The 141,084-nt window shown below is 35.3% G+C and overlaps 14 protein-coding genes, 1 long non-coding RNA gene and 1 pseudogene across 26 annotated transcripts; 11 read left to right on the top strand and 5 right to left on the bottom strand.

The window, feature by feature from the left end:
* The first annotated feature begins 1,706 nt into the window (after window positions 1-1,706).
* On the top strand, window positions 1,707-5,867 carry LOC113705458 (serine carboxypeptidase-like 17). Its single transcript, XM_027227309.2, has 14 exons — window positions 1,707-1,926; window positions 2,002-2,147; window positions 3,080-3,156; window positions 3,244-3,366; window positions 3,550-3,655; window positions 3,740-3,777; window positions 3,906-4,007; window positions 4,191-4,277; window positions 4,369-4,521; window positions 4,600-4,671; window positions 4,772-4,890; window positions 5,235-5,348; window positions 5,449-5,509; window positions 5,593-5,867. The coding sequence occupies exons 1-14, from the start codon at window positions 1,784-1,786 to the stop codon at window positions 5,674-5,676; spliced, it is 1,425 nt and encodes a 474-aa protein (XP_027083110.1). The 5' UTR covers window positions 1,707-1,783; the 3' UTR covers window positions 5,677-5,867.
* A 3,318-nt stretch (window positions 5,868-9,185) lies between these two features.
* LOC140013309 (uncharacterized) lies at window positions 9,186-12,466 on the top strand. The gene is made up of 4 exons (XR_011820400.1): window positions 9,186-9,618; window positions 9,705-9,729; window positions 9,885-9,916; window positions 10,191-12,466. It is a non-coding gene; the product is annotated as an uncharacterized lncRNA (long non-coding RNA).
* Window positions 12,467-19,351: 6,885 nt separating this feature from the next.
* On the top strand, window positions 19,352-24,521 carry LOC140013633 (uncharacterized). 3 transcript variants are annotated; one of them, XM_072063082.1, is made up of 8 exons: window positions 19,352-19,500; window positions 19,600-20,069; window positions 21,958-21,996; window positions 22,184-22,254; window positions 22,918-22,982; window positions 23,357-23,450; window positions 23,541-23,629; window positions 23,868-24,521. In XM_072063082.1, exons 2-8 carry the CDS (start codon window positions 19,618-19,620, stop codon window positions 24,288-24,290), a joined length of 1,233 nt encoding a protein of 410 aa, XP_071919183.1. In that variant the 5' UTR covers window positions 19,352-19,500; window positions 19,600-19,617; the 3' UTR covers window positions 24,291-24,521. The 3 variants fall into 3 exon arrangements, with proteins under 3 accessions (XP_071919183.1, XP_071919184.1, XP_071919182.1); XM_072063083.1 differs by having other exon boundaries at window positions 19,356-19,500; window positions 19,633-20,069; XM_072063081.1 differs by having other exon boundaries at window positions 19,356-20,069.
* Window positions 24,522-27,281: 2,760 nt separating this feature from the next.
* Window positions 27,282-28,122, bottom strand: LOC140013825 (uncharacterized). The gene has a single exon (XM_072063995.1). The coding sequence runs from the start codon at window positions 27,946-27,948 to the stop codon at window positions 27,418-27,420; it is 531 nt and encodes a 176-aa protein (XP_071920096.1). The 5' UTR covers window positions 27,949-28,122; the 3' UTR covers window positions 27,282-27,417.
* Window positions 28,123-34,631: 6,509 nt separating this feature from the next.
* On the bottom strand, window positions 34,632-35,634 carry LOC140013181 (lachrymatory-factor synthase-like). Its single transcript, XM_072062279.1, has one exon. It carries the CDS (start codon window positions 35,444-35,446, stop codon window positions 34,865-34,867), a length of 582 nt encoding a protein of 193 aa, XP_071918380.1. The 5' UTR covers window positions 35,447-35,634; the 3' UTR covers window positions 34,632-34,864.
* Window positions 35,635-38,024: 2,390 nt separating this feature from the next.
* LOC140013680 (casein kinase 1-like protein HD16) lies at window positions 38,025-43,741 on the top strand. Its single transcript, XM_072063371.1, has 16 exons — window positions 38,025-38,878; window positions 39,759-39,890; window positions 39,977-40,050; window positions 40,143-40,212; window positions 40,313-40,368; window positions 40,472-40,543; window positions 41,178-41,272; window positions 41,359-41,425; window positions 41,537-41,666; window positions 41,740-41,958; window positions 42,069-42,211; window positions 42,292-42,466; window positions 42,585-42,675; window positions 42,765-42,922; window positions 43,007-43,195; window positions 43,283-43,741. The coding sequence occupies exons 1-16, from the start codon at window positions 38,402-38,404 to the stop codon at window positions 43,340-43,342; spliced, it is 2,208 nt and encodes a 735-aa protein (XP_071919472.1). The 5' UTR covers window positions 38,025-38,401; the 3' UTR covers window positions 43,343-43,741.
* Window positions 43,742-46,138: 2,397 nt separating this feature from the next.
* On the bottom strand, window positions 46,139-51,809 carry LOC113706914 (protein SAWADEE HOMEODOMAIN HOMOLOG 1). Its single transcript, XM_072063372.1, has 9 exons — window positions 51,563-51,809; window positions 50,346-50,431; window positions 50,198-50,243; window positions 49,963-50,098; window positions 48,778-48,841; window positions 47,718-47,769; window positions 47,188-47,331; window positions 46,668-46,787; window positions 46,139-46,539 (listed from the first exon to the last, which is right to left on the bottom strand). The coding sequence occupies exons 1-9, from the start codon at window positions 51,614-51,616 to the stop codon at window positions 46,474-46,476; spliced, it is 768 nt and encodes a 255-aa protein (XP_071919473.1). The 5' UTR covers window positions 51,617-51,809; the 3' UTR covers window positions 46,139-46,473.
* Window positions 51,810-54,663: 2,854 nt separating this feature from the next.
* Window positions 54,664-63,844, top strand: LOC113705467 (NADP-dependent malic enzyme). 4 transcript variants are annotated; one of them, XM_027227319.2, is made up of 20 exons: window positions 54,664-54,783; window positions 56,382-56,603; window positions 58,084-58,204; window positions 58,309-58,383; window positions 59,026-59,177; window positions 59,313-59,418; window positions 59,574-59,639; window positions 60,056-60,151; window positions 60,274-60,345; window positions 60,497-60,580; window positions 60,658-60,756; window positions 61,678-61,725; window positions 61,799-61,852; window positions 61,976-62,074; window positions 62,172-62,261; window positions 62,363-62,440; window positions 62,546-62,620; window positions 62,705-62,795; window positions 63,185-63,313; window positions 63,403-63,844. In XM_027227319.2, exons 1-20 carry the CDS (start codon window positions 54,746-54,748, stop codon window positions 63,489-63,491), a joined length of 1,884 nt encoding a protein of 627 aa, XP_027083120.1. In that variant the 5' UTR covers window positions 54,664-54,745; the 3' UTR covers window positions 63,492-63,844. The 4 variants fall into 4 exon arrangements, with proteins under 4 accessions (XP_027083120.1, XP_027083121.1, XP_027083122.1 ...); XM_027227320.2 differs by lacking the exon at window positions 54,664-54,783 and adding an exon at window positions 55,880-56,072 and having other exon boundaries at window positions 56,398-56,603; XM_027227321.2 differs by lacking the exon at window positions 54,664-54,783 and adding an exon at window positions 55,884-56,072.
* Window positions 63,845-65,884: 2,040 nt separating this feature from the next.
* LOC113705315 (uncharacterized) lies at window positions 65,885-70,892 on the bottom strand. Its single transcript, XM_027227120.2, has 10 exons — window positions 70,676-70,892; window positions 69,382-69,464; window positions 69,226-69,303; window positions 68,983-69,095; window positions 68,816-68,887; window positions 68,522-68,623; window positions 67,888-68,428; window positions 66,889-67,094; window positions 66,606-66,769; window positions 65,885-66,252 (listed from the first exon to the last, which is right to left on the bottom strand). Exons 1-10 carry the CDS (start codon window positions 70,804-70,806, stop codon window positions 66,117-66,119), a joined length of 1,626 nt encoding a protein of 541 aa, XP_027082921.1. The 5' UTR covers window positions 70,807-70,892; the 3' UTR covers window positions 65,885-66,116.
* A 6,604-nt stretch (window positions 70,893-77,496) lies between these two features.
* Window positions 77,497-86,365, top strand: LOC113707237 (tryptophan--tRNA ligase, chloroplastic/mitochondrial). 5 transcript variants are annotated; one of them, XR_011820478.1, is made up of 17 exons: window positions 77,497-77,715; window positions 77,837-77,971; window positions 78,731-78,818; window positions 79,476-79,517; window positions 80,262-80,351; window positions 80,446-80,568; window positions 81,130-81,201; window positions 81,561-81,673; window positions 81,783-81,804; window positions 81,907-81,972; window positions 82,687-82,743; window positions 82,956-83,002; window positions 83,158-83,239; window positions 83,806-83,895; window positions 84,450-84,735; window positions 85,792-85,910; window positions 86,026-86,365. XR_011820478.1 is itself a non-coding variant. In XM_027229464.2 (15 exons), the coding sequence occupies exons 1-15, from the start codon at window positions 77,639-77,641 to the stop codon at window positions 84,579-84,581; spliced, it is 1,236 nt and encodes a 411-aa protein (XP_027085265.1). In that variant the 5' UTR covers window positions 77,497-77,638; the 3' UTR covers window positions 84,582-84,988. The 5 variants fall into 5 exon arrangements, 3 of the variants coding, with proteins under 3 accessions (XP_027085265.1, XP_027085266.1, XP_071919326.1); XR_003452175.2 differs by lacking the exons at window positions 85,792-85,910; window positions 86,026-86,365 and having other exon boundaries at window positions 83,771-83,895; window positions 84,450-84,550; XM_027229464.2 differs by lacking the exons at window positions 85,792-85,910; window positions 86,026-86,365 and having other exon boundaries at window positions 84,450-84,988.
* LOC113707537 (U2 spliceosomal RNA) lies at window positions 83,315-83,499 on the top strand (annotated as a pseudogene).
* A 4,283-nt stretch (window positions 86,366-90,648) lies between the features above and the next one.
* Window positions 90,649-94,060, top strand: LOC113706140 (histidine-containing phosphotransfer protein 4-like). The gene is made up of 5 exons (XM_027228031.2): window positions 90,649-90,827; window positions 90,925-90,993; window positions 92,692-92,763; window positions 92,892-92,964; window positions 93,695-94,060. The coding sequence occupies exons 1-5, from the start codon at window positions 90,649-90,651 to the stop codon at window positions 93,710-93,712; spliced, it is 411 nt and encodes a 136-aa protein (XP_027083832.1). The 3' UTR covers window positions 93,713-94,060.
* Window positions 94,061-107,293: 13,233 nt separating this feature from the next.
* LOC113707223 (cell division control protein 2 homolog A) lies at window positions 107,294-112,028 on the bottom strand. Of its 2 annotated transcripts, XM_027229442.2 has the most exons (9): window positions 111,902-112,028; window positions 111,113-111,144; window positions 110,839-111,023; window positions 110,084-110,204; window positions 109,401-109,574; window positions 108,797-108,960; window positions 108,452-108,539; window positions 108,211-108,264; window positions 107,294-107,613 (listed from the first exon to the last, which is right to left on the bottom strand). In XM_027229442.2, the coding sequence occupies exons 2-9, from the start codon at window positions 111,119-111,121 to the stop codon at window positions 107,524-107,526; spliced, it is 885 nt and encodes a 294-aa protein (XP_027085243.1). In that variant the 5' UTR covers window positions 111,122-111,144; window positions 111,902-112,028; the 3' UTR covers window positions 107,294-107,523. The 2 variants fall into 2 exon arrangements, with proteins under 2 accessions (XP_027085243.1, XP_027085245.1); XM_027229444.2 differs by lacking the exon at window positions 108,211-108,264.
* Window positions 112,029-118,306: 6,278 nt separating this feature from the next.
* On the top strand, window positions 118,307-122,336 carry LOC113706904 (mitochondrial import inner membrane translocase subunit TIM17-2-like). Of its 2 annotated transcripts, none has more exons than XM_027228956.2 (3): window positions 118,307-118,442; window positions 120,141-120,981; window positions 122,085-122,336. In XM_027228956.2, exon 2 carries the CDS (start codon window positions 120,275-120,277, stop codon window positions 120,974-120,976), a length of 702 nt encoding a protein of 233 aa, XP_027084757.1. In that variant the 5' UTR covers window positions 118,307-118,442; window positions 120,141-120,274; the 3' UTR covers window positions 120,977-120,981; window positions 122,085-122,336. The 2 variants fall into 2 exon arrangements, with proteins under 2 accessions (XP_027084757.1, XP_027084758.1); XM_027228957.2 differs by having other exon boundaries at window positions 120,141-120,977.
* Window positions 122,337-124,405: 2,069 nt separating this feature from the next.
* LOC113707022 (amino acid permease 8) lies at window positions 124,406-128,179 on the top strand. The gene is made up of 7 exons (XM_027229179.2): window positions 124,406-124,692; window positions 125,491-125,718; window positions 125,851-125,944; window positions 126,308-126,525; window positions 126,826-126,965; window positions 127,279-127,506; window positions 127,603-128,179. Exons 1-7 carry the CDS (start codon window positions 124,581-124,583, stop codon window positions 128,032-128,034), a joined length of 1,452 nt encoding a protein of 483 aa, XP_027084980.1. The 5' UTR covers window positions 124,406-124,580; the 3' UTR covers window positions 128,035-128,179.
* Window positions 128,180-129,979: 1,800 nt separating this feature from the next.
* Window positions 129,980-133,774, top strand: LOC113707021 (receptor protein-tyrosine kinase CEPR1-like). The gene is made up of 2 exons (XM_027229177.2): window positions 129,980-133,057; window positions 133,334-133,774. Exons 1-2 carry the CDS (start codon window positions 131,299-131,301, stop codon window positions 133,687-133,689), a joined length of 2,115 nt encoding a protein of 704 aa, XP_027084978.1. The 5' UTR covers window positions 129,980-131,298; the 3' UTR covers window positions 133,690-133,774.
* Window positions 133,775-141,084: the final 7,310 nt, after the last annotated feature.

Below are 141,084 nucleotides of genomic sequence, written 5' to 3' on the forward strand. Positions count from 1 at the left end.
TATTTTAATAATGCATAACTCATATCCCATAAATAAATAAAGTAATTTTTAAAAATAATTTTGTTATTTTTAAAAAATAAAGTACTAACTTTCATTAAATTTTTTACCTTTTGAATTTTTTATTTTCTAAAAATGATATTATTAATTTTTAAGTTTGAATAATATATCTTTTTCTATCTCTCAAAAATAATATATTATTATTTTTTCAAAAATAATTATGTAGAAAATTACACAGCTATTTGATACCTCAAGTGCAAATATATCATAATAATCCATAATTAATTAATAAAATACAAATGTAATTAGTTGAACTCCATAACATAATATTACATAATTTAAATCAAATAAAATACAAATAATAACAAAATGAATACAAGTTTTAAGTCATTTAAAAATGATTATGGATTCCACAACATCATGGTCCAATGGGAGACCGTGTCATGGAGCAGTGTAATGGCGTTGTGGATGCCCTTACACAGTTGATGGATCCACTCATACGGTTACCCCAATTTCTCTTCTGATTTTCTTTTATGCCTAGTTTGGGAGTTTAAAGAAGATAAGAGAAGTAGATAAAGTTTAGGTTAGAAAAACATTGGAGAGAAGAGAAAGGATAGGAACACTCTTCCATCTTCTTGGAGAGTGGTGGAAGAGAATATGGAGAGAAAAAAATTGATAATATGAGTATTAAATATTGGAGTTTGTCTTGATGTACAAATATGCCAATTCACAACCAGTAAATAACTCAATATCGCTTTCCTATAATTTTTACCCCTTTCGGAGAGACAGTTTAATTTCTTGAGCCATTCATCCTTCCATTTCTTTACTTTTCTCTCTATTTACACCTCTTCCTCTCTCTCTATCTCTCTCTGCCCTTCGTTAGCAAGTTAATAAATTCTAATATCTCCTGATAATATTCAATGTCAAAATTTTGAAATCAAATGCTAAAATAATCGGTGAATAAATTCTTAATTTTCAAGGCTGAGTGGTTGGCAGCTTCAAGCGTTTGGAAAATAAACAAATTCTAAACTAGTTAAGAGGAGAAAATAGTACGCATCAAGGAGTACATCCAATTAACCGGATTACACTGCAGTGCCTTCAAATTTCTTAAAGCAACACACAAATATTAAATTGTGCTACTTAGCATTTGCCAAATTATTAGAATAACGCCACTAATAATAGAGGCAAACATAAGAGTCTATTTAACGCCACAAATCATTGTTTGAGTGATGGTAATTACTCAGAGAAACAATTATACTGGAACATTCAAAACCAATCACTAAATTGAGCACCCTCGTGTTGTTGAAACTTTACGGTTTAATTTTTATTAATTCTTTAGATTTGTAGCATTGTTCTTTAGATCTTATTGTATCTATGTATGTGTGAAGTAATTTTTGTCATTAGTGTAAATTTAATTTAATGAAAATATGGTGTTTTATCCAAAAAGAAAAAAAAAGAAGAAGAATAAATGAATATCTCAAATCTTTGAACTCAATTAATTAAGCGTTTGGTAGTCCTAACTCCTAAAGCTAGTCGTCCACTTTCTATCTTGAACTGCAATATTTCATTTCTCTCCTTAATAATTGTGCTCAAGTACTAAACTTATTTTCCAACCAACCAAATCAAATTAGAAGAGCTAACTTGACCAACCGGCCGAACATATATACGAAACAAGGAAATGGAATTGCGTAAACAACCAGGCTATTTGCTTCACTATTTGCCCCAGGCCTGGACTAGCTTCTAGAGTTCTTTCACTCCTCCTCTGTCCTCACAGAATTTGGTTCACATGCATGTGCATGAGTTTGCATTAACAGGCTTGATACTTAATTTACTTCTTCTTTTCCTTCTCTTTAACGTTGCAGATGCACAAAACATTGTGAAGTCCCTGCCAGGTTACCCAGGAGCATTACCTTTCAAACTTGAAACTGGGTAATCCATCGTTTAATCTCCTTCTTCTTCTCCTCCTTCATCGTTTAAACTTGATTGCATTAAACTTGTGGTCAGATATGTTGGGGTGGGAGAAAATGATAGCGTGCAGCTGTTCTACTACTTCATCGAGTCGGAGAGAGATGTCAGCATGGACCCTCTCGTGCTTTGGCTCACCGGTGGCCCCGGTTGTTCTGCTTTTTCCGGTCTTGTTTACGAAATCGGTATGCTCTCTGCTTTTTCCGGTCTGGTTTACAAAATTGGTATGGGTATGCTCTCTTGAGTCTCGTTCCAACTTTTTTCCTCTTTTAGCAGGCGGGGAGCTAGACTTAAGAAACGGACAAGACTTGTGGAAAACGGACAAAATCGAGAAACTGTTACGTTTATTAGACATTAGTGGGTGGGATGATTTAGTTTAGATGATGATAAAAGATTGGGATAATTCTGTTAATTTCACTGAACTCTCTTGAAGTTTTTAATATTACAGTTAACTCTGTTGATGATAAACAATGATTATAATAATATTCATAATTTTTCAAAAGACAAGCCATTGATTAAAAAGGGAAAAGGTAACAGAAAAAAAAATAATTCTTCTTGACCAGACCATATATTGTGGTCAAACTATTTCAGTTATAACCATTAAATTGTAACATTCTATCATTCAAATACACTAATCAAGGTAGACGTCTCCTTCCTTCTAGCATCAAATATGTTATTGCTATTGATGATGATGGAAGCAATCATCTTTGCCAACAACCCAATTATTCATATTATTGAGCATAAAAAAGCTACTGGATTACGGAAAAATATAATTTGATAGACTGTACTAAAATTATTATCCCAAACTTGCACTTTTGTTGATGTTTTGCCTTTTAAAAAATTTTTATGATTATTCATACTAAGGAAATTTAGATGAGGGCAATTTTGGGCATTCATATACTTTTTTCCGTCTTACGTCGTCAAGATGAAACCCAAACTTATGTACTAAGAGAGGTATGTGTAATTTTCAAAACGTGAGGAGAGCTGTCTAAAATTACTAGAAACCTCAAGGGAGCTTTCTGAAATTATCCTAAAAGATTTGAACAATAATAGTTTATTGACTACTAAGGTACTTTATTTACCATCCACTAAGCTGCAGCTACTTCTTTAAATGTAGGTCCTTTGTCTTTTGATGATGAACGTTACAATGGAAGCTTGCCTTCATTGCATGCAAATCCTTATGCCTGGACAAAGGTGCACAATTTATATCAGATCCATTAAACTGCTCTCAACATCTGTATTGAAATTTTATTTGTAATTTGCTGCTCATGTGTTCAGCAGATTGCCAGCATTATCCTTTTGGACTTGCCTGTTGGTACCGGATTCTCGTATGCAACTACTTCTCAAGGTTACTTCTCCTCCGACACTAAATCAACGAAGGATGCTTACCTTTTCCTGCAAAAGGTGACTTGAAAAAATCTCCCAACCATCAGTTGATTTTTTAATAATTTTAGTGTAGCTAGCATATCATATCACTTTGGAGAAGAAATATCGCGGGAGGGACCGATATTAATTGATTCTCTTTTTAATCTTTAATTGAATTGACACCCGAAAGATGAATAAAACTATGATGCTAATCCAATGCAGTGGCTGTTGAATCACCCCAGATTCATGAAGAATCGCCTCTACATTGCTGGTGACTCCTACGCAGGGAAAATTGTTCCAATGGTTGTTTTAGAAATATCAAATGGTGGTAATGCGATTATTGTAATAAGTTTTTCATGATGGAAGTAGCTTCCACCATGCTCAAAATGAAACTGATCATTACTCTGTTTAGGTAATGAGGCTGGATTGAAGCCACGGATGTCAGTCGAGGTGAATCCCTCAAAATACACCTTTTTTTTAAAATTTTTCGGTTTCAATCATTAGTTTGCTACACTTTATGCTGGCTATACTGATATTTGATAATTTTAATTTCTGTGTTTTTCCAAATCCTGAAAAAGGGATACATGGTTGGCAACCCACTAACGGATTCTAGGAAGGATGAGAACTGGAAAGTCCCTTACGCTCATCGTCTGGGACTTATATCAGATGAGTATTACGAGGTTTTACTTTCTTCCTCAACTTTCACAAACTTCCTTTAACCGTTGTGTGCTTTAATTTGCCTGTTCCACAGTCCCCAAATGATAGTAAATGTGATGTTTCATTTCATTTCATCACATAGAGATCCCTCTTTTTTTTTGGGTGAAAAATTGACTAGATCATTGAGGCTAGCTATTTAATTTCAGCGGGCTAAAAGTAGCTGTAATGGGGAATACATCAATCCAAGCCCAAATAATACAGAATGCTTGTTTGCTCTTCACCTCATTCAAGAGGTAAGGTGCAAAATACACGAGTTCTGACTATTATTTATTTGGCTTCAATTCCGTTAGCATCACGAGATTACAGCAACTCCTTCCTATGCAGTGTATCAGTGGTATATACCCAGCTAACATCTTGGAACCAAAATGTCAACATCTAGCATCAAGAGAAGGACTCCAATGGGATCAAGGCTATTTGGAAGAAGATTCAATTGATATTCTCCTCCCCTCATTCGATCAAGAAAAACCAAAGTGTCGGGTAACTTCTTTCTCCTTCCATTTTTATATGCACATTACGCAATTTCTAAGATTTTCTAAAACGTGATCTCATATGTAGGATGATACTTATGTCCTAAGCAGAGTTTGGATGAACGACCCAACGGTCCAAGAAGCTCTTCAAATTCGGGAAGTAAGTAAATCAAATGGGGGGATATCATTATCCTTGATGTGTTTTGGTTGTACCTTCTGATATTGTAAAATGACCAACTTTTCTCCCGTGCAATTACAAGGGTACAAAAGAACAATGGAGAAGGTGCAACAGAAGCATATCTTATGATATGGATGTTGCAAGTGTGTTCGACTATCACCAGGTTCTTATTAGGAAAGGATATCAGGCATTAATATACAGGTTAAGTATATGTCCTCTTGCCTCTCCTGACTTGTTACATTTTTTAATCGTTTCTTGTTCTCTTTAGTTACAAATTGAAGATCCGATCAACACAGTGCTTTTCTACAACAAGGACAAAATGGACAAAGATATAGATTCTTAAACAAAATTTTCTATAGTTCAACTATCATAGGAAAATATGCATTTCGTAAATTAGATTATCAGTTGGAGTAAAATTATAAGACCTGATGGACCAAATAATTGAGAGTTTATCTGAATAAGGCCTAATGATTTGTTCTGAAATTGCAGTTATAAGTCCGGTTTTGATCCCCATTGTGTACCCTATTTCTTTTGTTCCCCTGCAGTGGTGATCATGATATGATGGTCCCTTACCTTGGAACACTTCAATGGATACGTGATCTCAATCTAACTGTTGAGGATGATTGGCGACCTTGGTTTGTCAATGGTCAAATTGCAGGGTCAGGTTTCATTTCCACCTATATTCAACAGTTTCTTTGCAATATATACCAAAAATTGTGTGACCTAAGCTAACAGCAATGCAATAATTTGTCCTTACAGCTACACACTGAATTACCAATTCAATGAAGATGTATGCTGTTTCACATTTGCAACAGTAATGGTAAGAAAATGTTAACCTAATTCCTTCTTCGGATAACGCACGAAAGCATGGACAAAGTAATACTTTTCTTCTTGTTTTCTCAGGGTGCAGGTCACACTGCTCCAGAATACAAACCAAAAGAATGTTTTGCCATGATTGACCGGTGGTTCACTAATTATCCCTTATAGATCGAGATAAAAAAAAAAAAGAGTGTTCCTAGAGTTTGTAGGACTTACAATCACATCTATGTATTTTGTCCCATTCACCTTAAGACTTGATGTTGTATCAAGCGTTTAAGTTGAGATATCAATATTTGTGATTTCGTGATAAGCTTTACCCATTCCCTTTTGAAGTACACAAAATGTGTAAAATCCAAATGTGAATCGGCGGCCTTCTTTGCAGGCTGATTAATAGCATCGTACCTCTTTTTTCAAAAAAAAAAAAAAAAAAAAAAATCAGTTGAAACCGTCAAAAAATCGACCAAACGCATGAACTGGTTGGATAATTTGACCTCGGTTTCCAAACTTTTCTTTCTTGTTTTTCTCAAACACAATACAAGTGACCTAACTTGTAAATCTTTCATTTATTATCAGGAATAAAAAAATATCGTTAAATCACTCACATCCTTAAACAATCTATAAATCAAGGGACTTTTAATTCCTATCATCTTATCAATTTAACATGGGAGATTCCAACTTGCATTAGAAAGCCATGTAGGCTTTTAATCCCTATCATCTTATCAATTTAACATGGGGATTCCAACTTGCATTAGAAAGCCATATTCCCTACGGAAAGCTCTCGAATTGGGTATATTTTGGTTTAATTTAGTTTTACAATTAGTTTAATAACTAATTGTCTCTGCCAAAGTATCTATTATTCGTTTTTGTAGCTTTCTTTTCCTTGTTTGTTTCCTTAAAATGGGCCCTCAAATTGAATTGAAGTAGTATTCAATTACCTTGCATGCAGACAGTAGTAATCATGTAATAAGATCGATTGTACTGACAGGTTGATTTATGCTTCCTTTGTCGTTTGTTACCATTCAGGCTTTCAAGTATAACATTTAGGTTTCATATTCAATTTACTTGATTGTTTTGCTACAGATTGGTTTTTCATTTGTTATAGGGTTAAAAACAAAAAGCCCCCTGTGATAAGCCTAATACACAGAAAAGCCTCCCATGATTTCTAAATATACAACACAACCCCTCATGCTTTGAACTAAATTGTAAAGGTGACGGAATCCGTTAAACTTAACGGAAATGACTTATTGGAACCTAAAAAAAATTTTTTATACCTAATTTTTATCAAATATACCTATTCTACCCCTTAACTCTCAATTCTCTCTACTTAGAAAATAAAACAAATGATTTTTTTGAGTTATCTTTTGTTTAATTATGTAAGGGTATTTTGGTCATTTTGACCATTTCCGTTAAGTTTAACGGATTCCGTCACCTTCACAATTTAGTTCAAAGTATGAGGGGTCGTGTTGTATATTTTAAAATCATGGGAGACTTTTCTGTGTATTAGGCTTATCCCAGGGAGCTTTTTTGTTTTTAACCCTTTGTTATATGAAACTTGAGGATACATGATAAGACTACCAACATCCAAGACCTGCCTCATAAGGTTATATTTCTTGACATATAGTAACTAAAAGTCCAAAGTACAACGAATCATGTACCAGCACGAGCTGCTCATTCCCAGATCTTCTCTTAGTCTCTATCTTTGCATAAGGATGATTATTTCTTCTTTATCAAACTTCTTGATTTCAGGACTGAAATCCAACAAAAACACATGATGGAATCATACACTTAATGGGGCAGAAATTGTTCTAATTTTAAGCAATATATGTGTTCATCTAAGTATCTGCAATTTCACCATAAGAACGCTTCTAGACGCAGGGGAAAAGTTGATTTGTATCTTGTTCATCCAGTGGAGTCCTTGTTAATAATACTACGCTACTACCTGTTGCTTTTTTTTTTGAAGGTATGGAAGGTGCAACTTCACCCTCTTTACCTTTGAATTCACGGTCAATGGTACAAGGGTCTACTACTGTACAAAATCTTCGACGAAAAAAATGATCGTGCATGGAAACATGTAATAGAGGGTCAAAATCTTGAAGGCAAAAAGGTTCTAATATGCGGGTTTTGCAGCATCTCTTTGGTTGCTTGTGGTATTAATGGAATGAAGCAACATCTTGTTGGATTAAAAGGTAATGTTAGTTCATGCAAAAAAGCATCACCTGATGTTCGTTTCTTATTAAAAGGGTCATTGGAAGAGACAGTGCAAATGGTAAAAGAGAAATAATTGGTCTAGCATGCAAATTAAACCAAATAATAATGATGATGTTGATGACGATGAAGAGCAGTAGATGAACCAGATTTTACTGGCTATTTGTATGAATTGCATTTGGTTGCTGATTTCACATGCAAACATGTTTTTATGAATAAAATGTCCTTTCTGATGTCTTTTGTTTCTTCAAGCTAAGTGACTCTTTAACATATATAGCTAAATGTGTGAATGCCATTTCCTCAAATTGAACCCAATTGCTGACGTGGCGCTCTCCCATTGGTCAATTGGTGGTAGTCCTCCAATTGATTCCAATTTGATGAGCTGTCGTCCTCTGATTCATTGATTGGTGGTAGTCCTCCCAATTGCATATGAAATCGATGCAAATTAACGAAAATTTTTGGATTCCTTTTTTTTTTTTTTTTGTTGTCCATCAGATCACATCTAATTACCAATTCTTTGCAATTAATTGTTAATCGGTCATAGCTAATTTTTGTGTTGAATTACGCTTAATTTGTCCATTCAACAAATTACGCTTAATTTGTTTGTTTGTGCTAAAATTTTTCTTCCTTCTTTTTTGTCCAAAAATCGCATTACAAAAAAAAAAGGAGACCAAAAAAAAAATGGACTCTTTTTTTTTTTTGTCCATCGAATCGCATCTAATTACCAATTCTTTGCAATTAATTGTTAATAACAAATTTAGTGTCATGTTTTTGTCATTCGACAAATCATGCTTAATTATTAACTTTTTCCTGGTTGTCCAACAAATCATCTCTAATTACGCGATTCTCGCAATTAATTGTTAATTAAATGTCATGCTTTTTGTCATTCAACAAAACATGTTTGATTAACAAAATTTTTCAATTATTAGAAAAAAATGCCTTCTTTTTTGTGGTTGCCCAAAAAACCAATTATCGAAATTTTTTCTTGTTGTCCAACAGATCCCATCTAATAGTGTGGAGCTTTTGGTCGCCCAACAGATCATGTCTAATTAACAATTGTTTGGAATTATTGAAAATTTTGCCTTCTTTTTTTTTGTGGTTGCAAAAAAAAAATTGCATTTACTTATAAATTTTTTTCAGATGCCATAAAAAATGTCCTCTTTTATTTGGATTGTGCAACAAATTATGTTTCATTATCAAAATTTTCCAATTTAATGTTAATTAATTAATTTAACCGCTTCTGATGTTATTGAAACGGTGCTATATCCTCTAATAATGGTTACCTGTTGTTAAATAAAAATATTTACCTATTGTTAATATTAAAAAAAAAAAACCTCTCTATTAATATTTTCCAGAGAAAAAACTTTTCTCGTATATTTGCCTTGAAAGTTGCAATCACCCGTTACTTGCATCGATTTTAGAATCTTTTTTCTGCCTCAGGCATCACTTCCGATTACTTTCATTTGGTGGGGAGTTGTGTTTGATGGGAAAACTTGGATGTCTATTTGACAATATTACCCGCCCTTTATCTTTCATTTTGCTCTCTCTGTCTCTCTCGTTGCCGTTCCTCCTTTTTTATTTCTTAATCATGGGCATGTTTGTAAAAATGGCGTGGCCGTCACTGTGGAGTGCTGCAAACCATCACCTTTCAGCCTTGCTCTGTTCGGCGTCAATCCGGTGCTTTCCCTTTGTACAGTGGTTTTTCACATTGCCTGATTTGCTCTGCCAGGACTTCGGCGGCTTGCTCAATCCGGTGCTTTCCCTTTGTACAGTGGTTCTTCGCATTGCCTGATTTGCTCTGCCAAGACTTCGGCGGCTTGCCATCATGATCCGTGGTAGATGTGCAGCTCCTGCCTTGTTTCTCCTTATCCCTTACTGTTGCTTTTCCGCTAGACGGAAAAAAAGGTTGCTCATCAGCTTGCTTCTCCCTTTGCTCTTGCTTCTTTTAGCCTTTTGCGTTGCTAAATTTCTGAATCTGTTTCTGCTTGCAGACCTGCTATTGCTGCTGTGTTGCTGGTTAGTGCCTTGCCCCAAACTCATTTTACTTATTCTTTCTGCATTTTGTTGAGTTTTTTTTTAAAAGAAATTAGCTTAGTACCTTGTTACTTTCCTTCTTTATCCGTTTCTTTTTCCCCTGGCGCACCAGTTTTATTTCTCTGAATTTGTTTCAGCTTGCTGAACTACTATTGCCGTTGTCCAGCTGGTGAGTGTCTTGCTCCGAGCTCGCTTTTTATTTGTTCTATCTGTATTTCTTGCGGTTTTCTCCAACAAAAATTAGCTTATTACCTTGTTATTTTTCCTCCTTTATCAATTTCTTTCTTTTTTCCACGCACCAGATTAATCCCTTCAATTTTTTCATTGCTCTTCAACTTATTAACACGGGTTTATTTTCCCCTTGACAACCCCTTTTATTGCTCTTCGATTTTATTGTGCCTCCGCCTGGTCTTATTTGATTCTGGCCTGTCTATTCTCTACAGACAAACAGGTTAGTGCTTCTGGTTCTCCTCTGTTCCCCCTTTCTTTTATATTTTGCAACTTAGCTTCCGTCTCCATTACTTGTATTTCCTGCTATGTCGTTGGTTACATCTTGTTTGCGTCTTGCTTCTTGAAGTCTTGAACTGCCGGACCTCAGTAACTTCTTCCCAGGACTTTTCAATGATTGTTTTGGCCTAACAAGGAGTTATTCAGCTCCTGTTCTTGTGCTATTACACCTGAAGGCTAAAAAAAATACAGCCATCCTTGCGTTGCATACTGAACTACCTTTTGCTGATTATTTTATGCACCTATTTCGCTTTTTTCTCATTATTTGTTTGCTGGTTCCTTTCTTATCTTCCTGCTCATTGCTTGCTTATTAATTTTATCTTCTTAACTGGTCAATCTTAACAAATAAAACATACAATTAATTGCCTTTTGCATATTGTGTAACTCTTGATATATTAGTTGTCTTTCCAATTAGCTAATATCACCAGTAAATTACAATTAAATTGGACAGTACTGGGCATAATGGATTCCCCTCCTAGTATATCTAAATGCGCCATATTTCATGTTATTTTGATGTAAATTGCCACTTTTAGACATTGAAATGGTGATAATTTAGAATTTGCTTCTTGAAGTGTTTGAATCATATTGTTGTTTTTGGAGAATTAACATATTTTAAACATGAATTCACATTTGTATGGTATAATTTCAAGGGCAAAATGGAAATAAAATGTGTTTCCCTTCACACACACACACACACAAAAAAAAAAAAGCACATCATCTCCCATTTCCCTCAAATTTCATCCCCCAAACCCTATTTCTAATTTTCAACCACCAAACCCCAATTTCTAACACATATAGCTTTATAATATGAATTAATATTTCCTATACTAACAGTGTATACATTGGATGAATGACAACTATGCAATATTTGAATTTGAACTCCAACTTTTGCATATGTATCATGGATCCAACGGTAATAATGTATACACTGTTAGTATATATATAAGATTTACTCTTATAATATTACATAATATAAGCAACAAATCACGAAATTGCGCTATTTAGACAAAATTTTATTATGTGTGCTGATTCACTAGTGCTTCTCGATCGTTTTTACCTTTTTCCAATCTGATCCCTAGCTTCTTTCTTCATCGCCTTTTTATGAAGGTGTATTTGTTCAAGTTTTGCTATTAGGAACTGGGGTTTGGTTACTTAACATCAAAAATAGACTTTTAGTGTCTAAAAATGGGGAGAAGGGGTGGTTTTTTTTTTTTTTTGTTTGTGAAGGGAAATGAATTTAATTTCCATTTTGCCTTGAAAATCATGTGAACATAAGGTAGGCATGCATTTTTTGACTGAAAAATTGAACAAAAATGAGCTCTAGGACCAAACGGGCAAAATTTTTTATATTTGAGAGACTATTTTAGCTGATTTTAAATGTGAAGGACTGAACAAGTTTTCCTCGAAAATATTAAAGACCAAATTGATAATTCTCCCTACAAACTTGTGTTTACATTTCTATTCTTGAGAAAAGCAATGTACATGCACTCATTAAAAATACCTGTCACGATGTACTCATTTACGAATGACTTAATAAAAATCAAAGTTCATTAAAAAAATACATTTTTGAAAACGAAGCCAAATTTTTTACTAGATCGAATACTAATACAACTCTATGTCCTAGTGTCTTAGTGTAATAAATTAAGCGTTTTCTGTGTGGATCCTCAGACTTCTCAATTGAAAATCAAGGTTTTTAAATAAAGAAGAAAGACCTAAAAGCAAAATTTTCCAAGAATTTGTACGTCCACCAAAAAGCAAGGGCCATTGAATAACACCAGAATTGGTTAAGCTACCATCCAAGTAACAATAGAATAGAGATCATCCACGTTTCCTTAGACCTTAACACCACATCTATGAGTTATGGCATATCCAACGAAAAGAATTGAAGCTAACCGTTTTCTTGACGGCAAGATGTTGGGGTGATAAATTCAAAGATGAATGATTCCCAACTTTATTCCTATTGGTGACTTTCAAACATGACAAGGTAATGAATGGACAATTGCAAAGAAATTGGAGAAGTGGGACGGGTTTCGGTGACCAAACCAAGGAGGACTTTGACACCAGATTTTGGATGCTGCCAAGCTGATTGTGAAGCCACTTGAAAAAGGCAAATTGTGAAGCCTATAGATGTTTATTTTTCCTCCATTTACTTTCACGTTGTATGAAGACCCAAAAGGTTGCTATCTTCATTGATTAGAACAATTTACATTAATTAGAAGCATAACAACATTTTCACCATACACCAAACTTCTCCAAACCAACTTTCTAACGTGCCCTTCGAGTCTATAGCTTCCTCCTCCGGTCAATTTACGCCTAAATACAAACCGAAACAAAGTCAAGAGTGGTGGGCATCAATAGCAAACCAAGACTTCACACAATATTGAAGATAAATTTTAATTCACTTATAATGTGTTTCTTTTATGCCTGTGTAAAATATATATAATTATTCATTGTTTTATTCGAGGTAAATTACATACTTCCTTTGGTTTTCCAAAAAAAAAAAGCAAAATTTACGACCTTCCATAGTATTAATATGACTAAAGAAATTCTTTAGGGAAATCGTGTGCAACGCTAAATTTATAACTTTGACGCGTTGATTGTTTATATGATGATGCGAAGTGTGAAATTAAGATGGAGGGATGCGAATTTATCCATTCTGTAGTCTGTACAAATAAATTTGATCTTGCAATAAAGTAGATATTGAATAATCAGACAGCCCTCCCACCCCCGCAACCCCTCTTTTGAAATATTTCAAATATTCATTGTATCTATTGAAGCAGTCCACAACTAAGAGACATGTAGACCATATTGAATTTGAAGGTGTCAATGAGAATAAATTTAAAAAGGAGGAAATGGATGAATCCTGGGAGCCTTCTACAGAAAAATTTTTACGTTTGTGATTACTTTTATACTTTATATATATCAAATCGTTACGGTACATTTTTTCTACAAAAGCTCCTAAAAATAGCAATCCAAAACAGGGCCTTAGTTTGCATCGGAGGATTGCTGGATCTCATCCTTATGCATACTAGATTATAAATTCTATCTACAGTTTGTATTTGCTTCTTTTTTCAGTGTGGAGGCACGTACTAATACTATAATACATAATAAAGTTGATGTTTAAGTCTCTAATTATGCTACAATATAATTGCATTTATGTGTTATTCTTTCTACTACAACCTCATTCAGTTAAAGTTAACTGATCATTTAACTATTTATCAAAAAAAAATTTATTTAGCTGTGCCCTGTATGATACGCTGTCTTGAACTATTCCGTCTTTAGTTTTTGATGCTTTTTAAGAAAGGAAGAAATTTCTTTACACTGATAGTATATATAAGTTAATCCCAAAAATTTAGTATACATGAACAAAATATATCACATATAGAGAGTGCAACACTTAATGTGGCCTCTATTTGGATTTCTCAATTTTTGAAAATTAATTTTTTCATATGTAATACTACAGTAATATACAAACAAAAACAATTCCAAAAACACCATATTCATACAATCTATCAAAAATAATTCCAAATATATATATATAAAAAAAAAATACACCACTACTCATCACTCTCCACCACCACGGCCACCACTCCCACACCCGCGACCCTCTCTCCTCCCTCCTCTCTCTCTCTCTCTCTCCGCCCATCTCTCCTCCTCCTCATCTTTTTTTCCTCTTTCTCTCTCTCCTTCTCCTTCCTCCTTTCTTCTTTCCCTTTCCCTGCCACCCAATTTTCTTCCCCTCCACTGATCGCAACTTTTCTAATTACAATCAAATCTGATTGCGACCAAAACGATCGTGGTTAGAGGGATGGCTAAAGTCGCAGCCACCATCGATGAGCGGGGGAAGGGTTTGGGGTTGGAGGGAAGGAGGGGAGGGGGGAGAAGGGAAAGAAAAGAGGGAGGAGGAGGAGGGGGAAGAGAAAGGAGAGAGGGGGAGGAAAAGGGAGGGGGTGGCGGTGGGTCGTGTAAATTTTTTTTAAAAATATCTCAAAAAAATTGTAAATTATAAAAATACTCAAAAATATATTTTAAAAGTATCTCCAAAAATATTCCAAAAAATATTTATAATAAAATTTTTTTATATATACAGCTATAGTAAAGTTTTTAAAAAAAATATCTCAAAAAATAGCTAAGCTAAATAGAGCCGTGATTGTAGACTATATATTATAGCAAATTCAATAACTTCTAGAACAAAAAGTAATACAATCCACCTGCCGCAATCTTGGATATATACATGGACGATTCCATACGCTTTGGTTGTCAGAGTTGCTTTTTAAAGCTACAAATTCAATACAAGTGTATTATTCACACTTACTTTTTTAAAGTTAATACTTGTATTTAGACATCAATAAAGCGGTAATCCTGTCAGTATCTTTTAGAATTGCTCTGATCATTTGCCTTTCATGTATTATATCACTCTATATATAAAAAATCAAAATTCCAATATAAACCCCCAAAATTTTGACAACCACAACTCCGAAACCGAGCTGTCTTGCTGGTTCAACCAGTGCGCAACAAGTAGCAAGTCACGTGCAAGGACTTGAAACGCAAGAATTAAAAATTGAGGATCACTTTAGTGGGTGGCATTGGACATTCATTGAGACCTAATTCATACTCCATCCGTCCCACTTTGATAGTCCTGTATTTCTTTTTCATTTGTCCTAAATTATAGCCCACTTTCCAATTGAAGAATGTAGTTGTATTTTAATTTTTCTAAAATACCCTTATTCAATGTAAGTAGTTATTACTATAAACCTACCCCATTTAATGAAAGTTGATTCTTTTTTTACCATCAATTCAAGTTCCCAAAAAGTTGTAGCATATTTAATGTGAGGGTATTTTAGGAAAATAGCAATCTAAATTTACTTTTCCAACAAAGTTAACTATTTTTTCTTAAACTGTGTGAAAAAAGAAACAGGACTATCAAAGTGAAACGGATGGAGTAGGTTAGATTTTTGGAAAGATGAGATCAATTATGAAAGTGTATTAATGTAATGAAAGATAATAATTGTTATATGAAAAGTGTATAAATAGTAGATTAGATGGAATTTAGGTATATTAATGAGTGCCATTGAACATTCATTAAAACGTAATTCATGTTTTAGATTTTTGAAAAAAATAAGATTAATTAAAAATATATATAATAATTATTAGGGACGATTTCAGAAACCTCCCCTGAGATTCGTGAAATATCACTAAGCTCCCCGCGTTTTCAAAATCTCTCTTACCACCCCTCAAGTGATTGTGGTGTCACATGTCACTATCAAAATGGATGAATTGTCAACAATAACCTCATTTCTTCTAGCAATTATTTAGCATATGAAAAGCAAAAAAAAAAAAAAAAAAAAAAGAGAAAGAAAGCATGTAATAGCCTAAAGCCCAGGAAACAATTGGTTCACTTACCAAAAAAAAAAAGTTTTTATTTCTAGTTCAATTTTTTCCTTTAACATTGGGCTTTATAATTTGACTTGAATTTGGGGCCAATACATAACAGTTTTGACTTTTCATGTGCACTTAGTATAAACTAGAAGTGGCAAAATGGATTCATATCCACCAATCCATCCATATAAACCAACCTTAAATGGATTTGGATGATCCATATAAATTCAATGGTTTTAAATGGATAACCATTTAAATCCAATTATATTGGTGGATTTAAATGGATTATCCATCTTATCCATATACATCCATTTAACTTAAAAAATAGAAAACACATTTATAAAAATGTGAAATAAAATCTTGTGGGATCATCTATTCTTTTCTTCGTAATTTTCTCATATGTCAAATTAATTTTGTAGGCCCACCTATTCTTTCCTTCATAACTTCCTCACATGCTAAGTTGCCAATAACATTAATTGCATTTTATTTGCTTCTAGTTCCTAGACTTCTTCCATCCTTTTCAAAATTATATTTTAGTCTCTACTCTTGTTTTTTTTTTAATTAAACCCTCATGTAGTAATGATTGCAAACATTTATATTCTTAAATAAAGAAAAAGCGAGAATGCATCATGCAGTGTCAAAATATTTTTTTTTTAATTCTTTTATTTATAAAAAGAATTTTTCTAACGAGTGTTCCCGCAACATTGGTTAAGATATGTAAATGACACCTTTTTTTTTTTTCCCAAATTCTCATACTTGCAATCCCTCTCCCCTTATCACCCAACCCAATTATCCAAAAAAAAAAAAAAAAAGACACCTAATTTACTAAGTAATATAAGGTAGCTTGTATATCAATGGTATAATAAGGAGTTTCATACATTTTTAGGTACTACGTTCACATGTGATGAAAATATTTTACTTGTCAAATAACATAAGATTTCTTATTAGAATTCACTTTTATTCAAGACATCACTCTTGAACAGGAGTGCAAAAAATTGGAAACGTAAACTTCTTTTCACTATAAAGCCATATTCAATTCATTCAAAAGTTATAAAAATGTAGCCAAGTTCTTAATTGTTCATTACTTTTCAAAATGATACTTAAAGTAATGACAAAAGGTTAAATTGACCACAATAGTTAAATTTTCTTGGAACTAAACTAATTTTATGAAGAACTGAAATAGAGTAGTAGTACAAGCATTTGTTATTACCAAAAGGTTTTAGGTGATTTAAGGATAGAACTTTGGGGATCTATATTTTTTGGGAAAAAACATTTGAATCTTAAATTTAGAATTTGGGAGAGTAAATGGATAAATGGATGGATCATGGTTTACACTATCCATTTAAATGACATCCATTTAGATCCATTTATTAAATGGTTTTAATTGGATTGGATCAATTTGATCCACTATCCATTTAACTAAAACCATTTATCAACCATTTATCCATTTTGCCACTTCTAGTATAAACCATTATTGATATTGTGCCAAGCATCTTGATAATTTTTTAATATAACCAATTTTTTTTTTAAAAAAAATTATCCATGGCCACCTTTGCTTTTAGTTTCATACTTACCTAAGTTCACTAGTTATTTCTTAATCTATTATCCTTAGTTGGGGTAAAGAAATCAGCACCATGTCTTTTGACATCCAACACTGGTAGCAAATTTAGAAACGAGAATAGGGTCCTTATTATTACCCTTTCGATATCTTTTTTAATATGTTTTGTTTTATTTTATTTTTCTTTCAATTTTCTTCCTTACATTGATATAATCAGAACATGTGGCTACGATAATGTTCTTTGGAATATCAAATTTTTTTTATGCATACGTCCAATAATAATACCCTTATAACAAGGGTGAGTTGAAAGGAAACTAACTTTGTATATATTGAAAAAAACTGGGGTGGTTTTGAATGGTTGTTCTTGGGAGTTTTTGTAAAAAAAAAAGGTTAAATATATATTTTTCTATTTACATTGCTGATTACAAAGTTTTAAAGTTCCAAAAAGGTGTACAAATAACATAGCACAAACAAATAAATAAGAGTAAAATGTCATACTTTTTGATAGCTAGTCATTTTTCTTGTACCAATTTCCCCTCAATTTTGCCCATTTTCTAAAGCTATTTCTGCCTTTTAATATTGCTGCCAGGAAGCCAACGAACCGTTGCCTTCCTAACGGTCATTCACCTCTCTCACTTGCAGTCCAATTTTCATGCATTTCACATTTTGACCCCCTCACTTTCTACGTACATTTTTTTTGGTCAGTTTAAGGGTATTAAGGGAACTAAAACTCTCTCTCTCCTCCAAAATGCATTTTCTATTAATACTTTTGGTTAGAGGAGCTGACATTTATTATTAGCAAAATGTCAATTCAAAGGGTGGTAAGAGAGATTTTGAAAACGTGGGAGGTGCTTAGTGATATTTTATGAAACCTCAAGGGAGGTTTCTGAAATTATCCCTAATTATTAATATGTATGTATAAATGATAGGTTGAATGAAATTTAAGTATATTAACAAATGCACATTGAACAGTCGTTAAGAAAACTCAAAAATTAAATCTCAAAACTAACGAGGCCTTCCCTCTGTGGAATGGACCCAGAATGCCCATCCCTAGCCTAGAACCACCCAGTGATGACCTTTTGACCGAAAGAAAAAAAAAGGCCTAAAACCACCGACTGGTTCGATTCTTGCCGTGTCCACATTATTGTCAACGGATTTAAATTCGAACACTGACCATTATTGATTTTCATACTTCAAGAATTATGTCGTTAAAGTTCAAACAAATATCAAATACTTGTCACCACAAACGAGAAGAATTTTTTTTTTTTTAAGCAGAGAAGAATTATTCAACATAGTGACTCTACCACTCAATTATAAACTAGTAATAGCACAGGTATTAGTAAATTTAGATTGATCATTATTTGCAATAAATTATATACTCGCATTATAAATATAATTTTTTTAATTACCTTTCTTTTAATCTTTTTAGCTATTTTTTATTTTTTATACATCATATCACAAAAATATAATAATAATAATAATCCATTGAAATACTTTTTTAATAATTTTCTACCCCAACATACTCCATAATATTCGATATTATGCAAAAAAAAAAATGACGAATATAGTTGTATTCTAATTTTTTTCTTAGAAAGAATATTAGATGAACCCTTTTAACTTATTTATCCCATTTTTTGATAATATAGCTAAGATTTGGTTGAATACTTATCTTTAACCAAGTTTATTTAAGTCCAAGTTCAAGCTAAACATAAGCTCAACTATCTTTGATTCATTTATATGTCATTTTCCAATTCTATGCAGTGTCAAAAAATTTTGTTCATTATAGTCCGCTCTAATTGCTATTTTTTGAAATTTTTATAAAAATATAATATAGCAATTTAATATATATATATATATATATATATATATATATATATATATATATAAGGTAAAGTGATGATTAAAAAATATATTTATCAAAAATGTAAAAAAATTTTTAAAGCAAAATTGCAATGCGAACATTCATATTCAATTCATTAGTAGGTGAAATTGTTTTTTTTTTTTTTTAAAAAGACGCACATTTATTGTTATGAAATTAGTTATAACTTGACCCGTAATTATTTCCATAGTTAATTGTCAATCCCCATGCTGATAGACCAGGTCAAATCAAGACGGTCTACTAAAGAAAGTAGTTAGTATTTATTAGTTGTATTATTATACATTAAATCGCCCGTCATAAAATACTGCCATCGAACACGCTTTCCTTTCTTCCATTTCTTCCCCTTTCATTTCTTCCTCTTATTCTTCATCACCGGTCCGCATACGTTAATAATATACTCTTACTTGCACCAGAAATCTATCCGCTTCCTGTACATACTTTTCCTCCATCTCTTCTTCTTCTTCTTCTTCTTCATTTTTTATTTTTTGCCCTCTCTTTGTAAATTGTTAATTTGTTTTTATATCTTCAGTCAAGAATAGTTACCGAAATGGAAGCGGTGCAGGTGGAGGAGCTGACCTCGGGTGCGAGCGGTCGCATAATTCCGGTTTGTAAAAACCTCCGCCGCGCGGTTTTCTCGTACGACGCGGTGCGGCGTGGTTTGATATTAATCCAGTCTATTTTCTTATGGATGATTGTGCTTCTCCTCCCCCACCGCCACTGCTCGCCTCCGTCGTCTCCGTCGTCGGTGGCGGATTCCGCATCGGAGGAGTGGTTGATGAAAAAGAGAAAATTCCGGAAAGACGAGGAGGATACTCTTAGACGTAGAGCTCTAGCTGAGGCGTTGCAGATGGTCGCTGCAGATGCAGGTGCTGGTATGGAGTCCGAGAGCGACTCTGGAAATGGAAATAGCCGGTGCCTCTGGAGCACTTCCTTGTTCTCTGGAGTTCGAAGGAATGCTTTGTTTTGTCGCTCGTGGCTTCCGGTTTCCGGTGAATTGAAGTACGCTCTCAAATTTCCAATTTTTCATTTTATTTTGTGATCATTATTATTATTTAAAAAAAAAAAAAAAAAAAACCTGTTAAGCAGTCTTAGGAGTTTTCCGTGTAGTTTTTGTTTTGAATCCGGATGGCCGTTTGAAGCTTCAAATTTTCCATGTCTACGTGTTTGATACGGAAAATAAGTTGTTGGATATATTTAGTGATGAGGATTGTGGATTGCTGGAAGATGCAAAATTTCTATGGTAGTTGGGATTTTGTTGAGTATTTTATTTTTCTGTTAAGAGTTGTCTAATAGTAGTATTTAAAGAAGGAACCAAAACTTGGACATGGTCTTTGGAATTTTTAAACTGAATTTTATAATATTCTTTTGCGGGAAGCATGTGGTTCTTAGTGATCTGGAACTGCATGGCATCTGCACATGCCGTGATTTTATTAATTTTTAAGACGCCATCATGATTTGTTCTAAAGTACTAAAACTTAGTTAGTAAGAGGTGCTCTGTTAAGGACTTAGCGAAATTTGAATAAGGCAATCAACTCTTTGTTGATATTGAAATCTTGTGAGAGATAGGTGGTCATAGTTTGCTTTTTCTCCTTCTGGATGTAAGTGGTTTGCTTCATTGTCTTCTGGGTGGAACTTTATTAATCAGTGGACAGTTCAGAGTTGAGAATGCAAAGCAGAAATCGGAGTAGCATGCAAGCTTGAAAACCGAATTACTAGTCTATAGTTAGTTATCCCAATATTTCAGTCTTGCTGATATTTGGGATATAGCAATTGTGGTTTATATCATCCTGTCTCCTGGTTTGTTCTGCAAATTCTGCATGTTATGAGTAGACTTATCTGTTTTTCATGGTAGTCCTCTAATCATTAAGGATAAGGTTATTGTATAGCAAACATGTGCATATACTATGAGCATTTTGAAACATAAAATTTGGGGCACCTACCTACCTCCTCTTTTTGTCCATATGTTTTTCAAAGGATTATTTATATGTAATTTTCACTTGTCAAGCATTATTTCTTCCTCCCTATTTTTGGGATCCACCTTAATTTGCTTAAATTTCACTCATAGTTGGTTAAACAAGATGAAAGATTTAGTTTAGAGTGAGCTATATTGATTTCTATCACTTGTTCTACCTTGGAAATGAGGGCATCTTGCATCTTGGACCACAATTTGATTACAGATCCACCTATTTATTATGCAGTCTCCTGGTTGCATCAATGCGGTCGGTGGTAGGTAATGTGGTTCCATATTTAGTTGCTATCCAAAGTTCATGCAGAAAGAACTTAAAATATACAAGTTTTGGGATGGTCAATTTCATGTATTTCTTTAGAACAATGAAGATGGACATCTTAACAATTGGCTAGAAATTAGCTCATTGGCTTTATGTTAACAATGTCCTAGACTGCTGCTGTATCATGTTTACTGTCTGCCAAATGATTTGTCAATTTTGTAGGGAAAGCATTGAGTGTTGTACATCAAATCAATTATAGCTCTTGCTTTTCCATTACCTAATTCATGACTGAATTGATAGCTTGTACTTGTTGGCATCTTATTTGCCAGTGTTCTTGTGTGCATTGCACTATCTAATATATTGCGTTTTGTCTGAATATTTTCCATGGATATATGGCAAATCTTTCTTTTTTTAGAGACACCTTTTTTCTTGTCGGTTCTTTGTCACTTTAAGCAAATCTTGCACTGCAACAATTCATTTTTTCTTAATAAAATTCTGGATAACCAGGATTTAAACTAGAAGAAAGGCCTAATGGGCTCTGGTGCAGCTAGTCTCTGAGTTCTTGCACATTGAGATCATGTACATATCTCAGTTTTCAGCTGCTAATTTTTTTGCTCCTTTTTGGACGTCTGTATTAATGGACTTGTTTATTATTTCAGAGGCATCTTGATCATCATCCACGGACTAAATGAGCACAGGCATGTATATAATTTGAAAATAACCTTTCCTTTGGGCAAGACAGCTAGGGGCTGGGGGTGTTCAGTGCCTCTCAAATCAGGCTGCAATTTATATCTTTTTTTACCTGACAGTTAAACTGGTTTCCACTTCTGATATTTAGTCAAAATAACAAGACTGAGGTATTTGTTCTGCTCTTTTCATGTGCAGTGGCCGCTATGCTGATTTTGCTAGACAACTTAACTCCTATAACTTTGGGGTCTATGCAATGGACTGGATAGGTAGCTGCTTGATATCATGTCATTTATTTTCGTACACTTGCAAATTTTGGTATTTAACAAGCCAGCTTATTAGCAGTATTCCTTCTAACAGCATTTCTCTTGTAACTCATTAATCATCTTTCTGCTCATTTGGTACCTGTTGTGCTGTATTTGTGCAAACAATGGATTATGATCTCTAAAACTTTAAGTATATACATACCTTGTAGGCTGAAGCTTAGTAACAATTTATAGGATTGCAAACCCATTAATGAATGATAATGACTTAATAGTGGGATAGTATCTAAATGCTAGATCAGTATCCTTGAAATTCATTTACAAGAGTTTAGGGGCCCATCTTTGGATGGCTGGGGTTATTATTACAACACATTGTTGTACTTATGTAGAGAGCTATTTTCATTGAAATAGCATCTTAGTTGAACAGTATTTTTGTCGGTGGCCGCCTGTTGATGACAGTTTCCTTTTCAACTTACTTTTTTAAGATTTTTCTATTTTCTGTTTCATACTTCTTGCTTTTTAGGCTTGGTCATATTCATGTAATTCTATTCGTTAACTTTTTAAGGACACTATCATGTTATGTCTCTTAAACGGTTGCAAATGTACGCTTATTGTCTGTCCTTGAGAAAACGCTGCCTTTGGTGACTGAGGTGCTCATTCCTGTGATAGGTCATGGAGGGAGTGATGGTTTGCATGGTTATGTACCCTCCCTGGATTATGTGGTTGCTGACACTGTAAGTTTTTTTCCATGGATTTCTTTCCCGTGATCCTTCCGCTTCCCTGTGTCGTGCATTAAAAGTTTTACCATCCAATCTCTGGAATTATTTCCCTTGTCAAGGCTATTGTCCTTGGGATTGTAGCCCATATTTGTCATATTACTTCTGGCTTCCTCACCACCTTTTCTCTATAGCTTCTGCTTCCTCACAACTTTGTGCTTCTGCTTCCTCATATCTGGTCAATATGCCATCGTTGAATTAGACAAATTGATTTGTTTCTCCTTTTTTTTTCTTTTTTTTTGGTTGATTTTAAGGGGGTAGGGGGTGTGCTTTGAAGGTGGATTGCTTTATTTTGGTCAATCAATAAGCTAGGTGCTACTTCTGCTGAACAGGGAGCTTTCTTGGAAAAGATCAACAGGGGTCACCCTGGTATACCATGCTTCCTATTTGGCCATTCAACTGGGGGGGCTGTGGTTCTGAAGGCAAGTCTGTTTAATAGACCTAAAAATGAGTTTGAATATTTGGCCTCTGATTGCCTTTTTAAATTTTGAGTTGTCTACTTTTCTGAGCAGGCAGCTTCATATCCCCAAATAGAGATGATGTTGGAAGGAATCATATTGACTTCACCAGCTTTGCGTGTGACGCCAGCACATCCAATTGTTAGCGTAAGTTCATTCTTTCTCTTTTCCCACTTCTTGGCTAGTATTCAAAATTTAGGCAGGGTTAAGAGAAAGAACAGTGGAAAGGGAAGGACTGCATCTGTACTTTTGTGTCGGGACATTTATTTTTGCTCCTATTGAGTTGTCATTTTGTTGGCTTGCCTTTGGTATTGGACTATTGTCTGAAAACGCATTTTTTCCCCCTGGTGACTGATTCAAAAGTATGGGTTTTATTCTTATTCAGGCTGTAGCTCCGTTGTTTTCACTGGTCGCTCCGAGGTACCAGTTCAAAGGTTCTCATAAAAGGGGTATTCCAGTTTCAAGGGACCCTGCTGCACTTGTGGCCAAATATTCTGACCCATTGGTCTACACTGGCCCAATGAGGGTCCGAACAGGCCATGAGATTTTGCGCATCTCTTCTTATTTGACACGTAATTTCAAGTCCGTTACAGTTCCCTTTTTCGTCCTACATGGAACTGCTGATAGAGTCACAGATCCGCTAGCTTCCCAAGATCTGTACAATGCGGCAGCTTCCGAGTTTAAGGACATAAAGCTCTATGATGGCTTTTTGCATGACCTCCTCTTTGAACCCGAGCGCGAAGAAATAGGCCAGGATATTATTGATTGGATGGAGAAAAAACTGAGCCTGGGAAGCTTGAAAATGTAAATTATTATTATTAAGAGGAAACATCGACTAGTTCCCTTACTGCTTATATAGATTTCAGTGTTGGAGTCAGCTCTATGATATATTTCACAAAATTTTTGGCAAGAAGCTAGTGCTGTGGCTATTGCTCAAAAGTTTTATGGTGAGAAGCTAGTGGTGTACTGAAACAATTCATGTCTGAACCCATGATTTCTGTTTTGCTATAATTGCAACATATTTGGTGAGATTTTCCAATTTATCGTGCTTTGGCTGCGGAACTGTTTATAACCACCACCTTGTGTTTTCCTATAGAGTTGAGCATTGTGTTGGTGGCATCTGGCTCTGGCCTGCATCAAACATTGCCAGCTAAGAGATATCTTTTGGCTTTTGATCTACTTGCCCTCTTTTGATGCTCATTAAAAATCGGTACTAATCTGACAAATGTTTACTGGCTTCACAATGCAAAAATTACTTGCAGACTCGGAGGTAAAGCAAACTCAAATAAGGAGAATTATGATATTCACGATAGCTTTAAAAGCAAAATGCCGCATGGATGTTGACATATTTGGTCAGAGACGTATGCAATGCCTCCACGAAATTGCGTCCAGCAAGAACTCTATCCCTGCAGGAAACAAACAATTTAGAGCAAGTCTTCATGATGCGACATGGACAAACTTGAGAGGTGCCCTATCAGCAGGAGCTATTGAACTTCCTGATGAATCAACAGTAGATAGATGTCTTATTGTTCTTTTGCTTGCGCTCAAGCATTTGCAAAATGAAGCTGATGGACTTTTTCTGTCCCGAGCTGGAAGACAAAAACCAAATTACTCAGATATTGGAATCGAGCTCGATTCGGTAAGAAGGAATCAAATCAAACTTCAACAATAATTTGTGTTTGATAAACTTTTAAATTTGGCTCGATTAGCATATAAGTAAAATTTACATGTAAAAAGTTCCAACTACTCGAGTTCGGCTCGACAAAAGTTCTTTCAAACTAAGATCGAGAAGTAAATAAGCCAAGTTTGAACAAATTTCAAACTTGTCAAAATAATGAACTAAATTTGAACACTAAAATCCACGATTTGTTTAGAATAGTTTATACCTCCTATTTCTGTCAAAATGAAAGATGTCACTCATTGAATTTGTCCTCAAGACTACCATTTGTCTGATTCTCGTGTGTTTACCATTTCGTTTTTGGCCGTAAACGTTTCTCATTTTTTGTAGACTTTGAGGTCATTTCTCATTGCAAAGCTATTGAATATTTGAATTAAGTACTGTGACATTTGTTGAGCAGTATTATTCATCAAGTTAGGTGGATCTTGGACTTTAATACCTTCGGAAGCAGCAGGGTGGAGCACCAGTCATCAGGGACTAATGACTAGTAAAACTACAAACTAAACAACAAACCAGAAGTTTTTTGTGACTTTTCAGAAACATTATTGTTATACTCTTTATCACTAAGCAGGTCAAATGTACCAACTAGAATGAGCTTATGCACTGCCTTTTATTATTATTATTATTGCTCCTATCTTCCAACATAGCATATATTTTGCCTTTTTTCCCAGAACAAACATTTTATGCCAATTTCTGTTTTTTTAATTCCTAAACTGTGGAAACGAGATATCGATTTCTTGAATTCTGACACATCACGTGCCGGGCTAAGAGTGTGCCAAACCTTTAGAGGGAATCCTAGAATAAAAATGAGAGTACGTGCAGAAAGTCAACAACAAAATATATGTTGGAAAAATCCATTGTAGAGTGAATGAGAAAATCGTTCTCATAACGGCACTCTTGATAGAATCCAAGGATAATTATCTATCATTCATGTACCTGAAGATTCATGTACCTAGGATTGATGTACTTAGGAATTAAGTATTTATGTACATAATTGTTAATACATGAATTTGGAGTTTTCTTTTCGAGAATACATGTATGTACATGAATGTGGTACTTTGATAAATGTGAAGATAATTAAATGGAATTTAACATTTGTTTCCAATTTCTACAATCACCCTTGGCTAGCATCTAATTCTCTTTTTATTTTGTTTTGAAAAAAGAGCTCTCTCTCCAATTTTTCTTTTATTCTTTTGCATCTTCATCTTTTATAGTGTTCCATATTGCTCTAGTTCGAGTTCGCTGTGATGAAGAAGTTTGGTGCTAACATATTCACCTTGAATCCGTTGTATCCTGAGAGACAGACGCCTACTTAACCTTGAGCACTCTACCTGTAGGGGGCGAATCTGTTTTAAGGAAATTGTGCTCACAAACCTCGGATTGTTATTTTCCATCTCCACCCATTTCTTTCTTTTTAGTTTATATTTATTCTTTCCTATATTGTACCAGCCTAATTTTAATAACAATATACACTACCCAAAAAAAAAAAAATCACTCTTTAGAGGTAGGTGATTTTTCTTTGTGGTGAAGTATGACAAGGAAATGGTCAATGTAAAGTGGGGCATGAGGACACCCCAGACTCGAGAAATTCTATGGCGTCCTTTCAAAAATAAAATTTTCATTTATGCCCTAATAGAAAAGAATTTGTGAAGCCTTTTAATATCCGCTTAAAACATTTATAATCTTTACTTAAATCCTTGTAAAGATTACATTTTGCCTGAGAAACTTTTCAGAAAACTATAAGGGCATTCTTCCCCTGAAATACTCATTTTTATCCATAACTCAACACGGGGTTCTATAGGTTTGGTGGTATATAAAAATTGCATGGTATTACACAATGCTCATATATACACTTTTCTTCTCCAGATTTTGAGGTTGATTATGTCTCTTTCTAATTCTACCAGCACTTAATTGGAAGAGTCTTAAATATTTAAGAGTCAGAAATTAGTGCATGACTTCCCCTTGTAATTTGGGGTGGTGGAAGTGGAAAACTTGGTTCAGTTTCTCCTTAATTACCTTGCATATATCATGTGTTATGGTTGGACTACCAAACTGCAAGAGATGTGCTTAATTTAGCCCTGGGCCTACAATTTCAACACCACATGATTCTCACAATACAACTAACAACAACATAATTAGCTCTCTTATTCTTGATTATCGACGAGTCCTAGGAAATTAACAAGGCAAAACATGTACTAGTAGACTGTCAAAAAATACAAATGAAAAATGGATGATATATATATATATCATCTGACGACTAATTTGAGTGCAAAGCTCTCTCCATATTCTCCGCCATGCCTTGCAAGGACAAGTTAAGGTGAGATGATAAAACATCACAAGTCATCCCCTCCACAGGATCAGCCAAGAAAGACCATTCGATCTGACACCCGAATTTGTCATCATCATCATCATCATCACCCTTTGCTGGCAACAATTTCATGGTTGCTACGTAAGATTTGAATCCCAGATTATTGTCCAGAACTTCATAGCTCAGACAACGTACCACTGGATCAATGGCTAACAACTTCTCATGGCACCACTTGGTCATGCCAGGATTCTTGTTTTCTTCATCATCAAAATCGTCCGAGGAAGGGGGTTTGGAGGCACAGTAGCGAACAAGTCCAGGCTGCCCATTGATCCCTTCAACTCGGTAGCAGGTATCAATGGCAGGGAGCCATTTGTCCAAGCTGCAAAAGTCCTCCAGTAAAGGCCATACCTGTTCTGCTCCAATCCCATTTAGCTTTGCCGTAGCTTTGCCTTCCCATTTCACTTGTTCTTGTGCTGCCATGTTAATTTCTGAGAGAGAAAGACGAGAAGGAATCGAGGAGGGAGGATTGGCAGGAAGGAATATCTACGACCAGAGAGCTTGGACAATGTATAACAACAAATACTAAACGACGTGTTGGATTAGGACCATGGTTTTTATATAGTAGCGCACTACAAACTGTGGGTGCGTGGGGCTGGAGTTGGAGAGGGAAGATAATTAATTTAGGTTGGCCAGACCTTACGTGACAAATTTTAATACAAGAGGACAGAGAAGAATAGGGGTGCAAACGAGCCGAGCTTTGGCTAATCGAGCCGAGCTCGAGTTAATTTTGTGAAGCTCAAACTCAAACTCGAGCTCGACGAGCTCAAAATATCGAGCTCGAGGTTAAAAAATAAAAAAATAATTATTATTATTTTATTTTTAAAAAATAAAAAATAATTATTTATTTTTAAAAATAAATAAAATAATAATTTTTTTAATAAATAATAAAATATTAGGGATATATATGTAATTTTACTATTAAAATAAAAAATATAAATATAAAAAATATATATATAATTGAGCTCGAAAGCCACTCGCGAGCCAACGAGCTTAATGTTTTTGAGTTCGAGCTCGAGTTCGAGATCGACTTAATTAGCTCGAACTCGACTCGAACTCGATATTGACGAGCTCGAGTCGAGCTCATATTCGAGCCGCTCACGATCGGCTAGCAAGCGAAACACCCCTAGAGAAGAAGAACGAAATGAAAATCAATAAAGAGAAAGACTAACTAAACACGCAATAATCTACTCCTTAATGAGTAATTAATGCTTATATATATATATATCTTAATGAGTAATGAATGCTTATATATATATATATCCTAAGTTGGAGGTGAGGTGTTTGACTTTTCTTTTTCTTTTTTTTTTTTAGTTTTATATTTCTCCAATCACCCTTAGGAATGCGTAAGGTGGATATGGTCAGAAATCTCCCAATCATCTAATTAATTATAAATAAGTTTTTTATACACTGTCAGAAACAGATTTAGATCATAGTTACATAAAAAAAATTAAATTTAAAATTCAAATCATGCACATGTGACATACATCTATAGCCGTTAGTCGTTAGTGTTAAAAAAATAAGTATATTGTTAGTTCATAGAAAGTTGTTAATGATCCTGTCAGCTGAGTTAGGTCTTGTGAAGGCATTTAGTGTAATTAAATTAGCACTGGTGCGGTTATTGTTTTAGCAGTGCAAAAGATTTAATCTATTAAGGACTAATTAAATGATTGTTGCTAATGATCCAATTGAATCTAAATCTATTGTTTTCCAAGTCTTGTCTAAACTACCACACTTGATAATTAACATCAAATTACCAAGTAGTAAGTCTTAAAGCATAATTAAACGGCTTGGAAAATGTTATGTTCTGCAGTTCTGGAAATCAGGGGCCGACAAAAGTTGCATAAAGTTGGAATACGGAATGTAAGCCAAAAGCAATTTGGTGTTCCATAGAGAGTGGTCCTGGGGTATGGTGGGATTGTGAGGACAACATTGGTATTGAATTCTCATGATAAGGACAATACTCACTCTTTTTTTCTCGAGCCTTTGCCTCTTTGGAATGTTAGTTCATGGTGATGATTATAGCTTATGTAAAAGCTTTGGCACCTCACCTACCCCAAGGATGGGGATTGTGACCAAAAATGTGCTGAAAATTAGGTTCTGTTTGTATTGCTATTTTCTGGTGTTTTTGTAGAAATTACTGGAACGATTTGATATATGTAGAGTAAAAAAACGATTAGAAAATGCATTCACGGAAAATTTTAAAATTTTTTTGGGGGGAAATGGCTTTCCAAGAGAATAAAAGCTAGGAAAATTGAAAACTACAAAGATGGCTCCTCCTATGGGAAAAGACTTTATTTGTTTGCTCCCTCTCTCGCAGAAAATTAAAGGAGATTTTGACTAGAGTAGTTCTACGGAGAATGTGAAGAAAATAGTTTTAGAGAAAAGGAGGGAAAAACCCGGTACTGTAATTTGAATTTTTTTTTTTAAATTTTAGTATGTTTGTATCATAAACACATCTATCACATTATAACAAAGGTTATTTGGGAAAATAGATTATCTGGGATAATTTTTTTTTTGAAACAAATACTATAGTATTTTTTTATATGATATATTTGAGATAAAAAATGATTAAAAATATGTTGATAATGCAATCAAATAAATTTTGACTCCAAAATTATTTTTTTTCTCTCATAAACCATATCAAAAAGTGCAACGGTGGCAAAACACACCTCTAGATAATTATGTCATCCATGTTCATAGTCAACATACCTCAGATACTTTTTAGTATAACAAGTCATGGGTTTAATTGTATTAAATTTGTCCGCAAACTAGAAAAAGCCCCATAAACATGTGCTATTAAACCGCTAATTACGGGTAAAACGAGGCTTGTTGAGATCTAAACACGAAGATGCTATGTATTGAAGCTCTGACACTAAGGGACAAACCTTCCTAATTTCCCGGTTGAAATCCTCGGCCCCCACATGAACCCCCCTTAACACCTATTTCTGCCAAGTGTTGCAACTTAACTCTTCCACCTCGTTATTATCAAAGAAAAAATAACTCTTCCACCTTGTTTGTCTGTCTTGGTAAATTAGACAGCTGGGCTCACCTCTCTTCATCAGCTTTTCTATCGTTTGTCTTCCTTCCTGTCGAGAAGAAATTTTATTGACAAGATTGGGATTTTGTATGCATTCTTGAAAATTATAGAGTTTTGTGAATCATGCATGGAATTTATAGAGTTTTGTGAATCAGGCCAAACCATGGGTCTTATTCAATGTTGGAATCGGGCCAAACTATGGGTCTTATTCAATGTTGAAAGAAATGAAGATAAGCATTTGCCTCTACTAGGGAATCGGGCTCAACTCTGAGACTAAAGTCTCACGCAATGTTTTTAAACTCGGACCGGTCAGTGAACCGGAGATGTGGCCGGTTCGCGGTTCGATCGGTCCGACCGGTCCAACCGGCCGATTCAAAGGTTCACTGTTTTTTTTTTTTTTTTTAGTGCTAAGTACTAAGCAGGTTTCATTCTACACTTGAACTTTACCAACATAACTTAATTTAAGTTATGATAATAATAAATTTTCTAAAAGTTATACATAAAACATGGAATGATAAATATAATTAAAATATCATAATTCACCATAAGTTTTCATAAATTCATTATAAACATAAATAGATACAATCCAAATGTTCACCAATTATCACAAATAAAAACACAAAAAATAAATTAATTAAATATTAAAATTCTTTTACAACCCTTAAAAAAATCCATAAAAGAGTTCAAGTTAAGACAAATTATTTGAATAGCAAACTTTTATCAGTGGCATGATAAGCAACCACACCACCTTCACAATTTCATCAACTTAAGCTGAAAAAGTTAAAATTTTATTATAAAAATATAAATCTAATTGCTCTGTTGACCTTGGTCGATCAATCCTTGGTTTTGATGATTAACAAACCAAAATGTAGATTTGGGCTAATGTTTTTATGTGAGTAATTTGTTAGAACAGATTCTTGTGGCATAAAAGAAGAAGCAAAAACAGGGCACTCATGTCGGACGCTATCGGACGTCCGAAAGGATGAAGAACATCAAGAAGGAAACTCTGTCGGACGCACATCGATCGCATCGGACGTCCGAGAAATTTCGCAAAGATTTGATGACTCTCTGCCTACGTTCGGACGCAGGGTTCGGACGTCCGACAGGCCAACGGCTAGTTTTGACAGCAATTAATATTTGACCGTTGGAGAGTCTTTTGGAACCATTTCTCACCTTCTATAAAAACTCCAAAGCACAAGAAGACTAGAGACTTTTGCCAACACAAAATACAAGCTTACAAGTGAGATTTTTGAATAGAAAGATTCTTTGTTGGTTGTATAAGGGGTTGGGAAAGTTGGGTTGTGAGGTTGCTCAAGTGAAGGTTATTCTCTAGGAGGAGTAAAACCTTGGTGAAGGTGAACCTATCACTTGAAGTGGTAAAACCTTGGTGAAGGTGAACCTATCACTTGAAGTGGTAAAACCTTGGTGAAGGTTGCCTCATTTGTATAAAATAGTTCTTAATTGGGTGAGTGATCTTTCAAGTGTAGGTTGTTGAGGGTTAACTAGAATTGTTGTAAAACTCCTTGGCTCAACCAAAGAGTATTTGGGGTGAGGAAGGAGTGAGCCTTCACTTGTACATCTTGGTTAGCATCGCCATCAATTGAAGAGGCTATTGGTTTGATATTTGGTTTGCATTTCTTATCTTTTCTCTTTAATTAAGTTTTCTTTATTGTGCTTAAATTTGATATATCTTTGTGCATCATTGTGAATTTGTTTGTACTCATTGGGTTGCACCGGGCTCTTACATGCTCAAACTAAAAAAAACTAAAAATTTTTGAAAAATAAATATACAGTTAAACACATAAAAAATTAATTGCTACTAAACATTACTAATTAACATGTTATATTAAATTCAACGATCCTATACCATTAATTATTTTAAATTCAATTATCAATAGTTTCGATTATGTGCTAACTACCATATTTTTGACCAGCCCAATGTTATTATTTGTAATTCCTACCCAATTCCTACACGGATGTGCACTACTTTTGCAAAAATTTCATCATTAATTAATCGAATAAAAATAAAACAAAAATGAGGGAAACATATGAAAATTGAGGGGAAAAAGAAGAAAATGCAAAAAATCAACTAAAGATAATAATATAGAAAAAAAAACCTTGAAAAGAAAAAAATTAAACTTACTAAGATGTTGGAAAACAAGAAAAGTTGAAATTTTCAACTTGTTTACAATTTGCTAAAGATAATAACCTGATAATAATGGTGAAGACTTGAGAAAATCTTGTTGTGGATATTTGGGTTAAAAATGGTTAAGAAGAAAAAATTGAAAAAAAAATAAGAGAAGAACTTGATGTTTTAATATATTGTTTAGTCAAGTAGAATTCTCAACAAAATTAACTACAGTCTAGCGGTAAGATTGTCATATCCAAACTTGGAGACCCAGGTTCGAATCTTAACTACACCATTCTTGATATTTTGTTGAAGAATTTAAAAAACCGCCGGTTCACGGTTCTTAACGGTTCGTCCGGTTCGTCCGAATTTCAACGGTTCTCCATGAACTTCCGGCTTTAGTATTAGACCGGACCGGTGACATGGCCGGTTCGCGGTCCAACCGGTCGAACCGGCCGGTCCGGTCCGGTTCTGAAAACATTGGTCTCACGTCCTCGTTTGGATTAGAATTTTTAAAAATTTTGATAAAAAAAAATGTACGATAACGATTTGATGTATATAAAATAAAAGGATACTTGAAATAAGTGTTCATGGGGAGCCCTTCCTGTCACCAATTGGCTGGATAGGGTTTCTCTATGGGTCCCCCTTAGATTGTTCTTCTGAGCCGATTTCTCGATGTCTTCTGCGTCGTTTGAGTGTATCGTGGGATCTTTACTCTAAGTTTAAGGTCCATGGGGAGCCCTTCCTGTCACCAATTGGGTGGATAGGGTTTCTCTGGGGATCCCCCTTAAATTGTCCTTCTGGACGGTTTCTCGATGCCTTCTGCGTCGTTTGAGTGTAGTGGTGTTTGTGTGTTTTCTACCATTTGGAAGAAAAAAAAATAAGTGTCCATGAAAAATATAATTTTTTTTTTTTTTTTTGAAAATCACAGCCCAGGTAAGGCCAACTCCGGACATGTGGCAGAATTTTGTTAATTAGGCTCCATAGGAGCTGGGGAACGGGGCTGAAGATATCAAACAGCTAATTTCCTCCCAACCGCGCATCTCAGGATTGGGCGGCAGCTCATAAGATGAAAGCCTTTGCTTACAGAACAAGAGATAAGTATCCGACGTTGCAAAGTTGTAGCTCACTTTTTAAACTCCAGCCTTGTTTGAATTTCAGTTTTTTAAAGAAAATTTGTAATTCTTCTTGGTGAATGTGTTTCTTAATCACATTTTTACTCTACATATATCAAATTAGTATTGTATATTTTCTTAATAAAAATTTCAAAAAATAGCAATTCAAACGAGAGTTCAGATTAACTACCCGTTTGGATTCCTATTTTTTATAGTTTTTGCAGAAAAATGTACTGTAACGATTTGATGTATGTAAAATAAAAAAAGTGATTGAAAAATATTCACGAAAAATGTAAAACTTTTTCTGCAAAAAAATCACGATCCAAACAAGGCAAGCTAAATCTCCACCCAGAAGCTTCCATGAATGTATTATTATCTGACTAATTTCTCTTGAGCTTGAACCAATTTTTATTCAAATATGTCTGTTTAAAGATAACGCACAAATCTATCCGATTCATCTAGATGGAAAATACATTGACGTACTAATGTTATTTTCACTTGTTTTGAGAATCTATTAATTTCAGATATGTCTATATCTATGTTATGTTTGATTTGATATATGTTTTTATCAGCAGTGGAATTTTACTGAATGAAATGATTTTTTCCATACTTAAAAACAAAAAATGGTTGGTATAAGAAAATGAAAGAAAATATGAGGAAAATGGTCCCAACCGAAGAAGATATTAGAATGTGTATAAAAACAAAATCTCTATGACTATAACCAGTAATTGACTAATTCTTGTCAATTTTGTTTCACTGTGCCATTTCCATATAACAGAAATCAAGTCTTAGTCCCATAAAGCTCAGCATTTATAACAAAAGATTAAGGAGAAATAACTTCTTCTAAATTCATATGGGTGCATAATAATGCATCTGTCCAGTCCAATGGTGATTTAGTTTCCTTCAGTTTTGAACATTTTCCTTAGAATAGACTAGAGTAGGATAAATAAAAATAGATGCAAAGTAGATAAGCGACGAGTGACTTAGAAAAAAAAAGAGTGGATTCCTACCACCACCCACTTAATGAAACTTGTACCCAACCATAATAATACGTAGCTAATTATAAGTTTCACCTTCCCCAGAATTGCTTAGGATATCCTCCATTTTCTGAGCCATCCGGTGCAGCCCCACTTCATATTTTTTAACCAAGTCTTCTAATCTCCAGCCTCCAACAGCATCAACTGAAAATGACCACTCAACAACACATCCTAGTCGACCACCATCTTCATCACCAGATACAACAATAGTGCTATCCCCTGCTGGAATCGGATTCTTGTTGATCTGAATGGTCGAAACGTAAGAATGGAACCCAGTATTGCTATCAATAATCTCATAGCTCAAGGACTTTTCAGCAGGGTCAATGGCTGTTAACTTCTCTTTGGACCAGCTGATGACTGTTGATCTCTCTTCTTCGTTTTCTTTGGTTTCTTGGGATGGGATTGATGACCCTTCGCAGTATCGAATCGATCCAATCTCTCCATTGCTTCCATGGATGCCGTAAGAAGTGGCGAGGCTGGGGAAATACTTGTGTATGCCAAAGAAATCTTCAAGAAATGGCCATATTTGGTCTGCACTTGCATTTGCTAGCTTTGTTGACACCTTGGCTTCCCACTTAGGCTTGGAAATTGGTTGCTCCATTGAGTGAGGATACTAAGTGGTAAAGAAATGTTGGCCTCAACCTCTTAAAAAGTGTACAATTCTTATACAACAAACAATATATAGAAGCCAGATGGACATCTACACCACCTTTATGAATTATTGGCATAACATGAAAATTATCAAATTGGGTGCCAAATTGAAAAAATTAAGTTCAAGTTCATTCCTACTAATGCTTATGCTAAGATAAGGAGTTGGCTTCTTTTATTTGTTACTGGCAGGCATAAATGCATGTTATATGTATAATAATTAAAATTAAAATAGATGATACGCATTTATACCTATTAGTGTATACACTTTCAATATATATAAAATTAATCAGTAGATTTGTACCATCTCTCCCACTTCGCACCTTGGAACGCACCATTCTTATAGAGATTGATGCGCTTTCGCATCTTCTTAACTTCAAATGGCTTAGGTGACAAAAGGGTTGCTCGCTTCCATAGGTTAGGTCGAGCGGTCAGCTCCCCCTCTTTAGGGTATGGTAGATTTACTTGGGCAACCAGGGTTCAAGCCCCTTTGCTACCTTACTCAGAATGGAGTGGAGCCTCCTCTCTCGGATCGGAGTGGGATTAGTCAGGCCAAAGGCCTGGATACCCACTTCGTCAGGAAAAAAAAAAAAAAAAAAAAAAGACAAAAGGGTTGCTCCATTTTCCTAAAGAATAAACCAAAGCCACATAGAGCTGCACTTTGTGGAGCAAATTTTATCAGAGATATCTGGTGTCCAGGCCCAACAATATGACACACTTACTGCCTTGGGCCTCCGGCCATTAAACTGGCGAATATTGTTAAACAAATTAGCCCGGCATTAGGCTTTTAAATATGTCGTGGCCTAGGATTAGTCCATCAAATCGGCTATAAATTCAAGCTCAATTGCCTCAAGACTCTTGATATACTTGATGAGGCTTACCAATGTTGCCAATACTAACAACCCAATACTATACAAGTTGTAACTAACCACCAGGGCACCAGGTTGAAGCAATTAGTGGTTTGACCATTTTTTCAAGAGTTTCGAGAGTAAAAGGTCAGCCCAAATTAGTGGTTTCCACAGTTGCATTACCCATCACCTGTGTCTGCTTGCTTTCGGTTGCCTCCTCTCCGTTTGAATTAGCTGCTTTTGGGAGTATTCTTAAAATATTTTATTATAGTGGTATATATAAAAAACTTTTATAGTAGAGATATGTTTTTTGTGATTTTTAAGATTTTTGAATATATTTTGGGATAATTTTTAAAATTAAAATATTTTTATGTTACTTTTTAAAAATTAAAACTAGCACCCACAACCACCACTGGCATTATACCCATTCACCATCACTACTCACTACTGCCGCCACCAATTTCTTCTCCTTCTTTCCTCTCCTTCCTTCTTTCCCTTCACTCTTTCTCCTCTCCTTCCTTTCCCCCCACCTCACAACCCTCCCCTCCCCTCCCCCTCGACCTGGTCTTGACAAGATCAAGGCCTCTGGCCTCCAGATTGTGACCAGAAAGTTGTGAGGTCACAACTGGAGGCCTGATCTGGGGGTGGGGGAAAGGGAAGGGGAAGAGGAAGAGGGAATGGAAAGGCGGGAGGAGAAGGGGAGTGGTGGTGATAGGTAAAAAATATTGTTGAATTTAATTTTTAAATTTTTATATATATTTGTGAGTTGTTTTTGACACATTGTATGAATCATATCCTTTGCATCATTGTGTGAAAAAAAAAAGTGTAGACTTTGCATCATCTTCCCACAAAGCTAAAAGTATATCCTTAAGAGCTATTGGTTTGCAAATAGTAATATGTGATAGTTAGGGTTAGTAGTGTTGCACCTACAATTTTTTTTCTCATTTTTGTTGCTTTTATTGCCTGAATAATCATTATCTACACAATTTTATCTGTTTACATAATAAATATATTTTTATTATTTTTTTATTTCACATACATCACGTATAAAAAGTGATATAGTATTTTTTTTCACAAAATTATTCCAAATAATCTTCTGTCCAAACACACTTTTATCGCATGCTCTTTATACCGGTTAGCTCCCAGTTAGTTATTTCTTCCTTCTATTTGTAAAAGAAAATGTGCTTCTAGTTATTAGTTTTTTTTTTTTATTATTAATCGTCACATTCTATTTCTACTCGTGAGGTGCTCTAACAAGTATCCTACTAACTATAGTGTATTAGTACATTTAGTACGTACTTGTGACTATTAGTGTGTAATGTTGGATTTAGGAGGGAAAAGGCAAAATGTAGGAAAATTTCTTTAAAACAGCAAAAAATTTTGAATCCCCTCTCAGTTTCTTGCCCTCTCGCACATAAAACCCCCTGGAGCTTTGTTACCCTACATCCCCCATTCCCAAAGAATCGTGTATCCACCACAACCTGTCACCGTCTTATTCGACCAGCCGCGAGTGCCGAAGCATCGATCAAATTTTAATCTCCAACCAACCAATGAAAATTACCCACGTCACCATGCCCCGATTAAAAACGAGGGCATCCACAAAATAAACCTCCTCCAAAATAATTAAAAAAAGGCCCCTAAATTGTACTACTATAAAAATTACTTAGAAAACAAAAAATAATTGCTTGGGCAAGGGTATTATACTTTATTAAAGAAAAATCAAGACGACTGAAAAGAACCATACGCTTCTCTCTCTCTCTCTCTCTCTCTCTCTCTGTCTCTTTCTATTTCTCGAGCCATTCTTCACTAATTTTTTGCTGTGATTTTTTTTGGCCCTAATTCGGATCTCTAATTTCCCAATTTTGAAGCCGTAATTTTTCAATTAATTCATCGATCAAGTGAGATTCGATCGTGGAATAACGAACCTTTTTTTTCCCTGCGGGGTTTCTGGTTCATTTCTGTTTTCTTGGATTCGATTTTAACCTAGCCGATCGGAAGAAGATTTGATGAAGGTCGGATTAGCGAATTCACATCAGAAGAAGAGTTGATGGACGATCGCTATGCCTCAACTGCGTAGCGGAGTGAGACGAGGCCGCCGTGGATTGCCGATTGCTGCTGCTGCTGCTAACGTTAGACAGGACGAGCCTTCCGAACAGCCGAGGAGAAACAGTAGTCGGAGAGCTGCAACGCCGGCGAAGAGAGCCGTGAGGACTACTCGGCAGAGGCGAACGACAGCAGGGAATAAAACCGGAGGGAGGATTAATAATAGAAATAAGAATAGGATTAAGAAGGAAGAGGCGGAGCAGCCGTTGCCAGTGTTTGGGGTGGATGATGATGCTGATGATGAGCAGAGAAATGATGTGAAGAAAACGGCGTCGGTTGGTGAACAAGAGGATAAAAGAGACGCAGTCAATTTGAACTTGAAGGAAGAGGTAGGGGAAAAGGAAATAATGGATGAATACGATAGCGGAGGTCGGAGTGGTGATAAGGGCTTGGGGGCTGAGGACGAAGGCAGCACTGCTCCCCTTCCCGAGAGGGTACATCTATTTTTACTACTGCCGTTGCATATCATACTTGAAACTGCAAAATCCTGTTTCCCTTTAGTCCAACTTGTCAACTTTTTGTGCAAGTTTTGGTAAAGTTGGTATTTTTGTTGTTAGATTGACTATGGTGGTTTTGATATGATTATTTAATGAGGCATTTCAGAAGAAAAAAATTTCAAACACTATGAGTTTTAATGTTTTATTTGAATATATTTTGGAACCAGTAAAAGAAGAAAACAAAAGGTGGGTGCAGGTGATGTTTCATTTCTTAAGGTGCTAATATGAGGTTTCGAGTTGATACATTGGACTTTTGTGTTTTTCTCTTCAAATTTATGTGACCGTCTAGAATGAACTTTTTGGGGACGCTAAAGTAGGTGGTTCTAAATGACTCAGCTCTGCGTTTAGTTGGTGTCAAAAGTTGCCTGCAAGCCAGAGTTTTAAGAAATTTGTTGAACAAGTGTTCAACTGTGCAGTTCGAGGGAGGGGCGTTTGGGGACTGTTTGATGTTTTTGCTGGTTAATTTTCATTTTTCTGTTGCTAAGTTTGTTGCGTTATTCAAAATTTAATGTTGATTGGGTAGATATTTTATGAGGAATTGAACTTTTCTAAACCTGCTTTAGTAGAAAGAGTTCTTTTGTGAATTAGTCACTCAACAGGTAAGTTCTTTTTCTTTTCCTCATGGAAAAAGATCAGTTGTACTGAAGTAGGTGAATTTACCTGATTGATGTAAACTAATCTTTTTTGCTTTTTGCTTTTGCTTGGAGGTGAATTAAGTTGGCAGTGGAATTTTGTGTGTATTACTGTCAGTTGTCAAAGGCTGTTAGGCCATCCTACAGAGATTGGAATAACTATTTCTGTTTGTTTGTGTCTATAGGTCCAGGTCAGTGGCTCACCCGCATATCGGATTGAGAGGAAGTTGGGAAAAGGAGGATTTGGGCAGGTCTATGTTGGTCGTCGAATTAATCCTCCAAATCCAAATGAGAGAACGGGATCAGGAGCTGTTGAGGTATGGCATTTGTCATTCTTTTTCTGCATGGTAGCTGCATCTATACTTCTTTTCATGATAACAAGATGGAGTATGTCCAATTCTAGGTTGCCTTGAAATTTGAGCATAGAAGCAGCAAAGGCTGTAACTATGGACCACCGTATGAGTGGCAAGTGTACACGTAAGTCATCTTTGCTGTTATCATTATGAAATTTTGTCTTTGTAATTTGCTGCTGCAATACCTCCATCTATTTCCTTGGTTTTACTTCTTAGTGCACTTGGTGGGAGTCATGGCATACCACGTGTGCATTACAAGGGTCGGCAAAGTGACTACTACATTATGGTATGCCACTAAGCTTATAATATATTTTCCATTTCAATACTTTTGTTTTACATATTTATAACTGGAAACTTATATTTGAAAAGCGTTATTTTCTTTGCAGGTCATGGATATGCTTGGTCCCAGTTTATGGGATGTCTGGAATAACAATTCTCACACGTTAGTTTCTCTTTTGGGCCTTGGAGATGATTGTGATCACTGTTTTTTTAATACTGAATCATTTGATTAACTTATAATGCCTGTTCTTGTTTTTCGATTACAGAATGTCTATTGAGATGGTTGCTTGTATCGCCATTGAAGCCATCTCCATACTAGAGAAGTTGCATTCCCGAGGGTAATTTTTCTGTCATTAACATGCAATCTTTATCCTTTTGGGTCCTATGAGAAAAAGATTGTTCTGCTGTCTTAGGTTTCCTTGCCTTTATATTCAATTAAAAGTATATTGTGCGAGATACCTAAGGTGACTTGCTATAAGTCCTTCCTTGACCCTTTCTTGGTTTTAGTATTTGGTGCAAGCAAAAAGTGTGCAGGGTCTGGGATTTATCGAATTTAGAGAGGAATTCTTAATCTGTAGCAGGAAAGAACTGTGAAAAGTTTAACATGGAAATACTGGATAAGAATGTTTACTGCTAGTATCTTACAAAAAATTTTGAGTATACGAATTTAATGGACATGGTAATAAAAAAAAATTTCTGGATTACAGTGTTCCTTTGTGCCGCTAAGTGTAGCATACAGATTCTAATTTAATTGCTGGTGTATGTGTAATAATGTGTGGCTTGATTGTATTGGTTGGCTAAAGTGGTTACATGATTCTGGTTATCCAAGGCTTTGCGTTAGCAATGTCTTTATTAAAGCTAATTAGGCAGATTTATATCCATGTGAAGTTCAGAGGCATTAATAACTTTGTTGATTCCCTTCCAACTCGAGGAATTTACTTGTTCTATTCTTGTAACGGCTGAACTTTGCAGATATGTGCATGGAGATGTAAAACCAGAGAATTTTTTGCTCGGTCCACCTGGAACGGCTGACGAGAAAAAATTGTTTCTTGTTGATCTTGGACTAGGTAAACATCCAAGTGTGTCAATGCTTTATCAATCACTAATAAGAAAAAGTCAAATTCTAATTTTTGTATGCCGTCTGGCCCTTCAGCTACCCGGTGGCGTGATAGTTCAACCGGCCTTCATGTTGACTATGATCAGCGACCAGATGTTTTCAGGTATTGTAATAATGCAATATTTTGCATCTTTTACATGTGATTCGTGGCCTGTGCTTTCTTTCTTTTACTTTCATGTCATTGCTCGCTAACACAGAAGGCTGAATGTTTCAGAGGAACCGTACGTTACGCAAGTGTTCATGCCCATCTTGGAAGAACTGGAAGCCGCAGGGACGATCTTGAATCTCTTGCTTATACTCTCATCTTTCTTCTTCGTGGTCGCCTTCCTTGGCAAGGATACCAGGTTGACTGCTTGTAAATCTAATATTTTGAACTCTACCCTATACACTTGTTATTCTTATACAATGTTTATATAGGGTGAGAATAAAGGCTTCCTTGTCTGCAAAAAGAAGATGGCAACCTCTCCAGATACACTCTGTTGCTTCTGTCCTGCACCTTTCCGGCAGTTTGTTGAGTATGTGGTGAACTTGAAGTTTGATGAAGAGCCTAATTATGCAAAGTATATATCCCTTTTTGACGGGATAGTTGGCCCAAATCCTGACATCAGGCCAATTAATACTGATGGTGCTCAGAAGGTTCTTTGCATTTTCTATTGCCATTCTCCTTACTGCTTCCTGGTAAAGAGCTTGAGATCTTCTGGAAAGTGATTCAGATTGTTCCTAACTTTGGTCTCTCTTTCATGAAGCTTATATTTCAAGTTGGACATAAGAGAGGCCGTTTAACAATTGAAGATGATGACGATGAGCAACCAAAGAAGAAAGTTCGAATGGGAATGCCGGCAACCCAGTGGATTAGCGTTTACAATGCTCGTCGCCCAATGAAGCAACGGTATTAAATTTCAGGTCTCTGTGTTCCAGGTTCACTGTTGAGTAATGAATTGGTATAATGGTGGTTGGTTGGTGTTGCAGGTATCACTATAATGTGGCAGATATGAGGCTTTCTCAGCATATTGAGAAAGGAAATGAGGATGGTCTTTTTATCAGCAGTGTGGCCTCTTGTTCAAACTTGTGGGCCCTGATAATGGACGCCGGCACTGGGTTCACTGCTCAAGTTTATGAGCTCTCACCTTATTTTCTTCACAAGGTGTCTTTTCTATTTTTCTTGACTTGCAGCCATCTTGTGCTTTCGCTGTTAATTGTGTTCTTCAGATATCTGTTATCATGGCGTTAACATGCTCATCTATTTTACTGTCTTGGTGTAGGAATGGATAATGGAACAATGGGAGAAGAATTACTATATTAGTGCAATAGCAGGGGCAAACAACGGGAGCTCATTGGTTGTTATGTCAAAGGGTTAGTGCTGCTTCTTAAGGTCAATGCCAATTTATGATAAATTTTGTGCTGCAGACTTGCCTTATTTGTTCATGCTTCTTTAAAAATAGGTACTCAGTATTTACAGCAGTCCTATAAAGTGAGCGAGTCTTTTCCATTTAAGTGGATAAATAAGAAATGGAGGGAGGGTTTCTATGTTACTGCCATGGCAACTGCTGGAACTAGATGGGCAATTGTTATGTCCCGTGGTGCTGGATTCGCTGATCAGGTTTGTGGGATGCAGCATCTTATGACTAATTTTGCGGCTGCTGATGAACTTGTAATTTGTGAATTATGTGTGTGTTGTTTTCAGGTTGTGGAATTGGACTTCCTGTACCCTAGTGAAGGTATTCATAGGAGATGGGATGCTGGGTATCGCATCACAGCTACTGCTGCTACGTGGGATCAAGCTGCATTTGTTCTTAGTGTTCCAAGAAGAAAGCCTGCAGATGAGACACAAGAGACTCTTCGAACTTCTGCTTTTCCCAGCACACATGTCAAGGTTGACCATACATTAGTTTGTCTTTTAAGTTCTTCCTCTGATTGATAATCTCCTTTTTGGTACTGAACTATAGTGATGTTATTGCAGGAGAAATGGGCTAAGAATCTCTATATTGCATCCGTATGTTATGGGCGAACTGTTTCCTGAAGCATATCACAATTTTGCTATGAATTTATTATGGGCATTAGGGAGTGCTCTGTTGTATGAACCAGGATAGTGCCTTCTCTTCTGTTAAAGAGAAATATTGCCTTGCTTCTCTTCAACCTGACTCATCATCTGAGGGAGTTAATGTATGCAAAAGTCCTGCGCTATCAGATCATTGTTTGGTGGTTTATGCGCACCAGATGTCAATCCTAATCATGCTTTAGGTATTTAGTCAAGTTTGAGAATAGGGTAGATTAGGCTTTGGTCTAGCTTTGTATAGTCATAAAACAATAATCATCTATTGCAAAGTGCACAGCCTCCTGTGTTGCTGATGGCTTTATTGGACTTGTGATTAGTATTTTACAATGAAGTCCTAATGTTATCAGTTGATGGCCTTCTCCACTTTTGGGTCCTTGTCTGAGTTCGAACTTTTTATCCTTGGGATTTGACAACTTTGAGATGTTGATTGTGATAATTACCGAAGATCGTTATTTATGGACATTTTTCTACGCCTGGTCTCTGTGATGCTCAAAAAAGTCCTGTTTAGTTGAAAAAGCTTGGGGGCAATATGACTGCTTTCTGGAGGAGAAATGAAAATCCATCTTGATGGAAAATGGCTTACATAGAACACTAGTAACAACAGAACACTGCTGTGAGGGGAGTATTTATTTTCTCATTGCGTCTGTTGCTCCTGGATTCGGTGCGGCTGATGTGACTGCCAAGCTCGGAGGAGACACTACACTACTGAGAGAAATGAGATATTGGAGGCTATGCCGTCAGGTGCACTTGTCTTATTTCTGCACCGAATAATCATCATCCACAAGGCTCGGGAAATCTTCGTATCGGTGCATCTTATATTCTCTATAATGTAATTTTTCCTACTCATTGTGTGGTACAAGCATGCATGTGATGTGGCCTTGCTATGGTAATACTGGCATCGAGACAGGCTACTTTGTGACATGGTCCTCCGAGCTAATCTTGAAAGAGGTAGAAGGGTCTAGAGTTTGTATATAAGAGACTTTAGGAAGTAGAATTGGGCAGAACCTTCTAGAGGTTAGGTTTCAAGGGTGTATAGTTAAGAGTGTAATTTGTTGAAATGCTCTTACACAATGATTAGTTGAAATGCTTTCCACTTGTGTTCTTGAGCAGAGAAGAGAGCAAATAAAAGGCAAGTAATGTAACAAAATACATTCACTAGCTGTTCAATGCGACAAAGTACAACAAAACACAAAAAAAGAAGGTGAACTTGGAACCAAAAATCAATACACATTATGAAGAGACCTCATGGCATGCTCTCGTATACTTGCGAACTCAGTAGTACGAATAGTAGTCGAGATTGATAAAAAGAAAAAAAAAAAAACAAAGAACAGACAAATATATAGAAATGCAGCACATGTGACATTTCGACCAAAAAAGGAAAAAATGTTTTGACTTGTCGAATTTCTTATTTTCATAATCCTCCCACTTCACACTTTTTTCTTTTTCATTCCCAAATTGTTCAAATCAGAATACACAAACAAACCACATGTAAGACAGCACCCATGAGCCCCCACGTGAATGGACTGGTGGTTGGCGCCTCTTCCTCGGGACCGTCAGGTCCTGGGGTCGAATCTCCGCAGCAACATCGGTTTCTCCGTGCATCTAACGTGCTAGGTCTGGTTGGGGCGCTGGACCGGGTCGAAGTGGGATTAGTCGGGCCGCCTTTACGGACTTGACCCGGACACCCATTTCGTCAGAAAAAAAAAAAAAAAAAAAAAAGACGGCACCCATGACCCGACAAGAAAAAACAAAAAAGAAAGTGCAACATCAGGAATGTTCTCAAATCTCCTGATTTAAGAGAAATGGATGAATATGGCAGCAAAGGTTCAATATTTAAAAAGACACAGAAGGGCAACAGAAGCAAAGAAGGAAAAATTTATTGAGAATCCTCCATGTATCTCAAGACTTTAAGAGACGTCAAAAGTCCCAAGTCTTGTAAGGTAAGTCGCAACCAATGTCAGTCTTCGGCTGAATCTACTATAGTACCATCAGGCTTGACATCGCCCCCAACGAAGAGCTGGCCGGAGGAGGAGGAAACAATGATAATCACCATCAGGCACCAGGTATGTCCTATGCACGGACATGGCTTTCCTGTCCCATTCCTCCTCCTCAGAGCCAGTAGAACAAGGATAAAGCTCCCACATCGACCTTTATTGTGTTCTTGATGCGGGCCCTTTTGGCCTGAAAGGATCCCGAAAATTCCAAGTCTCCATCTTGAAATCTTGATCGAGGGCGGTGCTTGCTGGAATACTTGACGTCCATGCAGCAGTTTAGAGGACTACGGAGGCACATCAAATCACAGATCAAAAGGATTCCACCGTTGGCAAATGATTTGTTGATTCTATCTCATGACCATCCGCCTTAAATCATACGTCTCTTCGACTATACATTCTTTCAATTGTTGCTGTTTAATGATCAACAGTAAAAAGAGAGAGAGAGAGAGAGAGGCTTCTCTTCTAAGTAAATTGAAGAAAAAAAAGGGTGCAACAGGTGTGGCAAAATATGGGGAAAACAAAACAAAAATTGCATCCAATGAGGCAAAAATGAACTTCAACTAAATTTCCATTCAACCTGACAAATTAAAAAGGTGAGAGTTTACTTGACAACACAATTACAGTATACACAGGAGCACATGAAAGCTGATGATTTAACAATGTAGGGATGAGCAGAGCAGCATCCAGTTGATCAATGTACAACTCAAACAGCTTGACACCAATTACAAAAATACAAGTTTAAAAGAAGTAAAAAAAAAAACCCGCATAGTAAATTTCAGACAATAGTTGCCTTCTTGAGATTAGTAGTCTTCATTCAAGCTTGTTGTTTCCGAGAAATAAGCAAGAAACCATAGCTTTACAAATGAGGGCTGCATAAGCACAACCTCATGGAATCAATAGCAAAACACACTATTTTCAGGTATTTTACATTACACTCCACTAATTACCATTAGAGCTTTCTCTGCAAAGAAAGACCTAGTCTATGTATAATAGGTATGGTCTCAGCTGTCTACTTGGTGTACTTGAACTCAAACCTCACAAAGATTAGCCACTTCTCAAAAAGCTCAAAAATGTATTTGTTTCAGCACCATAATTTCTTGGCTAAGGCTTTCCCGAAACCCCTAATATGCTCGGCCGGAAACATAATCTCCTCAAACGAACTTTTTCCTGCAAGGATAAAAAGTTACGGAAGACCTTGGCTAAGCAAAAGAATGTGTTTAACAAACAATACATCATCTAACTGAAAAGGAAGCCAAAAACCTGGATTTTACACACTGCCTGGAAATGGTACTCACCTCAATTTTATCATGAGTATACCGAATTGTGAAAAGGCATCTACAACCTCTAATGTCATGCAACCTTCTCTCAATTCCTACAACTTCAGCTTCATAGTATCGCGCTACATCTTTTCGCTCCTGATGTTATTCAGCAAAAATTAAAATATGTGAGCCCATCATTACACACTAATGAAATTTAAAAAATAAAAATAATTTGAGCCTTTGAACTATTAAAAATAAAAATCATTACACACTAATGTGAGCCTTTGAACTAGTGAGAATATTCTGTGTATTATTTGCTCAACATGATTTTTGACATTCAAAACACTTTTGCTATTGTCACAGAAGTAATGGACTTCAGATGACAGAAAGTGCAATTACAGTTTACAACCAATTATTTTCCACATATAAATCCTAGGTTGCCATCTGTAGGCCAGGCCTCGTGGATTAAATAATTCCACTCATTTGTAACAATGGCAGAGTTCATGAACTCCTCCAACTGGACTGTAACAGAGAAGGTGGTGACAAACTGAGGTACCTGGAAGCACAGTACAATGTCTCCAACTCTCACTTTGTGGCATTCAGAGTGTTCCAAAGAGACAGATCTTTCACGTACTGACTTTATCACATTCACCCATTCATCCTCCTCAGGCCCAAATCCAACATATCTTACTCGAACCTCCTGTAATAAACCAAGAAAGATCAAACCATGGGCACAAGGAAACCCATGCAGAATAATAGTAATTTTTGGGTGCACTCAGTGCCATTGGATCTTATAGACATAGCCAGGCAAGAAATATAGGATATAAATATGAAGCAATCAGCCTTTGGATGTGCTTTTGCACCTTTCCGATGGTTACTATAATGTTGCTTCACACAATGGCTCTGCAATTACAGGACAGATATTGCCTTAAGACTCAAAGAGGCAAAGAAGCAACAAAAATATGCTGGCACCAAATAGCATTGCATCCTAAAACTAAAAAATATGAAGCATTTATCTGCGGGTTCAACATTAGTGTGGGAAATTATTAGGACTAGGAAATCCTTTGATCAAATTTAAGCACTTACTCCTTCCCCTGAGTCGAGCATTCGGTGGGCAAGAAATGTCTCGATGTCATACCTGTAAGGCATCAAAAAAGGTTAGAACAAGTCTTACGCATGAAATTGCAGCATTTTCTTCAGGAATGACAACCTTTACCATGTAACGACAGGGACCAACTTTTCCATAAGCATGTTATGCCTGTTTTGCCTTATTTATGTAAGCATTTCAAATTCAAGCCCAAAAACAGAGTAGAACTGCACACATCTGGTGTTTTTCTCCTTTATGGTTTGCTTTATTGATGTAAGCATTCCACAAACTAACAGTTTTGGACACGGTACAGAATTTTCCCTCCTTTACACTGTAAAATGAACTCTCATTCAACTGCAAGTCAAACCTAAGTGGACTTTGACAGAGGTTAATTCAGGAGCATTTATTAAATGAGACATTTGATCCAGAAAGATGACTCTAAGACCTGAAGAATTCTTTTCCCATGTTAGGTTTACATCTGGTGTATGCAAACAAACTATATGGTTAATTGTTAAAAACACTACCTTATCATACAATCAAGAGGACAAGAAGAAATACATAAACAATTTGAGCCCTATAAGATCAAAAATAGATTTATGTCCTGCCTTTGTGCTTCAAGATCATGCAAAGCATCAATTGCAAAAGCTTACTATTGCGTGCCAACTAGCAAATAGTTTTAGAGAAAACAGGAAAGGTTCAAGAAGTTTCACTTGAAGGAAAGAAAATATCCAAGGAAAAAGAGAAAACTGCAAAGGCATGTGTACATTCATAACACACAAATATCCAAGGAAAAGAGCAAACTGTGAAGGCATGTGTACATTCATAACACAAACAACGTGATCACATAGGACAACATAGCAAACTCGCCAAATTAAACTAATTGTGACTCACATTAAATTGACTTGAAATTGAAGGAAACCTTAGCACAAGATAAAATCTACACGCCCTATGAGTAAAGAAAGTATTGATCCAGAAAAAAGAAAAAAAGAGAGAAGCTTGGTAACAAGTCCCCTTTCCTTTGACAAGGGGAAAAAGACAAACTTAGTTTAACGAGCTTACCAAGCCCCATCTTTCGGTGATCTTGCCTCAAATTCCAACTTTGATACATCTGGAACCTTTTCATCTGCTTTCACAAGCCTTCGGTCAAAATCTTTGGAAAAGTACAAACTCATTCTAGCTAGTTGCTGAATTAAAGTAATGATAAAATTTTTGACAAATAATGATTGAATTTTTTAACATGATTTGTTAATAAATAGCAGGACTGCAAGTTGGCAAATCAATACGCAAGCTACTAAAAGACGATTTCACTTACAGCACTAAAAGGCAAAGGACTTTGAAAGATGATAACCACAAAGACAATACATGCTGTTGAAGGAACAAGACCACCCTAGCACTTTACAAGCAAGACAACTGAAAAATACAATCAAATCAGAATTTGTCCTCAAATACCTCTGTACCTGATAAACTTCTATATACCTAAGTTCTATACCTAAACATTAGACAACGAAGGGGTAACCAGCTTGACTTGTAAAGGCTTAGGGAACTCGATCTTATCCAACAACATAAAATTCTGTGGATCTACTGAGATCCCCACTTACTCCCTATTCAACCAAATGGATGGCTAACTTTGCATTTAGCACCATGCAAAAATCACTTTCACTTTCTTCAATAAAAAGCAATAAGTAAAAGGAGTGGTAACTATTTTCTCAATTCTACCATTGAGCACTTGCTTCCCAACTTTCTCCATTTATTAAATTCAATTCATAAATCAATCCATGTGTTTCCCACTTCTTATTTAAGCTTCACACATTATTGTTATCCAAGTCCATTTTAAAGCAGTGCCGACTCTAGCTAGGACATCTATTTGGAATAAAGGAGTGAAATACAAGTTATCAGCTTTAAAGCTCTCTCACATTTGTTAGAATATAGTTATTACTTGTTTTACATTGTTAAAATCTATAAGCTAATTGAATATAATAGCTCGCAAAGTTGCATCATACAAGACAGAAAAAATTTTAGTTCATCAACCTGTAACCAGGAAATTTGTCCTCTTATCAGGCCAACCAGATCTAAAGGTGACTTTTTGAGAGAATAAGGTAGTAGGAAAGTACTTGCATGTGAAATAAATGTATTAACCATAAAATCGTGCTTAAATCTCTGGAAATTTGGGTTGGGATTGATCCATGCGCAAACCCTGTTTGTCTATATCCCCACACAAAAGCACAGCATGTTTATAAGAAGCACCTTTTGGCATCTGGGAATTCTCACTCTTCTTGATCAAAGCGCCAGCTTCTGGAGAAGGAGTTAATTTTCTTGCTGCATCAGCTGAAGCATCTTCAGAGAGGTAATTTTGCTGCCTTTTCTGAAACCAATTATGGACCTAAATACACATCCAGTGACATAAGTATTGTTAATATTAACATCAAACGTTATCAGCTTGACCACAAGCCTGTCTGGAAAGAAGCCAGAGCAAGAGTACCTCAATCCACTTTATAACAGGTTTTCCTGCACGACCTTTAGAACGGCTGCAATTTTAGCATGTCAAAGGAAGGAGTAACCATCCAATAAGAAATTCATCAAATTGATCTTTTCCAACAATTAAAAAGCACAAAAAGTTCCTAGATTACTTGAAAAGCCCTGCCAGCTTCTTACAAAAATCCTGGTCGAAAGATCGGTCCGCTGCATCTTTAAGGAAATGCTCCATTCTTTCAGTCTAAATACATCATTTAACATTACAAAGAATCACATAAGACAACTCTTGCCAGAATAGCATGAGGAAATGAAACATAAAAGTGATAATTAACAATGTTAATGCCAAGTCTTTCACACCACAAAAAAAGGGAATGGTAGTAATGTTGGATAGCAAACTTTTTGAAACAACAAAAGTCCACAAGCACTCATTTTCTCAGGCAGAAATCTAGAAACCTGAGAGATTATGACAGGCCTACTAAAGTCATTAGAAAAGAAGAACCACACAAAATCCCCTAATCTACAAACAATCGCATTAGCTTGTTTCCTGATCATCTGGCAATTTTACATGTTTATGACAGCAAGGTAGCAAATTTGGCAAGTATCACACTAGAATCATGCCACGGAATCTTATTCACAACAGAATCTCTGTAGGCCCAACTTCAAGGGATGCTATTCAACAAAGTGGTATTCTTACCTCAAACTGACTGACTGGGGACAAATCTGCTGTAATCTAACAGTACATGACCAATTTCACAGCTGAGAAAGAAATTGAAAACACATGACATATACAAACAGTCTTTACTGGATTCCTCTACAAAGAAAGGAACACACAGACTACATATTCATTCTTGTAACTTGATACTCAAATAAATCTAAACAAACAACAAAAATAAATAGCCACATTAGTTTCGTAAGGAAAATTTTCATGATTCTTTTCCCCTTCCTTTCAATGGATCACCTGTTGGCATGAACAGCCTTTAGATTAATGAGGTACTAAAAAAGTTAACACTTTTAAACTACTTAAAATTTCTCCAATGAGAGACTACAAAAAAAGTTGCACATTTTTCGCATAACATGTAATTGCATAGAAGCAAAATCCATAAATGCAGAGTAAACTAATATTCTAATCAAGGTAATAAGCAGATTAACAAGTGATCAAACATCAGGGCAGGGGTCAATACATTTCAGCAATCAATCATGCTTTCTTCAGAAAAATAAACATCTACACAAATAAATATACACAAACTCAGGCCTCATAAACAAAAATGGAGCTAACTACATAAAACTAGATGATTATCAGAACCTTTTAATGCAAGCCCAGATGAGAAAAACTCAAGATTTTTGGAAAAAGTTTTAGGGGGAAAAAAAGGACCTCATCTTTTGTGAACCCAGAAAAGGGTGTTCTTTGCCTAGGACGAAGATCCATGGAAGGATGTTGTTCCGTCCAGTCAACAGCTGAAAGATTTTACTAGTAGTGACTAAATTTGTAATTGAAGATAACAAATGGCCAAAACCCTAGCCCCCTAAAAAGCTGCATTTGTTGAGAATGAGAGAAGCTTTTTTGCAGGTTCTTTGTACTCAATATGCCACGGGAAATTGGGTTTTGTCCTTTGGGCGCCTTTACAAACATTCATTCATTTCTGATTGTTTCTTTTTCATTTTCTTTTTCTATTAACCAATGGTCAATAAACCAGTAAACACTGAATCGGGTACTCTTACTTTGTTTCTTTTTTTTTAGCTTTTACCCAGTTTTTCATACCTAGGCAAAAAGCATGGGTAGCTTTTACCTAGTTTTTATCCTTTCTTTGAGCTTTATAGCTTTTAGCCTTTGTGTTCACTACTCACATTTGGGTGGTCTGGATTTTGTCACATTATTTCATTAAATGATATAGTACAATTTGTACTACTAAATTTTTTTTTTGACAACTACTCTATTGTATCTTTAAACACCTACTCAAGTTTTGTTCTGTTTTCACGCCTCCGGAGTATCCATAATCCATTTCTTGCCCATGTTTTTTATTCATTTAGGGCAGAAAAAGGGTTCATCAAAAAAACTTTTTCCAATTTGGCAGAAAAAACATTAACTTGAAAATTGAGAGAATTGGGAGAATTACTAAAGAGGAAAAGTTACTAAATTATTGTTGGTTATCATTTGTATCTTGTAGAGACATAATCAACACAAATCATGTTTTCTTTTCTTTTTCTTGACCCAAAAAAATGTCCTTTTTTTTTTAATTTCAAACATTTATCCTTTGTTTGTACCTTTTTTTTAACATTATCTACCCTAACAAGTTATCGGGGCACTTTCTGAATTGTGTTATTTAAGAAAGTTTTTCTCTTTGTGTAATATTAAAAAATTTCCAGAAAGTTAAATTCTTATTGCACAAGTTTCATGGTCAATTGTACAAATCATTAATTCTAACTAAGACAATTTCTTTTTTTTTTTTTTTTGAAGGCATTGAGGGAAAAGTTACCTAAGTAGTTGCATTTTTTTTAAATTTAAGCTGACTCTTAATTAGAGAATTTGAGATTTTGCGGTCATCTTGTTAATATGGTTGCCTCTTGAATTGGGTCCTGATGGACAAAAGAGCACAAACATCCGAAATCAAAACTGACATGGTTGGGCCGAGCCCAAGGAAGGCAAACCCTTGATTTTTTAACCGCGGAGGAATAATAGTCCCACATTTCCCTGGCCCAGAAAAATGAACAGTTGCACTAGGACGCAGCCCCATGGCTTTCATGGCCTACTTGAAATCGCTTGCTCTGGATTTTGTCTTTGTACGGTCTCTTTCTTCCGGTTTAGCTATTACGTGCGTTGATTAATAACTCTTAACATTATATTGTGGATAATTTAAATAATCAATAACTCTTAGAATTCTATTAGAGAATAAGTCTAGCAACAAGACAATTAAACAAAGACGGGACAGAGATAAAATTCGAGACAGATGATTTGAAGTGTTTCGATGGTTGAATGGAGCTCTCTAACCGTTCTGTATTGAGATGGAAGGAAAAAAAAAAAGGAAAATTCTATGGTTGCTTTTGGGTATCATTCTATCAACTTATATCTTCCACTAAAGATAATAATTCAAATGTTAAATGTTTAACAATGTTTAACCTAAGGGTCAATAACACTTATTTCACCGTTCAACGGTGAATTTCACTTGTGGGTAGGATACTAAAAAATGACTATAGAATCTCAAAAAAAAAAAAAAAAGAAGTTAAAATAGTGTAAAAAGTCTTTTTGAAATTTTAATCAACATAACAATTATTCAATTAATGAATGAACTTAAGAGCTACATCTAGAACCCTTTGAATGCGATATTCAGATGACACCAAATTTCCCACTTTTTAAGACTTGATGATCTAGTCGAGAGGACTTGTGCTCCTAGGCAACTTAAGTCCAAAGATGGGGATTGTAGCTAACCACGTTTGTATCATTGTACGTTCCTTCTTGCTAGGATTATTTGACTTTTGCTTTTCAATAAGAGGGACATTCCTGTGTGGAGATTGCATCAACTAATGAAAATTTTCCTCGGTTGTGAGATTAGACTACAGCTTCAAGTTGGAAACCTGAAATCTGATGTATGAGTTCGACATAGTCTTCACATTTGCAAGGTAGAAATGGCTGGTTGATGGTTCATAGCAAGGTCCAAATTTTGGTTGTGCGTGCCTTCCTTCTCACACTGAACTGCAGATATCACCAGTCATATTCAAGAATTTGGGCTGTTCAAAATGGTACTCCGTCGTCAAATGTCGGCTACCAGCTCAACTGTTTAACAATAATTACTAATGTTAGTTTTCAGGCCAGTACATGTTTTTTGATCATCTTTTTACGTCTTCATAAAAACTCTAAAAATAGCAATTGAAACTAGATTAAAAAATAAAGTTGACATGAAACTTGAAGAAAGGATTTGATTCCCAACCTGGGCATGATCCAATATTGATATTGTTGTAACTTTCACATCAACTTAATCTCTTCGTGCACAATTACACGGAAAATTCGATTAATGATGCATTTGACAAAAGCTAAAAGTGATGTGATCGATATTAGCTCCTCACGACCCCAATCACTCGTAATAGATCACAAAAGATCACCTAATTCATCAGAAAGAAAAAAATATGCATTATTGCATGAGCATGAATTGACAATACATGTGATCCAAAATCTAGAAAAAAAAAAGACTAAAGAAAGAACAAGACGAGCAAATGATGTGGAGGGATTGGTAGGTGGAGTAGGACTTAACTTGAGATTTAGTCCAACATGATGCAATCAACTATTTGGCTCGTGCAAGCCACACGACCACTTCTCAATAAAGAATAGCTAACTTGATTGATTTGCATGGGAATGCCTTCGTTGAAAAGAAAAGAATTCACTGTATAGTTCGATATGCTAGTAAAGTTAGACAAACCCATGTTTTTTCTTTTGGTTGTTGTTTCTTTTTTTTCAGATTTAAGAGAGAGAGAGAGAGAGAGAGAGAGAGAGAGAGAGAGAGAAATGAAGAAGAAAGGACGACTTTTGTCAGGTAATTAAGAGACATCTACTGCTATTTGAGGAATGAATCTAAAGACGAAAATGGAGAGAACCAGCAAGAGGTACGTCTAAATAAATGAAGGATCGAGAGTTGAATGTTTTCATGATTTCATCCACCGAAAAAATTAGGTGCTTTTAGGCCACAGGCACCTAACATTTTGGAGGTGGTTGAGCTTTATTTCTTTTAATTTGGGCTGCTGCTTCAGTTCAGATGTTCTTTCTTGGTGACATTTTTGTATTTGATCTGTAGTTTCTATCTCAAACACGTTAGATGTTGTATGTTAAAAAAACTTTCCCGAACTAAATTGTTTTAGTTTGCTTTAATTTCTTTATGTTTAGAAACCAAACTATATATGTAAAGTGACCGTTTTAGGTGGATCTTCATTCAATTCAATCCATGGAAAATGGGGAAAAAAATGGTAGTGTTTTCATTGTGTTCTAAAAGTGGATCTTCATTACTTGACTTTTAATTGTTAATATTACTATTGTATATATGTCCTAATGCACTTTTGGCGTTGAACGAGAGCCCTCTAAATGAAAAGAGAGCAAGCACATAGTATATAAATCAAGAATTTTGCCCTCCTTCCCCCTATTTATTCTTGAAAAAAGAAAATACTTTCTGTCCGAGTTTCTAAGACTCGGAAAATAATTAAGATGAATAAGATACTAATAACTTTCTATATATAAATACGAACCCTATATTAAAAAACAAGTTAAATTTGCTCTATAGAAAGCACGCCTCAATTGTTAAAAAAAAAAAAAAAACTCGTCACTTGCATTCAAACCGCTATCCAAATAATGACACTTAAACATTGATATTACTCCTATACCAAAGAATAAAATTGTACAGAGAGCTCACACAAAATTAATAAAACATTAAAATCGAAATATAGGCATAGGACGTGGGTATTTGATAAATTTTCATCGATTACATTTTTTTTTCTTTCTTTTTTTTTAATTAAGCACACATAGGGAAGATGTGCCAAATTAAGATAGAGAAAGGTTGGATTGCATGGTTAGGTGAGAGGAATTATAAGTAGAAAGCCTTAAATTCAAAGTCTCGGATTTCAAATCTCTAACTTAAAAAAATAAAAAAAATTAGTACTTGGAAAAAAAAAAAGAATAACAAAATAGCAGCAAGTAAAGAAAAGAACAGAAAGAAGAGAGAGAGCTTCCAGTCCCCAGGACTTGGCGGCTAACTAATTTTCACTTCTCATCACATTCTCTATCGATCTCACTGAAAACGTGGAAATCTCTGAATTTCTCTCTCTCCAAATACGCGGAGAACCTGTGTCCACACGTAACTTTCACCATGCTGCTCTCATTCAACGCCAACACCCCCCATTTTCTGGTAATGGACGATATAAATCCCATCAATTCTTTCTCTTTTTATCTTTTAGTTCATATTTGTCGGAAATTTTCAATTTTGACTTAAGCCCACATAGAAAGAGTTCACTTTTTTTTTTTTATATATATAAAAAGTGGGATTGTGTCAAAGCCTTTGCTGTCAAGCATCGCCATTTTATTCTTTGCTGTTGCTTAGAAAAGGTGTGTTCCCTGAGTTTTTTCTGCAAAGGGACAATCTTTATTGTTTTCAAGAAAACTCCGTGTTTTTGTTTGTGGGTTGTTTGTTATTTTTAGGCTTTGTTGTTTTGTTTAGTTTCTGTCATTGGCAGAGAAAGGCATTTGGTTGTTTGATCGGAAGACGAGAGAGAAAGATCAGTGGAGTGATGGAGAGTACATTGAAGGAGATGAGGAATGGGGAATCTGTGCTCGATATGACTGATGAAAGAGGAGTTGGTGGTGGCGTTGGGGATATCTATGGGGAGGATAGAGCCACAGAGGATCAGCTTCTAACCCCCTGGAGTTTTACTATCGCCAGGTTATCCACAAATGTCTGAACTCTTTTACTGTTGCCACGTTATCCAGAAATGTCTGAACTGCTCAGTGTCAAATTCTTATGTAATTTTTGAACTTGCATTAATGAAATTGCTCAGTTGGATTCTTATAACTAGATGTTGGAACCCTTGATTCCGATTACAACATATTCGTAATAATCTTGGTATATGAATAGACTCTTTTGTTTTAATGCTGAATTGCTCATTTGTGATTGATATTTTTAGATGTTGATTTGTACTAAGCATGCTTTCACAAGATCAGGGGAATAATGTTAAACATAACATTTAAGGATTTTTCCTTCGTGTTTTTTCGTAGTTCTTACGTGTTATTGATATAAAAGCCATTTTTTTTAATAAAAGCCAATTTTCAAAGATTCTGACCTTAAGAATTCCATTTCCTAGAAATTGACCTCGCTTTCTTTCCTTGCCCAGTTTACTTTTCCCCTTGTTCCCTTATCAAGTTTATGTTTCTTCTTCTTCTGCATCCGACTCAATTGGTCTGATGAGTGGATTGTTACCAATCTTGTGCTATTGTATATTACGGCAATGTGTGCCTCTTCTATGATAAGAAGACGCCTTCCTCCTTTCATAAAAAATGCACGTTGCTCATACTCTTCCCTGGGGCTAAGACAAAAGTATCAGCAACAGTCTTGTTCATTTTAGTCCACTCATTCTAAATTTATTTACTTCATCATAATCTGGACATTTAGTTCCAGAACTTCTTCGAGAGTTATGCATGACATAGAGTATTCTTCTATTTGATAGGGAATAGAATAAGAATATATCAAGGTGAGTGGTCTGTTCAAATACTTGCTGACGCAATGCACTCAATCCCTCAGCAACTGTATATCTTTTTTGGTGCCCTTGATGATGTGTTCAAATTCACCAATGTCAATCCTAAGGACACCGGTATTCTAGTAGCAAGATTTGGAGTTTGTTCAATCCAATGATTTTACTTTCTGCCATAATTGCCAATCACTATAAATTGACAGGCAATATTAAGATATTCAATGATTTCAACCCGGAGGAGTCAGAAAGAGTTTGCTTACATTCTTGTATGCTGGTGTTGGGTGTGAACAAAGAGAAGTCAAACTTTTTAGAGTCAATTTTAATTTTGATGGGTTTCTGCATTTATGGAAGCTAAATAAAACTACCAGTATTTCCATAATTTGGATGAAAAATATTAATGTTTAAATAACTGACCTATTTATTTTTGCCTTTATGTTTATTATGGTTTTGCAAGCATCAGTCTTTTGATATAGTTGCTTGCAGTATTTAGGGCATTGGGTTGAGTTGCTTTGTCGTTATGTTATTAGTCATTCTTTCACGTATCTATACCCATAGTCAAGGAGTTCAATAAATGATTGCTTAGTTAGCATTTACATGAAAAAGCTATGAAATCAATGGGGGATTTTTCATGGTTCTCTGAGCCTGAGTTGAGGATTATTATCTTTTGTGATGCAGTGGTCATAGTTTGTTGCGAGACCCACGCTACAACAAAGGTCTTGCCTTCACTGAAGCAGAAAGAGATGCTCATTACTTGCGTGGTCTTCTACCTCCAGTTATACTGTCTCAGGAACATCAGGTTGCCTCAAGGCCTTGCTGAATTCAATAAAGTTTCTATAATTTATTTTGCCCTGCACGAAATGGAGAATCCTTATTAATATTGGTTTATTGATTTTTAATCAGGAGAAGAGATTGATGCACACTCTTCGCCAATATCAAGTTCCCCTCCATAGGTACATGGCTATGATGGATCTCCAGGTATGTGCCCCTCTATAAAAATTATAGTAATAGACTCAGGAAACAGTATAACTTAGTCAAACTAAAACTCATCCTAATTACTTAAGCACATGTTACCTGCATAAGTTTGGGATAAGTTTGTCAATAAATTTGACTAGCTCTGCAAAATGGTCTGTTCTGTTTTTTAGCAGAATGCAATAACTAGCTAAAGCTGGGCAGGACATGGAGTTCAGAATTATCTTTGTCTAACCTTTTCGCTGGACAAGTAACAGCTGGCATGGTCAAGCATTTTTTTTTCTCCAAAATTCTAGGAAAGAAATGTAAAAATACTCTATGTTCAATTTATGGGAGTTGGACATAAATTTGTTCATGGTAAATTTGATGAAACAACTATAGGATTAGTTGAGCAGCCTGGTTTGATTTGGTAGAGTACTTAATCTGCAGTAAATGACTAAAAAGCTTTTGTGTTCTTTCTTATTACTCCATACTGTACTCTTCAAGCATTCTATCAGTGTGCAAAGATTTGCTAATACACAAAGTTTGGATTCGTGTTGACTGTAATAAGATCTTTGACTTTAGTAGTTCATGATGGTGATTGCTGAAAATAGTTATGGTTCTCGCAGAATTGCCTAGTTTACTTATGTGTTTTGCTCAATTTTGCAGGAAAGAAATGAGAGGCTGTTCTATAAGCTTCTCATCGACCATGTTGAAGAGCTTTTACCTGTTGTTTACACCCCAGTAGTTGGTGAGGCTTGTCAGAAGTATGGCAGCATTTTCAGACGTCCACAGGGTCTTTACATCAGCTTAAAAGAGAAGTACTGTCTGATTCCTCTCCTTCGGTTTTCTTTGGCATAAATTATCAAAGTTCTTTTGATTTGGTGAGACCGAAGCTTTGGCTTTTAAGATTGTTTTTGTTTAAGTAACTTGCTTATATTACTGCTAATTTTTAGGGGAAAAATTTTTGAAGTATTGAAAAATTGGCCTGAGAGGAGTATCCAAGTTATTGTCGTGACTGATGGTGAGCGAATATTAGGGCTTGGGGATCTTGGCTGCCAGGTAAACTTTTTCCTGTTCCTGTGCTTTGGAATCAAATCATAAGCAGTATAGCTTATTGAGAAGGAAATCTGCTTTTAATCTAGGTTCACTCACTATTTTTTTGTGCCCTCAGTTAATTGTTGATATGATTGACCAAATTATGGAAACTGTTGCAGGGAATGGGTATTCCCGTTGGAAAGCTTTCTCTTTACACAGCCCTTGGAGGAGTTCGTCCTTCGGTAGTAAGTGTTACCATAACCTTTTTTTACTATGGGAAGATTCTACTCAAGTTGTTGGGATTTCTTATTCTTTTTTACTTGATATTCAATAAAGTTGTCCTCATGTTGGTTCTACAAACAAAAAAAGAGAAAAAAAAAAAAGAAAAAAGAAAGAAAGTTGTCAGCAAAGTATTTTACTTGTAATAAAAGATATCTGTTTAGTTGATCAGAAAGTTTATTTAACATGACCATAGTTAGCATGCATGATTTTGATGTTTTGGATATCCACTACTGTTGGCATGCCATTTACTTCTGCAACTAGCACTTCAATTTTTATGAGCAAGTTGGGAAGGAAAGTAATTTTCATATCCCCTGCCCTACAGGATGAGGATTTGAATTTTATGGGTGTGGCAGTGTAACATTTTCTTGTTATTTAACAGTGCCTGCCTGTAACAATTGATGTTGGCACAAATAATAAGCACTTGCTGGAGGATGAGTTCTATATTGGACTCAGGCAGAGGAGGGCAACTGGGCAGGTGTGGTGATTTGTTTTCCTTTTTTAACATTTGGTATTCAAGTGAAGAGCATAGAAATCAAGTCTTTGTCAATTGTCTTGTTTTTTTCTTAGTATGAGGTGGTTTGTTGTTTGGTCTTACAGGAATATGCTGAGCTTCTGGATGAGTTCATGTCTGCAGTTAAGCAAAACTATGGGGAGAAAGTCCTTGTACAGGTTTGTTTAAACTTGCTTTTCTTTGCTCCCAATACAGTCTGTATTATGAGTATCATCCCTGTCTGTGCTGCTTTAACTTGGTACAATTTGGTACTACTGAGCTAGAGCACTTGGATCCATCATTCTCCTGAATATTGCTTTAATTTGCCAGTTTGAAGATTTTGCAAATCATAATGCATTTGAGCTGCTCAAAAAGTATGGGACAACTCATCTTGTATTCAATGATGATATACAGGTAAATTTGTGGTTCTCTGTTCTGGTGAAACTTTTATACTTATCCATTTCTGGATTTTAAATCTTGTTCTTGTGCAGGGTACCGCCTCTGTTGTTCTAGCAGGACTTGTTGCCGCTTTAAGATTAGTGGGAGGAGCTTTGGCTGACCATACTTTCTTATTTTTGGGTGCTGGAGAGGTGATAGTTACTTGCATTTTACTTATTTTGCACAGGAATTGCATCGCTTTTTGTAGAGTTCAGCATCTTACGTGGGGGTATAGGGATATCTGCACCTCAATAGTGACTCCTGTTGGGCGGAGAGTAATAAGTATCTTGCTATGAGATTGGCACATCTTGTTCAGAACTGTTCAGCATGCTGGTGTGCATTACATCTTTGGCCCCTGAGAGCAATATCTATTAGATTGGCACATCTTGTTCAGAATTGTTCAGCATGCTAATGTGCATTACATCTTTGGACACTGAGAGCAATATCCAATCCATTGTTCAGTACATTACTTTATCTTTTCGTCTTGATAAATTCCACGAGTGATGCTACACTCTTTATTCTGTTCCTCAACATTTTTAAACCCGGTAAATTTCCATCATCATCATCATCATCATCTTCTTTTTCTTCTTCTTAATAAATATATCATTGTATTAGCATTGGAAAATTCTCTCTGAAAGTTGATAGGAAATTTGATGCCATAAACTCTCGATGTTTGTTTACTAGGTTATGTGACAATGATAATATACTTTGATTGTCTTTTTATACTTTGGCAGATAAATAACACTTCAATGTACAATAAACTTGCCTTTTTCCAGCAGATCATCATCTTTCTGATACACACTAAATCACTAATTAGTGAAATAAATTGTCGATGAACTCAATAATGAGAGCAAAGGGTTCAATTTATGAGGTTTCTAGAATAAAGGGCCTTAGTGGGGGACGCTTGGAGAGTTGCCTCTTGCTTTCACCACTCTGAATCTGCCATTGGCTGCAAATTCATATCTTAAGCATTAGTGCAAGTATGCATATTAGTTTATTCCATCTCCATGGCCTCTCTCTCTCTCTCTCTCTCTCTTTATATCGTTTCTGAACTCTCCATCTGCTTTCTACAGGCTGGAACTGGCATAGCAGAGCTCATAGCACTAGAAGTATCTAAGAAGGTATTGATTAGCTACGAACATGCACTTCTGCACATATTCGATGGTGTCTGATTGAGGGTGTTTGCTTTGGCAGACAAAAGCTCCAGTGGAAGAGGCCCGCAAGAAGATTTGGCTCGTTGACTCAAAGGTATCAGGGTCACAATCAAGTTTGATGCTTGTGACTATTTGACTCCTGTAATACGATCCTGAGTATCAGGTAACCTTGCCATATTTCCGGCTGCAGCTCACGGTTTCCTGACTTGCTTGATAGGGACTGATTGTTAGCTCTCGTAAGGAATCCATTCAGCATTTCAAGCAGCCCTGGGCTCATGAGCATGAACCCATTAAGGAGCTTGTAGATGCTGTGAAGGTGTGGAGTTTTATATCTGCTTAAGCTATGATATCACAGTCGAATATCTCAAAGTGCATTCTTTCTTGGTTTTTTCATTTTATCCTCCATTTCTCAGGCTATAAAACCATCAGTTCTGATAGGAACTTCAGGTGTAGGAAAAACATTTACCAAGGAAGTTGTGGAGGCCATGGCAGCTCTGAATGAGGTTCTTTCTCTCTCTCTCTCATGCACTTAAATGAAGAGATACACCACAAGTCCTTAATTTGTTCTCAAAATATGGAGCTCATTACATCATATGATTGTCAGAAACCTCTCATTCTTGCTCTATCTAACCCAACTTCACAATCCGAGTGTACTGCTGAAGAAGCTTATACATGGACTGAGGTAAATAGAATTTTTAACCCAATATTTATGAATTTTTTGTGTACAAAAACCTTGCCTTAGAAATGTAATATTTTAAGTGTCCCCATGCAATACTGCAACCTGCAGGGACGTGCTATCTTTGCTAGTGGAAGCCCATTTGATCCTGTCAAATATGATGGCAAAGTTTTTATCCCTGGCCAGGTGCTTGTTTATACCAATAATGGTGGTTAGTTTCATAGCCACAAGTTTTAAGGCCTACTTTGATTCTTTTCTTGATTTGTGCAGGCAAATAATGCATACATTTTCCCTGGATTTGGCTTAGGCATTATAATGTCTGGCACAATACGTGTGCATGATGACCTCTTGTTGGCAGCTTGTAAGTATTGTAACATGTGATTGATAATTTCCATTTTTTTGTATGAAATATCATTTCAGCATTAAAAGTTGGACATGGTAGAAAATTACTAGGCACTAATGTCCTACCTTGGATTTGAGAAATTTTGCCATATGGACGAGCATAAAGCATTCAAGGTACTAGTCAAGATCAAATGCCCCATAGATGGATAGCCGCACACATGCTTTAGCCCACTGTCGTAAGCAATTCTGGAGTGCTTCATGAGCTTAAGAAATTAACTGATGTACATAATAGAAGGAAACGATAACCAGAAAAACAACTGACCTGCTCATTCCTGTAAACAGATTTTTGTATACAAATGAATGTATATGATTTAACTCTGGTGAAACCTTTTCATCTTATTACGACAGCGGAAGCTTTGGCTGGTCAAGTTACAGAGGAAAACTATGAGAAGGGTCTTATCTATCCACCATTCTCTAATATTAGAAAGATATCAGCACATATTGCAGCTAATGTAGCAGCAAAGGCTTATGAACTTGGTGAGCTCCTCGTTTCTGGTTCTACCTAAGCTAGGAATATTATCCTAAACTTCAGTGTTCTAAAACTATTATCTGCTTATGCCTCTCAGGTCTGGCTACCCGTCTCCCTCGCCCTCAGGATCTCGTTAAATATGCAGAGAGCTGCATGTACACTCCAGTCTACCGCCAATATCGCTGATCTCAGAAATCCTGCTTCCTTTGGAGTTTGCTGGTGGGAAACTGGTCATTAATGTTGGCCTCTACGTCCTTAAGCATACATAGGCAGCAATTCGTTTTAGAGTTTATATTCAACACAGTGGCTGATTCATACTATGAGCAGAAGAAATTTTGACAGTTCAATTTGTAGTTGTTTCTAGTCATGGAATTGCTTCTCTGACTCTGTTTAGAAAAATGAACCCAGATCAATGCTTATTCATTACTTTTTTAGGTGGATCATTAGTGTTTAATGGTTTGTTGCTAGCAGCACTGATGTTATATAAAGTGTTTGTACCCTAAACAAAAGAAAATGAGAGGTACTAGTATTCAGCTTCCTGTTCCTCTTCCCAATTTTGCCCGACACATTAAACTTCTCATTTTTTATCTGAAATTGGTCCGTGTATTAGTGTAGATAGTTAACACAATCATATTAGAAAGAATATAGTACAACACATGGATAGTATACATTGATTGTTGTGGGATCAGAGAAACAAGATCCTTTTCCAACATGCAGTTCTTGATCCTGACATGCTTTTGAAAGAATTTTATTCTTGTTCATTGATGGTCCCTCCTGCAAAGAAGGGTGTCAGCGTAATATTCAACTATAGCTTGAACCTCGAAGCCATATCAGATGGCAATAACAACTGCATTCGCCAGTGCTCTGATGGTCAATGAACGTAATTGCAGCTATCTGTAGACAATCCTCTCATAACAGTAGATCCACCGGCTGTAGCTTAATTGTGTTACATGCCAAGGAAACTTCTCAAAAAGTCGTCTTTTAATTTCTTTTCTTGCTGAAACAGCTAAATAAGTTGCCCATGAAGCCAGCAGATTGGAGGTGGAGCTACAAGAGAAGCTAAAACCTATCTAAATATACTGGTTGGGGAAATACTTACGTAGATCTATTTTAGCAATTGAATTACATCATTATCACTTCATCCAGATCCAATTACGTTCTTTAATGTGTAATTATACATAAAAAAATAAAGTACCATGTTAGGTGATGTGGTTCAATTTTGACCATATGATCTACGAACGAACAACTGCTAAACTAACTTTAAATAAATAATTTTTTTTTTTTTTTTGGTTCGTTCGCTCAAGTTTAGCATGTTGGGAAGGAGGGAGAACAAATCGTTGGAATTTTGAGAAAAGAACTTTTTGAGAAATCCCATCTCCCAAATACTCAATTATAGCCTAGAGCGTTGGAGTCAAAGGGCTTGACTCTAGTTTTCTCAAACTTGAGGGATCCAACAACAATTTGACCCAAGGTCAGTTCGCCGAACTGACCTGATTATAAATAAGTAACTGATTTATAGGTGTGAGAAGTGAAACTAAGAATGCACCTCCAGACAAAGCCAGGCCTAAAGATAAGAATGAAGGGTGCAGCCTATTTTTGTAAAGCATTGGTGGAGAAAGCAGAGGTTCAAGAAGTATTTTGAAGGACATCCTTATTTATACTGGTGTAAAAGCCTTGAAGGGCAAAATCTAATATTTACAAGGATATAAGAAAAAACAATTAATTTAATGTTTTGAGGGGATATAAAAGGATTTCTAAAATCTTGAGGGCAACAAAGTCTAATTTTTACATATAACCAAAAGTTTTTGTTTTATTTTTTGTGGAATGTACAAGCGTAATGGCACCTATATTTATTCATTGGTCAACAGCAAAGGAAAGGGGCAGATCCCGTGCATAGTTCATTATGATACTCGCATAGAATAGGTCCTCAGTTTGTCCGCACAAATGAGAAAAGTGGTGATTGCCCTGTGAGTTAATAGTAATTGATCAAATAGCAACGAACAGCTTCAGTTCAAATTTTGTGTATCCTACCCATAATTCTTCCAAACTGTAAAAATGGAAAAGAACATTAATGTGCCTGCCCATAATTCATCATTTTGTTTTCTTTCTTTGTTTTGTCAGTTGCAACTCACAAAGCAATTAAACCTACCTAGCTCTTTTACTTATCCATATTCAACAGGACGCAGTTGATGAGGTCCATTTTCTTCTTCCATTAATCAACCAACCGGGCATTATATTATTGATCAGTTCGCAAACCCAAGTGCTCGTCTAGCATCCACAGCTACAATAAGTCTAGAGCTGCATCCATTGCAAATCTGTTCTTCACAGTTGAATTCTCCACTGTTGATTGGATTATCAATTATTTAAGACTCAATTAATCCGCTGTTGAATTTTTTTTTTTCTGTCCTTACCGTACCCGTGTGTTCTCTGACAGTCCTACAAAGACGCAACCATCTCAAGAAATCCAGTTAAGAATCCTGGACGACATTAACTGGACGTTACCTGGTCTCTCTGCCATAACATCGTAACATTATTGACATACCAGTAGCATGCAGGGAGTACACTCAGCAGCAAGAACATACCAGGAAAATGACGATATAAAAGGCACGCAGAAGTGTGGTCCGTAGCAAGTAGCAACTCGAGCAGGAATTTGGGATCCACAATCTTAAACTCATATTACAACCGACAGCATCGTTTCCATCTAAAACACTTAATATGGAACAATAACTGCTCTATACCAAGAACATATAGCAGAATACTTTTATATACAGATTGACTTATATTATATAAGGCACATTAATCATGTAACTCTCATCGTGTGTCATCAGCAACTTGGGAGCTCCTAATGCCCCAAAACGACCTAGGCTTCAACTTCTTCTTTGTGGCTGTAAAAAGCCAACCCATTTGGGATCCACAAGTTGCACATTCAGCAATAGACCATGCATACCTGCGGAAAGATTATCTTATCAGCATCAAATTACATCTAAAAGACTACAATCACTAAATACAAAATAGATGCTTCAAAGCCAAACCATCATAGCCTAGACATAATATTAGAAATTACTGCAGAAGAACCCTTAGTTTGTAAGAACAGTCCTGTCATTGCCTCGCGAAAAAAAAGCGACCATTCACCACTGTCTAAGAGCTACAAACTATCAGGCAGTAAACAACTTAAAAAGAGTGCTTTTGAAGTTCCATGCGTTATGTGTGACTAACATCACAGTAATTTATGAAAATATCATAATCTCCTTGACGTTGAGAAATTTAACTTCAACAGGATAGCAAAGCAAGAAGTCTTACCCAGGAAACCAGCTATGCTCTTTGACTGGATCTCCGATGACTGCTAATCCATTAGCTTTATGAAGGGTCATAACTTCATGCACATAACCATGTGCATTTACATAAGCACCAAGAGGACCATCACTGGACATAACCAGCATGTCACTTCGCCTGGCAATGAGGTTCTAAAAGAGGCAAAAAGTGGAGACAGTATCAGTATATAGTAAGGCCATAATTTCAAGTTAAACAATACTGCATAAATTTGAGCAGAACTTCAAATATGCTCCCATATATACCAAATTACCTCACAAGTTTTACATCGAACACGATCAAAACTCTCAAGTAACTCAATTTCCCGCCGCAGTCTATATGAAATCCCATCAATCTCAAGAAGCTCCTGCCTCAGCGATTCTGACACAGGAATCTTACTGGCAATATGGAAGGAAAGAAGATCTGGTTTCATCACAAACCCGTCCATGCTTGGTGCCTTAACTATATGTTTCCACCTGTCTGAAATACATTATCAACATTAAAGGGCGTCTTCTTTTTTTCCTGGTTAAATAAATAAAAAACAGGATTCAATGAGGCAATACTCGTACAGATCGCAATTTCTAATTGGAACCTAATGTCCTAAGAGTATATATCCCTTTCATATCTGCTAAAAAACAGAATGACAGCACAGAAAAAAAGGAAAGAATTGTGCATTAACCAATCTTCAACTAGAAGTACAAATTTGAAACCCCCCAACTTCCTACCCTGCCACTCCTAAGGAAAAACAAAAGGGGAGAATCAACAAAACCCATGACAAACAAGAAATTTTAGGGTTGTCCAAAAGAGCAGTATGCTAAATCCGTGACAAAGTATCTGAAGAGTTAACGTCTGACTGGTAAAAAATCTCCATGAGTAACACATTTATGTAACACGAATTGGAATCTATCATGCAATCCATCAGTATCAATACCCATACTTTGGGTAACGACTTATACACCCCAAGAAAAAGCTTCATACACTCCATTTCATTTTTTACTCGTTTTTAGGACAAAGAAGTCCCCTCACAGTCAACAAATCCATCAATCGAGAGAGAGAGAGAGAGAGAGAGAGAGTGAAGAATACATATTCCTAAACAATAAAACAAATGAAATGAAGCGTATGAAGCATTTTTCTGGAGTGTATAAAATGTTTCCCTTACCTTTTAAATACCATAACTGCATGTTTTACTAAATAGCTAAAGAGGTAGAGAATGAAAGTTAAAAATATTAGTACAGCTAAAAGCAGTAACTCTAGATGAATAAAAGTGACAAACCTGCTGCCTTTTGGGCGAGGGTATATGAATCATGCATATGATAAACCCAATTGGGCCAGAAGGCTCTTGGAACTTCACGTAGCCGGTCTAAGGCACACTTGTCAGCTTTCATCCGTTTAAATGAAAGATTACCAGAATTACCAGAAAGAGCACTTTTAGCACTATCTCTCCCAGTATTATATTCTCTCAATGGTCCCAGAAGGTTGTCCAAACGAGAGCTCCCTTGATGCACTTCTCCATCTGGATCAAGTTTCTCATCCTCACTACTCGTGGGCTCATGAATTGTATGGTAAGACGAAAATAGTGCAGACTGATGCAATCCCCTCTCATGCAAAGAAAGTTCACTCTCAAAAGACTCTTCAGACATTGCATCTGAATCATTTCCATCCCAATCTCCTAACCGACAAGCTCTAGGACTGTATAAAGGTTGTTTTTGAAAGATATTACTTCGCAAGTTCAAAAGTGGTGCCAGCCGTCCAACAGCCTCACGTGGAGTCCTCAATGGTGAATCTTCTCGGATTATTTGAACCTCCCCATATGTCTATTTACAGAAGAGAAAACAAGACATCATATTTCAATTGAAGCCAAAAGATCCATACAATTTTCATCTTGTTCAGCACATTAATACACTTACTGCACCCTCCACATCAATCCAGCAGCGTCTCAGGCGAAAACGCTGTTGGCCACGTGTAAGAACATTCACTGAGCCATCTTCCAGCCTGCAATATTTCCGAATCTAAAAACACAACACTAATAAGATTCCATGCCTCATAGTTGTTTGAAAAAAAAAAAACTTTCAAGGAAACCAGGAGAGAGTTACTATCCTACTTTCTTTTCTTATCTTTCCCAAACTAGAGACCCTGTGCGATGAAACCATTAAAAGAAAGCACATATAGGAAAACTATGTACAAGATTTCTGCCACCCAACCTCAGCTGTGGTCCCAATAATTGCAAATCTCGGTGGTCTCCGGTAATCAGGAGAATCCCTGTAAAGACGAACCTGAAAGGCATACCGCAAAACCAAGCTCCTTTACAAGTGAAACAAGTATTAGACAAAGGAACATGAACTGGAAGCATCACAAGCAGCCCACTTACCACACCTATGGTATAAGGGGCTTCAACTTGAGTCATCGCTTGTTCAACAGCAGCAATAAAATGAGGCTGAACAACTCTAAGAGGAAGTGTGGCCTCCGGAAATAGAACCACCCCTGAGAAAATAGAATTAATGGAAGTAAGTAGCTGAGGTTTCAACAGACAGTATGTAATCCGGCATCTGAGATATGAAAATTCGAAAGAAAGAACCAGCACAACTGGCTATTAATGAAGGACAAAAAATACCTTCAAGATAGAACATGGGAAGTTTCAATACAGCACCACCATCCAAAAAAGCAAGCCTGTTGTGGGTGTCCTCAACATCTGATCAGGGACTACAAACTGTTAGATCTTGAAGAGCTTTAATACAAGCAGCACCTAACACCCCCAAGAAAGACCTACCACCAAGGTAAGAGTGCAAAGCCACCAAAGAGGTGTCATAAGTAAATTCACCAGAGGCTGAAGCTCCTCCAGAAGTACGATAACTGAACAACAACAAAAAAGCCAATTTATCACAGAATCAGTGCCTGCAGATACACACAAAGGTAGGTTCAACTAGAGCAAGGACAACATCCTACAACCACATTTTCTTCATCCACCAAAAAATAATTAGGATCACTGATATCTAAATGAAATGACAAAAGTATCCAATAAATTTTCTTGCATTTGTTTGATTTTCTCCTCAACTTTACACACCAAACCATCTTGAACTCAGCTGTTGATAACATACCTAAGTCTTCACTCTAAGTAATTTTTTAACATGAAAAACTCTAGGGCAGGATCACACACACATAGCTGAGCATGAATAGATTTCCTCTCATACAGCCTCTTATACTTGTGGTTCTTGGGGGTGAGGTTGAGGGATTCCAACCTTAGCACAGCACATAAAAAGGAAGGAAAATGTCCTTAGATAACTTCAGAAAACTACGCTATCATCTCTTAAGTTGATCCAAAATCCCAAATGGAGACGTTTAAAAGTACCAGGTGAAATTGCAAATAGCTTGCAAATTTCAATTCTGAGTCTTAAAGCTGCGAATATGACATAGATACAGAATATATAAGCAATGTGAAATGGAAACCAACAGAAAAGTCCATCACAAAAGAGTACAAGACTGATAAGAAATGCTAGCTCCGTCACGTCTATCTACAACCTCTTCCTTACCATTTGACAAGTCCCTGTCCCTTAGATAAATCAAATTTCATGGGTACCCATAACATATTGTCAGTCACCTCCAAGCTGTAAATATCAGAAACATGTGCCAAAACCATCTCGAGCTAACAAAAACCTAAATAAAACTTAATTCCTTTTCAAATTTATCTGAGTCACATGGTGATCCCACAGCAGGGTGCATCTAAAACTGAAACCAAATTCGCCACAGGCAGACAGAAAAATATGCATATATACGTGGAATTTGTATCCGTACTAGTATACTAAACCGAAACATCTTTTTGGACTTCAAACCGAAAAAATACCACAAAAAGAGAAGATTGTTAGGCCCTTGTACAAAAATCAAGGGTTTCGGAACTGCAATTAAGCAATAACAGTCATATTATCCAAACCGATTTGGAATTTCACGCCCAGAATTTCAATATACACATCTAAATTCAACATAAACTCAACAAAAAACTGAAATGCGGAAAAAAAAATGGTAAAACAAATTAATAAGTCGAAAACGCGTAAATTAAGCAAACATACTTGTTCTCCGATGAGCTGTCGTCGTCGGAGTCGTCGGAGTCGACTTCTTCCACCTGCAATTCCTCCAATTCGAGCTGTCGTATTTGTTCGATTTGGTACCTTTCTCTCTCTAGAATTCTCTCCTCATCCATTTTGTCTCTCTTTTTTTTTCTCCTCTTTTTAGTTTTAGTTACTTCAATTTGTCAATTTTCTTCCGGGTTCAGACACCCGCTATTTTAAACACACGCAGTTATAGCTGCTACTGTGTCAGTGGGTGGCAATTGGTGCGTGAGTGCGTGGCAGTTGGTGCGTGAGTGCGTGACTATGTGAGGTCATGTTTGCATACGTCATGAGTGAAGGCCAGATGAGAAGGGTTTTTTTTTTTTGGGTCAGCAATAATATATTTGTATAACCTACTTTATTTTAATCTATGAGAAAGGGGGAGTACTCTATCTTAATCTATAAGGGAGGGAGAGGCTAAGGAGACTGTGATAAGGGGCTAGTGGGTATATAGACCCAACTAGATCAAAAAATTGCTCTGACACAATCCTTAAATTTTTTTCGCTGCAAATGAGGTTTGAACCTCACCTATAATCCAAGAAGGGACTTAAGCCTCTTCCTGATGGCCACTACTGAGCCATTGGCCCAGTGGTTGGCCAGATGAGAAGGGTACTTGTCAGGGTCGCAAGGCAATTTCTAGAATTGGAATTGAGTTATAAAGAGCGGGAAGGAAATGAAGAACAAGGAAGAATCAGAGAAGATGAGAGGGAGGGAAAGGGAGAGAGAGAGAGAAAGAGAGAGGGCTTAACAGAAAGGAAAGAGGAAATGATTCTGGCATTTATTCTCATAACCGAATTACAAATGCAGAGGGACTATTTATGCAATTTATCCCAACAGAATTTAGCGCTCATTACATCAACCGCCATTCCTTAAGTGGAACGGCATCGTATTATCACTGATTGGTTAAACGCAAAGATTACTACACTAAACGACCCTGTGGTACTTTATTTGGTCCTGACAGTCCTACCCTCTTAGCAAAAGCTTGTCCTCAAGCTTGGAAGTCTGGGAACTGGCCGTCTATGAAGCTTCGATCCTCCCATGATGATTCTGACTCTGGTAAATTGTTCCATTTTACCAAGTATTGGACGACTGGTTTAGCAGCTCTCATTATTGCCCTTCTCTGGAGAACCTTCTCTGGCCTCAATAGGCATTGGTCTGCCACATCTAGTTCTGGCAAGTTGGAATCCACACTCTGTGAAAGTCCTATCTTCTTCTTGAGTAGTGAGACATGAAATACTGGATGAATCCTGGCCCCCTCTGGTAATTTGAGTTTGTAGGCTACTGCTCCCACCTTTGCACTAATCTGGAAGGGTCCAAAATATTTGGCAGATAGTTTTAAGCTCCTACGAATAGCAACCGACTGCTGCCTATAAGGTTGTAACTGGAGAAATACCCAATCCCTTTCCTGGAACTCCCTCTCTGAACGATGTTTGTCAGCAAAAACCTTCATGCGATTTTGAGCATTGGCCAAGTTCTCTTTGATGAGTGTTATGACCTGAAGCCTTGACTGGACCATATTGCTGGCAGCAGGTATGATGCTATCATGGAAGGGTCCCAAGGGTATATGACTAGGTTTATATCCATACAATGCCTCAAAGGGTGTTAGCTGCAAGCTGGTGTGAAAGTTAGAATTGTACCATAATTCAGCTGTAGGTAGCCAGCTGCTCCAGTGGGAAGGGTGGTTACTGCACATACATCTGAGGTAGTTTTCCAAGCACTGATTGACCCTTTCAGTCTGTCCGTCTGATTGGGGATGATATGCTGAACTATAGTGCAGATTCACTCCCAATAAACTGAATAATTCCTGCCAGAAGTTACTAAGAAAAACCCTGTCCCTATCAGATATGATTGTTTCTGGTAAACCATGTAGCTTGTATACATTATCCAGAAAAATCTGAGCCACCTGCTGTGCAGAATAAGGATGAGTGAGTTTGATAAAGTGACTGAACTTAGTGAATCGATCCACCACTACCAGTATGGTATCAAATCCATGAGATGGTGGTAATTGCTCAATGAAGTCCATGGTAAGGTGTGACCAGGCCTGTTGAGGCACTGGAATAGGCTGTAATAGACCAGGATAGGGGACATTTTCGTGCTTGTTCCTCTGGCAAACATCACAGGATCTGACATATTGGATAACATCCCTTTTTAACCCAGGCCAATGGAACAAAGCCTGTATTCTGTGCAGGCACCCCCTCTGTCCTGAGTGCCCCCCAATTGCTGAGTCATGCAAGAGCCTGATCAGCCTGATTCTGGTGTCATTGGCTGAGCCTACATACAGTTTCCCTTTGAACTTGAGTACCCCCCCTTCCACCTGATAATCAGGGTCTGCATGGGGATCCAGTAGTAGCTCAGCTAGCTTCTGCTGAACCAATGTATCCCCAGTATAACTTTCCAGCAACTCCTGCATCCACCTAGCTTGGACTGTGGAGATGGCACATACCTGGTGCTCAGCTTGTTCACTGCCCGTGTCAGTTCTCTCCATCCTCCTTCTGGACAGGGCATCAGCTACCCCATTTTCTGAGCCTCTCTTGTACTGTATTTCATAATCCAATCCAAATAGTTTGGTTAGCCATTTGTGTTGCAGAGGATGAGTAAGTCTTTGTTCCAACAGATGTTTAAGGGCTTGGTGGTCAGTCCTGATGATAAAGTGGTGACCAACTAAATAATGCTTCCATTTGCTCACAGCCAATACTAATGCAAAAAGCTCATTCTCATAGACTGACAGTCCCAAATTCTGAGCTGATAAAGCTTTGCTAAGGAAAGCCAGGGGATGTCCCTGTTGCATCAATACTGCCCCAATGCCAACCCCACAGGCATCAGTCTCGATCATAAAAGGAAGATCAAAATTTGGCATACTCAATACTGGAGCTGTGGTCATGGCTCTTTTTAAATTTTCGAAAGCCAACTGAGCATTGTGATTCCATGTAAACCCCTCTTTCTTAAGCAGGAGTGTGAGTGGCTTACTGATCACCCCATACCCCCTTATGAACCTTCTGTAGTAACCAGTTAATCCTAGAAAACCCCTCAATTCCTTTACTGTTTTAGGAACAGGCCATGACTTGATGCATTCTATCTTGGTAGAGTCCATGCTCACCCCTGCTTCAGATATTATATGCCCCAGGTATTCAATTGAAGTTTGAGCAAACGAATACTTTGACATTTTGCAGTATAACTGATTTTCTGCTAATACAGTGAGTACAGTTTGTAGGTGTTGTGCATGCGACTCCAAGGTTGGGCTGTACACTAGAATGTCATCGAAGAAAACCAAAACGAACTTTCTCAGGTATGGCTGAAAAATCCTGTTCATCCATGCCTGGAATGTGGCTGGAGCGTTTGTCAATCCAAAAGGCATTACTAAGAATTCAAAGTGGCCATGGTGTGTCTGGAAAGCAGTTTTGGGAATGTCAACTGCCTTAACTCTTAGTTGATGGTAGCCAGCTCTGAGATCGAGTTTAGACATATATTTCGTGCCATGCAACTCATCTAACAACTCATGTATATTGGGGATAGGAAATTTGTCTTTTACAGTTAGCTCATTCAGTTTCCTATAGTCTATACAGAGTCTCCAAGAATTATCCTTCTTTATTACTAACAATACTGGAGAGGCAAAAGGGCTAGTGCTGTGCATAATAATTCCATTAGTGAGCATCTCAGCAACCTGTTTTTCAATTTCTGCTTTGTGAGAGTGGGGGTACCTGTATGGCTTGAGTTTAAAAGGCTCAGCACCTGGTTTGAGGTTGATCTGATGATCCAGCTCCCTCTTTGGGGGTAAGCCTTTAGGAGTGGAAAACACCTCCGAATGTTGTTGCAGGATTCCTCATATGGAGTCTGGAAGCTGATCCTCTGACCCCCTTGTTGCTTCTGTCTCCAGTGCTACGCAGCTTGCTTGCTTCTCCTGTATGAATGCTCTGAGGTCCTTGCCCCTCACTAGCCTCATTGCAGGCTGGTTCACCAACCCTTGCAAGTGCAGTATACTCCCCTTATCACTAAGTGCAATGCTGAGGGAATGGAAATCAAAAGTGATGGGACTGAATTGGCACATCCAGTCTACTCCCAGTATTATATCCCATCCCCATAACTCCATTATTTTCAGATCAAATTGGAATCGATAGTCTTGTATCACCTAGCTTACATTGGGACTAATGGCACCACTAGTGATGTCAGTCCCATCTGCTAAGGTCACAGTGAAAGGGCTGACTGAGTGGTATGGCAAATGCAACAGGTTGACAACTCTATGGTGGATAAAACTGTCAGAGCTTCTTGTGTCCACCAAGATTTTGACTGGAAATCCCCCTAAGTTGCCTATCAGCAGGATAGACTTCCTTTTTATGGCTCCAAACAATGCATTGAGGGATACTTCTGCTAATTCCCCCACCCTTCCAGTGAGTTCATCTTGCTCTCCTTCAGCATCCTCAAATTCAACCTCCTCCTCCTCTTCAGTGTTTACACAATTCAGATTTCCTTTCTTGCACTGGTGTCATACTCCAAATTTTTCCCCACATTTGTAGCACAAGCCATGCTTACGTCTATACTGCATTTTCTCAACTGTTATCTTACTGAGGTCTCTATGGATTGAATCAGTTTTCCTCGGGGCAGGGATAATAGCTGGTAACCTGTATGAGTGTTGGCGAGCCTGGTCCTGTGTGGAATTCTTGTACATTCCAAATCTAGGTTCTACTGTCCCCCTCCCTGTGGCCTTATTTTGTTTGCTCTGGATTCCAGGGAGCATTCTTGCAGTTCTGCCACTTCGAAAGCCTTCATTAGTGTCTGCGGTTTAAACATCTTCACCATAGGCTTGATCTCGTCTTTGAGTCCACTAATAAAACTGGAAACAAAGTAAGACTCATCTAATCTAGGATTTCTTGTCAGCATGAGTGTTTTCAGTTCCTTAAATTTCTCCTCATAATCTTCAATAGTGCCTTTTTGATGTAGCTTATTAAACTCCTCCACTATGTCACGTGAGTTTCTTCTAGAAAATCTCTCAAACAAGAGTTCACTAAATTCTCCCCAGGACAGTCCAGGTTTCACAAGTTTTACCCCTTGGAACCAATTGTCAGCCTTCCCTTCCAAAAACATTTCTACTACATCTACTTTCTGACATTCTGCTATCTGATAATTCAGGAAGTATTTTTGACATTTTCTCACCCACTCCCTAGGGTTCCCAGAGCTAAACATTGGTAACTCCATACGAGGCATATTAGGAAAGAACTGCCTACCTCTCATCTCGGGTTGACTCCCTGGCCCTTCGTTTGAAGGTGTCAATCGCAGATGCAATGGAGGTGTCGGCAAGATTGGTTCAGTTCCGCCTCCTTCCCCGTCAGGAACGCCTTTCTCCTTCATCAGCAGCTTCATCATCGTACTGAACCTCTGTTCCATCTTATTGAATTTCTGGTCCAAATTCCCCACCATTGCCTCCAATTTCGCATTATTCTGGTCCATGTCGGTATGAAGCTTCTGCTGCAGCTCCTCCATACTTGAATTCTGCATTGTTGCCACAGATTGCATCAATTCCTGCAGCTTACTATCCTGTTTCTTGAGTTGATCTTCCAGACTCCTAAATCGAGTGCTCTCTACCATATTAGATATCTTCGCGGCCAAGGATCGACCGCTCTGATACCAAATGTCAGGGTCGCAAGGCAATTTCTGGAATTGGAATTGAGTTATAGAGAGCGGGAAGGAAATGAAGAACAAGGAAGAATTAGAGAAGATGAGAGGGAGGGAAAGGGAGAGAGAGAGAAAGAGAGAGGGCTTAACAGAAAGGAAAGAGGAAATGATTCTAGCATTTATTCTCATAACCGAATTACAAATGCAGAGGGACTATTTATGCAATTTATCCCAACAGAATTTAGCGCTCATTACATCAACCGCCATTCCTTAAGTGGAACGGCATCGTATTATCACTGATTGGTTAAACGCAAAGATTACTATGCTAAACGACCCTGTGGTACTTTATTTGGTCCTGATAGTACTCCATCAAAAAATGGGATCTGCGAGAATGAATTTCTTCATTTAGCAAAAGGGTACCGTTGTGCAAGCAAAAATGAATTTCCAAAATGTTTATCGGAAAATTTCCCAAACCCAAAAAAAGAGAAGAAAATACAAGAAAAAGCTCCAAGTTTTTTTTCCCTCTATCAAAATCTAACAAAGGTGAATGGAAATTAGCTTATTTATTTAAAAACAAAAAATAACAAGCAAATATTGCAAGTTTGAAAGTTAAGTGGATTGATGAAATTTATTATGTTTTGTAGTGAAAAATATATCAAGGTACAAAGTTTTGTACAAAAATATATCCAATTGGGTACATAATATTAAGTGTCTCTTTAGATTTTTCTCCTATTAAACAAATAATTGCCTCTTAGTTATTTATCATTCAAGAATTTGATATCTTATCCATGATAGAATATTTAAATGAAAAAAATTAGGTGCAATGGTGAATTACTTCACAACAAATAAAAAAAATTATTGTTTATTTCTAATTATTGATCGTTTGAATTGCATTTTTTACAGAAAAATCTTTTAATTTTTATGAGAATCTTTCTTCATATATTTTTTTTATCCTACGTACATTCCATCCTAAAAAGAGTGTTTCAACTATTTTTCTTTAAAAACTTCCAAAAACACAATCTAAACGGGCTCACTGTAAGTAGATTTCTAACTAATTAGGAGCATTTAAGTAATCTCAAATTATTTTTGTTTTGAAGAAATTCCTGAATTACAAATATTGAGAAAAACTAAAAAAAGAAAAATAAAAAGAAAAGAAAAGCGCGAGGTTTACTTCCTGTTCCATCGGGTCTATCGGAAGTGGAAACGAAAACCTCGTGCTTCTTATCCTGTTAAAAAAAAAAAAAGCAAAAACAAAAAGGGGAAAACGCAACTCCGCTGAAGAAGAAGAAGAAGAAGAAGAAGAAGAAGAAAGTAACAATGGGGCGGGCACCCGCACTTCTCTCGCAATTCCTCTCTTTGTCAACGACGGCTGGGCCTCACTTCAGAGCTTCCATGTGCTAATCTCACTTTCTCTTCCATTTTCCAATTTCATTTACCCCATTCTTCCATTGTATGTGCTCTTTGTGTGTGTGTTTTTTTTACTGATTAAGATTTCTCTCTAAAAATTCTGAGCAGGACATGTAGATTGAATCCGAGGAAATACTTGAACGGAACCGCCAAAATTCCGCCGATTCGCGAAAATTTGCGATGTCTCTGCAGCGTAGCCGTCTCGGAGCCTGCGACTTCAGAACCGTCTTCCACTCCCGTAAAGTAATTAAAATACGTATTTCTCAAGTCGTTAATGTATTTTACTCGTTCATTTATCTTTCAAAGCTCAAAGGTTATTAAATTCGTTTGGTACATTGATTAGAGGTGGTGCATAATACTAGCTGCTGCTGTTATGATTATTATCTTTTGTTTGTTAATCATTGAGAATGAGAAATGTGTCTGTGGCAACGATGTAATCAAGGAGCACTCTTTTTTAACTGAGAAATATAGTAGGTTAACTGTGTGATTGATTAGTATTTCGTGCTGAGGAAGAAAAGTGCCTTCCTTCTTTGACTTCAGCTTTGTGGATGAGTTTTTCAACTAGAAATCTCCTTGCATTATCTTTTATTGTTTGAAGTTTACTTTGCATGTGGTTGACGAATCTTCGAGGATGGGTAAGAAAATGAAGATTGATTTGGAGAGTTCCAAAGGTGCCTTTTTTCTCTTTTTTTGGGTATGACATCTTCAAAATTTTGAACTTTTTAACTGTTGACCAAAATATGTTTCTGAATTTTGGTGGAAAGAGTTTTATTTCATGTGTATTGCATTTGGCATATATAGTAACTTTGAGTGAAAAAACTACTAACACTGGAAAGTGTAGAAATAAGTAGTTACATTCTAACGCATGTGTCAAACATTTTGGGATTTCCAAGATGAATGATTATGAGATATGGGAAAGGAAAGAGGTACTAAATTTCTACTTCATTTTAGAAAACTTATTATGTGGAACTTAAGTTTTCTTTCCTTCTTCTTGTTTAATAGGAAGAGGATAGTCTCTGGTGTGCAGCCCACAGGATCCATACATCTTGGCAATTATCTTGGGGCTATAAAAAATTGGATTGACTTGCAAGTAAGGTTCAGATACAGGTTTGGAAAATTTGAACAGTTTGTCTTTTTGGTTTTATATGTAAAGAAGCTTTGGTGCATTTTGTTTGCACAGTTGGCTTGCCATTAGTATTGGCCTCGTATTATTGGTAGGACAGTGTGGCCATGTTTCTTGGCAATTGCAGAAAATGTATCTTCTATGTGCCTGCAAATGTCTTATGCTTTGAGATTTCTAATAATCCACAGTTTTATTTAAAAGAAACTTGCTCAATAACTTTCACTTGATTAAGTTCTGAGCATTTCTGGATTGCTGTTCAATTTTTTAATGACCAGTTAAGTTGATTTTGCATTCCAGGTTAGAGGTGAAACAGTTGAAATAATGCTAAATGCTGTTTTATTAACTAGTTACAGTGTTCTGTTTACGATTTACTAATTGTAATCTTCAAACCAGTATAGCTTGACATGGTAAATGAATGTGCTACTTAGGGTCCCATCTTTCCTTGCTCATCCTGATAAATTGCTGGTCTGAGGGTTCTTATTATGAGTTTTGTCTAGCATCTTATGCTTCCTGAAGAACTCCTGTTTGAGCAATTATAAGTTCTGGAAACGTTGTTACATTCTGGATTATCATTCAGGTGATTAAATGTGATTTTGCGTTCATCTTCTGGTTTCCCTTTTGCAGAACGCATATGACACCCTTTTCTTCATTGTGGACCTGCATGCGGTATGTCCATATCTGTGGACTGTGATTGTTGTTATGTTGCTTTGAACTGCTGATTAATCACACTTTCATTGTTTTTCTTGCTTCTACTGTTGTTTGGCATTTGTTAATCACTTGTTATCTCCTGTAATTTTTCTGAAGACCATAACTCTTTGTGTTTACATGTTTTCTGAACTCATTTATCCTTGAACAACCCATCTGGTACAAGGAAGCACTGTTTCTGAATATCTGGTTGTATTGATAAGCATGAAAAATTAATCATAGAGATAATTTAATGAAATTTAATCGGAATAAATAGCTGTGCATTTTTTTTTTGTCCTTAGAGCTTGATCAAAGATAGTTTTTATTGTGAAACTAGGCCTTATATCACAACGGTTTTCAAGTTTTTGTCCTGTCTCCTTGAACTTGCACGATAGACACTTGGAACCAATTCACTCACTGAAAAGTAAGATAATCATATACTAAGTCTGGAAATTTTCTGTCTTTAATTTGTGCTTCATCTTCATTCTTTTGACACGTGATTTGTTGCTGACCAGCTGAACTTTCACCTGGTAGCTATTTTCTTATTCAACTTCTTTCAACTGTGGGGGATATATATGCATGTACATATACATATACATACGAACACACACACACACACATACATATATATGTGTGCGTGTGTGTATAGGACATCAGTTCATGGTTTACTATGGTTGTGATATGGAAACGAATTATCTAATTTCAGTTTGGGCATGTTATTCATAGATCACCTTGCCTTATGATACACAACAGCTATCCAAAGCAACAAAAGAAACAGCAGCAATTTACTTGGCATGTGGAGTGGATCCCTCCAAGGTCTGGCTCTCTTTGTATATTTATTTATTTTTATATTGCCAATTATTCATCTCTGTAGGCTAAACCTAAATGTAGATTTTGTTTTCATGTTCAGGCTTCAGTGTTTGTGCAGTCTCATGTCCGTGCTCATGTAGAATTGATGTGGCTGCTCAGTTCTACAACCCCAATTGGTTGGCTGAATAGAATGATCCAATTCAAGGAGAAATCATTGAAAGCGGTGCGTTTTTGCTGTATGTAGCCTTTTCTATTGGTGTTGCTTTTGCCTTCTAAGCTTCTTGATAGTTCTTTTACCTATATTTTATATATGCAGTTAGGTAAATAGGCTGTCATTTAAACTTAGATACAATTATACCCTACCGAAAAATTGAAAGAAAATGATGGGTATCTTTATTTTAGAAAGTGGTAATCATCGGACAACTCTCTAGTTACAGGTCTGCAGCAGCCTTGCATGTTAATATTTTTGGGGACAGATTTCTTGTATGTTTAAATAGGCAAATTTACTGGGTAGGGTTCAAGATTTCTCATCGCCTACGGTCATATAGGCTGACTACAATGAATTTTTTGTTCAACCTTTCTCAGGGTTCTGTAGATCTTGGTCAATCTCTCTTCAGCTGAGTGGACCTAGTCCAAATTATTGGGTTTAGTTGTCAAGAATATTGACCAAATACCTTATAGTTGGAAGTTGTTTGATACTAGTAGTCGCCAGGCACTGGGGTTTCACTTTATTTTGCTTTCATGGTGTTGCTATTTTGTTTTGATTTATCTCTTCTGTATGTAGGGAGATGAAAATGTTGGGGTTGCTCTGCTGACATATCCTGTCCTAATGGCGTCTGATATTTTGCTATACCAGGTGGGTTGTCCTATGCTGCATTTTTGTGTTAGGGTGTGGGGAGAATTTATCTTTAAAGTTGTGCATATGCATGTTCATTCCAAAGTTGAAGCTGCATTTTTGTGTTAGGGTGTAGGGAGAATTCATCTTTAAAGTCGTGTATGTTCATTCCAAAGTTGAAGGTTACATTTTAAAGTTCAGGGAAACGACGCAGGCTTCCAAATTAGTTCTTTTGTTAGATTTTTTTTTCAATATAGCATCAGTAGAATTTATATTCTGTGCGGTGAAGGCTATTACTTCAATAATGTTGCTGCCTATACATCTTGATGGTAATATCCTGAGGATCCATGATTCTCATACATCGCAGCGTTCCCCTGCAGTCTGATTATGTCCCTGTTGGGGATGATCAGAAACAACATCTGGAGTTAACTCGAGAACTTGCTCAGCGTGTTAACTATCTTTATGGAGGAAGGAAGTGGAAGAAATTGGGAGGGTAAGGGACAAGTTTTGCTTAGGGTCGAGCACCTGCTGAATATCTCATTGAGAATTTCCTTTGCCTTTCATTTGATGCAGTTACTCATGGTTTCAAATTTTTGTTACAGGCGAGGTGGTGCAATTTTTAAGGTGGCTGTTTTCTTCCTTATCTGTTTGAGGGTTTTACGTATATTCAGTTAATATGCGTTTATTTCTGGGAATGACTCATGTGATATTGCATAATCATTGTAGGTTCCGGAACCCCTTATTCCACCTGCTGGAGCTCGAGTCATGTCCCTAACTGATGGTCTTTCAAAGGTTTGGAGTTTTACAGTTATACTACGTTATGTTATTTTTCTGTCTTAGATCTCACTCTGTAAATACAACACCATAAAAGACTTTTTAAATAAGGCTAAAGCTTGGGTAGACCTGGTCTTCAAAGACCAATGGCCCAGATTGTGCCACATCGCTTGGTTAAAAGGGAGATATTTCTTATTTGAATGTTTTTCTGCCCTTTGTCATTCTCTGGTTAAAGAAAATGAGTAGGATGGCATGGGCAGCTGCACTGTGTGTGTTTGTTGCGCCTCATCATCCCCTGTTGAGGCACCTGGAATCCTTGCTATGTGAGCAAGCACTCGCCTACCCTGCACCATTGCAACCAGAACTTGGGAGCACTATGACAGATTGATCTGATTGAACTGAGGACATAACTATGAGGGCCTTAGACGAAGTAAATGGGTCCTTAAATTTCTCTCTCTAACACAACTCTCTCTCTCTCTCTCTCTCTCTCTCAGAGCTCCCCCCCCCCCCCAACAATATTAGTAGCTAAGATGATGTGTTTAACTCTGCAGATTGCCCTTTTGTTTTGTTCGTCAACTTGAGAATTTGATATCACATAAATGGCAGCAACATGCAATGGGACAATTAAATATTGCAGGACTCTAGTCTTCATTGGTGCTCTATTTTTTTCAAATATTTTTTGTAATTGCTGTTTTTGATACTCTTTATGTGACTGATTTATTTTTGTTATAGATGTCCAAATCGGCGCCTTCTGATCAGTCTCGAATCAATTTGCTTGACCCTAAAGATGTGAGTTAAATTGGTTTACTGCCTTAATGTGCTGCTAGTATACCAAGTTTCTGCTAGTATACCAAGTTTTCTGGAAAGTCAATGTCAATGAAGTGCTGAGTTTGAATTTTTTGAGTTCCATTTGTTTTTATGTGGATGAGATAATCTTATGCCTGATTTTTGTTGTTATACATTACCTTATGGTCTGATTTGAACTCTTTTGCTTTCCATAGGTTGTCAATAATAAAATTAAGCGTTGCAAGACTGACTCATTTCCTGGGTATGTATTCAGTGCCTTACTGACCTTAGTAGTTGGAACAATTATTTGATTTATGAAAATACTTTTGCATTCATTCTTTGCTTTTTGATTCAACAAGCTTGTTCAGATTCATTTTTCTTTTTCTTGTGCTTGTTTCTCTGCGGTGAATTATGCAGCCTGGAATTTGATAACTCTGAAAGACCTGAATGTAACAATCTTCTCTCAATTTATCAGCTCGTCACGGGGAAGACAAAGCAGGTTCAATACCTTAAAGCATAATGTGTATTTTTGCTGTTGTAGGTCCTATATTAAAGTGGACCCAATGTGAAACTTGTTTATTCATGGAATGATTATGTAGTATCTGTAATTATCAGTTTAATGTCTGATACATGGGCCGATGGCCCACATGATATTAACTCAATTTTTCAAGGGGGAAAGCTCATTATGGTAGCTTGCTACCAGGGACTCTTGAATGTTGCCTAGGCCTTGCACTACGGCCTTTGCGTGGCACAACCCACCTAAAAACAAGACAAAAATTTAAAAACATAAAAAAAAAAAAGAAATAAAAGTTCACAAAAAACACCAATAATGCGAAAGGTTATTGCATCTTATTTTGACATATTTTTAAACGTTTATGAAAATGAGATGCAGTGATTGTGATTCTAGAAAAACAAGTGACACATGTTTTCAGATTTTTTATTGTTTTATGAAAGATGTATTCATGTCTCCTTATCATGCATACAACTTTAATCCAATCTTTTAAAAACAGTTATACGCTTTCATTTATAGGTTCTTCTACGCCAGTGATCTTTGTCTTTCCTCAGGAAGTGGCTGAAGAATGTCGAGATATGAACTGGGGGACGTTCAAACCCGTCCTTACAGATGCTTTGATCGCTCACTTGCATCCCATCCAGGTTTCTGTTCTTACATTAGAATTTTCATTACCAAGACAGACTATCAGATATAGCCAATTAGTCATACTGATTCTCTGCTCGGGATGTGAATACTTTTCCTAGCATAGGGAGTAAAAATTGCAGAGTTAAAATTGAAGAGTAGCCGCAACACTATTTCAGGGCTGTGAAATTATGTAGAGAGGCACGCCTGCTTCCCCAGGATCATGACAATTATTTTGCCGTGTAACCTGTATATGTGTACTATGTTTCTACCATCCAAATGCCCAATTTTTTTCAAGCTAAAATTTGTACTGCTCTTTCTCATAAGCCAAACAAAAATTCTTTCTTCCATTTGTCCTTCTCTGAGTTCAAATTTTTTTTCCCTTGTGCTTCAATTCACGTTTGATATGACAATCATGTATTCTCAGATGACTGATTATATCCTATGTCATTTCAACCTAATTAATTCTTCATAGTTGGCCTTACATTTTCTTCTGCCTGCACTGACTGGTACTTTATAGTGGATATGACAAATAAGGCGTGTGCATCACTAATTATAGTTTATAACTTTTCAGGTTCGATATGGGGAAATCATGTCTGATGCAAGTTACCTAGATTCAGTGTTGGCTGAAGGTGCTAGAAAAGCTGCAGACATTGCAGATAATACCCTCAAAAATGTGTACCAAGCTATGGGATTCTTGCGGTGATAAATATAACCCATGCTGCTTCTGGAACTTGCTGAAAGGGTCAGCTCGATAGCAACCTAAAAGCTCACTCATCAAAAGTTCAAATTCCATATTCTCCAACATGCATTATCATGAGCTCGTTACTGTTGAGGGGAGAAATAATTTATCCAAAAAGGCAAGCATTAAAGCTTTTACGCTATCCTCACGCCTCCCTTTTAAGGGCGTGAATAGATGGATTTTGAACAGTTGATAATTCCCTTAATTCCCTATTCTTTGAAATCTATACCGTGATTTCTGATAGGAGTTTGCCTTTATTGGTATATACAAAACGTACACCTCTTGATCATCCTATAAATCAATGTAAATTGTAGCTGCAATTCCAGATGCAGTATGTTATGCCAATTGATGGTCAGTTTAAGGATTTAAAACACCTTTGCTCCGTTCCACTTGAATTATCTGGCATAATCCAGCTTTAGCATCCCTGGTGCACTTCTTAAAAGAAAATGAATGGCATTACAATTGGAAGTTCAATTGTCTCTTGCTGAATTTTAGTTCAACGTGCCTTGTAATTGCAAGTTCTGGTATACTTTCCATCTGCTGGTTCCTTAAACTTTTTCTTTTTAAAGGGTTTCAGATGTGCCGAAAGCTCCTCCTCCATCACTTTTTCGTTTTCAGGTTTTGGGTCCATGGTAAATTGTTTTAATCTTTGACTTGAAAAACTAGACCAGAAAGGTGAGAGAAAATCAAATAAAAGTGAAAAAGGCAGGATTGGAGGAGGAGAGAAGAATCTATGTCATGCTCTTATCGTGTGGCATGGAACTTTTGGATGTGGACGTGAGGAATTTTTGTTCGGAGCTCACTTATAAATGTGAGCCACGTTGAAATTTGTTTGGAGAATTGCCACATCCTCCCTGGGTTCCTTATCATCAACATGGGAGATGGTGACTGGGGAGGAAGAATATCCATCTGTCCCAGTAGAAGGAAGAGGAAAAGTTTTAATCATGTTCTGATGCCCGATTAGTAACCCACCCACCTAGAGCTTTTGAATCTTTTAGAAAGGCAAGTAGGAGACCACACAGCTCCATTTAGCGTGAAAGAGAGGTCAATGGTCCTCCTGTGAAAGCTGTAATTTTGCTACCACTCTCTCCTCTAACCTCTTGATGGGCGGCAAGGGAATAAAGGGTGTAAATCTCATTCAGTTACTTTTGCTTTGCATGATATGCTGGGATAGCTAAAATGGATCTTCAACAGTGTCGGGCAGGACAAAGGATTACTGTCTGCTAATGTAAAGGATGTGCTCTTTTTCAATGATTACTGAGATTCTCTCTTTTATCTCTTTGTCATAGCCTGGTATTAACTCATTCCTTGAAACTTTCCACTTTCCTAAGTTACTCTTTCTTATTGCGTTAAGTTTACCCAAAGTAGATAGATCTTGAGTTCCTAAAGCAGTTCATTTTTGGCGCAGAAAACTGGGTCATATGCAGTGATTATTCCTGCTGGTCATATGATGGTCTGCTTTTACGTTTCCTGAAGAGACATGTTGTCGCTTCCGGTTACAAAGCAGATTCCCTCATGGGTGGTCATGGACCGGGGGTTCTCGATCTGTTCATCTGAGTTTTTTTTTTTTGTTTAATAAATTAGTGATTTATAGGTCGGTTTCCATTAGTTTTGAACTTCTAGTATCAACCTTTGGCTGTTTAATGGATTTCTGAGTCTACTATAAAATTGTCTTGTTTCTCATAAAACCATTCATTAGTACTCTTTATAATAAAAAAGGGACAGCAATCACTGGTATTCAGTATACATTCTACATGGTTATATTACTAATCTCACAGTGTAATCTTGAATACATGAAAGCATGATGTGCAAATTTGGATGGGTATCTAAGTTTTCTCTATACCCGAATGTGTGTGTATCAAGTTTGTGCTCTATCATGTTGCCTGTAAAATATACTATATATATATATATATATGCTTTTTGTTAGGCTAGTAGTTGTACATGCATGCATGTATTGTATATACATCTATTTACATATTTATGCACATACATGCATGCATTTCAGTTTAAATTCTCTGTAGCTGTTGAAAATCTGAAGCAACCATAAACTGACCGTACTGTAATCAGACGATTTAGGCACCCTGAAACAATAGTTCATATGGACGTGCGTTGCATAGCACTCGTCTGAGTAGTTGATTGCTCAATTTGATTTGTAAAGTCAGCCGTGGTTTATTCTGCATCTTGTTGTCAAATTACTAGTAATACTCTATTCATGCTGACTGAATATCAGGTTTTGCATAGCCAGTGAAGGTTTCCTGTTTTCAGTAGTAGCACTGTAAGTAGGAGATGGCCACTTTTCGTGGTTGATTAAATTGCACTACTATTTCCGGGATGGTCGACCATTTCCCTTTCTGTGCCAAACATGGATCACAAATAGGTGATTGGATAAAGTTGCAAATTTCCCGATTGGGGAATCATATTATTATTGAACAAACACTACTACTCTTTTTCAAGTATGGTTTGAATTTATGGTTCAAGTCATGTTGCGGAGAGCACAAAGCATGTTTTCCTTAATTTGAACCATACTTCAGGAATTAAAATAATTTCTTCTTTTTTTATTTTTCTTTCAATTTATCTAATTTTTAATATTCATTTTTAAGATTTAAAATAATTATTGATTCAAAACTATTTATGGAAGCAAAGATATGGTTTTTATAAAATAATAAGCAAAAATTTTTTCTATTTTTTTGGATTGCTTGAAGGTTAATAAAATAAAAATATGTTCTTTTTTTAATGCAACATGATCTCAATAAGGGCATTTTCGGCATTAAGGGGGGTTTTGTTAAATGTTTGATCATTTAAAGGGTGAGATCGTTATTTGGACAAATTATAGGGATTGATTGGTAATATGGTCAAATCTCAGGGGAGGTAAATGTAATTAACCCTTATTTTATCTAGGTTGAGTTAGACATGCATATGCAGCTATAAGTAGATGCTAATGGGCTTTGATTTATGTACATTACTACAACTCCTTCAAGTTGCCATAAATTTTGGTCGGGTTAAAATTGATTGAAAATTTTGATAAAGTAAAAAAAAGGGACGAATTCAATAAAAGTTGTTATGAGCTAAATATATAAATATCCTTGGAACTATTTGATAGGATTGTGACAAACAGTACTAGCTTGTGTGGTATTTGATTGATGGCAAAGCATGATCGAAGTGATTGAGATCAATCTTGCAAAAACAGCTACCTACGCATATTGATGGGGGATGCCTAGGACCCTTTAGAAATATGATCTGAAATGCTCCTCCTCAAGCAGGCCAAACCTCTTTATTGGGAGAATACATCTCTCTCAAATTAGCTTTTGAAGTTCGTCTGCAAATTTGCGAGCCTACTGTTTTTTCTCACATAAAAAACCTCCATATGATTATCAATTCTAATCATTGGAAAGGCCATCTAGAAATTAAAATAACAAATGTAGACATCTGTGCGAGTGCGACGAAACAATAATATAATCTGCAATTACCATCCTGTCCACCTGCAAGATTTAGCACATTTTTAGTTTCCACAGTCGTTCATTGCGAAGATCTCAAACTTGACAGTTGCTTGGAATCTACTCCCCTTCTTTTAGCTTTTTTCTGACGGCCAGGTAACCTTTTCATGAGTATCTCTTCTTTTCGTGACCTGGAAAGTGGCTTCACCAATTGTCTTTTGATTCAATGATGCCAATTCAGAGGGACTAACAGGAATCAAGCAACTGGATCAGTTTGCTTGAGATTCAACTCTGTTATTATTCTGTCAAGCCTCAACTAACAGGAACGCTTATATTGATATGTTTTTTCTCTATCTCTCGGATCAATATGAGATATAACACTTTATTCATGAATCTAACAAATCTCTTTCTTTATGAGTACCCCTCATATTAAATCCAAATTTACAAGCTCTTTTTTGAATTCAGTTTAATACTCAACACAATCTCACCTTATCACCTAAAATCACCTCTTCTCCCAAACACAGACATACTCTTTTTTAACATCCAAACTGTATTTTAAACCTCTGCCAACCCTTGATTCCTTGGTTTAACACCAACTGGAACCCTTGCCAAACTCATGACGCACTTGGTCCAATACTAACCAAATTCTTTGGCACTTTGATCCACCACTAAAAAGAGAATTTTTACCAATCCAACTCCGACAAGAATTCACTTGTCCATGAGTGGTCCAGTCTCGCAACCTGAAGTTCTGATACCTATTTGATATGAGAGAAACACCTTGAGAGAGTCCACTAAAGAACCCAATATATAAGTCAGGAATCCAACATTAATCGAAAAGCTTAATCCATTAGGTTTTGGGCCCTTACTTACATATTAACTACTCTTTCTCTATCTCTCGGACTAATGTGGAATATAATTCTTTACTCGTAAATAGAGCTGTTAAACGAACTTAGCTGTTCGTTAGCTCGGTTCGTTTCGGCTCGTTCGTGCTCGTGAAAGGTCGCGAACGAATTTTTTTGTTCGATTAATAATCGAGCGAACACGAACATGTTCGCGAGTTTTAACGAACGTTCGCGAGCATGCTAAACGAACGTTCGCGAACACGAGTATGTTCGCGAGTTTTAACGAACGTTCGTGAACATAGACATAATTATCATTTGACAAATTTTAGGGTTAATTTTATGGCTGGACTTTTATATTTGGAGAGCAAATTTCTTTGTTTTATTTGTTGTTTTTATGTTAATGTTAGTTATATAGTTAATGAATAATAGAATTTAGTCACTTAGTGCTTTAATTATTTTTAAGAATAATTAATAATTTGCATGGCATATTTAAAGCATAAAATAATTTGGATTCGAGCATTTCGAACATGTTCACGAACGGCTCGTTTATGTTAAACTAGCCGAACACGAACTCGAACTCGAACACGAATTTTACTTAACGAACCGAACACGAACACAAGTTTGGAGTTCGAAACTTAACGAACGAACACGAACGTTGTTCGAACTGCTTAACGAACAGAGCTCAAACATGAGATACTCGGTTCGATTCGGTTCGTTTACAGCTCTACTCGTAAACTTGACATATATATATATATATTGGATTGAGCAGTTTCTCATGACCAGCCACGTAGGATGGTGGATAATTGAAGATTTGAGTAGCCTATTATACATAGAAGTGGCATGTGTAAAAGACAGATGGAAATATGTCATCATATTATAAGCTATCATGGAAGTGGCACATGTAAAAGATGGAAATGGGGCAGGAACGATTGTCAGTGACAACCGTTCCTGAAGGTTCACGGTCACGATGTGACCTCAAAAATTTGTGCGGCTCAAATTACAGCATGTAACTCGATTTTCACGCCATGTGTGGAACTCACAAAAAAATGTTGTAAAATTACATCGTGTGCAAAGTAAATTACATCGTGTGCAATGGAAGTTACGCGCCGTGAAAAATGAACACAACCTGCAACCGTTTGTGCCCCTTGTCCGTAAAAGATAGATATGAAACATATTATTGTATTATTTCCTATGAGATAAAACAAAAATCATTCTCGGAAAAGTTACCAAACAAATGGAGCCAAAGTTTTTTTTTTCTTTTTAAATTTTTCAGGATGGGAGGGACGGCGGATTTGAAAAGTGGAAAGGAGAAAAGAGAAACTGTTTTCTTTTCAATTTTTTTTTTAATAAGAGAATGGAGAGATTTAAAAAGCGAAGGACGGAAGATTTGATCGTAGCCAAAGTTATCAACACACACAGTGAAACAGTGTTGCATCTCAACTTTATCTGGTGGATCACATCCATGTGGTGAAGCAAAAAGCTACAGTCCGAAATTTGTTCTTTTGGATTCACTAGTTTTTCAAAAATTAATTTTTTAAATACTATAAAAATTTTTTTTGGTACGAAGTTAAACCTAATTGGTCTTTTTTTTTTTTGGTACGAAGTTAAACTTCATTGGTCATTTGATACTTTGGACACAAATGGTGTCCTAGCCGAAAGCTTTTTTTTTCTTTTTTTAGGAATCTTGACGAGAGAAGCTTTTTTATCAGATTCCATGTGAATAAATGTGAAGGATATTGTATCTTATTCTCGTGGATGCCCACATATCTAACATCCGATTCTGAGTTGTGGTTTAATTTGCAGGGCTATCTTGATGAGCAATTTATTCAGCTGGAAGAATTGCAAGATGATGCTAACCCTAACTTTGTGGAGGAAGTTGTCAGGGTTTTCTACAATGATTCAGCAAGACTGATCCGTAACATTGAAATGGCAATGTGAGAAAAATCCCATCCTTAATAATTAACCTAGTTTCTTGGTTTTGCATGCCAATTAGTAAATATCAATCCTGTCAATTACATTATTGTTGTGCAGGGGGAAAAACCCTATGGACTTTGGCAAGTTGGATGATGTCATGCACCAGTTCAAGGGTAGCTGCTCAGGGTAAACTGTAGTTATTTGGAAGTAATCGTGTGCTAAAATGGCGAAATAGTGAGGAGCTAGAACAGTGCCCTTGTTCGGTTTGCAGTTTTTCAAGAAGGAAAAATTTTCATGAACCCGCCTTCTAATTATTTTTTTAATGTATATGCATCAAATCGTTATAATACATTTTTCTATAAAAACTCTAAAATAATAATTTAAAAAAAAAAACAATTCAAATGGGATGTGTTCATCCATCCTGGAAAAATCGGACACTAATAGAACTTGATTGATATCTAGAGAGTCTTTCTTCATTATTCCTTTTTTTTTTTTTTTAGTTTCCCATCAACAAATTTAAGAGCTAGAAGTGAAAATAAAGGTGAAAAGCAAAAGGGTTGGGAGAGGCCTTGACCATGTTTAGAAGGTGTCTTGTCTATTGGAAAATGGAAAAGGTTTTCAACACTCGACTAACTACTTTAAGGTCGACTCAAATGTAGTGAAAAGCACACAAATGCTGAGTAAGCGAGAGGGTATCTCTTGGAATAAAGTTGCCAAAAAAAATGATAGCTAGCATATATACTTCTGATCCCTTATTCTTCAAATGCCTGCATCTGAAAACATCCCATCAAATATATTGACTGAAAGAAAAATTCAACTGCTCCAAATATTCCTTATGGATTGAAAAGTTAGAAAAATATTAAAGATGCTCACGCTTGCAACCAGCAAGCTGGAGCTCCAAAGATGTAATTTCGTTCCCACGTTGATAGAAGCCAGAATAACATGCTTTGTATCTGCAAATCATTACGATAATTGTGGCTAGTTTTAGATTGGTTTGATATTGCTTATACTTAAGTTCTTTTACTTAATCTTAGAGGAGGTAATATGTTGATATATATATATATATATATATATATATATACATATATGTTACTGATGTATGCAGAAAAAAAGTTGGTAATTGGATCTTTACACAGGATTTCTTTTACTTGGGGCGGGGACCGTGGGGCTAGGAGCTGGGAAAAGGATGCTGTATTGACATTTTTTGGCACGGGATGCATGAAAACAAACTGTTTGGCGTATTGACATCATAGAAATTGTCGATGCACAAGCATTTTTTGCTTCATAAGTAAAGAGATTTTAGAAGTCACCATCTTTCAGTTGGGCTCCAGAGATTCCATGCAACATTTGGTGATATGGATGAGGTGGGCTGTAAACGACCCAACGCTGCTGACTTGATACAGCATTCTAGTAACGCGTTTCCATTGAAAAACTGCAGACAAAACACAAAATCTTATCCAAGATGCCCTAGCACAAAGTTTAATGTTTCAGTTTCAGATTTATGAGTATCTCTACCCCCAATGCAGATATGTATCATGTGGCAAGCTAGATCTACTCTTGCTCTTCGATCAATACTGGCATAACATCTGCATGCATGCATGCGTGCGTGCGTGCGTGCATGCATGTAACGAAACAGACAGTACTCGGCCCTGCATCTGAATCTTAAAACAAGGTTTTAGGCAATCAAGTTTTCCAAGAATTGGATGCAATCGACTTCTTTGTAAACTGGTTTAGCATTTCAGAAGAGAAAACTTTTCTTTGTTTCAATCTCAACAGCTGAGAAGGTTGCGTATCGATTGCTAGATAGTAGACATTCTTGGTAGTGATTGATCATTCAAATTAACCATATGCATAGCACCCTGATTGTCCTTCAACTCGATGCAGCATTGGTGCCAAAAAGGTGAAAAGGGAATGCACCCGATTCCAAGACTACTGCAAGGAAGAGGACCCTGAAGGGTACAAGTTGACTTTGCTCAGCTTACATCTTTCCCTCATGCTTTTTTAATTTGATTTTATTTTTTTAGTGACTTATATGAGCCTAGCTAAATGATGGTCTATTGCTACATGATTCATTGGTCGTGCAGATGCATGGGGGCCTTCCAAGCAGTGAAGCAAGAACATGCAACCCTAAAGGGGAAACTAGATGCTTACTTTCAGGTGTCTTTTCCGACTTCTCTTTCCCTCCTCTACCTACAGATATGGACAGAACACGCATGCACCTGCTCTTTACGGTTTAAGCCAAAATACAATGCATATCTTTCCTTATGAATCTACTATTCAAGCAGTAGCGTTGATGCTAGGAAAATTTTGACCCACACTTTCCAACTTTTACGATAACTGCCAAAGTACGATGATCCAGAATCCGCCAAAAGTACTACGCAAATTACTTGTACTTGATAAATATCTTACGTTGTCTTCTCAGGCCTGTAGCATCTAGAAATTCCTAGATTCCTACTTTTACCAAGAAATAATCGGGTGAAAAGGAAAACTACCACTGAGAAACGTAAGTACAAGTATTCACCGCCGCAGCATTCTCTGAATACTTATCCACAGCACACCCTGTTGAGTGTTGACATGAAAAAGACCTATAGATAGAAAAACAAATTTTGTTTAAGACAACCATTTTCAGTAACATCATAAAACACCCACAAATCTTCACAAAAACAAACATATGAAATACGGTCCCGGTACCAGAGGTTGCCCGTGGTGGGGGAGAGGGAAGGGTGTGTTTTACCATCTTGCATCCTTTATACTTCATGCACTCAATCCTACGAATCATGGCTCTGTCATTACATACATATTAACATGCACAAGTAGTAACACGTTTTTCTGGCGTATTAATTATGACTGATAAATTCTGCTTGCTCTGATTTCACTGCAATTTTAGTTGACAAGGCAATGTTGAAGGTGCGCCCAACACCTTCAAGGACGGGTTAGCTAGACAAAGATATGGCGCCCGTAGCAAGCTTTCCAAATATCGCGACTATGACGAGCAAATAATACTACGGCATCGGGAGATATATCATTTCACTTGCTATAGGATCTCCATCCACGACCATGGATGGATATTTACGGAAAGCAAAAGCATTAGCAAATAATACTATAGCATGGCGTTACTTTTCATTCTCGATAGAGTCAGAGATGCAGAGGAGTAGCAATAGCAAAAGAAGAAATAATTGGCAGCTTCAATCATCATGATGAAGTTGTGAGAAGCGTGAAATTGTATCCATATATATATATATACTATATATCTCTACCTATCTGAGAATAACGGATATAATATGACAATAGTTATCCAGCCTACACCTAGAATTGCTTGCTCAAAGATGATTTGTGGGTTTTTTTCTTTATGTCTTTTTTGCTCCACGGTTCCGCCATTTCCCCCAAAAGTAGCTAGTTCGAACTGCAAAAAGTGAACATCCTCTCCGTTCTTTTCCCCTTTCCTTCGATGAATTTGACCAATTCCATTACCCTTTTCTTGTCCATGCACGTATAATATCAGAGTCCCATGTATGATGCTACAGACAGCAAAGAGTCATTGGAATATTCATTAATACATAAAGCATAAAGGTTGAACTTTGAAGGGAGGCTTTACTTTTGAAACAGGGATTCTACAATGCAACAACTCAAGAATAGTCAAAACTGGCTTTATATTCCGTGCTAAAAATGATTATAACAATTTAATATTAAAATAAAGTATTTATTACTCCATTCGTCCTATTAAAACTATCGTACTTTTCTTTTTGGTCTGTCTCAAAGTTACGTCATCTTACTAAATTTGGCTAATAATTTTGTAACTCATTCCAATTTTTACCCCTCACACGCTTGCACAAGAAATCTTTGAATAATGTTATAGGTCCACCTTCTCTTTGCAACGTACATTCAAGAAATATGTTCAAATAGCACGTGGATGTTACTAACATTTAGATGAGTCAGAAGCATACTAGAGCATGCCTACTTGTAAGAAGATTTAGGCACAAAAGATAATATATTGGCCCCACATATAGCTTCAAATATTCAAACGGTTTTAGGGTCCGTTTGGTTGGACTGAAAATATTTTCCTAGGGAAAACATTTTCCATCGAAGTCATTTTCCTGGAAAATCACTTTCTTCCCCATAATTTTCCAATGTTTGGTTATTAAGTGAAAATATTTTTCAAATTTCTTTTTTCATAATTTTCCGGTGTTTGATTTGTCAATGAAAATATTTTCTGATATATTTATTAATATGTTGTAAATATTTTTCTACTCTCAAAACATTCATTTTATTACAGGTTAATTTTAGTTTTTATCAATTATAATCATATTCTCATTTTTATAAAATATTTATTCATATTACACCATGAACTCATGAATGGAATTATGAATGATACTAATGAATTGGCTTTTTACTTTCCTTCTAAAAAAAAAAAATCATTAAGGGCCGAGAGTCTCTTCATGTAAGCGAAGAGCAAACATCAGTTTCTGAAGACCAAGATTTGGATCTTTACCGGCTTCTTGGATGATAAGATCCACTCCCAAGCATATTAGCATCCTCTTAACGGTCTCCTTTCTGTTGTCCTCATCATCGTCAGCCTGCTTTGACAGACACACCCAAATCCTGGGGAGGAAATGATCCCTCACCTTCTTATTGTCGAAGATTAGCTGACACAGGGTCGTTTTCCCGACCCCGGTCATTCCAACTATTGCAAATGCCTTGAATCCATTTTTACCCTCTTTCCTGAGAAGCAGCCTCTCCAAGAATCTCTCTTTGTCCTCGAATCCATGGACCTTGCTTGGATCCACCGTTCGCGAGCTCCACCGATATGTATCCAAATTCTCTATTAAACTCGCGTCTGCAGCATCCTGTCCAGTTGTAGCAGCAGCAGCAGCAGCAGACCCTGCTCCTCTTTCACTGCCTTCCCCACCTTCTAATTTCTTACTAATCTCCTTGAGTCTCTTGTCAAGTTTATAAGCGAAAGCTAGTGCATCAGGACTGTATATACTCTGGCCTTAGACCCTCACCTAATTGGAAGAGTTGCTTACCTCTGAAAGTGGGTCTTCGCCGGAGCTGGAGATGCCGCTGGCGAAGAAGGAATTGGTTTGCCGATGAGCTGTTGCCGGAGATGGTCTTTTATCGCTGCCGAAGAAGGGACTGGTCTTTTGTCGATGGTTCACCGCTGGAGCTTGTGAAAAGAAGACTGATTTTACGGAAGGAAAATAACTTCACAACGATGGATTTTCCTCCGCTTGGTGTAACTTATTTTCTGTCAGAAATTATTTTCCCAAATTAATTGACAGCCAAACAACAGAAAATGTGGAAAATGTTTTCTGGAAAACATTTTCCATCCAAACAAACAGACCCTTAAACTTACACATTTTCCCACCAATAAGTGAAGATTAGTAATGGAAAGCAAACACAATTCCTTCACTCTTTGACCACCGTTGATAAAAAACACAATTCCCCAAAACTGACAAACTTATTGGGACAGAGGGCGTATTATTTATTTGTTGAATTTGAAAGCAGTAAGATTTGGTAGAATTTGTTAGGACTTTTTGTAATTAGTAGGGATAATTTCATAAACCTCCCTTGAGGTTTTTGACAATTTCACTCGGTTCCCTTAACATTTATATAATTACGGAGACCTCTCTTGGTGTGTTAAAAAAACAACAATGCCTTTTATTAATTGTAAACTCATTGAAAAACTCTATCAAATATTAAAACTCTCTCATCTATTAACAACCAATAATTATTCAAACTACAGTATTTTTCATTTAACTATCTATCTTCTTTCTCCTACATCTATTTTCTTTTCAAACTCATTTATTTATTATTATCAACCAAATATGTACTACCGCCACTAATAAAATTACCATACACACCAAACTACGAATACTTACATATCTTGGTATCTATTCCCAATTCTCGATTTTTCACTATTATTAAATAGTTTCCTTGCGGCCATTTTTGTTTCCAATTTTTGATAGGTATTAACAAATTGAAATTGTCAAATAACAAATTGAGTTGATACGAACCCAATCCCGATTGGCGAACTCGTACTCTAACAAGAAGGATCTAGACAAGCGACTCCAAGACTTGAACGTGCGGAACCCTAAACCCCTTAGAATCCCTTGGATGAGAACTAAGAGTGATTCTTGACCCTCAAGAAGTGATTAAAGGAACTTATAGTGTTTGGTAGAATGGTGCCACAAACAAATGTGATTCTTGCTTAATAAACCAAGAAGAACACTTAGAACAAATCTAAGATATTCAAAGGATAAACAAAGCTAAGAGAAAACGCTCTTAATGCTGAAAATTAATATTGATAATTGATGATTGAAGACAATTCGGCCAAGCTCTTAATGCTCAAAAATAATCCTAATCCTAACGTATCTTGGAAAAACTCACTAACTCAAACAAACTTGAAATTATTAACTCGTCCCTAATGAACTAAAAGCTGGTCGGTTAAGGCTCAACATAAGCTATTCAACCTTATTGTCATGCCTACAAACTAGCTACTAATTTCGAACAAGAAAGTCAAGAAGCAATCCGTATGCTCCTAGGAGCCCGTGACCTCCTCTTTGGCTTGGAGTAGATTCACCAACGTGTGGTGAGTCTCTTGAATCTTTTCTATAGGAGCGTGAACAACTTGTAGAAATGTTTGAAGAGACTCTCGCATTTTCATTGCCCTTGCTCGAGTCATTGGTCCAAGGTTTATCATTGGAGCATTTAGGACTTCACTCGAGCCTTTTGAATCAGCAACTTGAAGCCTTGGTGCACTCTCATCATGAGTGCTAATTTCATTATCAAACTAGATGGAGATGATGATAGTGATAATGATAAAAATAAAATAAAAATTAAGGATAGGAAATGAAATAGGAACTAAATATAGGTTATACTGTTATGGTTGCCATGAAATAAATGTTCTTGATACATATTTATAACTGCATTGTGTTTCTATTTTTGATTTACAACTATTGATGTTATTCCTGTAGAGAGAATTTGATTGATTTTGAACTCTATGCCAACGGAGTATATTGGATATTGATATTAGTAGTGATGATTTAGATTATTTTGTATTAAAAAGGTGGCAAACATGGAATTGAAATTTAGAGATATTGATGAATATTGTTGTGTATAAAATAAAATCTGATATTGATATGAGATTGTAAATAAATTTTTGGATATATGATGTAGCATTTATAGTTGATACAATGGTCTGCATCAGAAATTTTTAGGAAAAGGAGAAACATCAGAACAAAGATAATTATTTATTTAATGGTGAGTTGGATGTTGATGGGGAGGTAATAGTGATATCAAGTAAAGATAAATGAAATAGAGATTGTGAACCATTTTTTTCCTTTACATTTTTGTTGTGAATTATAATTCAAGGGTATTATAGAAATTTTGAGAAAAAGTATAGCCTTTTGGGCCTAAAATGTTACTTAAATAGTGAAAATAAGGGAGGTAGGTGTAATTTTTAGAACTTGAGGGGAGCTTTTGCAATTGTTAAAAACCTTAGGGGAGGTATGTGAAATTAACCCTAATTTGTAAACATAAGGATCTGTAACGTGATCAACATAATATATCCATAATAAAATACTTCACACAGACTTTACTTAGTATTTTGAATTTTTGTACCCCAAATGGATTGATTCAAATATTAAAATTAAACTAACAAATAAATTATTAGAAAATGACACTTGGCTTGCTCATTGAAAAGCTTCCACATGATGTCAACAGTGAATAGTACTATTATAGTTGACCTTGAGAAAGAGTGAGTTTTTAAGTATATGCGGCTTCAGATACTTAGCAGAATGAAAGAAACAAAAAGAATGCCGAAGGGATCAATTATAGAAGGGATCTTGTTGAAGAAAAGCGAGAAACTGAAGAAACCAAGGAACTTTGCCAAAGAATAACTCAAACTGAGAAGATGAAGTGTAAGAAAGAAATGGAGATGCTTGTGAAATATGTACTAAAATCAGTATCTATAATTAGAAAGCAGTACAACAATGTGGAAGGACGGGGATAGAATTCTCCATGCTACATTTTTCATGCTTTGAAGTCCCAAACTAAAACTCATAGAGTAGCATGTTTCTACTCTTTTGGAAAAAGAGCGCAAAATAGACAAGGAAGTAGACATAACATCATGAGAGAGAGAGAGAGAGAGAAAGAGAGAGAGAAGCACAGTTGGATATGGTAGAAGAGGAGGAAAGCATTAGGGGTAGCATCTTAGATTAGGTATAACTATGCCATCTTTTGAATGTTCTCTTTGTTAACCAATAGAATTGAAAAGGGAATCTATCTGTCATAGAAATATCCAAAAGTTCAAGGTACAATGTTTCTTTTGATACTTGGTTGTGTCAAGATCTAAGAGGGTGCTTGGTTGGAGGGGATAGGAATCAAGCATTGGATTGAACCCCAAAATTGTTGCTTGGCTAATGGGTATAGGTTTTGAAATCTTGGAATGATTCATGAAAAATCAGCCACTCTCCATACTCAAGTAGATTGGAGGGTTTTGATGAATCCCACATTTGATTCCAAAATCTTTTAAAAAAAAATTATTTTTGGGATTTTTTAAAAATATATACTGGCTCTGTTTCTATATATTAATATTTATTTATTTATATATATAATATTTTTTATTTCAATTTTGTTTTATAATATGTATATTAATATATATATAAATATATATATATTAATATACATATTATAAAAAAATTGAAATATATATTTATAAATATTTATACTTATATATAAATATATATTTATTTATTTCAATTGATATAATATATCTAATATACATATTAATATTAATATAATTTTTATATATAATAAAATATAAATATTAATTGAAATATACATATTATAAAACAAAATTGAAATAAATATATTTATATATTTATATAAATATATAAATATATAAAAATAAATTTATAAAGATATATAAATATATTTTAAACAAAAATATTTATATATAAATATATATTATTTATTTCATTTGATATAACATATATAATATACATAATTGAAATATACATATTAATATTACTATAATTTATATTATATAATTTATATATATAATATACATAATTGAAATATACATATTAATATATATTAATATACATATTATAAATTTATATAAATATATAAAAATAAATATATTTATATATTTATATAAATATATAAATATATTTATATTTATATTTATAAATATTTATAAATAAATTTTAAACAGAAAATTAATATATATATATATATATATGAATATATATATATATATATATATATATATATATATATATATATATATATATGGTGGATGGGTATGTGGGATAAGCATTTGAACGAGGAAGAAGAAAGATATGAAAAGAAAAAAGAAATTAAAGGTAAAAAATTGATTATTAAATTTGATACCCATTTCTTACCACTATTTACCAAGCACCCCCATTTGTAATCATACCTTTGTCCAAAACCCATACTAATTTTTCGTAAATGATTCCAATTACAATTCCGATTCCTAAACATGAACCAAGCGGCCCCTTTAAATGTATGGTGTCAATAATGAAACATAGAAAGTGTAATGTGTTCTTTACCATGGCGGGAATTGAGGCTTTTATAGAGGAAAAGGACCTTTCATCGTAGCTTTTTCTACTTATTGTTTCGACAAAAAAAAAAAATCATAGCTTTTTCTACTACATTCTTATTGCACTCTCTAAAATTATATTATTCATCAGTCCATACTATTTACTATCTATAATTATATTATTCACCAGTTTATATCTTCTAGAAGGATTCTGACATTTTGAGAGAACAATCCGTGTGTCACTTTTTTCAGTTTTTGAATTATTTTGTTCTTTAGTAAATTTGACTAATCTTATCTAATTTTATTTTAGTCAATTTAATTCAAATCTCTAAATCCTTACATTTTAGGTAGGAAAAATTTTTTAGGTAAACAATCTTATCAAAATAAGATGTCTAATTTTCTCCTCTTGCTCTCTTATTTCTCTTTAGAAAAAACTCTCTAACTAAAACTCCTTTCAACTCTCTCGTAGGAGAGATATATTTCCCAGCTCTCTCTACAGTTTCTTTTCATTTATGTGAATAAAATCTCTTTGAAAATTTTCTAATGAGAGTTTCTTCTCTTCTTAGGGTTATTTAGTGAGAGTTTGTTTCTCTTCTAAATTTTTTAGTGAAAGTTTTATTCTCTTCTAGGTATTCCTAGTGAGATTTTTTGATAATTTTTTATTTTTTTATTAGATCTGAGTATTTTCAGATTTTGATTATCAGATCTGGAATTTCTTGGATCTATTCGGCATATCTCACCATAATATCTAAATTTGAAACAGTTAATCAGTAGATCTGATGATTGGAAGTATGCACAGATGTCTGTGGAGTTACAATTATTTTATCTTATTTTTTAAATTTGGAAATTTATAATGTAATTTTTATTATTTTTCAAATCTGGAGTATCCTTTTTTCAGATCTATTCTTTGATGTCTGTATATGTTTGATGATGTAATTTCTACTATTAGTGCAGATTTTAATGAAATTATGATATTTTATAAAGAAAAAAGATGTCTAAGTAAAATTAGTTAACAAACAAACTTATAAAAAAAAATTAAAACTATGTTTAGGAGAAATTTTAACTTGATACGTTTTTACAAGTAGAATCTCTTCTCATTCCCAAACAATTTTGTGAGTTTTACTTAAACTTATAAAGATTTTAGACATTGCTAATTGTCTTGTTAAAAATACTTTTAGTAAGGATACAATGTGTTCAAATTGCACAAATAATTAGATTCACTATTTAAAATGGTATTATAATTTGTTTTTGCATAGACTACTTATATCACAAAAAGTATAGCACAACATTACTAACCTCATGCAATCGTGCAAAAAAATTTTTTTTTTTTTCTACATCAATAGTTTCAATCTACAAAGTTCAATTAATTCTCCATATTTTCATCATTAGTATAGCATGCTAATAATTTCAAATTTCAAAGAGTTCTACTATATCCACACCACTTTAAAATTCAAAAAAGAAAAAGTAAAACTGATCCAAATTAAGTAGTGCCCGCTGTCCACACTGCAAGGAGCGCTGGATGTACTTGTTGGTTTGTGGCAGCACATGCCTTCACTAGCCAAAAGGAGACGACTATGATATGCCTAAAATCTAATAAGTACAATTTGTGCTCCCACTGGACGAAACAAAATTACCATAATAGGCTAAAATCTATTAATAATTATAATTTGTGCCCTCACTAAATTATGAAATTCAAAATCTCCATTATGAATCTTACATATATAAAGCGTGAATCGCTTATGAACAGTGCGCAATGGACCGGTTATACCGTGATTGTTGTGACTTTGAGGGCTGTTTTGGTCTTTTGGCAATGGATGGCACTGGTTTTGAACAGTATCAAGGCATTTATGAACCATATCAAGGCATGCACTTCCCACGCCCAATGCATGTGGTCTTTCTCCACGCGTCCCAGTATTCCACACCACGACTCGCCTTTTTGCACCTCCGACGCTGCTTAGTCTGCTGCTACTCGGTCCGATTCTCTCTTCAATCTTCAAATTGAGTTAATACTGCGGTTGAAAATTTTGGTTACTCTTTTAAGTCCGATTCCATGTGGTTATGATAATATCATTATTGTACTTTCATCTTTGTAGGCCAAAAATCTTACCTTCGTACGCAAGGTAATCTCCATGTAAAAAATATTTCCTGCACAGAAAAAAAATTATATATATAAGGATCTCTATGTAAACATTTTTTTTGGCAAAAGGATAAACTTTCTTCATAAAAAAAATGCAATTTAAGAAATGGATTATAGTTTTAAACTTTTACAGTAGGCCCAACTTTTTTCTTTTGAGCATGAAAAAATGATTCAATAAATACATATTTTCTAACCTTAAACACAAGTTTATTATCCCATTTGTAGAATAGTTTCACCAGTTATTTCTTAGCATTTTATTCTAACCAATCCTTAAACATAAGTTGATTTGGAATTCACCATTTAAAGTTTCTAACTATCTCTTGATTTTGAATACCACTTTTATTAAAAAAGAAAAAGTAAAAGAGAAACTCACCTATTTTAGCACATGATTTAAGAACACAAATAACCTATAAATTTGCAGCTTATGATACAGATTACCAAAAAAAAAAAAAAAATCAACAACCAAGTAAGAGAAAGAATCATCAAATAAGTAAGAATTATAAATCCAACGAACCTAGAAAGTAGAAAAGAAAAATTTTAAGCTCGTTAAATTATTAGATATTGTATATATCTAAGCCATTATCTTAGTGAAAATTCAAAGAGCTTCTACCATGCTCCTCGTACTCACCACATAAAGTGTTGCCTCCTATACAAATTATCAAAACCAAAATCATCAAAATCTCCGAAAAAAAAAAAACAAAGAGATAGCCAGCCTAAAAAATGGAAGAAAGAAAGAAAAATAAGAAAATATGTATATTCACCCTTGCAAGTTAAAGTTGTTCAATATTGAGAGTCTGAGGCTTATTTTCAACAGATGATGTCCTATCCAAAGAAAGTATCGTTACTCCCTCCATTCTTGAACACTTTTAATCTATCAATTAAACAATCATCTGAATTGCAACAAAAAGAACAGGATCCAATATGAAATCCTAATTAGGAGAAATGGTAGTATATATAAACCAAGGTCATGGTGGGCTAGAGTTGAATAAAAATTATGTGTCATGAATATAGACCTATTAATGTAAACAAAAAAGCCACTGAATATACAAAAAAGATTAATTCAATTTTACATTGGTTGGAAAATATTTTTAAATATGTTTGAATGCTCATTCAAGTCTAGCAAACAAAAGAAAATAACAAACCCGTTTTATAATTGTCTTTCTTTATTTCTTTCTTCTAAAAGATTGTTAAATGTGAATTACTAGCAAACAGAAATTGTCAAAAAAATGGAAATTGTCAATTGCTTGTCTTAGAGAAGTAAAGTGACTAATAAGCAAGGCTACACATTACATATATAGCTATATATGCCTTTTAGTTCTACCTAATTTTAGGTATTACTTATTGATTCATGCTACATTAAGAATGTTAAATAATCATGCCTAATTTTAGGCATTACTTACTGACTAATGCTATATTAAGAATGTAAGATAACCTGATTTCAAAGTCATGTTTATTTGTACAATTAAGAAAAAACACACACTCGCACACATGGCTGTATATCTAACAAAGAAAAAAAAACACACAAATATAGCAGCAACATAATGAGTCTCAGCTACCTGACGTATGACGTCAGGGCTAAAAAACTAGTGTTATAGTAATTTGGCAAAGAACATGTGAATGAAGAGGACCAATGTAGCAACAAACTCAAGTTTCAACGAAAATTTTGAATTTTCATATTGATTTTACTTAGCAAACAACAATTTTTCCTGTCATTTAAATATCTTATATAGGGTTATTTCTTTAGAAAGAATTTTAAAAAATAAACTAATTTGTGCCGCAACTAAGAAATATTTCTAAGTCTTTAAACTTCTTAATTTAACAGACAAATAATAATTACTGAATTTCATGTAATTGTAAAGACTTTTGATACTTTTCGATGATAATAACGTTGCCAAAGACTTTATCTTAAAATTTAAATTGATTGTACGCATATGTAGTTATATGACTGGCCTCCCAATCCCAGTCTGGGCCACATCAACTCTGCCCCTTTTGGGCTGTTAACCATCTTTTTTTTTTCTTTTTTTTTTTTTGGGTATGAAACGATAAATACTATTGTTGACAATTGACAACGCATTAAAGAAGAAGCCAAGTCCACAAGGGAACAATTGAAAACCATCGATTGAACGGTCTAAAATGAAATGAGTAAAACCCAATGACATGAAATGAGTAAAACCCAATGACCACCCCGGGTGCTGCTGCATGGCTTGATCACAGCTAGAGTTGCAAACGAATTGAGGATCGTGAGCAGCTCAAATACGAGCTCGGTCAATCGCGAGCGGCTCGAATACAAATTCGATCAATATCAAACTCGAGCTAATCAAGTTGAACTTGAATACAAAAATATTAAATTCACCGCTCACGAGCTTGATTATATATTTTTTTATTTTTTATTTTAATAGTAAAATTCCATATTTATCTCTAATATTTTATTATTTGTTAAGAAAAATTTTTATTTTTTATTTTTTAAAAATAAAATAATTATTTTTTTATTTTTTAAGCTCAAGCTTGAACTTGACATTTTGAACTCTTCGAATTCAAGTTCGAATTTGAGTTTCATAAAATTAACTTGAGACTTGACTCGATTAGACCAAAACTCGAGTCGATTAGGTTCGTTTGCACCCTTAATCATAGCTATAAGAGGTCCATTGATTACAGTCAATAAGCTAACATTAATTATTCTGTTCTTATAGGAGGCTATTTGAAATATTATTTAGAATAAGTATTATAATTAGAGCTGCAAACGAATCGAGCCACTCGCGAGCGGCTCAAGTCGAGTTTTAGCTGGCTCGAGTCAAAAACGAGCTCGAAGTAGAGCTTAAAATATTAAGCTCGTTAGCTCGCGAGCTGGCTCGTGAGTTCGAATATGTATATATATATATTTAAATTTTTGTATTTTTAGTATATATATATTTTATATTTTTTAATTTTAATAATAAAATTACATATATATCCTTAATATTTTATTATTTATTAAGAAAAAATATTATTTTATTTATTTTTATTTTTTCGAGCTTGGCTCGAATCAAGTCGAGCTCGAACTCGAACTCGAGTTCAAGCTTGAAATTGTCAGCTCGTTGAGCTCGAGCTCGAGTTCGAGTTCAATGAAATTATGTCGAGGCTCGGCTCGATTAGGCCAAATCTCGACTCAGTTCGGCTAGTTTGCAGTCCTAATTATAATACTTATTTGCAATGTGATGTATATAAAATAAAACACGAATAAGAAGATAAAAAGTGTGACGAAAAATGCGTTTGTGATGTAGATAAATAATTTTTTAGCAAATAATTCCTATCTGAACACATAAAATTTATTTTATTTTTTTACTACAACAAGCTAACATAATTTAAAACTTAACAAGTAGTAAAAGTGACACAATATCAATATGATAAATTGCCAGCACTATACAACTCACTCGAGTAAGCATTTAGTGCAATAGTGTCCCTAGTTGTCCAACTTCAACTCCATTTTTCCCTCATTCCATATACTTCACGCACAACTTACCCTACCTCCACTCCTGCCCCCCCCCCCCCCCCCCCCCCCCCCCCCGCGGAGCCAAAAATGATCATTCTTCCTCTTCCTTTAGCTCTCGGAACTCAGCTCCGGAGGACCACTAACACTATCACCCTCTTTTCGTGACAGAAATAAAGATCAATCTTTTTATTTGACAGAGACCATACATCCAGCGAAAGCTAAAATGAATAGATAAGCTCAAAACGTCTTGGCTCGGGCTGCAATCAAATCGTCGGACATTGTTTCCACTTTAGTTTTCATTTCTCAGCACCAGTTTGTAACAATTTTGCTTTTTCGGGATACTCAAAAAGGTATGTATGTAGGGATGCCACAGAAGGATATGAACTCCCGCGGCATTTTCCACCCGCATGAAAAAAGAAAAGCTCCAGAGCCGACTATACTCGCCCAGCTTTGACACCTTTCCGTTATCAATCCATCTGGCAATTGAGTTTAATATGATGGTTCAAATACTGTGATTCGTGTAAACTAATCCACTAATATAACGCCGGCCTATCATTCGATAGTAAGAACCCGTTTGAATTGCTATTTTCTGAATTTTTGGGAAAAATGGCAATTCAAACAAGTGCTAACTTAGCGCTTCCCTTGAAAATAAGCTGGGTGCTTAGAAGAAGTGATGGCCTAATGAATATCCCCGGGGCCGCCCCCAGTTAGGTAACAATTGCCGAAGTAGGACTACACAACTTCAAAATACCTTTAAGACGCAACCTCAAGTCTTGGCTTGACTACTCTAGAGGGTCAAAGCAAAATTTTTTAAGTAACAAAATACTTTGTAAACAAAAGAAGTATTTCTGCTAGCAATTTCATCAAGTATTTAGTAATCTAGAGCAGTCGAGACGCTTCGTCTCAACAAAAGTTTTCAGGCCGAAAGCGGGTAAGATCACCAGTCAGGCTAAGCATGAAAGATGAGAGGTTATTATTTATTATCAATAAAAAAATATGCCAGAAACAATGAAAATTTCTTGGTTCCTTCAATGATTGGGAGCTATACTCAGGAATGGTACATGGGAGCACCAAACGAATCTAGTATTCGAGAGGCGGATGAGAATATCATTTCAGATATAATTGATCTGCAGCATTCTGGTAGAGAAAATTGAACTCTGAAAAAAAATGATGTTATATTTTTTTGAAGGAAAACGGGGCCAGCGTATCTTTCAATTTGGTTGTGACCCAAAAGAAAAAAGTATCTTTCATTTTGGGAATGACCTTACAAGAAAACTAACCAAAAAATAAAAAATAAAAATAAAAATAAATGAGATTGACAAACCGAAGGAATATCTTTAAGCATTAAACTGGAATTCAACATATATAAAGAACAAGAAATTTGGATTCCACGCCAGCAAACCACTGCAATATAGATTGAATGCGACCAAGGAAATCAAAGAACAAAAAATAATCACCCTAAGAGCACACATATATGACCGAATAAAATCCCATGGATGACAGACACCAATATACACTTGCAGCCAATAGGAGGGGAAGACAATATTAAGGGACAAAACCGATATCTTTGAAGTACTCATGCTCAAGTGCTTTCCTTGCGGTGATTCTCTTGCTGGGGTCCAGGCACAGCATTTTCTGAAGCATAAAGAAATCAGCATTAGGAAATCATCATTGCATCAATATCTTTTACCAGAACCTACAATGACAGTTTTCTAAATGCCTACCCAGACTCATAAGCAGGAAGGGCAGTAGAAGATCAAGGAATAATAAACAGATATCAGAGATAGGAAATGCTGAAAGAATACGGCATACACATATTGGCAACACACCTAAACCCTCAGAGCGAGAGCGAGAGCGAGAGAGAGAGAGAGAAAATTGAAGGACATAATCATTCTAAAGCAAAACCTTCAGCATCACGTTAAGCATGAGCCACATAAACATAATAAGAGCATACAGTGTTGTATTAGCAATACTGTTTCATGCCAGGGACAAAATCACAGCAAAAGAATAATGTTTAGCACACAACTAGTTTGTGATCAAACCTCGAGCGCACAACTAGCTTGTGATAAGAGTACCATACAAATGAGAATTAGTGACTCCAGGTTGAAAGTTTTTATAGCCCTGACAAGTGTGTGTTTGCCAGAGTTCAGGACACACAGGACTCTGATGCATCTTTACTTTTGGAGGAGTATTTTGTCCAGTAATAGAACCAGTCTCAGAAAATGGACTTACACGCAGGAGATCAAGACCAGCAGCATCAAGATTGGGAACCACAGTTGCCAGATCCTTTAAGATAGAGGCACCAATTAAGTCTCCCAAAAGTGGAGTCTGTGTGTGTCTGTGTTTGTTTGTGGTTGTCTCTGTGTGCGTGTGTGCGTGTGAGAGAGAGAGAGAGAGAGAGAGATAGAGAAGGTATGGAGTGGCTTGGAAAAAACAAAAACACATAGATGAAACGATATTGATTTGTAATCACCTGTGAAGGCCACTTTGGAAATGCAGACTTAAAATCAGGTAGAGAGGTTACTCCAGGCCAAGTATCCTCATTTGGAGTGCCCATAACTCTGGATGGACAATCAATAATAAGCACAAAAAAAGTCAGGAATATGCCAGAATTTCTTCATCTAAACATAAACTGTAATCCTGAGGCCCCAGGAAACATAGCAATCAAGCTCTTCTGTAGCAAAACAATCAATAAAAATTTCTTGAAACTTTACAAGGGCATATTTTTCCAACTTATCCAAGCAGGCAACTGAAACAATCCATTGAATAACAAGCAGTGAAGATGAGAAGGGAAACCTTGATGGAGAAGATTTAACACCTGAAAATTTTGAAGAGTTCATCTATCTCAGAATCCCCCGGGAACAAAGGCCGCTGGTTCACCATCTCAGCAAATATGCAGCCAACTGACCACACGTCAACAGGAGTAGAATAGTGGCGTGATCCAAGTAGTATTTCTGGTGCCCTGTACCACAGCGTAACAACCTGGGAAGAATAAAACTAATTAAGGCCCAATAAGGGAAAATTTGCTGGTTAGAATCGTCGGTTTAACAGGCATTTGGGAAGATAAAGAACCTATTATAACTTATGACTTAATTCATTAGCAGTATTGTCACAACTTCACAACTTAAAGCCCAAAAACAAAAGTTTCACAACTTGTGTATAAAAGAATACAAGGACTGAAATCAAAACTATGCAAAAACCAGTATTAATTGTGATGGACAGTAGTGAACTGCTAACAATTTTCGGATAGTCAAAGCAACTCTTAAAAAAGCATCAAACTTGTTACTGCTATAAAAGCTTCATGATTTTAAACTCTCTCTTGATACCTACATGAAAGTCATTTCAACTTTGTTGCAAAATTACCATGACTCTGAATTACAATACCTATAATATCTTAAAGAACCCTCTTCATGATTCCTCACCTCATGAGTAAATGTCCTGACAGGAATACCAAAGGCACGGGCCAATCCAAAATCTGCAAGCTTCAGTGCATTAGTACGGCGATCTATGAGCAAGTTTTGTGGTTTCAAGTCTCTATGAAGAACTCTGTGAGAATGGCAATATGCGATACCACGAAGGATTTGATACAGAAACATCTGCAAAAGTAGAACATATAATGGTAAGATGGTGATGAACATTCCACAGAAGTCCACGTTCACTAATCTGAATTATGCAATTCGAGGCAATATTAGTAGGAACTTGATTGAATTTATGTCCCTCTTGAAGACACTCCTTTCTCTGCACAATTATTCCATGCAAGTATGGAACAAAATACAAATAGGATACTGCCTTTGATACAAAAGACCAGTCACATGGAGAAGCATGTGCCCCAACCTGGCAATTTAGCACATCTGAGAGAAAAAACAAAAAGCCGAACCTTATAGAGTACAGATAAGTTTTAAGTTAAAAAACAAATCTAGGGAAGGATTTTGGAATCAGACTGCAGAGAGGGAAACATTCACTTGCACTTGCTTAAACAGTGGTAAGCCAAAAGCCAGAACTTACACATTCAACGGTATTCTTCTCATATTTCCTCTCCCAGAAAGAAAAAATCCATTATCATGGATAATATTCACCAAGTGCAAAGACGGAAGATCTCACTCACTTTTACAAGGCGTGGGTCCTTAGAGAATTCTGGACAGGAATCCATGTGCTTCTTCAAATCCAAGTCCAGATACTCAAATACGAGATATAAGCGCTTCTCGCTGTGCACCACATCCTGCAACCTGTCAGCCAATATTGTAAAGGATCTGCTGAAAAAAGGCTGTGACCGTATTGTGGAAACGAGTTCCAACATGTACAGTATTAAAAAGGTTCAGTAATGGCCTTGAATAGGCATTCCCATCATGCAGTTCTATGTTTGTGTGTGATTGATGGTTGTCACACAGAAAAACATATGATGTAAAAAAATGCATTCTTCTTCCCATTTGAGGCAGCAACAATGAAAAATTACAGAACAGAATTGAAAAATAAGATAAACATCAGATAGCATTAGTTTTGGTGTGTGAATAATGGACACTTCAAAAAAACTTCTGCAGTAAAATTTCAGTTCCTACACTATCATAAAACTTCAGCAAACTGAACAAGTAGAGACTATTTGGTTATACTAACAACATGAACAAGTAAAATTAGAATCTATATTTCATTCCAACCTTGAATCAGCAAATTTGTCCACATTATTCACAAGAGGATCATAATACAAGTACAATGATCCATGTCCATGTCTGAGCTATAATTTTATGAATATGCAACTTTAACAACGAAATTCAATCTGCTAACCTCTCCATCATATGCTAAACATTCTCAAAACAAAGCTATGATATATATGATAGTTATATGTGTACTGAGCCAGCAGACTACCTGACAATGTTTCCATGCTGCATCTCTTTCAAGAGAGAAATTTCTCTAATAGCAGTGCTCGGCACACCTTCATCTTCCTGCTCCAGACGAATCTTCTTCAAAGCAATAGTTTCATTAGTCGACTTGTCACGTGCCTTGTACACCACTCCATACGTTCCTTCCCCTATCTTCTCAACCTTCTCGTACTGCAATTTTTCCCCAAAACTATCACATTCCAACACTAACACGAATCACAAATGAAAAACTGAACAAAACTAATCAAGTAGTTCTTTACCTGGTCCATCTAGTCCACCGCAATCTGACTCACTGACGAAAGAAAGCATTGAAAATTTAGCAATATTCGTATCAGCAACCCACATCATGGTATTAAATGCAGGTGCATTGTACAATATTTTACAACAGAATCTACTACAAAATTCTTCACAGATTTTGCAGAAAACCAGGCAGACACAAAATCAGAATTTTTCCAATTATCTTCCATAACAAAAGCAGATACTGAAAGCTAAGGAAGGAAGAAAATGAAATAGGAAATTAAATAATTAAAGAGATAAAGTAAAAATATATATCAAAAAAATAAAGAATTAACAAACTCGTAAGCCTTTTAAATCTTTTACCGAACAAAAACCAAAAACTTCCAAAGCCTTTATGTGATTGTAAATAAACAAAAATTAACAGAAACAGAAAATCAACATACATTTTGTCCGATAATCAACGATCTAATTTCTCTTGAACTAGAAATGCGGATTACTAAAAATCAACGCATCAACTCGGTTCAACTAACAAATTAACTCCAATTACTTAAAAAAAAAACACACACACACACATATATAATTTCCATTTCAACACATCACTTCAGCATTTCTCAGAAAGTAAATAAAACTAAATTCCACAAAAAAATATAAAAACAGTAGGAAAATAAGCGGAAATTACAAGCAAAAAAAACTGTATCTAGACTGAAATAACGTTACTCTTCTTCAGTAGGAGAATTTTGCTCGATTAAAATGCAAGTGCTGAAAAGTGTAAAATGACAAAAATCAAACGAAAGAAGCGCGTGGAAACGAACCCGAGAGATCGAAGAAGAATAGGTACCCTGCAAGGAAGAAAAAGGAAAATGAGAAGAGTGGGCACCGGGCACCAAAAGCAGGGTTTTATACTACTTTTTTATGCTTGCGCTGCTTTCCTACTACTGCCTCTTTTTAGTGGTTAAAAAGAGAGGTTTTCATTTTTATTTTTTTTTCCTTTTCTTTTTTTTTAATCTTTTATCTTTTGGGTTTGTTTAATCCTAATTTTGAGAGTGGGAAAATGGGTGTCTATTTTAACATGGGTCGAGAATTGACCTGACCACGGTCGACGGTTAACTGAAAACTCGGAAAAAGCATTGTGAGGTAAAAGGAAATTCTTGAAAAGGAAACTATATAGATTCTCCTCATTTCCATATCTCACCTTCTTCTTTTCTTTTTTTTTTTCCTTGAGAAGAATCCAGTTCTTTACTTGAAAAAAAAAACTATCAAAAAAACTCGTCAGTGTTATCAATTTATACAAGAAACTTTAGAGCGCTTAGATTGCATAAGACTCGCTTGTTTAGCGAAACTTAACGTTTGTGAATTTCAAATTTTTATGTAATATACGTCGAAACGTGTTCGTGAACTCTGAATTTTTACCTAAATTGTGTTGGAGTAAACTACAAAGTGGAAGTTCATAGGGTCATATTTGTGAACTTTAAAAGTACTTATTACAAAGGTGGAAGTACTTAACAAAGGCCATTTATAAATTTTAAGTTATTGAAATAGAGTAGTGTCTTCTAAACCGCTCTTGTTAAGGTTAGACATGCGCTATATTTTGACTCTTACTTGAAGTTAAACAAGTAGTACTATTTTCTTTTCTTATATTTATACAAGAAACTTTAGAGCGCTTAGATTGCATAAAACTTGTTTGTTTAGCGAAACAACGTTTGTGAATTTCAAGTTTTTATGTAATATATGTCGAAACGTGTTCGTGAACTTTGAATTTTTACCTAAATTGTGTTGGAGTAAACTACAAAGTGGAAGTTCATAGGGTCATATTTGTGAACTTTAAAAGTACTTATTACAAAGGTGGAAGTACTTAACAAAGGCTATTTATAAATTTTAAGTTATTGAAATAGACTAGTGTCTTCTAAACCGCTCTATTTTGACTCTTATACTTGAAGTTAAACAAGTAGTAGTAGTATTTTCTTTTCTGATACAGGAGATTGTAATAGTTGAATCACTCGATGCTACACTTGCTAGTCAACAATATTTAGTAGGATGTTATCATAAAAGGCAAGTGATGATGACCACAATAAATGGTGATAAAACAAATGCCGTTAAATGCGTATCACGATTGAAGTCGTCATAAACACATTATTAGTTTTGATATCTTTAGAAGCAATAATACAGACTTTTATATGCAAGGATTCTAAATGCGCATTTAACTGCAATGACTGTGTTCATGGTCCGAATTTAGTTGGTTAAAAGAGCTGGCATGGTGGACTCTTTGCTCCAGATTCTTCAATGGTTGGAATTCAAGTATTGGATTTTCCTCCTTTTGCTACAATGTACGATGAATGGAATTAATTGATATCCATCCACATTAGCCTAGTTGGACTGTACTAGTATGTTACTCTGGCTATTAAATGTAATCCAAACATTTAAAGTATTCATAATTTTTATCAAAGTGATTACTAAATAAATATTAATTGATAAGACGGTTTACTTGTAATTTACAGGTCTTGGAATCGTCAAAGGATAAATGAAGTCAAAAAAAAAAAAAAAAAGAAGAAGAAGGGCGCCCAAGAAGGGGATGGGTTGGAGACCTCATAATCACAAGATGTGAAATTCAAGTATAGGCTACCTAATTTTTTTTTTTTTTTTGTCAAAACGATATGAAAGTATAGGCTACCTCAAAACATGAAAAATTCTTCTATAATCTAGGAGTTTGGGGTAGCTGGTAAGTAGGTTGCTAATGCTTACATGAGATTGCAAGCTCGACTACTTTATGTGGCCCCTTAAAAGTTTTGGACCAAACCTTTACTTCCAAGTAAGAGTTAGGTTAGGTTTGATAAAATTGAATCTGAATTCTAAAATCCGAATTCTGAAATCTGAATACTGAAATAATTAATTTGCTAAATTTTAAGTACTGAAAAGAAATATATGAATGTCTGAATTTTAATACTAAACCTATTTACACTGTTTGATAAATATTTCTAACTGAATGCTAAATAAGTTTAATTTGACAATTTTACCCTTATATGTTTTCATTCAAAAAAGAAATAGAATCTATGATTTAATTAGTTTAAATTGTTAGGTGTGAAAATAACAATAGTTATTTTTAAATTCAAATTAATATAAAAGATTAAATATATTATATAAGGAGTATGGGAAAAATGTGAAAATCATTAAAAAGAGAGAAAGGAGAAACAGAAAACCGTTAGATAGAGAATATAAGGTTGCTTAATTAGATAAAAATTTTGAACATAATTAACAAATAAGGGTAGATTTGATAGATAAGATAAGGTAGTTGAAGTAATTCTTATCAAAATTAAGCATTCAGTTAGGATTCTTGTGCTGAAAAAAATACACACAAGTTCAGCACTACTTAACAAGTTCAGCAGATGGATTTTTATTTATCAAACACTCAAAACATCTTAATGTCTGAAAAGATTCAGTTTTAGCACTTTTTTTATGTTATCAAACAGACCCTTAGGTTCCGTTTGATAAAACTGAATCTGAATTCTGAAGTTTGAATTCTGAAATCTGAATACTAAAACAATTAATTTGCTGAATTTTAAGCACTGAAAAAAAATATATGAATGTCTGAATTTTAATGTTAAACCTATTTATACTGTTTGATAAATATTTATAACTGAATGCTTAATAAGTTTAATTTGATAATTTTGCCCTTATATCCTTTTCATCCAAAAAAGAAATAGAATCTATGATTTAATTAGTTTAAATTTGTTAGGTATGAAAATGATAATATTTATTTTTAAATCAAATTAATATAAATGATGAAATATATTATATGAGAAGTATGAAAAATATGTAAAAGTCATTAAAAATGGAGAAAAGAGAAACTAAAAATCGTTAGATAGAGAATATTATGTTGTTTAATTAGATAAGAATTTTGAACATAATTAACAAACAAGGGTAAATTTGGTAAATAAGATAAGGTAGTTGAAGTAATTCTATTGATTCTTATCAGAATTAAGCATTCAGTTAGGATTCTTATGCTGAAAAAAATACACACAGGTTCAGCATTGTTTAACAAGTTCAGCAAATAGATTTTCATTTATCAAACACTCAAAACATCTGAATATCTGAAACAATTTAGATTCAGTACTTTTTTATATTATCAAACAGACCCTTAGACTCTGCGAGCACTCCTCATGTTGAATCTAGATTAGTCTCATTAAAGGTCAGGAAATCATATGTTCAAAGGAAAAATATTCTTCTATAAGTGACTAAACTTTCGCTTTTGGCCTATTTGGACTAATAGAAATGAGGCACGTAAGCTAGTAATGCTTAACAGAATCTCTCGTCGTGGCGATGATGATTGACGGATAACGGTACGTTTGGATCCCCATAGAATTGGGGTTTAGAATTAGAATTGGAACTTCAATTCTAATTCTTGTGTTTGCATGCTGCCTTTTCCATAGAATTAACATTAAATTCTAATTCTAGAGGTTCCAATTCCATGAGTTGAATTCTTTATCAAACCAAAAGTATTTTAATTCCAATTCCACATCTAAATCCTAAAATACCGGTTTACACGCGGATCCAATGTGGGTAAAAAATAAAATTGGGTCAAATTTATTTTCGTTCGTCTCTGTTTAATTCACCGCTTTTCCTCAGCACAATTGCTCTTCCCTCCACCACCGCTTCCACCTCAACCCTAACATTTTGCCTCTCCCACCACCATCTCCCCTATTGTCCTTCGCTCCTTTGGCCATCCCTCTACCCTTCTCCACTCCTGCCACCTCTTCAGTTGCCTAGCATGATTATATCCCCTATTATCACAACCTGTGGTTTACCCAAATTTTTAGCCTCATCCTGCCCAAGGAAAAAAAAAGAAGAAAAAAGTTTACAACTTCTAATGCTGTTTGGGAATTACACAAATTTTTATCATCCTCCAACCAAAAAAGGAAAAAATATTATTTGCAAATATCTATCTTTCTCTTCTCCCAAAAAAATGCAAGATGTATCCTCCTAAATATAATAAGGGAAATTGTTCAAAATGTCACTCACATTTTGTTAAATAAAAATTTTCATCTTTTGAATTGTTAATATCCCTTATACATTCAAGTTAGCAAATGTTGGTTTTAACTTAAGTTTTTAACCACTTTTTAACCTAAATTAACTAGGTGACCACATGTCAAATCCCTTTTTTTTAGTTGCAAAAAATGAATATGGATTGGATTAGATTTCACATTTTTAGAAAAAAATAAATAAATGTGGTTCGTGTTGGATCATACTTTTTTAAGGTTAAAAATGAATACAAATTTGGTCATTATTTAACTACGAATGGGATCTAACCTTTTGATCCCCCAAAAAATAATCATGTATGAGTCATGTAATAGATTTAAGGTAAAAAGTTCTCAAGTAATTTTCTTCAAAAGCTCTCCAGAAAATGTAATCAAACAACCTCTTAATGGCATAAAAAAATTATTGACATGACATAATGAAGCAAATAAGATTTTTCAAATTTTTGTAGGAGAGATGCAGCTCCTGACCCTTCTGTAATACTTAAATGCCCATAAAAATAATTAAATAATTTGAAAAGTTAGTTTTAAAAACACTTACATGTGAATAATTTTTTATTTTAATAATAGTAAAGATTTGAAGAAAAGTAATAAAAAAATTATTCGACTTTTAAATTTGTTATATGAAATGAAAATGTACACTAAATTAATGATTGGAGGTTTAACACCGTTTCTATTTGCAAATGATACATGCTGATCGACATAGAAGGCCAATGGTCAAGATGCCTAATATGAGGAAAATGCAAATCGAAATCAAATATGATACCCTAAACTTGATTAATTTATTTACAATTCCATTGAAAGAACTTTAATTTGAGGATGAAATCTAGTCTACGTAACAATTAGTACAGTTCGAGGCATTTGTTACTAACACAATAGAACTAACTGGATTAGAGTCACTGAAGCAAGTGAAAGATAAGTGTTAAAAGCAAAACTTATCTGGAATTTTAATTAAACATATAAGGTTTTATTATTGTATTCTGGATTAATTATTAGCTTTTGGCATGCGAATTTTGCATATGTGGACTATTAATTAATTAGAATAAGAAAGATGGGTAAGGTGGTAATGCAGTTTAATTGTCTACTTAGTGAAAGACGGTCCATTGGCTCCAAAACTCAGGATAAGAAAGAAGTTTCGCTATGAAGGGTAAATTTCAATTAGAAAACTTTCTTCTTCATAATAAATAGAAAAATTTTCAAAAATGTTAACCAACCAACTTTAATCACGCAGTGATGAGCTTTTACTTGTTTTAAGAAGTCTTTAATTTTCTCAAGTAAAACTCAAAAATGGTTATTTTCTTGTTGGACTTAATTGAGGAATTAATTTGAAATTTTGAAATAAAATTAGAGGAGTCGAGACAAAAGGCAAATTTCTATTACAATTGGGGGTCGATTAGAAATTTGAGTTACCAGTCAGTTATAAAGGTGGGATCCAATATTTATGTTGGGGCAACCAAATTGTTAAGAAAAGAAACTAAAAAAACACCTCCTTTTGTGGGTCTTACTCGAACCGAAGTATCATCGTTACAAAGTTTTATTGTCTTGAGAACCTGTTGATGTATCATATAGTTATTGTTGACTCAATTTTTTTGCATTCTCAATGTGCCAAAGTTTCGTATGAAAAAAACATGATTAGTCGCAAACAGTAAAACGGATGAAAACCTGTGATTTATACCCAAAAGTTTATGCATCTTCGTGCTATTGGCTAAAAGGAACTTTTCACTAATGGTCAGGAAACTTGCGTGGCTGAGTAAAGACCGATCCCTCTATGCATATTTACTTGCTAGTAACAGTGCCCGAATAATTATTAGATGAGAGATTTGTATTGTCAGGTTAACGGCTACTTGCCCCCACGAGGTAGGTCGAGCGGTCCGCTCCCCCTCTCCTCTTTAGGGTATAGCGACCTTCTTGGCAACCAGATTTCGAGTCCCGCTGTTAACAGGTTCGGGAATGAGGCCTCTCCACTCGGATCAGAGTGAGATTAGTCGGGCCCCGTAAGGATTGATCCGAACACCCGCTCTGTCAGAAAAAAGAAAAAAGTGGGGTTAACGGCTACTTTGTAGCCCAAGAATTGCAAGGTTCCAAATTTAAAGGTGAAGGTTTATATTATTGGACAAACGGATGTATTGTAGCCCAAGAAGCCCATTTCCAAAATCCAACCCTTTTATTGACTTTTACTAAAACTCCGGTCTTCCACCGCCATCAAGCCTCTCTTAGAGTCTTAGCCTCTTAGGTCTCAGCCTCTCCGTTGTTTCCTTTTTCCACGAACCACTCCCCTCGACCCAAGATTTCTCCATTGCAAGCTGCCTTGATGTTAACCTCAACGGTACGTCAAAAAGAAAATCCTTTTCTTCTTTCATTGGCATAATATTAGTATTGATGTTCTTGATGCATTTGATTTCTCATTTCTGAAATTTATGGTCCTTTTTCTTATTAATTTCCATTTTATCTCTCCCGACACAAACACATTTTTTTTTTTAGAATTTTCTTCACAAATTTAATTCCAGGTGAGGAAATCTACTCTTAGATTAATGGGTCGTGCTTATTATTTCCGTTTTGTTTCGGGTTTGCATTAAATTGACATTAAGTAGGGAGAATTTGTGGTTTCTGGCTTCTTCTCGGCCGGGGGTATTAATACATATGCAAAAAGATGCACAAATTTTTGTTCGAGAATCTGAAAATTTTGGTGCGGAGTGCAAAGTCCAAGTTTTGATTTTTTTTTTGTCATTTATATTTTATTTTGGGTATAGTATGGTAGTTATTCTACAGAGTCTTTTAATTTACAGAATTTTTGCTTGTATTTTCATTGGGTAGGAAAAGGAATAAGCGCACCTGAGTCATAGTTATTTTTTCCAAATCCCCATTTAAGGAAATGTGACATTTCTGAACTTGACTTACTGAAATGAAAGATTTAGATTTTTCTCTCGTGGCACTGGGTTGTTATTGGGTGGCGGGTAGAATTTGTTGACTTTGTAAAATATGAAAGTTTGAATCTTTGATTTAGTCTGGGTTGTTATTCAGAGGTAGTAGCAGTACATATAGACTCTACCATGTTGAAATGCAATTTGGGATGCAAAATTCGTTTGTGTTTATCCTCTCTTAGGACCACATAGCTAGTGTAGCAACTTGTTCATGTGTAGTTGTTAGCTGGTGCATTACTATTGGAGTATTTGTGCTTTAGAATCTATGCGATGAGAAAAAGGGCATATCAAGGACATAGGTGATCACAGGTGAACTTGAAAGACGTGTGCAACGAGCATATACTAGGACTGAGATAAGGTCATGGATTTTTTTTTTTTGGGAGGGCTGAAGATTGAAGAAGTTACTTCCACAAGAAAATGAGTGAGGGTATTCAGCTGACAACTTGAATCAGCCATGACTCGTCAGTCCTTTTTTTTTTTTTTTTCAACCGAAGACTCTAACCCTCACAAGGGGAAAGGGGAAGGGGGAGGGCTTGAGAGTGGAAATAGCAAGCTCACCGTTCATGACCTTGTACATTTGGTTTATTTGATTCTATCTGTTCTAAGTCTGTCTTAGAAAATATTTTTCTTGATGCTGAAATTACTGAGATTGCAGACTACTTCATTAAGAATAAAATATTCGGGGAATGTATAACAAAGAAAGTACTAGAAAATGAACATTTAAGAGTTTACAGGTGATTATAAGTGAAAGTCTGAAACTTTCAGATGGTGGACTGAAAGAATAGTGAAAAGTAGGTTTTGAATGATGCCAAACGTGAATCTTTTTGTTAAAACCCTATATGCAGTGGTGGTCCTTTTAAGGACTCTGACCAACTGTTTGGTAGAGTTTCAACTGCAAAATCAAAATGGTTTACTCTGAGTTCAATGATACATAGCATTTGATTTGTTCGAGAACTTGATATTCAGTTATATCGCGATCTTTCAGGACAGTTGTCTAAGTGGATTTAAGTAGCTATAATTATTCTATATCCAAATAAATGTTTGGGATTCTGCAAGTACCACAATCACTAAGTTATTGGGATACTTCCTATTCTTACATGCAGGGGACGTGGGTTGATCTCTAAACCAATTGTGGAGGACTTAATTGTATCAAGTTAGGTGCTCTACTTTTTCTACTAGTCAAATCTTGCTTTAGTACTCTCCTTCCTGCATTTCTGCTTCTTGGTTTATTAGAGACATGGGATCTCCAGAGCACTCCCGAGAACCTTGCCCTGATCGTATACTTGATGATGTTGGTGGAGCATTTGGTATGGGTGCTGTTGGAGGTTCTGCTTACCACTTCTTGAAAGGAATCTATAATTCTCCAAAAGGTGAGCGCCTAATTGGGGGTACTCAAGCAATACGTATGAATGCACCTCGTGTTGGGGGTAGTTTTGCTGTCTGGGGTGGACTATTTTCCACATTCGATTGCACAATGGTTTATCTTCGCCAGAAAGAGGATCCATGGAACTCAATTTTTGCTGGTGCAGCAACCGGTGGCCTTCTTCAGATGCGTCAAGGGCTTGGTGCTGCTTCAAGATCTGCAATGTTTGGTGGGGTATTGCTTGCTTTAATTGAGGGAGCTGGAATTATGGTAAATAAACTCATGAATGCTCAACAGATGCAACAGATGGAAATGCAAGTACCGCACATGGCAGGTGCACCTGGATATCCAATGGGTCAACTGCCTGGTCAAGCACCTGTAAATGTTGAGGGCCTAAGAACTGGTTCTTCTGCGTCCTCTTCATCTGCCTCATCCTCCTCTTCCTCCGGATCATCGTGGTTTGGGGGATTTTTTGGTGGTGGAAAGGAGGAGGAGGCAGGAACGAGCAGTGGAAGCAAAACTCAGGTCCTGGAGAGTTTTGATGCTCCAAGCCCACCAACATTTGAGTTCAAATAAGGTTGGTAAGTGGCATTTTATTCAATCAAGTTGAATCTGTCTCGCTTTTAGTATCCATAATCATGTATTAAATGATAGAAATTAAGTGAGTTTTACCTCTAAAGGTAGTGAATCATGTCCTTGTATTAATGACGCAATTTCAATGATTTTGGTGTCTGATTGTAGAAAATGCTAGATCTCAATGGAGTTAATGGCTTCTATTTTTTGGTTAGCACATTGCTAATACTAGCTATCAGTAAATGATAAAGTGCTTTATACATATTTTGTGGTGTAAAGTTTGAGAACTCCTAGGTTTGAGAAATGCCTAAGAAAGCCATAAAGAAAGCCAAGGCACTTTGTGGTACACAGAGAAAGCCAGGTATCAAAAGTGAGCTATTTGTGTGCCCCTTCTCTCTCCATGGTCCCAAAAAGGAAGTAAAAGAAAACCACGTAACAAAGAGAGGGATAAAGTGACCTATATACTATGTGAGCAATGATAATATACATGGTGTGGTTCATTTAATACATGATTACCATCTAATAAAATGTGCATCATTACATGGGCATTGTTAATTCCTTCCTCAATACCATCTAATGGATTTCTCTCTTCTCTTCCAGCAACAAATGTTGATGGTTTATGATATCATAATTGGATCAAGCATTAGTTGAATGCCCAGAATTTATGGAAGTCTTGGATGGTGTGGTTTCCATACATGATTTTTACTTTGACTGCATGAGCTTGATATTTTTAGAAAATAACCCACAACCTCTGTTCTTTCTCTGTTTGTGACACTGACTTGCACGGGAATCCTCTGTATCTGAGCACTTGATTCTTACGCTGTTCTCTCTCTGGAACACAAACATTGTTTGAACTGTCTATGCATACGTCTCATAAGAATGCTACCTGGACTGTAGTACTTTGCTAAAAGGTAGAGGCCAGTTTGAGATATTTGCCTTGTCCATAGTCTTTTCTTTGATGAGTGAATGTCATGATCAAAATCTGTTCCTAATTTTGTGGGTAAGCTTCTCCTTATCAATAGTTTTCATGCTGGTTCCGGGTAATATAACTTTTGGGTGGACTAATTTTGGATTCCCAAGTGTTTGAGTTCTTCGTGGGTTGCTTGTGTAGGCTTGGCAAAGAAAAGGTATCAGTTGATCCATGCGCCCTTGAAGTTTACAGGATGGGAAGACAGATTCTAATAACTACTGTTGTTGATTTACGTGTGCGGATTTTCGATTAGAAGTAGCTAAAATGCAGTACAGGTTGCCGTTTAATTTTGGTGAATGGAAGCTTTGTGTATTTTTGATGACTGTATTAATATAATGATAACCTATGAAGTTTTGAAATTGTCCAAATAATCCCAAAGCATGTTGTCTACCATCCAAGAATTGGAATGTTGTCATTATTATCTCTCTTCCCAAATGATAACAAATGTTCATGAAACTCTAAGCCGTTGTCTTTCAAAACTTGGATAAAGTCACTCACCATCTTAATTTTTCTTGTTCCCCGTTTTTCTCATACGATTACCAGGAGCTCAAAAATCCTCGTACGATGACCCTTGTCAGTACTGTATAATTACACGATTGATTGAGTAGACTTGTTCATGGATCGAGTAATCAGTCCATATGCTTAACACCATTGATCTAACTAGCAACGAGGTCAGTTTGTGCTGCTTCTACGAGCCACATGGCGAACTCTTATCTTCCACCTAGTTTCATAAACGAGGTGAATCTGCTGCATCGAACCATGTAGCTGGGAGGAAAGAACAGGTTTTCATCAGTATTCTTGTCCATTTAACTCGAATCTTTCCACCATCTTCCAAAGACTGATGCCAGTTCGTATTGAACAAACCATGTTGCCTGAATGAAAGTCCAATCAAGACAGGCAAGAGTTTATGCTCCGTGTCGGTGCATGAGATCGTGGTCATAGCTTTTTGTTCGAAGGTTGTTCAAAAAGGAATGGGTTCTGTAATGACCTCGTATTTGACTGATCGAATGAAGTACAATGGACGCTTTATTCTCATTGAGAGTGCAAAAAATGCACCAAGACTGCATAGTTCTTTTCAACTTCTCTTTCAGTTTCTTTTATCATTTCTCTGCTTTTGTGCTTATCTTTTAATTCTTCTGGACCGCACACTACCCTACAAGTGGTGGGCGGCAGTGAGTTTGTTTAGTATTAAATTGCAAAAAGTTGGATTTATTTGTACTGAAAAGGTGAGGAGATAGTGGTGAATGATTATAATTATCCCATGAAAGAATGTGGAAATGGATTCTTCAGATTTTATATTATTAATTCCACTAATGCAGGTGATGTGATGAGATGGGTTGGTTGGCAATACTGAGGCCACTGGATGACTCTGTTCACTGCGATTTCTGGATGTGCTCTATAACAGTTGGATCGCAGCATCCATTTTTTTCCCGTCTCAAGCTCACTTTAATTCCTATCGTTTCGACAAAAAAAAAGGGTTTCCTTTTCATAAGAGGGGACGCGAGATTAAATGTGTCGTGACAAAGAAATGGCTATTGGCAATGTAAAAGTCGAACTCCACAGCATACACGAACAGGTTTCTTAGGCTACAAATGCTACAAACGACTCCAAGACTCAATCATACACATTGGAATGGAGTAATACTTTCTGTATAGTTTCCTAGTTGTTGTACTTTTTCCAAAGTTGGGGTGTATGGTTACAAACCAAAACCAAGTTGTATTCATATATCAAATCGTGTATAATGAAACGAATCTATATGATGTTACACTAAATTATGTAAGAAGTACAACAATCGTACAACTATGTAAAAATAGCAGCCGCACAGTGCTCAAGTCTCAACCGTCCCTAGCTGATGGTTGAGTTTTTGTCGAGGAGTATATTAACGGTACACTACAGAACATTAGACTTGTTTGAATTGTCCCCAAGAGAATGTGGAGCGTTGCAGAACTATTCTACGAGACCAACCATGAAGCCAAAGGACAGTTCGCAGATGAATACATTTCTGTACCAATGTAAAGCAGTAGCTTACATAAACTTTTAGAGCCACAAGATGGGGATTTTAACTTGACATGACTAACATTTTCGCACCATTAAAGGAAAACAATAACATTAGAGGGTAAACTGATAACGGCTTTATGTACTGTAGACAGTCTCATGCGTGGGAAAGGCCATGCATTAAGAGATAAGGTTACCTAAATGGTTTTGTAATGCTTGGCAATGGACAGATAAAGTTACCTAAATTTACACCTAAAATTATGATTGGGTTTTGCTATGCAAGTTGAGTTTTCCAACTTGCATGCCCCTATCTATACAGGACTCATCTGCAGTTCCAGTCAAGTTGCACCACTTTATGAAACACGAGACTTCAATATTTTGTTATTAACAGCCCAGACACTTATTTGAAGAAAGGGTGTACAAGAAAGAGAATAAATATCAAGACCACGCAGCCTATATATATGGGCAAGTGTCTGAGGCTCAGACTGTCATCTCTTCTCTAGCTAAGTTGCCTCAAAAAGATTCCGCTGAAATGTACTTTTACTAATTATTCAAGAAGACAATAGTGAATAATTTGTACCACTAGCTGTACTAGTTCTAGTTTGCCTGCGTAACTTGAGAAAATCAGGAGGGAACTAGACAATGGTGAGTGCTGACAAAATGCAATTCCACCTTGAGGCGTGTGAATATGGCCTGGAGGTCCAGAAAGGCACAAATTTGCTGCTAGATGATGATGGCAAACCCAAAAGAACAGGTATACATATCATTATCAGAAACCAATCTTGCTCTCATTCTTTTCAAAGTTTTGAGAATGCATGAAAGGAGTTACAGTGTGATGCTGCCCTTCATTAGTCATAGTGCATCATGTATTCTGCCCACCTCAGTTTTAGTGCTTCAGTAATTTGTTTACTTTTACTTGAGGTAATTTTTCTCTTTTTCTACATAGTTATGCTTGGAAAAGAATCAGAAAGACGGTAACTCATGTTTATGGTAATTATAAACTTCTGCCGTGTTCTGCCTGTTTTGGAGGGATGCTCCCCATTCATTGTCTTTTCAACCCAACTTCAAAGGCTTTGCATGCATCTTTGTGTCACTATGTCATTGGAGAGAGTGGAGTCACGCATTGACAATTTGCTTATTGTCTGCTTACAGACTTTGTTTTGTGTAGTAATTTTCTCATTGGTGTCTATCTCATTTAAAAGGTTAAGCTCTTGTAAGTAGGCTTAACATGTGCGCTCATTGTTGGCAAAGGTAGTAATTGACTCTTGAACTTTTGCTTGCTGACTTCTATAGCGAGTTGTGTTACCAACTCATCAGACAGCTTATCAGAGGATTGATTTTCACACATATACAGTAAAATAAAGATCAGGGGAAAATTTTCAGATGATAACAACCTGCAGTGATAATGAGTTCGGTCTTTTCTTGGCGTCTTTGTCTAACCTGAATACTGATCCCAATACCACTTTCTGATCAAAACTGAAACACCATTTGAGTTTCATTTTTGGGAAAAGAAAAGGTTTCCTCATCTCTGTTCCCCATTTTATATATCCAGGAACTGTCTGGACTGCAAGTGCACACATTATTACAGCCATTATAGGCTCTGGAGTCCTATCACTTGCCTGGGGTGTGGCACAGCTTGGTTGGATCGTGGGAGTCACCACTCTCGTAGTCTTTTCTGGGATTACTCTGTATACTTCCAGTCTTTTAGCAGATTGTTACCGGTCCCCTGAGACTGGAAAGAGAAACTACACTTACATGGAAGCTGTCAAGAACAACTTAGGTATTCATTCAAAAGTTTAGACGTCTCTAGTAGATTTCTGTCCGATGAAAGATTTCTGATCAACATAACAAAGGACTTAGCATGATAAAGCACGTAAAAGCTTTTACATGTTATTATTTGCTTCTTTAACAGGTGGAAAAATGTATATTGCTTGCGGAATGGTGCAATATGCCAATCTCTATGGGACGATAATAGGCTATACCATTACGGCATCAATAAGCATGGCGTAAGTATGCTTGTTCCAAAGATTTTAGAGAAGCTACATAATTTCCGCAGGCAAAATCTGATAAAAGCACATACAGATGCGCACACAAACACTTGCACAAAAATAGGGGCCAAAAAGAAGTTAAACTGAACGGCAGCCACTCCCCCACCTCCAAATTCGTAGAAATAAAACAGCATGGCCTTCTTGACTAACTGAAAAATTTGCTCGTTACCTTTATTGTAGCCTACTGGATTTTATCTTGCTCAGCCCTTGAATAGTTCCCTCTGAAATGCTTATAACTTGATTACCTGAAGATGTATCTTCATTTCATATTAAAGAATGTCACTGAATAGTAAATTTAATTGTATCGATGGTGCATTACAGGGCAATACAAAAATCAGATTGCTTTCATAAAAGAGGCCATGAAGCTTCATGCAGTGTTTCAAATAACCCCTACATGATTGGATTGGGAATCCTTGAAATTTTCCTATCCCAGATTCCGAACTTCCACAAGTTGTCAATGCTTTCTATCGTTGCGGCAATTATGTCTTTCAGTTATTCTTCTATTGGAATGGGGCTTGCCTTTGCGAAAGTCATTTCAGGTAAAATGACTAAATAGCTCGAACAAGTTTTCTTAACTCTGTGAGATGTGAAACAAAAATCTGCAGTACTCCTTAAGATTCTATGTACAAGAACATTGGGATTTCAAAAAAAGGGCGCTCAAGTTCAAGACATGAGCTGCTCCTCTGGACATGTATCATGTCATCTACTATCCTGGCACAAAGAACTCGTAAAGCAGGAGTTTGTATTGACACGAATATATGAGAACTTGTGCATGATTCTAATCACTTCGTAGTTTTTTCTAATTCTTGAAAAATTCATGTGGTTATTTCTGTTCGCAGGAAAAGGAGAGAGGACTACGTTGACAGGAGTAGAGGTTGGTATTAATTTATCAGCAGCTGAAAAGACCTGGAGAATGTTCAGAGCATTTGGAGATATTGCATTTGCCTACACTTATTCTCAAATCCTGATTGAAATTCAGGTAACTGAATGGCCTATGCATCTTGATTCTTGGTGATGGCCAATTACAAAAACAAAAAGATTTAAGACCAGTTTTGTGATCAAGGTCTCTTGTGCTTTTGTGGTCTAAGTCATTACTGCGTGTTTTTGGTTTTGCTAGATGATTGCCTCATCAGGCCAAAGGCCAGATGACAGCATCTAAGTGCCCTAAATTAGATCCTGATGTTTGGTTATTGGATGTCCCTTATGAGTGAATATGGCAGCAATATGAAATGCTGATTTGTCAAAGTATGAGCACAACTCATGCTTATCAATCACTTTCTCTGTCTCCCTAGGATACACTAAGATCACAGCCATCAGAAAACAAAGTGATGAAAAAGGCAAATATTATGGGAGTGTTCACCACAACAACATTCTATATGATGTGTGGCTGCTTTGGTTACGCTGCATTTGGGAACAATGCTCCAGGAAACCTGCTAACAGGTTTCGGATTTTACGAGCCATTTTGGCTGGTTGACATGGCCAACATTTGCATTGTGGTGCACCTAGTCGGGGCATATCAGGTCCAAAAATCTCCTTAAAAAATTTGTATCCACTAAGTTAAATGAAAAAGATTCATGTTTAAGACTGAGAGGTTCGTCTTAAATTTGATTTTACAGGTGTTTTCACAACCATTGTTCGGTGCGTTTGAATCATGGGCTCTCTGGATGTGGCCTAATTCAAAGTTTGTCACAGAAGAGTACTTGATAAGCATAGGCGGTTCCGCAAAATACAGATTTAGCACCAGCTTTCTCAGACTCATCTGGAGAACATTATTTGTGGTACTGGCAACAGTTCTTGCAATGGCAATGCCATTCTTCAATGACATACTTGCACTTCTTGGAGCACTTGGATATTGGCCATTGACAGTGTATTTCCCTATACAAATGTACATTGCACAGAAGAAAGTTGGAAGATGGTCCTCAAGGTGGATTGCTCTGCAACTCATAAATTTTATCTGCTTGCTTGTCGCTGTGGCTGCAGCCTGTGGCTCAGTTCAAGGACTGAGCAAGGATCTCAATGCTTTCAAGCCTTTTAAGGTCGAAGACTAGTAATCATAAACACCTTGGTCTGCAATCATAAAACTGTAGCTCTTTGCTGTATGCAATATTGTTCAAGTAAGCTCAAGCTTACAATCTGATGGCTGTTAAGCTCTTTGCTGGCGTTGAAATTGAAAAGAGGAAAGATTTTCAAACACTCTCTCCATCTTAGACTCTGCATATGAATTTAAGTAAGAAGTATACTGAATTACAAGCAAATGTGCACATGTCGGGCAAATGTGTACTCGGATCACTTCAATCCAAGGGCTAATTGCTTAGAGTCCGTTCGTTCAGAGTTCAGACCTACTGCATGTTGCATAATTTGTCCAACGTACGGTTTAAACACCATATGAGGTCCATACCATTAGTCTTGAATACATAGTAGCATTGTATTAGTCTTTAAGTACAAGTACTGCAGGGGTATAGGTGGCAAACCAACCCATTTAACTAGATTTACTCGTACCAGTTCATGAATGAATGGATGGGTATGGATATTTTAAGTTTTTGCATATGAGTACAAATGGGTTATCTAATAAATGGGTATTATTGTGTAACTCGTCAAATCCAATTAATTCATTTAGAATTATCTTCTCCCAAGTCTTCTCTCTTCTCCACCCATTTTTTTTTGCAGATTTTTCGTTTTATCATGATATTAACTACTTTTGTTTTATTATTATTATTATTATTATTTGTTAGTTTTATCTTATCATTTTATTTTTCTCTTAGTTTGTTAACTTACTCGTTCTTTAACATTACCAATTTATGAAAAGTTTTAGTCTCTTTTCCTACCTGTCCAAAATGAAAATTTAAATTTACATATGAAAAAAATATTAGGGGTTCAAAATTTTTGGATTAAGTTTTTATGTTAACTTTTACAGTACTTAGTTCAAATTTTTATATTACTATTATTTAATTATTAAATAGTATATAATTTTGCGACATATAGTACGGATGAAAAAAAATTGGTAATTAGGCTTGTTGAACATTATAAGTAAATATTCAAAACTAATGAAATAAGTAAATATTTAAAACTGATGATAACTTAGTTTGCAAAAATGAATTTAAATGAGTTTACAAAAAATTAAAATAAATGGGTTATAAACGAGTAATTAGGTTATCCAATTCATTTTTTGACTTATCCATTTATATCCATCTAATTAAATGAGTATAAATAAATTGACTCACTTATACCCATTACTCATTTTATCAAACCCAAACCCGCCCAAATCACCCATTTTGACACCTCTACTGTCCGTGGGAGAAAACCTATTGATCTACGTAAGCTTTGAACAGAAATCTCATAATTATTGTTTGGATTACTATTATCAGAATTGGGATTTTGGAATCTACCCTGTTTGGATTGCCATTTTTTGCCAGAAAATTGCGTCGTTTTCCGTTATCACATTTTCCTATTACTTTTTCCCCTCACATGCATCAAATCGCTACAGTAATTTTTTCATAAAAAATGATGGAAAATGCAATTCAAACGGGGTAGAATTCCTCAATTCTCTAGTAACTGGGTTTTAGACAAAACCCAAGTCTGATTCCAATTTAGAAATAAGTCCCGTCTGCCACCCATTAAAAAAATTAATATATAATTATATACATATATATAATTATAATTATATATTTTATAATTATAATTATATATTTTATTATAATATTAGTATAATTACATAATATATTTATAATTATTATATGCACATGGCCAATGGTCCTCCTTTATCTATAGGGGTGGGCAAAAAAATCCGAAAATCCGAAAACCCGAGAGATCCGATCCGATCCGCACCGAAAAATCGGATACCCGATCCGATTTCAATCAGCGGATCAGATAGGGTCGGGTACCCTAAATATTCGGATACGGATACGGATCGTGAAAGTGAAAACCCGCGGGTACCCGACCCGGGGGTATAATATATAAATATTAAAAATATAGGGATAATTGTATAATATTTTAAGTTATTAACCCTAAGTTCCTAAGCTAAATCAATCCATCGGTCATCCATTCAGAGTTTAGCCTCAGCTTCAGCCGACACTCTTCCGTCTTCACTCATTTCATTTTCTTCTTCTGCTTCTCGACCTCCTTTGTCCATCTCTTCAATTTTGTCAAGTTGAACTCAAGCCTGCAAGCCTCAGCCCTCAAGCAGACGATTCAACAGTGTTTCGATTTCGATTTCTCAAGCCTCAAGCAGAAGCTGTAAAACGCCGACCTTCTTCATCTGCAAGTTTGGACCTTCTTTAATTGATGGCTATCCAGCTTCTTCAGGTGATGGTGTATATTACGTGTAGGTTTGGACTTTATTAAAATTTTGGTTGGAGTGATTACAGTACACTACTCCTTGCTCGATGCTAGGAGGTGTGAAATTGTTGTTACAATACCTCTTTTGATGGCTTTCTATATTCTTGGCACTTCCACTCCTTGTGTTAATATTGCTTCGACACAATACCTCTGTTTAGGTCCCTGTTATGTGTTTGGCAATTCTCCAGCTTCTCTATGCTCCTTGCACAATCAATCTGTTTTGTTAATCATTTTGATTACGCACTTCAGGCAGTTGCTTTTGGTTTTTGATAGGGTACTCCGTGACTCTGGCCTTCCTACTTAATACTACTGTGCCATAATACAGAGTGGTCAGGGGTTGAAGTACCATTCCCTAATGATGCAATTATCTTTTCTTTAATTTGTTTGTGTTTACTTTTGCTAGCTATCCAGTGATTGCAAAATGCAAAGCATACTACAGATATGTATGCGTATCAAACCCAAACGAGCTAGTATATAACCAGAGAATGACTATTGGAATTGTGGAATTGGTTTATAAATTGGTTTAAAGCAATTTATAGATTGAAAATAGGGGCGGGTACCCTATGACCCGCCCCTATTTTTCGGGTATCCGAGGATCGGGTACCCGAGGGAGCTCGGAGCGGATTAGGGTCAAAAAAATAGTGACCTGACATGTTAGGGTCGGGTCAGCCAATTACCGTTCGGGGCGGGTACCCGACCCGTGCCCACCCCTATTTATCTATACGTTATGCAATGCCAAACAGGCGGGCCGCCTCAATTAATGCAGAGATGGCTGACCAAAATCAATCTATATGCTGTCCTCAACTCAGCCTACCGAAACTGAAAGAAGAGTAGAAGACGGGCATGATTATTTCATAGTGACTGGACTGAAACGCTGAGCTGACTTGACTTATTGCATACATTTCCAAATAAATTTCATCATAATTTTCAAGTTTGTTAGACGACTAAATGAGCTACGAGAATTTGTCTACACAATAATGTCAAAATTGCAACATTCCCTTCTGCTTCTCGCTTTCACAAGTCTTTTGATGCCTTTGCTTGCAATTTCACCCGCAACCAGAATTGAAGAACAGAGAATTCTACTCAAAATCAAGCAGATTTTTGGTAATCCACCAAGTTTAGAATCTTGGAAGCCATCATCCTCCTCACCCTGTGACTGGCTTGAGATTTCTTGCAGCAATGGCACAGTCACTTACATTTCTCTTGGCAGCAAAAATATATCTACAACGCTGCCCAGAATCATATGTGACCTTCCGAATCTCCAAGGCATTGACCTTTCCGACAACTCCATTCCCGGCAACTTCCCTGATTTTCTTTGCAGCTGCAAGAAACTTAATCGTCTTGATCTCTCTTGGAATAATTTTCTTGGGCCAATTCCTGATGATATTCAATGTTTATCAGGACTTCGGTACCTCGACTTAGGACACAATAACTTCTACAGCATCCCTAAAGGCATTGGGCAGCTGCAAGAGTTAACATCATTGACGATTGACGGGAATAGCATAAGAACTATTCCAGTACTGGAGATTGGAAATTTGTCCAATCTGGAAGAGTTGAGTTTGTCAGTTAATGAGGGGTTGGCTCCAGATGAAATTCCCCTGGAGTTTGCTGGGCTAAAGAAGTTGAAGTCGTTGTCCATGAGCGCAACAAATTTGATAGGTGAAATTCCGCAGTTTATTGTTGTCAATCTAACAAACCTTGAAACTCTGGACCTCTCAAATAACAGATTGGCAGGATCTATACCTGGAGGTTTTAACAAACTGCACAATCTTCAAACTCTATTGCTAGGTTTCAATAAATTCTCTGGATCGCTACCATCAGGTATTGTCAATCCAAATCTTAAAGTACTTGACTTGCGTTACAATCGACTCTTTGGGCTTGTCCCTGATGAGTATGAGAAAGCAGATTATACCTTGAGTTTCAGTGAGAACTTGAACCTGTGTACTGACAACAAAATTCTTCAACTTCCTCTTTGCACTAAAAAAAAAGCGCATATGTTCTTCTACATTCTCGCTGCCATCTTTGGTTTTATACTTGCTAGTGGATTATCTGTCTATTTCTTAGCTAAGAAGTATGGTCAGCACAGAAGGAAAGTACATACTAATGATATTCCTGAGTGGGAATCCATCTGGTTTCACAAGTTGAATTTTACAGAATCAGACATCTTATCCAGCTTGTCAGAAAATAATCTGATTGGAAGAGGGGGTAGTGGGAAGGTATATCGGATTATTATCAATCCAATTGGTGAAAAAGTTGCGGTGAAGAGGGTATGGAATGACAAGAAGTCGGACCAAAGGCTTGAGAGGGAATTTCTTGCAGAAGTTCAAGTACTGGGGATGATTAGGCATTGCAACATAGTGAAGCTCTTGGGTTGCATTTCTAGCAAAACCGCTAAGCTCCTCATATATGAGTACATGGAGAATCAGAGCCTTGATAAGTGGCTGCATAAGAAAGCAGGAAGCACAACTTCAGAAGCTTGTGATAGTACCCCAGGAGATGTTCTGGACTGGCCAACAAGGCTGCGCATAGCCATTGGAACTGCTCAGGGGCTTTGCTACATGCACCATGACTGCTCTCTACCTATAGTACATCGCGATATAAAGTCCAGCAATATTCTCTTGGATTCGGGGTTGAATGCAAAAATAGCAGATTATGGACTTGCAAAAGTTCTGGTGAAAGAAGGAGAGCCTGAGACAGCATCTGCAGTTGCTGGAACTTTTGGTTATATTGCCCCAGGTACATCTCTCCTTTCCTCTTGTTGCAGCTAGGGTGATTTTTTTCATATTAAGAAATTCATCGTTGCGGGTTGCACCATTTTCCCTTATGGTTTTCACCTTAAAAGACACTTCAGAATAGAGGAGTGAACCTCAACCATATTTTTCTGCACTCTCTACTCGAGTCTCAATTGAGTTGGAATATTTAGCCCTCTCTTTACATGCCGACTTATCAGTATTGAATCTAGTTCTCATTTTCTGTTGAGACGCTCACAGTTTCACACTCACTTGGCTGCAGAGTACGCCTACACATCAAAATTAAATGTGAAGAGCGATGTCTATAGTTTTGGTGTGGTACTTCTTGAGCTAACAACTGGAAGACAGCCTGTAATTGTGGATGAACAAATGAACCTTGTACAATGGGCATGGCAGCATTACGAAGAAGAAAAGTCAATTATCACTGCTTTGGATGAGGAAATCATGGAACCATGTTACTTGGAAACAATGACAGCAGTGTTCAAACTAGGACTCAAGTGCACTAGCCCTTCACCTTCTCAAAGGCCTGCCATGAATGAGATCTTGCAAATTCTTCTTAGCTGTCCTATTAATTTTCCTTCTTGGCAGGAGTCTTCTGTTGTACTTACTGTCCACTAGAAATTCAGTGATTATGCAGATTCAGCAAAACGTAACTTGTGTCCACAAATGCTGGAACCATGAAAAGCCCTGATTTCATTTCTAATTCTGGATGGTGATGTGCCAAAATCTTTAATAATGTTCCCTGATGGAAGCATAATTAAAAAAGTTCCTTGATCAATAATCATGGCAGTGGAAACTTTTAGTGTATTACCCGTCCTCAATCCAAGCCTCCTATCTTTCTATTTGCAGACAGTTTTGCCTCAGCATTAGAGCCTTAAACATTGATGCCCAAAAAAAAAATCCATCACGGTTAAAAGAACTGAAGAATCAGGAAACCTGGAAAATAAGCTGTTCCAGAATGTTTCCTTCAAGAGAAAATCATCTTGTCTTTGAATAACCAAAAATAGAGCAACATATGATGCGAAGAACTCAATCCTTCTGCAATTTGTACTCGGATTTCTTATGTGATTTTGTAAGTGAGAAAATTCTATTTAGACATTCAATTTAAGCTTACAGGTCTCATTAGGATGTTTAGTCTTGTTTCAAGGCGCCGTTTCTGTTAATTAAAAACTCAATTATCTATTAGTGATTTTTATGGCAAGCATCATTGAAGAACACCATCCTATGATATCTGGAGCTGTTACAGTAATTTGATCACTTTCTATTGTGTGTATTTGTTGGACCGCCTGCCTAACTTCTTGTTTTTCTGATCATCAAATCTTTAGTTGATCCTTTTCTTCCTTCCCTTGTTTTTATGTTCGATAATATCCTACTTGATCCATGAACCCTAAAGTCCAAGTGAAGTATATGGCTGCAGGCTTCAGACTTGACTGATTCAGTTCTTGATTTGCATACAGTTTTCAAGATCTGTGTTCTCATTAGCATGTATTCAGATCACTTGCACCATTTTCAACTTACGAACTCATGCCCACAAGCCCATAAAAACCTGTCCAAATTTTCGACATCTTATCTGCTGAACTCCTGTGTTCTGTTCTCTAATTGGGCATTTGCACTTGTGGTATTACAAAATTCAACAGTAACCAGAACAAGAAATTTCTTCTATTATGCACTTGGTTTATCAGTTGATGAAATGTTATCAGACCCCAGTTGGCTTTCTAGTAGTATTCTCTGTTAATTTGTATAATATGGTTTCTTATTAGAAAAATGAAAATCCAATATGGTTTTTTTTTTTTTGTATACATATATATATAAAGAAAAAAAATTCCTTCCCAAAGTGGATTTCACTATCTGAAGTAGCTACTTCAAAGCTCTATTATCAAAGTATCTATTTTGGGAAGCATTTAAAAGAGTTGGACTATAATTTTGAACAAAAATGGGATAATTTGTGTAAAAGAAAAAAATTCTAACTTACCACACACACATTTATTGTAACCTTGTATTTAGACATTTTTCCAAATTAACTTCTCTCTACAAAAAATTTAACACCTAACAAATCTCCTCACCCTTTAGCCAAACTCTTTATTCAGACTACGGTATATTATCAAATTTTTTATTCGTAAAATCTAGCTCTTTTTCTACATAATAGTATAATACCTACTCACGACCTGTTAGCCAGATCTTTTATTTAAATTGACTATATTTCTTTACTTTTAGTTTTCTAAAATCTAGCTTCTTTTCTACGTAATACTTGTCATAATTTTTTCCCCATGAGAGCATCTATTCAGCTTAGAAATGAAAAATATATATATATATTATTATTTCCTAATATGTATGCTTCTTAAATTGTCAAATTATATATTTTTTTCTTAGTTATTAGGGTCGGCCTAGTGGTTAGGAGAGAATTTTTAGAGTCTTCCCGCTATCAGATTTTGAATTTGGTACTTGGCAGTTGGGTGCTCGAGAGAGAGGGGTAGGAAGGAAAAAAATTGTTTATACTTTTTCTTTAAACATTAATGGAGTTGGATGCTTACTGCATAAGATTTTTTGAAATTCATCCAAATTGTTCTAATATTTTGAATTGTTTAAGAAATATTTGGGTTTGTAATTCACCAATTATCGAAATATATTTAAATACGGCGATAATTGATGATTCATAAATTCAAATACTTCTTAAATAATCTAAACAACTAGAGGGATTTGAGAAAATTTTCATCAAATCCCTCAATCCAGGCACAGCCTAGAGGAATTTGTAGAGTTGAAACTAATGAATTTCAATTACACTAAACTTAGGTATGATTCCAAATCCCTCCTCGTCACATAATATCAATTAAACAACGTAAGTCAATTAAATTAAAATATGGATCTCATGTCAACTCATTTCAAATCCTTCCTTAAACTCAAACCAACCAATCTAAACGAACCTAATTAAGACATAATCAATGTCATGGAACATTTTGTAGGAATGACTTATCAATCAATAAACGAATAACTCTGATGATGATCAGAAATTAAAAAAAAAATCAATAAACGAATAAATAAATTCTCATTGCATGGCCTGCATCCATCTATATTCTCTACATGCAGATGCAAAACCAAGCTGAAAATGACCTAAAAAATTGCAAAAAAATTGTTGGACTGCCTGCCTAACTTAGCTATTTTGCAAATCATCCAATATCTAATTGATCCTTTTTTTTTTTTTTGCCTTATTATATGAATCAAGCCCATGTGGAGTATATAATATGTTTCTTGAATCATATAGTATAATTTTCAAGATCTGCCGGCACCGCACTCAAAAGCTTAATTATGAAACTTTTGCTTAAGAGCAGCACGCTTTCAGGTCACCTGCCATTTTTCAACTTGGAAAAGCTGTCCGTGCGCGCTGCTACAGAAACCTCCCTGCCCAAATTTAATACGATCTTGACTGCTGTGGTCGTACGTATTCTCTTTGCTAATTGGGCATTTGAGCATCAAGTTTTCTCATATTAATTAATAACAAAATTGCTAAGCATGAACTTAGGCCCTGTTTCACAACCTAATTTGGTACTTAAACTTAATACATTCAGATGTTAACGTGTTCAGAAGCGCTTGATAATAAAAAAAAAGAACATCTAAATTGGTTAAATGACACTAAATTTTTTAAATAAAACTTGTTTTAAAAAATAAGTGATAACTTATTCAGTTATCACTTAATGTAATACACTCTCAAACGCATTAGATTTAGTGCTTAATAATTCATTAATTTAAAACATTCATACTTCATTTTTATCAAACGCGCACTTAGTTTATCAGTGCCCAGACCTGTTGGCTAACTAGGGGGGGGGGGGTGAGGATGATCTTAGTCAATTTCTGATTCAAAAAAATTGTATTTGCTAATTCCTAGGCTTGTAATGATGATAATTATGAGGAAGAAGAATTATTTAGTCTCGTAGCAGATTGTTGCAAAGTCAACGATGCACAATGGTATTTTTCTCATAACATAAAGCGATTAAATCTATTTCAACAGCTCAAAAAGTATTGTGGGGTGAGTAAAGCTCCATACAGAAGTTCTAGAATCAGTGGCGGCCTAGCCCTATGCAATAGGTGCAGGGGACTACGGTTCAACGCCTCATTAATGACTAGCCACTAATTCTGCTAGGTGGTTGGGCTAATTTGCGTTTGCTTAAATTAACATTTATGAGTTTACTTAATGAAAAACTACGGGTCCGTTTGGATTCTTGTTTTTGGGCCTGTTTTTGAAAAACTGTTTTTCACAATCCAAATGCTACAGTAAATGTGTATTTCAAAAACAACTCCAAAAACATCAATATCCAAACAATATATCAAAAACAACTCCAAATACATATTTAATATGTTTATTTCAATTTATATATTTCAATTATGTATAGGATATATATATTATATTAATTTAAATATATTTATTTATACATATTATAAATATTTTACTTTATATAAAATATATTTTTATATATTTATATAAATATTATATATTATATAAATTATATATATTATAAATATGTTATTATACATTTATATAAATGTTATATATTATATATATTTAATATATACATAATATATATTATATATATTGAACATTTATATAAATGTACATTTAAACATAATATATATATTTATGCATATTTATAATATACATTTAAATTATGTATTATATATAATATAATACATTTATACATTTATATTAATATACATAATATTAATTACACATTTATACATAATATTAATAAATGTATACATTTATATTTATTACATTAATACATTTATACATAGTATTAATATATATTTATAATATATTAATTTATACATTTATATAATATTCATTTATAATTTATACACATTTATAATAATATACATTTATATATTTATAAATATATTTATATTATGTATTATATATAATATAATACACTTATAATACATTTATATATTTATTTATAAATATAATATATAATAAATAAATATAATACACTTATTTATTTATATATAATATATAAATTTATTTATAAATATAATATACTTATTTATTTATACATAATATATAAATATATTTATTTATAAATATTTATAATTGTATTATAAATGCATAAATGTATATAAATATAAAAACATAAAAATTATAAATTATAAATTATAATATACATTTATATAATATTCATTTATAATTTATACACATTTATAATAATATACATTTATACATTTACAAATATATTTATATTATGTATTATATATAATATAATACACTTATAATACATTTATATATTTATTTATAAATATAATATATAATAAATAAATAAATATAATACACTTATTTATTTATATATAATATATAAATTTATTTATAAATATAATACACTTACTTATTTAGAATAATATATAAATATATTTATTCATCAATATATAAATATATTTATTTATAAATATTTATAATTGTATTATAAATGCATAAATGTATATAAATATAAAAACATAAAAATTATAAATTATAATATACATTTATATAATATTCATTTATAATTTATATATTTATAGTAATATACATTTAAACATTTATAAATATATTTATATTATGTATTATATATAATATAATACATTTATATATAAATATATGAATATATTTATTTATAAAAGTACAAATATATTTATTTATAAATATTTAAATATATTTATTTATAAATATTTAAATATATTTATTTATAAATATTAATAAATGTTTTATAAATGCATAAATGTATATAAATATAAAAATATAAAATTTATAATTTATAATTTATACATTTATATAATATTCATTTATAATTTATGCATTTATAAATATATTTATATTATGTATTATATATAATATAATACATTTATATATTTTTATATAAATTTATTTATTTATAAATATTTATAAATGTATAATTATATATTGTTATAAAAATATAAAAATTATAAATTATAAAATACTCGAAAATATGTTTTAAAAATACATCTAAAAATAATCCATAAAACATCTACAGTAAAAGCTTTTTATATAATTTTTGAAAAACAACCCCAAAAACAACTAATCCAAACGAACTTGTATTTGAAAAACGAAATGCTACAGTGCTGTTTTTGAAAAACAACCCCAAAAACAGCTAATCCAAACGAACCCTACGCTTTGCTAACAATAATATTATAGATACGGTGTAATGATAATACGCGCGTCGCGCGAAGTGGAGTCTGCCCAATAACTAAAAGGAAAACTATGTGCGCACAAACAAGAGGAACAAAGTGGACGCTTAAATGAGTAATCTATTTTTATTTTTTTTTTGACAAAATGCCCACAAAGTTATGAAAAAGAGAATTTAGACATCGAAAACTGACTATTCACCATAAATCTGACTGGTTAGATTAGATTTTTTGCATGTTATTGACAATAATATATGTTGAATAATTATTAAGTATAATCATTCGTTCTATCTAGTGGCAGAGCCATGTTGAGGCGAGGGGTGGAATTGTAACCCCTCAATTTTCTAAGACTCCGTTTGGATTAGCTGTTTTTGAGTTTGTTTTTCAAAAACACCATTGTAGCATTTTGAATCTGAAAAGCAAGTCCGTTTGGATTAGTTGTTTTTAGGGTTGTTTTTCAAAAACTATATGAAAAACTTTTACTGTAGATTTTTTTGGATTATTTTTAGAGGTATTTTTGAAACATATTTTTGAGTATTTTTAGAATATTATAATTTTTATATTTTTATATAAATATACATTTATGCATTTATAATACATTTATATTTACAAATTTATAAATGTATATTATTATAAATGTATAAATTATAAATGAATATTATATCAATATATAAATTATAAATTATAATTTTTATATTTTTATATAAATATGCATTTATGCATTTATAATACATTTATAGATATTTATAAATAAATATATTTATATATTCATACAAAAATATAAAAATGTATTATATTATATATAATACATAATATAAATATATTTATAAATGTATAAGTGTATATTATTATAAATGTATAAATTAATATATTATAAATATATATTAATATTATGTAGAAATGTATTTATATAATTAATATAAATGTATATATGTATTGATATTATGTATAAATATATAATTAATATTATGTATATTAATATAAATGTATAAATGTATTATATTATATATAATACATAATATAAATGTATATTTAAATGTATAAGTGTATATTATTAAAAATGTATAAATTATAAATGAATATTATATAAATGTATAATTTAATATATTATAAATATATATTAATATTATGTAGAAATGCATTAATATAATTAATATAAATGTATACATGTATTAATATTATGTATAAATGTAAAATTAATATTATGTATATTAATATAAATTTATAAATGTATTATATTATATATTATACATAATATAAATGTATATTATAAATATACATAAATATTTATATATTATGTATAAATGTACATTTATATAAATGTATAATGTATAATATACTATATATTATATTATATACAATTTATATAACATATAATATTTATGTAAATATATTATAAATATATAAAAATTATATTATAAATGAAATAAAATATTTATAATATGTATGTATAAATATATAATATTAGAAATGTATAATATATATAATATACATTATTATTAATATAATTTATGTATAATATACATAATTGAAATATACATATTAATATATATTATAAAACAAAATTGAATAAATATATTTATAAATTTATATATAAATAAATGTATTTATATAAATGTATAATGTTAATTTCAATTGATATAATATATATAATATTATACATAATTGAAATAAATATATTTATATTAATATAATATATATAATATACATAATTGAAATATACATATTAAAATATAATAAAATATAATTGAAATATACATATTAAAATACATAATTAAAATATACAAATTGAAATATACTTATTAAAATATACAAATTAAATATACATAATTGAAATATATTTGGAGTTGT

Source organism: Coffea arabica, chromosome 8c, assembly GCF_036785885.1.
Source record: "Coffea arabica cultivar ET-39 chromosome 8c, Coffea Arabica ET-39 HiFi, whole genome shotgun sequence".
Classification (NCBI taxonomy): domain Eukaryota; kingdom Viridiplantae; phylum Streptophyta; class Magnoliopsida; order Gentianales; family Rubiaceae; genus Coffea; species Coffea arabica.

Bases quoted from the DNA above. Each gene is read 5' to 3' on its own strand.
- LOC113707022 (XM_027229179.2), top strand. From the start codon at position 124,581: ATGGTGAGTGCTGACAAAATGCAATTCCACCTTGAGGCGTGTGAATAT. The intron at 125,719-125,850 runs GTATTCATTCAA...CTTCTTTAACAG, and splicing joins AGCTGTCAAGAACAACTTAG to GTGGAAAAATGTATATTGCT. The intron at 127,507-127,602 runs GTCCAAAAATCT...TTGATTTTACAG, and splicing joins ACCTAGTCGGGGCATATCAG to GTGTTTTCACAACCATTGTT.
- LOC113705467 (XM_027227319.2), top strand. From the start codon at position 54,746: ATGAATCTAAAGACGAAAATGGAGAGAACCAGCAAGAG. The intron at 62,262-62,362 runs GTTCTTTCTCTC...TATGATTGTCAG, and splicing joins CCATGGCAGCTCTGAATGAG to AAACCTCTCATTCTTGCTCT. The intron at 62,621-62,704 runs GTGCTTGTTTAT...TGATTTGTGCAG, and splicing joins AAGTTTTTATCCCTGGCCAG to GCAAATAATGCATACATTTT.
- LOC113707223 (XM_027229442.2), bottom strand. The intron at 110,205-110,838 runs GTAGTCTGCTGG...ATTGGCTGACAG, and splicing joins CAGCATGGAAACATTGTCAG to GTTGCAGGATGTGGTGCACA. The intron at 108,961-109,400 runs GTGAGGAATCAT...TATTCTTCCCAG, and splicing joins TCAGGACATTTACTCATGAG to GTTGTTACGCTGTGGTACAG.
- LOC113706904 (XM_027228956.2), top strand. From the start codon at position 120,275: ATGGGATCTCCAGAGCACTCCCGAGAACCTTGCCCTGATCGTATACTT.
- LOC113707237 (XM_027229464.2), top strand. From the start codon at position 77,639: ATGGGGCGGGCACCCGCACTTCTCTCGCAATTCCTCTCTTTGTCAACG. The intron at 83,003-83,157 runs GTATGTATTCAG...TGAATTATGCAG, and splicing joins AAGACTGACTCATTTCCTGG to CCTGGAATTTGATAACTCTG. The intron at 83,240-83,805 runs GTTCAATACCTT...GTCTTTCCTCAG, and splicing joins TCACGGGGAAGACAAAGCAG to GAAGTGGCTGAAGAATGTCG.
- LOC140013633 (XM_072063082.1), top strand. From the start codon at position 19,618: ATGGAAGCGGTGCAGGTGGAGGAGCTGACCTCGGGTGCGAGCGGTCGC. The intron at 22,983-23,356 runs GTAAGTTTTTTT...TCTGCTGAACAG, and splicing joins ATTATGTGGTTGCTGACACT to GGAGCTTTCTTGGAAAAGAT. The intron at 23,451-23,540 runs GTCTGTTTAATA...CTGAGCAGGCAG, and splicing joins GGCTGTGGTTCTGAAGGCAA to CTTCATATCCCCAAATAGAG.
- LOC140013181 (XM_072062279.1), bottom strand. From the start codon at position 35,446: ATGGAGCAACCAATTTCCAAGCCTAAGTGGGAAGCCAAGGTGTCAACA.
- LOC113707021 (XM_027229177.2), top strand. From the start codon at position 131,299: ATGTCAAAATTGCAACATTCCCTTCTGCTTCTCGCTTTCACAAGTCTT. The intron at 133,058-133,333 runs GTACATCTCTCC...ACTTGGCTGCAG, and splicing joins TTTTGGTTATATTGCCCCAG to AGTACGCCTACACATCAAAA.
- LOC113705458 (XM_027227309.2), top strand. From the start codon at position 1,784: ATGCATGTGCATGAGTTTGCATTAACAGGCTTGATACTTAATTTACTT. The intron at 4,278-4,368 runs GTAAGGTGCAAA...CTTCCTATGCAG, and splicing joins CTCTTCACCTCATTCAAGAG to TGTATCAGTGGTATATACCC. The intron at 5,349-5,448 runs GTCAGGTTTCAT...TTGTCCTTACAG, and splicing joins GTCAATGGTCAAATTGCAGG to CTACACACTGAATTACCAAT.
- LOC113705315 (XM_027227120.2), bottom strand. From the start codon at position 70,806: ATGGATGAGGAGAGAATTCTAGAGAGAGAAAGGTACCAAATCGAACAA. The intron at 69,096-69,225 runs GTATTTTTTGTC...CTATTTTCTCAG, and splicing joins TCCCATGTTCTATCTTGAAG to GGGTGGTTCTATTTCCGGAG. The intron at 67,095-67,887 runs GTTTGTCACTTT...AATGTATTTCAG, and splicing joins CCTCGCCCAAAAGGCAGCAG to ACAGGTGGAAACATATAGTT.
- LOC113706140 (XM_027228031.2), top strand. From the start codon at position 90,649: ATGCCCACATATCTAACATCCGATTCTGAGTTGTGGTTTAATTTGCAG. The intron at 90,828-90,924 runs GTGAGAAAAATC...ATTGTTGTGCAG, and splicing joins CGTAACATTGAAATGGCAAT to GGGGAAAAACCCTATGGACT. The intron at 90,994-92,691 runs GTAAACTGTAGT...AACTCGATGCAG, and splicing joins TTCAAGGGTAGCTGCTCAGG to CATTGGTGCCAAAAAGGTGA.
- LOC140013825 (XM_072063995.1), bottom strand. From the start codon at position 27,948: ATGGCAGCACAAGAACAAGTGAAATGGGAAGGCAAAGCTACGGCAAAG.
- LOC140013680 (XM_072063371.1), top strand. From the start codon at position 38,402: ATGCCTCAACTGCGTAGCGGAGTGAGACGAGGCCGCCGTGGATTGCCG. The intron at 41,273-41,358 runs GTAAACATCCAA...CTGGCCCTTCAG, and splicing joins TCTTGTTGATCTTGGACTAG to CTACCCGGTGGCGTGATAGT. The intron at 43,196-43,282 runs GTTGACCATACA...ATGTTATTGCAG, and splicing joins TTCCCAGCACACATGTCAAG to GAGAAATGGGCTAAGAATCT.
- LOC113706914 (XM_072063372.1), bottom strand. From the start codon at position 51,616: ATGGATCTTCGTCCTAGGCAAAGAACACCCTTTTCTGGGTTCACAAAA. The intron at 50,432-51,562 runs GTCCTTTTTTTC...TGATGTATTTAG, and splicing joins CTGGGTTCACAAAAGATGAG to ACTGAAAGAATGGAGCATTT. The intron at 47,332-47,717 runs GTAAGTGCTTAA...GGTTTATTACAG, and splicing joins TGCTCGACTCAGGGGAAGGA to GAGGTTCGAGTAAGATATGT.